Source organism: Chelon labrosus (genome assembly GCF_963514085.1).
Source record: "Chelon labrosus genome assembly, chromosome: 17".
NCBI classification, from domain to species: Eukaryota; Metazoa; Chordata; class Actinopteri; order Mugiliformes; family Mugilidae; genus Chelon; species Chelon labrosus.
The window spans coordinates 13,604,658-13,748,836 of record NC_140350.1 but is presented as its reverse complement, the minus strand read 5'-3'; the positions used below and the strand labels follow the sequence as shown (position 1 = coordinate 13,748,836).

The window sequence follows — 144,179 nt, the reverse complement described above, 5'->3', positions numbered from 1 at the left end:
TGACTTGGAAAGTAGAATATGATAATTGTGCTCCGCTGTGGGGATTGGAAAAAACATTCAGGTCACAGTAGATAAACTGCATCTATCTGTGCGCCATATGTTGGTGCAGAAACCCCCAGAACTTATGCAGAAGGAGAAATGAACATAATGTTAACAGAGAGTTGTGATGTAACTACCAGAGTAGCCTGTGTTAATAGGTTTACTAACTACACAGTGCCATCCACTGTAGCACTCAATATTACAAACTTTTGTAAATTCTATAGGGATGAAACAATGACATAAAAATATATCCACTAAAACATCGTCTACAGAGAAGCATGCTCGTTAGCATCCAAAATAGTGCATGTCATGTCTCGTGCATGTATGTTATCATGGTGCTGGTGCATGTTTCTCTGCTTGTTATTGTTACCGACAGAGTCGACGCGCAGTTTTGGGAAAAGGAATCTCCACCCTGGGACAATAAAGTCAAACTAACCAACAAATCATTACAAATGCTCCTCTTTGTCCTCTGTGGACTCCCGAGCCATGGCATTTAATTGGCAGTGAACTAGGGCTTGTGGGACATGGTGTTCATTAAAGGGGGTTCAAAAAGGGAAATATATAATTAATTACAGTGTTGTTTTGCTTGTCTGTATTTAGAATGAGATTTCTTTTTAAATTTTATTCTAGAACGTGACAATTACGTATACCAAGCATATTCGTCACATGGACGCCAATCTTGTTTTAAGGTGTTATCACTTGCTAATTGGTACAGAACGTACAGGGGAGGTTTAGTGAAATTTTGAAAGAGAGTTTCTTCTATTTTTGGATCTTGACCCATAGTTTCCAGTTTTACTCAGACTCTTAGACTATTTTTTTTATACTGATATTTACATAAGCGCTCAGCATATGCACCATAGTCATGATTGTTTCGTTGCTAATTTGCACTAGGTTGATGTGAAGGCTATACGTATTTGGTCATAAATAAAAAAAGAACAAATAGATATTTTGACCTGATGATGGGTCTTGATGGAAATGTAGATATTCTACTACAATCATAAATGTTTAGATTTTATCCCGTGAGAAAATCCCACAACAGCTACTGCCCTCAAAAGAAAATTACAGCCCCAAGGTGATGCTAGAGGAAAGTTTTAGGGTGAATATACAACAGTTTGGGCCAAACTAAAACACTAAAATAGTAAAATACACGTCAAATAATTTTTTCAAAGATGGTTTCTGTCATTTTAGGTAGTTAATATAATGTTGATGCATGTTCAAGTGTCATATTTTTTTTGGGATAAGTTTTAGTTAGTTATTCGACGCTCCAGAAACAGGATGTGACATAATGGTGACCACCAGTTGCCATGACTGCCGCTCCGTACAGTGTATAATCTAACACTTCCTTGTAACTGGTGGAGGTAGAGCAGAGCTTGGTATTAATTAAACATCGACATACTGCAGGACGGTGCTGCACGTATCCCCGGGAATATAGCATCAGTTTGGCCAATGCAAGGAAGTGGGGACGCATTGTCCATATTTATATACAGTCTATGGGATGAAGAGACAGAATATATATAAGTTAACAAGTGAAGTGTGTTGTGGCTGAACTGAAGCAACCAACAGTGACAGACAGACAAGAACCAGCAGTGATGTGACTCATTTATACTGAACATCAAACCCCGTTACCGAACTCTGAGGCGTCCTGACTGTACATCATGAAAATGTACAACGGCCGCAAACACAGATTCTTATGCAGACTGACTCTTGTGGGTCAAACATGATGTGGGATGCATATGGAACGGCACAGTGGCACAGTCGCGCATAATTACAGCACACACGCGTCCATGAAAAATAAATAAATAAATAAAATAAAAAATCCCATGCATACAAACACAAATATGCTCACTCTGTTAGGGTATGTCATCATTTCAACACAACTGTCCAGATTTAACACTCTACTTACTTGCAGTGCTGCAGTGCTTCAGGCAGATGGCAAAGGCTTGAATATTTTGACGTGAGAAAACACTGCTATATATTCATAATTGCACGAGAACGAGAGTGTCAAAATGCTCGGTCTTTAGACAGGTTTTAGGGAAAAATTAATTCACGTGCGAGTGCAAAATGAAGGCAGGCTTGAACCAGAATTAGCGTGTTTTGTATGCGGGGTGGGAAAAAAAAAAGCACTTAATTCCCAGAAGAACATTTGCATACTGGTTTAAGCTGAAAGACAGCGTCTGTAGAGCTGGAAGTTAAGGCGTACAGGCAGTTAGAAGAATCAAAGCGTTGACTCTTGCATTATGCAATAGTGCATGTTCTGAACAATAATAATTCTATAATATGCCTTTCTTAACAGCTCTCCTCTCTCTTACAGCGCTCACTTCAGATGCGCATACTCAGGCTTTATTCTGCCTCTGTCATTTCACTGTCACACACTCAAACCGTTGGCTCATTCTTCATGAAATATTTTGATTTTATCTGGCAGTGCACTGGATGATGACTGCAAAATAATGTTCCGGCAGATTTTGTCTGGTGCGTGACACGGCCTTTTGGTCTGAAACCCTGCACTGAGAAAGTGAATGGATAATTTTCATGAATCAGTAATGACCCATCCTGTCTTTTAATGCTCTTATTAATTGCTGCAGAAAGCTGTTTCTGTTGCCACTGTGGCACTGTATGAGCAAGCAGCGGGAACCTGTCGTTACCCGACTATTGTACGTCTGATTCTGTGACCTAATTTAAAAAGCAGCAGCGGCTCGTCACGCTGTCATTTAGCGGAACTTTTGACATTTTTAGAAAAGTCACAACTTAGTAGTAGCTGAGTTGTTTGGAAGCAAAAATGTGTGCGTGTAAAAATCAGAAATTAAGCCCCTGGATCTTTTTTAAGTGCCCCCCTTCTAAGTTTATGAGCATATTGAATGTAGTACCACTATTCCCAAACTGGGGTAAGTGTACCTCCAGGAGTTTTGGAGCTCTCCAGAGGGGTACACGAGGAGATTCTAAATTCGGCATCAAATTATTAACGATGAACCTCATTAGCTTTGAGAGCCTTCTGCTTATCATTGCCGCCCTTAAATGTGAGCCCTTGTTACTAGAATCCTTGAAATATGTTTGGTTAATACTGAATAAGTTTCCTCAATGGCCTCAAATCATTAAGAGTTTGTAGCTTTTTGGGTTCATATATCTGAAATTCAAACATTATTTTTGTACACCGATCAGGCGTAATATTAGGACCACCTTCCTAATATTGTCTTTCCTGTCCTGTGGAGGCCTTTGGGTCCTATGGGTTGAGGGGAGGGGCCTCTGTGTATCATCCCACAGATACTTGATCGGTTTGGGATCTTGTGAATTTGGAGGCCAGATCAACACGTTGTGCTGTTTTTCATGTTTTTTGACTTGTTCCTAAACCATTTTTGTGTGTGTGTCTGTGTCAGGCTGCATCCTGCTGGGGATGGCTGCTGCCATTATTGCTGTGTCATTGCTATGGGGTGGGGGTGTCTGGTCTGGTGTAGGTGGGTGCTACATGTCTAAGTAACATCCACATGAATGAATGCCAGGTCCAAAATTTTCCCAGCAGAACATTAACTTGTGACAAGATGGTCAATGGTATTCACTTCGCCCGTCGTAATGTTATGCCTGATCGGTCCTACTTTATTTCCGTCCTACTGGGTCATGTTTTCCTCTCAGCATCGCAGCGCTGCTGATACTTACTGTTTGGATATTGAACTCTGAGAATGAATGTATTTCTGGCTCTGTCACAAGATGACGGTATATTATCAAATAAGAAGTCGTGAACAATCTTGTTAAAAATCTTGTTGCAACATTGCGCATTAGCTTCCTCTTTGATCTGTGCTCTTTCTGTGTGCGCCCCCGGCAGCTGAAGGGTGCAAAGCAGAAGGCAGCCATAGATCAGTCAGGCGCAGCAGAGAGATTTGATATTCTTAAATTCCATCTGCTAGTAATCCAACCGGCAACGGCGCAGAGGTGTTTCTGTGTCGTCATGCAGCTTGCCTGTTCCGTCTCCTCTCACATGAGCTTACTGTACGTTGTCGGGCTCAGCGCTGGACAGAGTAACTCTGGCTTCACAGCAATAATTCCTGCGGCTGCCAAAACTGTCACCGAGCCACAGTGTGTCCTGTCAAGGTGCCTTTGAGTTAGATTGAACCTCTACAAGCTCATTCAGTGAGAACAACTGCACACGGAAGTGCAGCTATACAGAAGACACGGAAAGGAAACCAGAGCCGAGAAGAACCTCAGCCCAAACTGAAGAGATACTGATCAAACTTTGCATTACTGGAAATCATTCGGCATCTGTCAATCAATAATTTATCGCCACCAGCTGTCACAGCTCAGGTCAGAATTCCTGTCAGTTCCATTTTCTGTGACATTGATCTGTTAACATTTCAAATCAAGTCCTCCTATAATTACACTGTCGGGCCAAAAAAAAAGTCGCCACCTGGATTTAACTAAGCAAATAGGTATGAGCCTCCTATTGGATAATTACTGAATGGGTGATTATCACTTGGCAACAAGTTATTTAACCCCAACTGATGGAATGAGTAGCTTCTCATTTCTTAAACAACAATGTCTAAAGACACATCCCGTGGAAAAGATGTTAGTCTGTTTGAGAAGGGTCAAATCATTGGCATGCATCAAGCAGAGAAAACATCTAAGGAGATTGAAGAAACTACTAAACTTGAGTTAAGAACTGTCCAACGCATTGGATAGTGGAGAACCATCGTCTTCGAGGAAGAAAAGTGGTCGGAAAAAAATCCTGATTTATTGTGATCTGTGATCACTTTAACGTTTGGTGAAATCAAATGGAAGAAAAACAACAGTTGAACTCAAGGCTATGTTTAATAGTCGAAGTAAGAGCATTTCCACACGAACAATGTGAAGGGAACTCAAGGGATTGGGACTGAACAGCTGTGTAACCTTAAGAAAACCACAAATCAGTGAGGCTAACCGGAAAAAAAAAGGGCTTCAATTTACTAGGGAGCATAAAGATTGGACTCTGGAGCAATGGAAGAAGGTCATGTGGTCTGATGAGTCCAGATTTACCCTGTTCCAGAGTGATGGGGGCATCAGGGTAAGAAGAGAGGCAGATGAAGTGATGCACCCATCATGCCTAGTGTCTACTGTACAAGCCTGTGGGGGCAGTGCTATGATCTGGGGTTGCTGCAGTTGCTCAGGTCTAGGTTCAGCAATATTATGTGCCCAAAGAATGAGGTCAGCTGACTACCTGAATATACTGAATGACCAGGTTATTCCATCAATGGATTTGTTCTTCACTGATGGCACGGACATATTCCAAGATGACAATGACAGGACTCATGGGGATCAAATTGTGAAAGTGGTTCAGGGAGCATGAGACATCATTTTCACACATGGATTGGCCACCACAGAGTCCAGACCTTAACCCCATTGAGAATCTTTGGGATGTCCTGGAGAAGGCTTTGCACAGTGGTCAGACTCTCCCATCATCAATACAAGATCTTGGTAAAAAATGAATGCAACACTGGACGGAAGTAAATCTTGTGACACTGCAGAAGCTTATCGAAACAATGCCACAGCGAACGCGTGCTGTAATCAAAGCTAAAGGCGGTCCAACGAAATATTGCCTTTTTATTTGGTGCCGACTTTTTTTTTGGCCAGGCAGTGTGTATCAGTATGTTGTGGATGACAAGCTGTAATTGTCTGACAGAAGAAAGACTTGGCACAGCTGCCAGATGTGTTCTGAGTAATGCCACCCTCTCATTTAGTCCTTTGGTATAATAATGTTAGGGATAGTTCATTGTTTTAAAAAAAAAAGAATTAAGGAAACAGAGCTGCACATCCATAGCGTTAAATTAAGTGTTTCCAGCTTCAAACAAGCCATAGCCCGGAAACATATCTGTGGAGAAAATTCAATTGAGTTCTCATCTAAACTGTTTAGACAAACTCTTTTCAAGAACGAATTATTTCCAGATCACAAATTTAATCAACTGTCCTTTAATCTCGAGGTTTATCAGTCCATCAAGTTTAATGGAAATCCAATTAAAAGTTTTTGAGGAGCTCCCCCTCATTGTTCAGACTGTCAAAATAAAAGCCACAAGTTCTACTTCTACTCCGGCTTCTCGCCATTAGAATAACTGTTTATGTAGTGCAAGTTAAACCTGAATATGTGGACAAGTTAGAACAAGTTTCAGAAAATTCAATAAGATAAAACCTGTAAATTCAAGAAATTGACAGCCAGGAAGAGGTTTGCTCGTTAAAGTACCTTTTTAAGAGAGATTAAGATTTATTTTTTTTTCCTTCACCTAAAGCTCCAATGCTCTTACTGCAGAAAGCTGGTCACCTTTTTGTCTTTGCCTTTAGAGAGCCCAGGACTGTAGTTCCTGTGGATTTGCGGCAGCATGCTGGCTCGTGAGGGATTAAAAGCTCTGATATGAAGCGGGAGACTAAATCGCGGAGCTAAATGTTATCGGCACGATCTGAAAAAAAAAAAACAGTTTTTAGACTCGCTGGCGACCGGTGTGTTTGAAACCGTGGTGTTATTTCTTTCTCAATTTGCTTTAAATCTTTTAGGTTTGCTCTCATCCCAATTACTCAGGTCTAGAGGTCATTAACGTACAGTACGTTATTTTGATGCATTGTGATTATAATCGTCGCCAGTTTTTCCTTAATTTGTCTCCAACCTGTTTTAGCTGAAAAGATATTGACTGCCACTTTCTGTGAAAGTCAAAAAGCTGACATATGCAAATGCACCTTTTCCTAATGTAGGCACTGTATAATATAAATATGGTTCTGCTTTCTAAATCTCAAGCCTTAACAGTTTCATCCCATGTGTTGCATCAGTGAAATGGCTGCGGCTATTTTTAGCCCCTGCATCACGCAGTATGTATAATTCATCACATATACCTGTAAGCAATTATCTGTGGTGATATCCCAGTTGTTTCAGTCCCTCCCCTCCTGTCTTTGCTGCACTGCTCGAACGACGCACAGTTTTCTTTCGCTGGAACCAAACTCTCTCTGCCGTGTCGTGTTTTATTATAATGCACAGGAATTATTTGCTCCAGCTGAGGAAAAAAAACAACACATCATGTAGTAGGTCCACAAGACCAAGGGATTAGGCCTCAGCAGAAAGCTTGAAGAAAGCCAGGGAAGAGTAATAAAGTGCTATGTCATGTAAAGAATCGAATGCTAAGACTCAAATACTGAACTGATTTGATTTTCCATCCAGCTGTACATTATGTTCAGGCATTTTTCTTTGCCTAAGGTACAGACTCTTTTTCTCTTGTGAGCTGCTTAGTATCAGTATTATTAAACAGAACAGCGTCTGGGGTTGGAATATCAAAGGTTCAGTTTTCTTTTGATTTTTTTTTTTTCGTTTTTGAGAGAAATCTGTCTCTGCGTGATAGAAATCGATCAAATACACCCTCCATTAATCTTACTCTCACTTTTGTGAGAAAAAAGCATTTCTTAAAATAAAAAAAAAAACAAAAAACTGTGTTTCTCTCTACTTGCTGGCTCACTGGGCTCCCAGGAGTGGCGCTCAGTGGGCAGCCTGTGCAAACACATGCATGCGCATTGACCGTGTGCGGCTGCAAACAGAGACGCACGCACTGTTGCACACTCCCATAAACACCGAGTCGCACACACAGAGCGGGTAATCTGTCTGATTGAAAGAGCTTTCAGACGGGTAATTAAATTTCCCAATGATCCGCTGCGGTGGCTACACACGAATCCGGCTTTCAGAGGTGAGCAGACGACCGAGACCCACAGCAATAACACACAGCTACTGCCACAGACCGAGAGAGAGAGCGAGAGAGAGAGAGGTTATATTTCATGTTGACAAGGACAAGATAAACACTGGGGCCTTTAACGACCATTAGCTCAACCCTAACCTTCATCTTCAGCACTTCTGTCGTCCCAGCAAAATCCAAAAGCAAACACACATGCACTCACACATACAACACACAAACTCTTGTCAGCGCCTCCAGTAATGCCAATAATGCCAAAGACAGGCACGACCGTAAAGTAAGCATTTCACAATACCATAACTAATGAGAAAACACGCACACGTGATGGCACATCTCCTCATATAGTAAACATGGGTAATCCAGGTGCGGATTCATGTATGTAAGGATTAAAGGTATAAAGTCTTTAAAGACAAGTAATCAGATTTCTTTAACAGAGTAGTTGAACATTTTGGAAAACATCTTCCTTTAGTTGATAATCAAGTAGTTCTTCCTTAAAGGGGAATTACTGTTTTTTACAACCTGGACCTTATTTCTGCCATAAAATACATGTTTACCCACCCATATAACTTTGGTGTCATTTGGAGTCGTTCGGACGATATTTAGATCCGCGTATATCCATATAGTGGGAGTGACTGGGGCACCGAAACGCAGCAGGGCGCTCAGAGATGACATCATCCAGGTCAGAGGTTAGTAGGTCAAGCTACAGACCCCGAATGATGATAACAGGTAACTCCGGACTCAACGGGGAATAGCACTAGCGTATCATAACAAAATATTGGTGAAATGAACGAGTTTCGCAGCAGATAATGTGTTATTTAGAGGCTGCGTTTCGGTGCCCCAGTCACTCCCACTATATGGATATACGCGGATCTAAATATCGTAAATGATCGTATTTTGTGCCAGAAATAAGGACCAGGTAATGAAAATCGGAAAAAAAATTCTCCTTTAAAGACTAATTGCACTAATTAGCTTACCTTAGCATTGAGATAATCACAATTGCACAATGAAGTTGCCAGGTTTGACACAAATATTCTCATGACTCAAAAATACTTGACCCAATCTGGCAACCTGCAGTGGATTTACTGATCTATTAATCTAGATGCAAAACAAATTATCTTCAAATGTTTTCACTTCCTAGGATGTTGAAATTTTCAGTTGCCAGACCTCCCACTAGCTGAAACTAACTACTCCTGCCTCCATGCAGGTGAACACTACAAGCCTCCTGAAGGTAGAGTTTATTGCCAGGTTGTTGTTAAGTTAATTTTACCTTGCTACTGCACCTTATAAATACCACTTAGCGTGTGTTTCTGCTGATTAAAAGTAAGGAGGTGGTCCCAGAGCTCACAAAATCCTTCGCACGTCTATAAAGAAACACAAAAACCTGCTGCTGATTGTGCGCCAAAGCACCTGAGAAAATAATCATCTAAACTAAACAGTTAAACTGCCTTCCAATTTTCCCACTGACACGTTGTTTGGAAAAGTAAAAAGCAAAACCCTGCGGTTAGTTCATCAACGACTACGACTATGCTTTAAGGGGGGGAAATAATCACTTGTTTTCCTCTTGCCTGGCAGGTGGCTGGTTTCACTTACAGTATTCACGCTCCCAGGTGAAAATAAAAGAGCAGCGTTATTAGGAGAACGTGTTGGTCTGTTCATAACAAATAGAGGCCGAGGAACACAATAACGGTCGTCCGTTGGGCTAAATGTAGCGTAGCGGCAGCAATGAGAAGAACAGAGGTTATAAAAGCGCCGGTGTGATTTGATCACCAATTGGCATGGCAACCAGCCCTGGCCAAGCAGCCTAAATTAATTGCGGTCTCCCATGTGAAACAAAGGCCAGGCTAATCGAGCTCAGTCTGTTAAGCTCAAAAGGCAATAACGCCAGGTTCAACACGCGCATCTCGATCTGTCATGCAACGCGATTTAGCCGGACCTTTGGTAGTTGTAAATGCGAGAGTTTATTTATTCCTGTAGGGGAACTCCTCTCCGCACAGGAAGGTCAAAGTGGAGGGCCCAGAACGAATCCGAATGGATCCCTGGAGCCGATAGAGATACTCTGTGTGTAGCTTCAAGGACAGTTCGGGAGGTGTGTGTGTGTGTTTGTGTGCACAAGGCGAAGGACAGTGGGTTTGTATTTAAAATGATTTTGCTGCATTTTCTAAGTTGTCAGCTCATTTAAAATTCGCAAAAAAAGGTACGTGACTTGTGTGAGACAAACGCACAGGCGAAACCCCAGGACGAGCAACGCTCCCGCCACGGAACATTCGTTCTTTTTTTTTTTTTTTTTTTTTTTTTTACACGCAGTAACTCAAATCTGCTGATGACAACGGCTCACGTCGTCAGCTTCCTAGCCCATCTGGACAATATGTGCGCGGTGCAAAGTTCAGTGCGTGTTTGCATCAGACTGTGTGTTTGTGTGTGTGCGTGTGGAGGACGTGAGGTAAAGACAGAATAAAATGAAAGAAGGCACAGAGTGAACAAGAGGGAGGAGGAACGGAGGGGTGGATAGAGGGATGTGTCTTGTTCTTTCTTGTTCCATCTCTTTTTTTTTCCCGATCCACTGTAATTAGACAGGTCTGTGTGAGCTGCATAGCAAGCAGAGTGATAGAGGAGCTACAAGGAGATGCTGCTGGTGGTGATGATGGCGGCGGTGGACGGGGGATTGGGGGATTAGTGAAGGGAGACATGATGAAGCCAAATACTACGTTGCAGGGCGATTGGATCAGATCAGATTATAAAAAAGAAAAAAGAAAGATAGGTGGCAGGACTTCAAATGAACAGCGTTGCGTTGCTCAGATGAGACAAAAAAAACGTATGGGTCCAAAACTCCCTCCTCTGTTTTAATTGCGGATGCACAAAGGTAGCATGGTAATGAAACAATCAGAAGAGGATGCAGGGCGCCGAGGCTCAGCCACTACAGCTACTCCATCTGTGTTCATCTCATATCTGATTTCAGCTGTAATGTGAAATTGGGACACGAGAGAGAGAGAGCGAGAGAGAGGGCCGGGACAAGAGAAAGACGGTGGCTGAAGGGGGAGAGAGGTGGGAGATGGTGGGAGAAAAAAGGGAGGTGAAGAGGGGTGGGACTCGGAGCAATTCACAAGCTTGTTAAAATACCACTAATTACCAGCTGGCCTTGCAGTATAATGAGTTTACCTGCGTGCTAAGAGCTGAGGGGCAAGCTGTGATAGCAGGACAGGACGAAAGAAGAGGGGAATGATGGGAGAGACAGCGATAAAAAGCAAAGAGACAACAAACAGAGGTTCGTATAAACAGAGACACTGCCACAAGTGAATGTGGGAGAGGCTGAAAGTGCGGAAGTGAAACAGAGATTATAGTCGCAGCTGGAAAAACCGGCGCGTGAGCCAAACCAGGACCGGCGCTAATGATAAATGTCATGACTAATTCATCTCTTAATTAATATTTTGATTAAAATATTAATCATTTAGTCCACAAAAGGTCAAAAAATAGTGAGCAGCCGCTCCGTGAGCCTGTCCTCAGGCGGTGCTTCCAGTTAAATGTCAGCGTGCTAACGTGCTCACAGTGACGTGCCTGTGTTTCTCAGGTAATGTTCACTGCGCCGACAATCTTGGGTAATGTGCAAAAATTTGCTCACTGGGGAAAAGTCCAAGGTGCAGCGGAGACAAAACGCCATTAGTGTTTGCAGGAATTAGGTCGTTAAAGCGAGAAACGATGCCTCATGGGGGCAGTAGAGGAGGATTTAGTGGATCGCAAAAATGAGTATGACGTGTGAAACTAATTTTATGCCGGTCTGTTCAGTAGCTGCGTAAACATTCAGTTCTGTGGCACAAATATCAACCTGATGGTGGAAGGAGAAGGTAAGTAAGTAAGAGGATTGCCGATGTCTGGAGAATCCATCCTCTGGGGAACGTGAATGCTTGTCACCAGATTTCACGGCAGTCAGTCACGTACTCGTGGAAAAGAGCCCCCTGTTTTCACGCAGATTTAAACCGGCTATTTTGGCAATAAATTTGGAGCGCGCCCACATAAATCACCTGAAGTGCCCGACTAAATGTGACCAGAGATTACAATGTGCTCAGTAAACACAAGCGTGTCATTTCCCTGCTTTATTGGGGGAAAACAGTTTCTGCTCCACGAGGCGTGCCCGCTAACCACCGAAGATACAGGACCACAGAATGGAAATAGACTTAAAAAGGTCAGCGCTTGCAACGGCATTGGGAGTATTAAATGCAATGTCCTCGTGGAGCATGACGGCAATAGAAAGGAGTAAAAAAAAATAAAATAAACTACCTTGTTGGAGGCACAGTGGTGTGAATCACTAGTTTAGTAAGTTTGTGTTTGTTAACTCTATATTGAGGGCACAAGAGGCTTTCTATATAATGTTCATGGCCATTTGTTGTTTCCTGACAGTAGAGTGAGACATGAGGAAAATATTATATCACCAGAATAAAATATTACACGAAACCAGGGCACCACAGTTACATGGTAACCGCTGAGCTAACTGAGCCACCAGGATGCCCTGAGGACTAGACAGCGCGGTACGTATCCAAAACGCACAAGGCAGGACAGTCACTTCACGTTTTTAATGAAACATTTGGAGATACGGTGTCTAGCTCAAGGACACGTTTCCCATTTTATTAGATCTGGTTGAATAATCTATCGCCCCCAAAAGCAATAGCTGATTAATAAAAGAGTGAGTTTGCGCTCCGGTGTCATATTAGCAGGAACGTGGAGGCGCTCTAGTAAATCTTGCAGTACCACTTATTTTAATTCTAGCAGTTCTACAAAGCGATGATTACGGTGCATCATCCCACTACATGCATATAGGCTTTTCAGACATTTATTTTTCCACGAATACAATTGCCTTGTTAATTATTTACCAATGCTCAGCACCACTCCCTCGTTCAGAAATTCCTAAGTCTATGAATATTTCCGTTCTTTCCAAGTGTGTTCGTACACTGAGGTTTTCACATCACTCTTGTGAGTTGATTATTTGCTACGGTTGCCTTCCATAGAGTTGTGTTTTCAAAAAAAAAAATATATATAGTGCACATACTAAATTGAGTCCTAGTAAACATTCCCCTTCAGGAGATGAATGTGAAAACAACCTTCCGGTATCAAACTCTGCACATGCATCATTCTGCACAGTGGAGGTCAAACAAGTGAGGTGACAACAAGCACGTTTTTTTTTTTTTTTTGAATGGAGGAGGACGTTGAAGAATATATTACAGTGGCTGCAGTTACACGGGCAATATTTCTGCTGCTTCTATGACATAAAATGATCCGTTAAGTGAAAACATGGGTCAGGATATAACTTCGTTTGACATGTGCAGATTGGTTGTACCTCGCTGTGGAGCATCAAATCTGATTTGATGCTCCACAGCGAGGTACAACCAATCCTTTAGGTCCTTTAACTACCATCATGTACCACCCTAGTGGAGATTTGTCACCTGTGCGGTTTAGACTTCTGTGTCAATTTGACTCTGTAACTATGGCTACAGCCCAGACCCTACGCAGACCCCAACGCTGTAGACTGACGTACACCTCCACAGAAATGTAACTACACGTTGCGGCGACGCAGACTGTGGGAGCTGTGATTAGTCCGGTTGGTAGCTGCACGTTTTCACTTTAGTATTTCCGACTGCTTCTTCATCACCGCACTTTTCGAATTGATTGTTTTGGTTCAATAAAGATGGAACACACCGAGGAAAGGTTAACTGAGGAGGTTCGGAGACACAAACGTTCTCGCCTTCGGTGAAATTTCGGCGAAAGTTTCAGTTAGCAAAGCAGGAAGTAGAAACAAAAATGAACCCAACTGGCAAAAAAAGACACAGCGGCGACTAGTGTTTTGACGGCGTTGTCACAGCGCGAGCCAGACTGACGAGCGCACGAGTATAAATGGCTCACACTGGTGCACAGTATGTCCAACAGAGACATAAACTGCACTTAAGTGAGGCAAACATGTGCAGGCAGAATGTATTTATTCCAAGGAATGAACACATGGTAATTAGAAGCTAATATTTTCATACTGAATGGATCAAAGTCACACCACTCCGCGTGATCTGATTGAAACAGGCCAGTCGGTTCCGACTGAGGTAGTTACATTCGACATTAGGACCGGGTCATTATTCCATGTCCATGTAACCACTGTGTCACAAAGGCATGGTAGTCAAGTCTGCCGGTGTTTGAAAGGAAGGGCACGCTTTGAAAAAAAATCCCTCCCTCAGCAAGCGACACCGAGGTGAACAGTGGCAGAGTGCTGTAGCTGGACTGCACATATCATTGACCCCAACGTACGGAGGCATTCAGGGAAAAGAGCCTCGCATTTATTTGGCTTGACAAAAAGAGCTAGTTACAAAGCGCACATGATTCACAAGTAACACCATGCTGCCATGTTGATGAGTAATTGTGGCTTTCATAAGTAAAATAGGCATAATGAATTCCGATTTATTTTGGTGCATCGTGTTTTGTGCCGAAAGACAACGTTGGGTGAGCGTACACTCCTGTACTCTGGCGCTTCGATACTTATAAAACCACAGATTTAAAGTAGCGTGCTCTGCACACAGTGTGGAGCAGTGCTCTCCGATTACACAGTACATTTCTGACTCCCACATATACAAATGAATATTACACCAGATTTACTGATTCAGACTCGCAGATGAATCACGCGTCGTTAGAAGAGATGAAGTGTGGATGCATGCAAATGTATTAGGGGAGAAATAACACGTTTCTTCTTTTTAATTACAATTATCACAAGGCTGTTGTGCATGTAGGTGGCCGTAAACATCTGCTTTTAACGTAATGATTCCAAAAGCCCATTGGGATGTACAGACTTCTTTATCGCTCTTCAATCATCCGCCCCAGCAGGGGAGGCTGCAAACAAAATGGAACTGTGTCTTGCGCTTTGTAATCATCCCCGCCACGAAGGGTTTGTATTCCGAGAGGTTTTTGCCATGCTGGGAAGTAAGTCAACAGTTTAGGGTTAAGTTGAGTCCATAGGATGTTCTCAAGCTGTTTGGCATTCTGCGCCATGAACATAGGATCAAGGGGGCTCATGCATCTGACGGCTGCACATCAGAGCGGCTCCCTCAATCAACTTTCCACCGATGGCGGCAGAAGCCCTCGTTCTTCATCTGCGTAAAGTTTGCTTGATGATGGTCCGACGCTGGATCTACAGCTTTCCCTTATATAAATCCCGCGGCTTTATCGCACGTACGTTTCAAGATAAACATTTTAAAGGGGGGGGATTTATTTATTTATTTTATTTTTATTTTTTCGCTCTGCATGAGTTGGTAGGATGTCCTCTCTCTAAGTGTTCCAGTTCTGTTCGCTAAAAGGCCACCACTGGGACGTCTATCTGAAAATTCAGAAATGTTTTAGCTGCACGACAACAAAGGAATAAGCTGTGGCTCTGCCTCAAAGGGATGTGCACATGGGGGCGTCTGCTGCCATGCCACTCATGCGCATAAGCAGCGGTGGCCTTTCCCAGAGTACTGCAGGAGATGCTGATGAGGTGCTTTGACATCTTCTGGTCTTCGAGTTTGTATTTTTTTTTTGGAGGCGGGGAGGCGTGGGGCTGTGAATGTTACATTTTTTTTTTTTCAACCACAAAACTTTGTAGGAAGTTTGAAAGGAAATATTGATGTGCAAAGACGTCTAGCGGCTTATCAAGAAACAAAAAAGTTAGCCAAGCGGCTCTCAAGGCTCTCCCTGTCTCTGGCCGTTTGAGATCTCTTAAAGTGTTGCTCTCATTCATCTGACCTGATTTACATCTCCAGTCCTAATGCAGCTCCTGTGTGCAGTGGCATACACAGACGAGCGTTTCAGTGCTGCTTGATTTGGTGACATCTGTGGCGGTGACAGCCAGAGCGTTGGATTTTACTTGGGTCACACAAAAAATGAGGACTCGACTTCCCACTCGAATGCTTGACGTGAGCTGGAGAGACTTGTTTTGAAATACTGAAGAAAAAATATTCTATTATTAAATGTAGTTTGCTTTTAAGGGGTCTGCCAAACTGACATTAATAATTAATAACCAAGATGTGCACACTTCTGAGGTCTAAAGAAACCTCAAATTTTATTAGGAGAAATTACCAACAAATTAAATAAATAGGCCAGGAGATACCCAGATGATTCTTAACTTGGAAATAATATATTTAGTTAATGTTTTAATTCTAAAAACAAGGTTATTGGTATGTTTTTGTATTTAATTTATTCATTATTATTAGAACAGCTCTATATTACCATCTTGTTCTAAACAAGATGAAGGGCTCCCTCACATCGTTTGAGAGTTTTGGGATAAAATAATAAATGATCAAATGCTTTAATCAGGTTAAAGATCAATGATTTAAATGACCACAGAGACATTTTGGAAGCATACACAGCATGACTGGCCTGACTGTTAAAATATGTCCATGTGTAAGCTCATCTAATTAAGATTATTTGGATTTCAAGACATTGGACTTCCGTCAGCCAGTCTAATGTTTGTAATGTTACTACGAAATTACCTTGGCCAACGTCTGATAGTGTTACTATTAGTATCTAGCCTAGAATCTAGACGCGCCCCTAGCGGCAGCAAATTACATTTGCTTCCAGGGGCAGTCTAGTTACTCTCCGTTGACTTGAGATTTCGAAAAATCCAAGATGTACCGGGCCAATCACGAGTCGGTGGGCGGGCTTAACATGATGACGACTGACATGAAGGGAGTTTTGGTCGGTTTTGTACGCGCCAACATGCGGGTAAGCGGTAAGCGACTTGGACTTGTAGTTCGTTTAATTACGTATTTTCCATAGCGTTTTACTTAACTATCTTGCGACAAACTGTGACATTCTTGACATGTAAAATCATTTTTTATTCTGAAAAACAATATATGTATAATCCAAGGCACAAGTCGATCGGGACCAGAAAATAATTTATCTTTCGCCATAGACTGCCGTTCATATTTTTTCGAAAGATAGGTCCCATGGAGGCAATCGGAAGGGGCGGGACTTCGGCTCTCTATAAGTTCCGTGAATTACGTGTGAATTCCCCATCCTGCTAGAACTACCAGAGCGATGGCTGCTGCTAGCGAACAACTTTCTTTCGAATCGGCTTTGGCCGCCACTCTGAAAGACTTGAAGTTAAGCTTTTCTCTGAGAAAGGAACTCTCTTTTCCGTCGCTCTGACTACGTCACCTTCTTTGTTGCTCTGACTGGTTGTAGCGCTGTCCTATTGCGTGGAGAGGGAGTTTGAAAGACAACCGTTTATCCCACCCCTCCGGTTGAGCCCTGTCTGTGGAGAGTGCCCAGACCCTACATTTAATGTGGGTCTGGCTCGTCAGGCTAATTAGTATCATTAAAAACATGCATTTAGGTTATTCCTTTAGTTACGTCCCTGCATTTAAAACTGAACTGGAACTGAACAGTCTAAAATATGTTTGTTAATTATAATGTGCACGGGTCAAACCATAGACTAAAATATAGACAACGTGTCACCACTTCCTTGCATTGGCCAAACTGACGCTATTTTCCCGGGTATACGGGCAGCGCCATGTTACGACTTTGGAGCCAGAGTCTGCGCATTACAGTCCGAGAGAGGAGCCACGTGGAGCGGTGATATCGATGACCCGATCACACTTCCTCCAGACTCACTCGTGCTTTTGTTTAATTGATACTGCGCTCAGCTCTACCTCCACCAGTTACAAGCAAATGTTGGATTATACACTAGACTCAGGGACTACTTTACGGAGCAGTTGGCATGGCAACTGGTAGCCGCCATTATGTCACATCCTGTTTCTATAGCGTGAAACAACTAAAACAAAACGTATCCAAAAAAATTTACACATGTGCGTGCATCAAAATTATATTAACTACCTAAAATGACGGAAATCATGCTTGAAAAAAATTATTTGACATGTATTCTAGTGTTTTAGTTCGGCCCAAGTCCCACCCACTGACATGGAGGGGGTGGAGCTTATGACCTATACTGCAGCCAGTCACCAGGGGGAGCTCTACTTGCTTTGGCTTCACTTTTGAGGAGCAGCTCTGCCGTCCATCTTTGTACAGTGAAGTCTGTGGGTCAAACTACGAACAGAATCCTCCAGATAGACAGAAACTTATCACGAGGCAACATATGTTCTGATTCGCACTTGAAACTGGACATTAAATGCTCAGTTAGGTCTTAAAAAAAACAAGTACTTGTCTGATTATGCAATCTTTGTTGTTGTAACTTTTGCATCAGCATTGATGGATGGGAAAAACAAATAGAGACTAAATAGAGGCTGGTTTCTTTCTGATTACATAATAGAAAAACAAAATCAGCTGTAGTTTTAAATATAATAACTCAATAGTTATTGTGGCGTGGCAAGCAGATCGCCTGCAACTCCTTTTTTCTCTCTCATTTATTTCCGTTTGCTTCTTATTCTTCCATTAATCTCTCGCCTGGAAGCCAGCCCAACTTCCCCCGCCCGCTATTGTTTTGCAGCTGAAAGTTGGTCACGGGTTGCTCTGTTGGGAACAGGGTATGATCCGGCTACTTGTGGTTTTTAGAAACTACCCGCCGACAGAAAACGCCTTAAATGACTGAATGAAGACACATTTTTGATAAACAGTCACGATTAATATTTTACACAATCATAGCCTTCCACTCTTTCACCAGTTGAATGCGCTTATTGTAACACAGAAGCAGAGGGAAATGTTCCTTTTGCATTAGCGATAATTACCTGTAATACGTCTCTGATACGTGCAAAGGGTGCCAAAACGAGGCAGATAATGAATCCTTTGTCCAGATAAACTGCCAGGACTAATCAGCTCTGACATATCTGGCTCGTTCCAATCTCTGCCCCTTTCAAGTATCTTTGAAACCTTAAGATCAGAGCATTTACGCATTCATGGGTTGTTTCAAAAGTGAATTTCATTTTACCAGCCCTGAATCCAGGTCGCGCAACCTTATCCTTCTTTTAGCACTCAAGCACGACAAAGCCATCTTTTCAGACAGTGTCGCTTTGATACGACATCGGCCTTTGACAGCCTTGTGTGGGTTGTGAGTGTCCGTCCTCCGAAGTATGATGACGGACCAAAACGTGAAAAGGGAAGCTGTTTTTATTGCGCGACGTGATCGTCACTTTGCAAGTTCAGCGTCTGGAAGCGTCGGCTCCCGAGCGTCGGACGAGTCGGAGCATGAGTCGAATGAGAAGCTGAAGATATAGGGCGGTTCATGTGCCACTTGCTCGGAGAATACGGCCCTTAAAAAAAAAAACGGCCTGTACAGCATCTGCACCGCGACATATAGTGGATTTTTTTCTTCCATTTGTGTCGCAGACGTATTGTGATCGTTATCTTTGTTTTGTCTACACTGATAGAATCAAATGCTGAGCTCCCCTGAGCTGCAGTTGCCTGCTCTGCATTGTCTACTTTAGACTTTGTGCTTCACCAGCTTTCAATTTTTCCCAGCAGATGAAACTCTCTTTGTGTGATGTAAAGGTCATTTTGAAATTGTCTGCGATCCCAAGATGGGTTTGGCCTTGTGCATAACCCTTGAGCGCTGAAAGATCTATCATTGTCATTATCGTCATCAAAGAGTTTCTTTCAGTGTTTGCAGTATGCTCTTTTGGTGTCTAGAATGCTCCACCTCCATATTCTTCTCTGGAAAGCTTTGTCCTCTTATCTGCAGCATTGTTACAGGACAGCTGAGTTTTTTACAGTAAATCTCTCTCATGCATCGTCATCATTTAAAAGCTTTAAAAAGTCTCAGGGTGAGTTTTTCTGCAGTTTAACCACAAACTTAATACCTCTCGCACTTCAGCCAAACACAGCTGGCGCTCTGTTGTTCGTGCCGGTAACGCGTTTTTTTTTCTTCGACGCAAATGATCGCGCATTAACACTATCGTTGTTGTTGTTGTTGTTGTGCATTTGACTCGTTGTCAAGCTGATTTACATCACAGGATCGGTGAATGCGCTGAAAGCATGACACAGCTGTCAATTTGTGTGTTTAACCAGTGTTTAAAGTGGATTAGCTCAATTTATAAAACTGCGCAGGGGTGGATGTAGTCAAGGTGAATTTCGTAGCTGCAGTGGAACGGCACGTTCAACGGCTTTTGAGAACAGCTCCGCGTTTACCCGGGACACGAACGCGTGACAGCAAAAGTTGGATGGAGACACTTGGCCGGTCCCATCAGAGCTGAATTTTCAATTTCTTTTTGCAGTTTTCTTTTTTTGAGAAGCGCCGGGACTCAGGTGGCTGAGGTCAGGGCTGCTTTCGCCATCCTCTCACGTTCACTGCGAGCGAGTCTGTCGTGGTCAGCGGCCGAGATCTCACAGATGTGAGGACAGGAGGGGTTTGTCACGGAGGTGGAATCTTGACAGGGGTGGAGAAGATGAGAGGAGAAAAGCGAGCGGCTGCAGGAGCTGTGTCTGTTTTTTGGTGAGGAGGAAATCTAGACACGAGTTACATTTGTCAGCGGTAATGGCGTGGATTTCCAGAATGTGATGTACAAAAAAAAAAGAAAAGAAAATGGACACGGCTGACGGGATTCTGGTTTACAGTATGTCAGAGCTGTGCAGTGAGTGTGCAACACATTAGGAATGGTAGCAGTTTTTATCAAGCACGCTGATGAGGTGAATCCAGGCAAAAGCCATTATCTCTTATGTAGTTCCCTTAATAAATATCAATCACTGAGTTAAACAGGACATGCAAACACGCTGATAAACAGAAGCAGATGAGCTACGGTAAAAAGGCTTATAATTAAAATGCGGCAGCAGCTCAAAATCAGGAAGATTTCCCTGCTGCTTTGCACTTCCAGTCGCTCCTCAGTGTTGCAGAATGTAATTGTAAGAATCACTTAAATTTCCTGACACTGAAATGAACTTTGATTGTACCTGATACCTTCACACTGTCACTTTAACGCTCAGTTTAATTGCTTTGTTTTCAACCTTGAGAAGGCTTTTGTTTTTGCTGCGGACCGTCTCGGGCCTGTCGTCATAAATTTTAATCTATGAATATTTGCCGCCTTTCAAGTCGCGCAACACACCTGTGTACATGCATATTCCGCGTCCACGCACGTCTCCTCGCGTCTCTGCAGGCTACTTACAAATGAGCGCACCGCGGCGCTGAGATGTGCTGTCACAGCTGTCTTATCATTTCCAGTTTGGACAGATTTTTATTGCTGCTACCGCTCGTAATTTGTCAGTGTTGACGTGCTCGAGTGCTCGAAGTCGTCTGATTGTTGCCTGGGCGCTTGCGACAAAAAATAAGGAGAGGTAAGCAAATTATTATTATTATTTTTTGATGGGAAGGCACTTATTTTAAACAAGTTTAGAATTGCCATAGCTGTGAATTATTAAAAAACTGCTTTTTGATAGTTGGCACCTTCCCATCTGGGACGCGTTGGTGTAGTTATGAACATACGTGTGAATGCGCTTGTGTGTCTCCATGTTTGTGCACTAGCCCGGTTTTGCATAAATGCTTTCCTCCTGCGGCCCTGTGAAAGGAGATGTGGATTGGGACAATAAAGGAGGATTAGATTGTGTCTGTGTGCGCATGTGTTTGTGTGTGTTGTCTGTTGTCTGAGGCTAATGGGAATACGATTTAATGTGAAGCTCCAGGCGATGGAAACTAAAAGATGATGCAAAAGCATCTCACACAAAGGCATTAAATAGCCAATATTAAAGTATTTGAGAAGTGCTGTTTTTGATTAGTGCATGGACACTGACGTGAAATAAAAAAACACTGGTATACTTGTGTTTATAAACAGAGAGAGATTATTGTGAGATTATATTCCTGGGGTTCTGATCCTTGCGAATGGGATCTGACTCTGATGAATATGACAGCCGAACAATATCCGCTGAGGGTTTTCTTCCTGCCATTGTCTTTATAGGATTACAGGCATGATGTCACATCACACAGATAACAGTTCCCCCTTAAAAAGCCTAAAGGGACCTGGGACGACTCACTTCTGCATTAGCATTCGATTTAACCTCACCAGATGTGTGGGGTTCAACCTGTCATGTCAAATCAAGAAAGTATGGTGCTCAAATATTTCAAATGCTTTCCTCCGAGTGCAAAAACTCCCTAGATTTGGCATCTCAAAAAGTTCTGAGTAGTTTCTGTAAACGTGTTGTGACCCAGGTCTGTGTCTATTTCCATGTAGTCACTCCAGCCCGATCCCATATCTGCTGTCTGCCCTCTTCCACCCTCTCTCTCCTCTTTCTCCTCAACATGTCTGTCACAGCTGACGCATTTTTTCATCTTCTGTATACGGAGAGTCTAACGTCAAGCACAGCGGCTGAAATAGAAAAGTATGAAATATGAAACAGAGTTATGTAAGGAGGATTCGCTCGGCTGCAGAAAGCTGAGCTGACTTAAGCGTCTGTGTACAAGAAAACATGCTCTCTCATACGCCCAAATACACATTCACGCAGTCTGCGCTGCTGCAAGCACGGTGGCAGCCACTGTACCCCTGCAGCTATCCTCCACTGGTACAGCAATGACCACCCATTCTCTCTGATATGTGAATAAAAGGCTGATTAATATTATGCTTGCACAGTTTGCCCAAATTGTCTTCAGCTAAGCAGAGTCAGGGCAGAAAGCATGCAGTGAGCAAATTCCCGGATCCCACAGGCTTGTAGATTGGCATCTCAGCAGCGGGACGGGGTTTTAGGATAAATGCAGTGTCAGCGTGGCTTTTGGGGAGTTCACACTGGTATTGTTTCTGCAGTTAATCAGAGACATTCATTATCTAAGTAAGGGGTTGGAAGAATGAATAAATTATCCATAATAGTTCTGTAGTCTTCAGGTCGACCGGTTGGTCGATTTGCTCTCGTCCGAGCAAATTATGATTGGTCCTACAGTCGCTTGTGTTACTATCACAACATGCATGAACTGCCTCAAAGGATTCATCCATTATTTACAGATTAACTAATTTTGATTGACTCTAGCTCTGCTCATTGTAAGTAATTTATATTGCAAATTAAAGTTGCCACGTGTTCACACACCAAACACACCTTGTGTATACCTGAAGACAGTTTGCCACATTACCACCGCCTGCCAATCAATGAAGGATGCGAAACCATTGGCAAGAATATGCATCGTGTCACCTGCGTGTGTGAGCACAGGGAACTACTTGTAAAATATTGCTCCACAGTGCCCCTAGTGGTCAAAAACACTGCTCGATGCCTTTAACGTCACATTGACGCAAAAGTCCTGGATCTCCAGTGTCGACGTACGTCTTTGAATCAACACTTGGAAGTTGAAAAAAAAACTTCCATGCTAATGGACTATAGCCGTCACGCTCATTGATTTTCAACATTGTCCGCATTATAGCAGTACGTACATGTCTGTCATCTCTGAGACATGCTGATTATGGTACGACAGTACCTCTCTGTGTCCTTTGAAAGTGGCACAAGACATTTGAGAGGAGCTTAAATTGTTTTCTTGTAAAGCTTTGCTGCGGTTTAAACAACCAAGCTGCTAAGGGAGATAAAGTACCTTGACAAAGTACGTTTACAAAGTACCTTGTAACAATTTACAGCCTTTAATTAGCCTTATTTAGCCTTTAATACAGACATTCGTTAACATTTAACGAATTGTTTATAACACACTATAATATAGCTGTGATGCAGCTTTAAGGATAACTTCTGTTATCTATATTGGTTTAAAGTAAGCCTACGATGTGTTGTAAACCCTTGAGGCTATGGCTTATGAAGGCTAAATAAGGAGATATAGTCAGTGTATTGACATATATTTTACCTTGTACTTGTTTTGAATCCAGTAGCTTATTATTATTACAGTTTTTTTCACATTTCCATGTTGTTACAGACTGTTACGTATCCTAATGCTTTTCTACCCATTCCTTTATGAGTAGGTGCAAAATGAAGGCTTCAAGGTGACTATGATGTGGAGGTATAAATAAAACACAATCAAGTCCACAAGAGGAATGCATACTGTTGCTGAGCTGCCCGTGAAAATGATGCAAACAATGATTGTACCGCTAATGCTGCACCACTCTTTAGATACGAGCCCGTTCTGCGGCCACTCAGGCCCAATCACAGCCTCTCAGGGAAAACCTCTGACAAACCAGAGCTCTGCACTGAATTCATTTTTACATGGTTATTTTCTGGTTCCCTCCATGTTAACTAGGTGCTCTCCATATTCATACGCAGCCATAGCTTAAATAATGGGAAAATGTCCCAGTCCCATTGCAGCATGGCTGTCAGGGATGCTGTGTGAAAACATCAAAGACACCGCAGCCCCATTTTCTTGTTACACCTCATCAATTCTGCTCCAAATTCCTTCTTTTCTCCCTCTTCTCTTGCTGTGGTTTTTAATTCACAGTCTACTTAGCCTCTGTGACAAAGATTACTTGACTTGAATGTGATCTTGCTGCACTCAGTGAGTATTACACAGTAACAGGAAGTGTTAATCGCACAGTGGGCAATAGCTAAGATAGGATAAACACAGTGCAATCAGCATATTTTTATTATTGTATCTTTAATCGTTAAATGGTCACACAACAGTTGACAAATAAAGGCAGAAATAGTTGGCCTTTTCTATTGGAACTATGTTTATCTATATTTATATGTGACATCATGATTAATTTCAAACTTTTGTGGACTTTCTGGAAAAAGTTTCACCTGTTTAAAACAAATCGTGAAGGCGTGAGATAAATGCAACGGGATCATGAACTGTCTCACTGTTGGATTGATGACCTGCTCACCCCCTCTATCCGTTTCCTCTGATCAGAACATACCGAGATGAATGTGTGTGACTACGTGAGAATCTGTAGGTGCAGAAGTCACATTACGACAACGTCAAATTTTGAAAAAACGTCACACTTTAAAACCGTGTTTTTGTTTTAATTTGCTTCTAATTTACCTTCACTGCTTCAAGTTTCATGAAAAACGTCCTCATTTGTAACTTGACTGTGTGGTTTGACACGCACTGAGTTACTGATTAATCATCAGCACTTATCATTTACTCCTTTGCCAAGGGATGGAGGTGTCTGTCAGCCTGTTCATCTGCCGTCCAAGGCTGCTGACATTTGGACTCTTCGTGATTTCTCTTCTAGTTCAACCCTCATGACAAATGATTAACTTTTTGCACATTGAAGCTTAATTTCATTCAATTGGCAGCCTCTTCTCTTGTGCCTCCCTCATCTAACCTCCAGAGAGAGATGAAATTTGCTGAAGACATTCATGACCCACAGACCATGAATTTCCATCCTTCCCTCTAGTGCCACATTCAGACCGAAAGGTTAGCATGGATATAAAGAAATTTCTTGAGCTTAAACATTCGGAACAATTGCATTCCACACATAAGGGCAAACTTTACAGATGGTCTTTTCTCTAATCTCTAATATCTAATCTCAAGCATGCACATGCTACAGTATTTAAAAATAACGCTGCATCACACACTACAGGATTTTGTTTTAGATTATCGGGCCCGAGGGAGCAATCAGTAACGAATGCATCACCTCACATGATCCCATGTGATCCCTTGGGGAAGTTAGCAGTTCGGAGTGAGAAAAACAAAAGTGGAAGTCAAAAGAAGTGTGGATGAGAATATGGTTGGGGAATTGTGGTCAACGACGGTTGTTTTATTCTTCAAAGGGAACAGGAGGTGAGATTTTAACTGTCAGTTTTAATATCTGTCAACAGCGGCACGCAGGCTAATGTCAGCCTCAAGGACTGGTTTGTTTACAGTTGCTTGGCAACACGATCAGCTGCTCTGTCCTTCCATATCCTTGCACACGTGTCTCTCTCATTGGATGTTGTGAAAGGATTAATGTATCCATGATCATAATTATTTAATCATGTTCATATGTTTGGTAATCTTTGATTCAAGACTGGATCTGTAGGCCGCTCACATTACCAGATAATCTTGGCCAAACCTCAGAGACAGCCAAGGTCCCATATTTCTCCTCAGATTGTCAGTCGAGATGCAATTAGTCTGTTTTACTTGTTACCATTAAATCTAAAACTAGGCTAATGGACTTGTTTGACTTTCCCTGAAGACATCTTACCACTCATCCAAGTGGCTTCTTCAGTTCTTATTGACCGGTGGGGAACACCTGAGGTGGTGCCCACCTGAAACCCACATGACTAGTGGCAGTTAACAACCCAATAGTCACCAGAGTTAGAGGATGTCGTTCAGAGTAACCTGGGCGGTATCTTTTTGGTATGTTAAGTGGTTCTCTAGTGATCCACTAACCACCAGAAATTCTCAAGGCTCAATATGTGAATGGGTGTGACGCTCTTCAAGAATTTGAGAATTGGTGAAACATCTTCAAGGAACCTCAATCAAGTCCACTTGCTTTGCTTTAGCTTTATTTTAGCCATACCATAGCATGGACAAAGATTCCTTGTATAACTCGTAAAATTGCTGAGTGTATTCATGGTATCGTGAGGAAAAACCTGGCCAGTATTTTTCCGTTTTCCGTTCGTGGCATTCAAAATAGCCAACAACTGTACTGACTGAAAATTCCTATCTGTATTCAAATGTATCTACGATGGAAAGCATGATGATTAAAACGAAAATAATTTCCGTAGGATCTCTGTTGCTTTTCCACTAACTTAAAAAGGTTTGGTTCATCTAAGGCAGCATGAATGGCCCTGCACATATAAGTGAGCCCATTACCTTTGTATTTCCTGCATGTCTTTGATGTCCCTCTCTTGCAGTCTATGCAGAAACTAGCCTTCGGTCTGACTTCAATCCCCACTGTACTTCAGGCTTCCTCTTAGCTCCCCTCTTGATCCTCCTTCTCACGGTAGCATTTCCATGTCCAGCCCAAACAAGCTCCTAATGAGGCCATACCTCTGTTTTCTCGCTAAGGCGCATGAACACACGTCCACACGGAGGCGTACTCATACATGCAGGCTCACAGCCGATCAGTTCTCAGGGTGGTGTTGCAGACTCACGGGGCTTTGGTTTCAAAATCTCCACTCCATCTCTCTGTCTTGTGCATATCTCAGTCTCCTGCTCCCTTCATTTCCACGCTTCTCTCTCTTGAGAGACAGCCATGAATTTAGCCTGAGGATTTAAAGCCCCTGGAGAGTGGGACGACACAGAACACAAGTATAGGTGACACAGATAGGATGGGCACCGTGACATGGCGTAAAGAACCCCTGCCCTGCACCTAACCTTGTTTTTAATTCCTCTCTCTCTGCGGTAATTTCTGGCGGTCTGGTCTCCCTGGCCAGAGAGCAGCAGATGTTATGGAGTTAAGCTGTAATCGTTCTGCCTTAGCTGTAGGCGACAGCTGTGCTTATATATTCTGAAACAGCAGCAGCATCGCCTTCACTGTGCCACCTCTCTTCCTGCTGGAAGACTGATGGGTATTGGACCGAGCTTATATCACTGCAAAAATCAACTCTCTGCTCCGGTACACTCTTGACTTTAAAGTCGTTCATTTGCATCGATCTCTCTCTGTTTGCCCGATATGTCGCTTTCTTTTTCATCTATTCAAATCATTCTTTCTCCATTTCGTCTGTGTTCAACATCATCAATCTGACTTTATGCACAGTCTCCTCTGCGCATCCGTCTTCCCATATTTCAGTCTTTTGCTTCAGTGTCTCATCCTCATCCGGAGTGCTGTCTCTGTTTTCTTAATTGGTCTGTCCATAATGCATAATGCCAACCCGAAGACAGGCTTAGTGCCTCTCTGGCTTCCTAGTAGATGAAGGAGAATTGATTGTTTTATCCCAGATACCATGGTGACACAGTCAATGAACATACTTAGCGGATTGAACTTCATTCAGTATGGCCAGTGCTCTGTCGTGTGTGTGTGCGTGAGAGAGGCAGAGACAGTTTGAAAGCCTAAAAATAATGCAGCACTTTATTTGGGCCCTGACTGTTCTGTTCTATAACAGAAAGCAGCGCGGTGGACTGCTCCTTCCTGAGGATACTTCAAGACATGCAATATTTATTATGATAATGCTCTTACACTTAGCATTTAGCGCTACGGCTGACCAGGCTTAGAATTTATGCATCGTTGGCAAGACAAGAAGCCAAAGGTGCAGCTGTTTCGCTGCATTCGATGTGGAAGCACATGTGGGTCATTAAACGTCAACCGTGACACGTGACCTGTAACTGCTCCACCCAGGGTGAACGGTTCATCCCCCTTTGGTGATCAAATTAGCTCACAGTCCAATCCGAACTTACAAACTCATCAGAAATCTCTTTCACCTCCCATCTCAGTTACAATTATCTTCACACCCATTTAGTTTTATGGCGCCACTGGCAATTTGTGTTTATTGTACATTAGCAACCGTTGTGTACACCAGAACAAGGAGAAGGTAAAGACATTTAGATCAAATGAGACAGTGATTTGGTAGGAATCCAAGAATACAAAACACTGTATTTTAATTTATTACACGACTAGTAGTACTAGACTTCTACAGTGGACTGAAAGCAAGTCAGACTTTATGCGGTGATAGACAGAAGAGTAATGCGCGGTTTATACTTGCGCATCAATTTGACACCGTACCTACGGCGATAGCCCAGACCCTATGCAGACCCTAACGCCGTAGCCTGACATGCACCTCCCCAGAAATGTAACTACGCGTCACAGTGGTGCAGACCGCAAGAGCTGGGATTGCTCAGCTTGGTAGCAGCGTGTTTCCGCTTCAGTATTTTCGGCTGCTTCTCCATCTCCGCAATTTTCGATTTGATTGTTTTGGATCAAAAAAGATGGAACACATGGAGGAAAAGTTAACTGAGGAGGTTCGGAGATATTAACATTTGTATGATTTGTCTTCGGCAAAAGTTTCAGCCAGTCAGGAAGTAGAACCACTGTATGTAAAGAATGCTCTTTTTTACAAAACATGTGACCAATAAACTTTTTGAATTGAATTGAATTGAAAGAGAAGCAGGAAGTAGAAACAAAAATTAACGCAACTGGCAAAAAAGACACAAACTGCGCTTATCTCTGTACGCCGTTTAGTTTAATTTGTTTACAACAAATTGACTCTGAATGGGCGTAGGACTATCCAGCTACGTACTGAGTCAGTTGAGTCTGGCTATGCCAAGCTACTACTACAATAATACTACTAATTAAGAAGTCTGTGTCTTCTCCTTTGCAGTTTCGTTTTGCAACAGTTTTTCACATATAGTTGTTGTATTTTGATCAGAAATGGCAGCTCCAATAAGTGGCTGCACATTGATTTTGACGCATTAAAGCCAAAAACATTTACTTGACCTTGCCGGTGATAGAAATGTTTTCCTGTTTTTTTTGCTGTACTGGAGATACTGCAGTATGACTTAACTTTGTTTATGTTGAGTTGTTTTTAGTGGTGATGCAAGGTGCAATACCTTCGTTAAACCAGTTACATGGAGAAACATCTGCTGCTAACGCCTGCTAAGGATGAGTAGTTAGGGTCGTAAGCCACAGCTGGAGGGGGCGTGAATGATCAAGGGAAAAATTGCTGACCTTTGCTTTAATAAAACTCAACTTGGATTATTTTTTATTAGTTGCTTCCCGTACGATTGACAAATTTTTTCTGGGTTGCGTGAACTTTCTTTTTTGTTTTGAAACGGGGGCACGGCTAAAAAAAAGTTTCAAGAACCTCCGACCAAAGATTTATTTTATGCAGCGCAAAGGCACGAAGGTTCACCGAGGACACAGAGCCGCGGTGTGTTTATGGCCACAGTTATTACAGTCAGCATATCGCGTCCCTGTTTGATTAAGTGTCTCTTAGGCAATGCATTCTCCCGGGAACTCATCTCCTTGTGTCTTTGCATAAAGTCGGCATGAACCGCTGTGCAAAACCATTAGCGACGTGAAAGCGCGGGTCCAAATAAAGACTCCTTTGTTGATGTAAATAAAAGCAATCTGTGTCATGTTGTCTCTCCTGAAAACCTAATCTTAAAATCTTCTCCGAGGATATTTCCCTATGAGATTAAATATGCATCACTAAATAAGTAAGAATCAAAGTCCTGTGAGAAAACATCCTTGGTTATTATTTATTAAGTGTTAAACCCGGCTAATCTGTGTCAGGCCTGCGAGGGGACGGTTTGATCAGATCTGACTGACAGTGGCTGGCGAACAAAAAAAAACAAAAACACACAACTGGGATTTAGATTTAAAGCTCAGATAGTTGTACAGAAATATGTGACATTACATCTTTTCAGTTTCAACCTACCCAATTCAAATCAGGAGAAAAACACAAATAGAGAAATCTGTCATATTTATGTAGCACTTGCTCATAGTAATAAGCAGGAAGAGAAAATAGGTTTTCAGGGCCTTTAAGCTAATGCTTAAAAGTATTTGCACATAGCAGTAATTATGGCTGCATTAGTTGATGTGTATGTGTGAGCACGCGCCGCACATCATCGTGGACACGGACACATGTGGATATCAGTGGCTCATTTGGAAATAAACTGATGCTCACAGGCAGATAAGAAGCTTATCGTGTAGTGAGACCATCTCATAATTAAAACAGAATATGAATAATCTCTAGAGAACATGTTTCATTAATCCTATGTAACGTTTATTGTATGACGCGTAACAAAGCCTGCGTCGTGCTGCAATAACAGCTCCGCTGGGCCGTGATTCCAAGTCCTGCGCTGGATAAACCGCTCACACCACCGCCACCGCCACCGCGAGCACATCTGAAAGGAGTGGTGCTGCTATTGTAAACGACGCATCTGATATTCGAGAAAAGAGAAACACAACTTTGTCCCCCAGAATGAATCGATTGGTCTTCTTTTTTAATTTTTTATTTCATTATTATTAATTCTTCGTCTGCCCCCATGGAGAGGCATTCAATTAAAAATGCAGGTCTTGAGAGGAAGGCGGCAGCGGTGCATGAATCAGCTCGGATTGATAAACAATAAGCTGTCAGGATGATAAAATGTGCCTTTAAAGTAAAGAAAGGTGAGGCTGGCACGAACACACGCCCGCCCGCACGCACGCACACACACCTCGGGAAGTGATGAGACAGCTCTGCTTTTGAATTGAAGCTGCCCATCTTTGGTCAGCCCATAAAATTCCCCTCAGAATCACAGGTCTGAACCGTAAAATTCTCAGTGATAAAGGGAATATATGACAGCACCCCTCCTCTCTGTCTCCCCCCTCTCCATCCTCTCCCTCTCTCTCTCTCTCTCTCTCTCTCTCTCTCTTTGGGAGATTGCTGTGCATGGCCCGTCCCCTTTGATGTGAGCAGAGCAGGGCTTAACTCTGCTCTGGCCAGGCTGACTGACTCCGATCCCAGAAGGTATTACCATACTAACTCTTTAAGGTGAGTCTGTGCTGCGCCGCTTCTGGCCTACAGGGGCCTTTGGGGTTAACACAGAGAGACTGTGCTACTGTAGCAGGAAATACGACAACACGATGAGAAGCATGTGTTTGTTTACAGTCTTCTTATCTCTGCTATTCATTTAATCCAATATTGTACCGAGGTGCCCTTGTCGTTATTAAATCAGCAAACACGAGTCCAAACAACTGGGAGCAGTTTGAAAATAAAAATGTAATCCACCCACCTCTACCGTTCTAACAACGCCACACTGTATTCGTCCTACTTCTCTTCTCGCCACCGAAACACATGTAATCTATCAGGCGCGCCGTTGACTTACACATGAGGGATAATTGGTTATGACTGCAGCTGATCCAGACAAAAAAAAAATAAAAAAATTTAAAAAAACACATGGCATCTTTAGAGGCAGGCTCACCTCCCACACGCTGTACAACCAGCAGCACACACGCACATGTGACTACATGAAAAACCTCTTCGGTGAACGTGTCTGGGGAAATGCTTGTGAAATGACATTTGGAGAGGATGTAGCTGTCTTGATCTGTTGCCGAACTGAGCGTGTAAGGTCCCTCAGACTGGCAGAGGAGGCAGATGGGAAGAGACAGGACAGGTAGGAGTGTGCAGACCAAAACACATCTTGAGAGGGAGGCAGGAACCTTGGCACTAAGTATTAGCGTCATATTTATAGGGGTTTAACATTTTTACATGCTTTGCGTTACTGCATTGTTGTGTTTTCTGACACAAAAATGTGACTTGATTGCACTATTGGGCAAAGACTGCAATATATCTATTGTCCTTTTTTGTTTGCCACAAATAACCTCCTAAATATCAAACCGGACTTTACAGCACCACGGTGCAGTAAATCCCGTGAGTTGTCCGTGTCTATTAGAGTTTGCAAGTTCTGAGTCAATGAATGCAAGTGTAGCTGATTCTGCTCAATACAATCCTGGAGTTTTCCAGCTCAGATCAATGGCCGCTGTCCGATTAGATTAAGCTAAAGACTCACTTAAAACCGATGAGACGTTTTTATGTTTGCAGTAAAACATGTTTATGTTAATAGTCAAGTTTAATATTCATGTGTCAGTGATTCTCCCTTCAGTCAGTGTGAAAATAAAGCATAACCTGCCTTTATAATATAGACAAATGTACTCATCCTCGTTGCCCTAAATCTTGAGCTGTGCAGCACAAATCTGCCCTGGGGAGGGATGATTTGCTCAGAGAGCTGTTGCCTGAGATGGTGTTAGTCACACATATTCACAGAGAGAGAGAGAGAGAGAGAGAGAGAGAGAGAAAAAGCCATTAGAGGAATATGATGGATAGTTAGATACAGTCACGTGTAAAAGTAAGTGCACGTTTGGAGAAGCAAACATTTATCTTTCTTTGATAAAGTCCCTATTATTAAAACTCGGAAAAATGGCACATTAATTGGGCATTTTGTCTGGGTTTTTTTTCCATTATCATTTTAATTAATTAAATTAAACAAATCAGTCACATTTCTAAAGCATGTATAACCATCGTTCGTCTCACTTCCCAGATTAGATGCCAATTATTAGAAACTCCTTAGGGAGTGGCAGGTGGAACTTTTATTATATAAACCTGACATCAAGAGTCTGCTGTTCTCTTTGATAACGAAGTGTGTGGTGCCATCATGCCGAGATCTAAAGAACCATCTAAAGGCCTTCAGAAGAAAAATGTTGTGGATGCCTCCTATGAGTCTAGCAAGGGATATAAAATCTCTGAATCATTTGAAGTAAAACTATCCTCTAAGGAAAATCACATGCAAGTGCTGTTGATTTCAACCATAAATTCAGCCTTAGAGCAGACTGATGAAAAAAAAAAAAAAGAAGTCTCAGAGAACCCCAGATTTTCATCATAGCGTTTTTAGGTAACTACTGTATTTCAACTGTTGGTGCCAAAGTACATGCGTCTGGAGCATAGAGTGTACATAAATATGGACAACACGGCCCCACTTTCTTGCATTGGCCAAGTTGATGCTACTTTCCCGGGGATACGGGCGGCGCCATCTTGCAATTCAATTCAATCCAATTCAATTTTATTTATATAGCGTCAATAACAACACAAATCGTCTCAAGACGCTTTACAAAACCCGGTCTGAAACCCCGAGAGCAAGCCTAAAGCACCTCCATTATGGAACCCAATTATCGATGACCCGCCCACGCTTCCGCCAGACTCACTCGCATTTTCGTTTAACTAATACTACACACTGCTTCATCTCCACTAGTTTCACAGAAATGTTGGATCATACTCCGTACTTATTTATTATACTTATTTATTTGCCTATTTATTGCTACTCTCACTGCCCGCTTTACGGAGCGGCTGGCATGGCAACTTGTAGTCACCCTGAGGTCACATCCTGTTTCTATCCCGTCAAATAACTAACTAAAACGAAACTTATCAGAAAAAGTGACACTTGAACATCCAGCAGCATTATATTAACTACCTAAAATGAGAGAAATCACCCTTGATGCGTACTTCAGTGTTTTAGTTCGGCCCAGGTCCCACCCACTAACATGGAGGGGGTGGAGCTTATGACCAATACCGCAGCCAGACACCAGGGGGAGCTCTACTTGCTTTGGCTTCACTTTTGAGGAGCAGTTCCGTCCATCTTTGGTCTAGAGCCAGAAAGAGATTGTACAAATTTGACCTGCACGCATTGCTGCAGACCAAAGGCAGCTTTTTGGTGGAAGAACGTCATACGAAAGGTTATGATTTGGGGTTTCTTTTCTGCCTCAGGCACTGGGGAGCTCACAGTTTTTGATTCAGCTGTGAGTTCAGCTTCATATCAAAGAGTGCTTGAAAATAATTTGAAGCCACACGTCTGAAAGTTGAAGCTGAACTAGAAGTGGACCTTTCAACTGGATAATGATCCTCAGCACGACAACAAATTAACCAAAGAACAGCTTAAAAAAAAAAAAGCCCGCATTTGAATCTCACTGAAATCTTGTCGAGGGATTTGAGATAGGCGGCGCATGCATGAAAACAATCAGAGTGGTCAAAAACTCCAGCTCCAGCCGATGTCAGATACTGGTGGACAATTATGCAAAACGCCTACAAGAAGTTATTTCTGCCAAAGCGGGTAATGCTGAGGCCAAGTGTGAACTTACTATTGATATTTTTGTAGAATAAATGGTTGAAAATGTTAATTTTCCTTGTGGTGCTGTACTGGTACCTTTATCTGTGGGCGCTGCACCAAAGAGGATGAAATGTTTGATGTCCAAAAAAGACACGGGATTAATTTATTTTTGTACATAGCAGCACTGCAGGAGGGTCAGGAGGTACCACGAAGAGACAAAGACACACAAGTATGCACGAATATGATGTTGTTTGTTTTATATAAAAGGTCACAGCAGCGTCATCCTCACTTTAATATTTGCTGGCATTTGGTGTCGTTTAGGCACAGATGTTCAGTCGGGCCCCTGGGCTAAACGTTTGTAGCGAAGCAGGTGCTGAAAGTCAGAAGTTGGCGTCTGCTAAATATGGTGCACGGCGTTTTGTGTCGGTTGCATACAGCTCTCGCTATTATAAGACTGATTGCAGCAGTATTGATCTGGCCAGCTGAGAAATCGACCTAAAACATGTTTGACATCATCTTCTCCTCCTTCCCGGTCTATCTCTTTCACACTAAGCCCTCCATGCTTTTCATCATTCTACAGTGTAGGCCATTTTCCCCTCACCCCGGCTCTCTATTTCCTTTTTACAAATCACCCTCTCACACTCCTTCATGTTATCACTTGCACACTCCTCACCTTCCTCCCCTCTGTAAACCGCCTCGACATTCTGTTGGTTCACTTCTTGCACCACTTTTTCCCTCCATCTCTTTCCTCACACATCCATTCGCGTTCCTTTGCATACATCCTTTCCTTCCCCCTTAAGCATCTGCATCCCACTCCCCTGCCACTTCTTCACAAATCTTCACACCTACTGCGAATTTTGTGCCTTCTCTGCTTTGTGCGGGTTTCCTTTAAATCGCTCCCTCTGACAGCAGCATCCTCACCTTTGCCACATGCTCTTTCTTTTTCAAATCTCTCATCCCACCCTCCGTCACCCTCCCTCCCTCCCTCCTTTCCGCCTCCCCTCCCAGGGTGATTAAGTGATGGTTGGGCTGGCACAGCTGGTGTAGTTGGGCAGGCAGCCCATCTTCGTGACAGCTGCTGCAGAATAGTTGCCAGACTCTGATTGGGGCAGTAGCACTGTAGTAATCATAACAACAACGCAGGTCATACGGGCTTTTTGGGACTCACTGTATTGTTAGGTAGGCATTTGTGGTGTTGTGATTATCTCTCGGGTCATTATATCACTGAATTGCCGATCCAAGCCAGGGCGTATAAATTCCGTCTTGTGAAAATCACGAGCATCAGTGTCTCCGTCCCTGACGACCCCTCTCATCTTCTTTTCCCTTCCCTCGCTCTTTCACACATCCTCTCAGCGTTACAGCATTTTCTTCACACGTCTCCTACCAGCACACCTTTCATTAACTCGCACCTGCATAGCCGCACGGACGCTTTGTGTTGTGTGGGTGAGTTGGCATTAACTTTGCCGCCGGCGGCGCCAAATACTGAATTGGATGAAGGGAGAAAAAAATAAAATAAAAAATAATTCAAAAGGATATACTCTGTGGCACGCCACGGTTCACAAGGAGGCTGCACATTCCAGGTAAAAGCTGGACTGACTCACGACTGAGTAGAAACAACTGAGGTAAGCACCTTCGCTGCAAGCGGGTTATTATATTGTGCCAAGAAGATGGTGCTACAACTCAGTTATGAGCTTGGTGAGCTGTGCAAAACTCACTATTAGTCACAAGCTGTTGTCTACTTGGCAGGAGTCTTTCCTCTTCTCTGCGCACTTGTGCATCGTCAGTTTTAGGTCATGTTGACAGCTTAAGAAGATTAATGCCGTATTGGTGAAAGGGGGAGAGGGAGTTCAGAGGGTGCACCGTGGATGTCTTCACCCCTGGATCCTCTCACCGCTGCAATATTCGGTTCAGCTGTGAGCCATACCGCTCATACCGGTCTCTCTTGTTGCAGAAATCATCCTCTAACAGACCCTAACCCTCGACATTAACTCCGCTGACACCCACCAACGCAGATGCTGTAAGGACACGTATTCCCATAAACAGCACTTACATAGTACAGCGGTATACCCGTAAACAAGCTCTATCAACAATAGCTGCGCCATCTTGACGCTTTTATTTAAGGCCCACTATATTTAATGCCGCCTCCGAGCGCGTAATGTAACGATAAAATTCCAGTCTTGTCTCACGATATCAACCTAATAATCCCTCCATAAGTCAGAAGCAAATGCACTGCGCCGCTGCTAACATGCCGTAAATGAGATGTTTCATTCCCAGCCACAATCCACCATTTGAATGATTACCGACATAAAATCAAAGCGCGCTACATAAAAGGAAAATTCACTATGGATTATTACAGCCACTACCTTGAGCCCATCATGTACAAATCATTTCTAATTTGCCAAACACGGAGCCGGCACAGAAGTAGGGTCGGTTTGGTATTTTGAATTTAATCCCTTGAATTCCTCACTGATTTTACTGAAATTATAAATACGACCCAGCTAAAAAATAAATAGATGTTCCAGGCTTGAATTGCCAAGAAAGAAAATAAAAAAATAAAAATATGTATAAAAGCCTATCTGACTCACTCACTCTGGGAAAAAAAGCATCAGTCATGAAAATAACTGCGGGTTTGTGCAGCGATGTATACTACGATGGTGATTTACTTGAGTATTACAGTGAGTACACATTTATGAGTTTTCCAGCTCTGTGAAAGTTTGCCTTTGATTACTTTTTTAGTTGCGTTCCAGAAAACCTCCGCATTCGGTCCAATAAAAGGGCGTCCTGGGATTTATCTGTACACTGTCCCCAGCTGAGCATCTGATTATTATGTAAGACTAAGTGTGACACACACACACACACACACACACTTGCGAATGCACACACACAAACACCATGCCTCGGTGTTATAATGAGACTCAGACCGGAGACACAAAAAAGCTGCGGCGGCGCACAAACGGCACTTTCTCCTCGTCCGTCCCTCGTCTCTCGCGTCACTCCATCTCCACTTCCTCTCGTCACTCTGAAAGCACGCGTCGAGATGCAGACTCCCTCCCACAAAGTACACCTTCTAATTTCAGCCATTTCATGCGTCAGTGTCTTTGTGTGGTGTGCTGGTGGATTCGTGCACAGGCGTTCGGATGTGAAGTCATTTATAGCTTTTTTTTCCCTATTTGTGGTCCGCGGGGCTAATTTAGCAGTTTAGTCAGGATTTGGATTTAGAAGCGGTAAAAACGGTTCAGGATGAACATCATTAAACCCAGTAGTGGTTCATGGCAAATGGCTGTGTGTGTGTGTGTGTGTGTGTGTGTGTGTGAATGTGGTGAAAATCAAGGAACATGCAAGTAATGAGAAAAGGATAAATAAAGCAGATATAGCATTTTTGCTTTCTAAATGACTTAAACTATTAAACTAACCAAACATGACTATATTTTTGACGGTCAACTAGCCAACAGTGGGGCCTTTCTGTGTGGAGTTTCCATGTCCTCCCTGTGTCTGTGTTTGGTTCTCTCCGGGTACTCCGGCTTCCTCCAAAGACATGCTGGTTAGGTTGATAGGTGGCTTCTAAATTGGCCGTAGGTGTGAGTGTGAATGGTTGACAGTCTCTCTGTGTTAGCCCTGTGATAGACTGGAGACCACCTGTCCAGGGTGTACCCCGCCTCTCGCCTGATGACAGCTGAGATAGGCTCCAGCCCACCCCAACCCACGATCCCTCACAGGACAAGCGGTTACAGAAGATGAATGAATGAATGAATGAACTAGCCGATTGTTTACAGCTAGCTGTTTGGCCTCATTGTAAATGTGTTCACACCTGACGCTAACATGCATCATCTGCACACAAGTGGGCAGCTCGAAGTTCAGGTGTGAATCCACCCAAGGCGGTTTGAGAAAACACAGAGGTCCAGTTGCTTAGACTGATTCTGCAGCTGGTAAAATTCGAAAGACTACTACTACAACTGACGTCCTAGCAACGCTTTCCTCTGCTATTTCACATCTAATGCAGATTGAAAAGTCCACGAAAATACAATCTCCTTGCGATGGAGGCAGAGTCTGCAGCGAGTCAGATAAACAAGGCTCTCCTTCGACGCGCTGAAAGGGCTGAAGTTTAGTTCGTTGCTAACAGCTGTTCGCAAGGGGGCTCTCCTGTGAGTTTATTAAATACCTGCAGCATCAAACAGCCGCAGGATCCTCATGAGCGATGGAGCCGGTGGCACAGCAGCGGTAACTGCATTAATTTGCTTACTTGTAATCACAAACAATACCCGACACGCAGACAGAATCGATCAGGATCAAATGGCGAATGACTTTGGGAAGTTTACTTTACTTCGCTGGGCTGTCACAGTTAAAATATCCGTTGAATCCTGTGCTCCATCACAGATGTCAGAATTTATTTATTCGAGACAAGTCAAAATATGTTTTTGTTTTTTTTTTTATTGCAGAGATTTTTGTATTTGATAGTCTCACTGCAGGATATTTGCAGCAGTGACATTGCTGTTTGTCTGGAAGCCTCACAACTGATGCTTTAGCTCATGTGTTCATGGGGCACAGAACTGAGATCCAAGCAAACTCACCGACCGTGCATTTTAATGCAGGGCGTGAACAGACGAGACGGACATAGACCTGTCCACTTGTGATCAGATCGCCCACGAATGAATCGGGCCTTAAGTTAGGAATACGACTCAACTTCATTCTTATGACGGCTAAAGAAACCTGAGCTCTTACAAAATCTTAAAGAGGGAAAATGTGTTCAGTGGAGAAAATCAAGGAAATCTGACAGCTTTGGTCTGTTTTCACCTGGCCAGTCTGAGTAAAAGGACAGTTTAAACGGCCTTGGTGGTGTATCCGCGCATGCATTAAGGGCTACATCATTTAAACAGGGCTCTAACTGTAAGTGTAAGCACCAGTCAGAAGCAGATGGGCTCGTTAATGCAGTGATGTAGTTACGTAAGACCTGCTACTGCTGCCTCTCCTGTCTGTCTATACTGCAGTACAGAGAGAGAGAGAGGGGCAGAAAATGTAAAATAGACCTTGTGAGTAAGTCGGCGTGTGTCTGCATGTGTCGACCTGAGAAATTATGTTATGTGCAGACACACACACAGTCGCGCATGTGTGTGAGGACACTGTGGGACTGATGGAGATTGATGCGGCAAACCAGGAGGAATTGACTTGTCGTCCTGGGTTTGATGAACTCTTCTCCCTCTTTAACCCGCATCCTTCAATTCCTCACATGCTGGGCAACAGCCAATACGGCCAGACCCTTAACAGTTCAGTGCGCGGTGGTATCGGAAAACGGCGGAGAGGCGGAGACGGAAATAAAGAAGAAAAAGGTTGCGAAGGTTGCTGTACATTCATATGACACTCAAGAGCTCTGCTTGCGATTTATTGCGGGGAGTAGACAACACCTTAATAAAACATAAAAAAAGGCACTTTTAATTGTTAAAGGGACTGAAGTACAAATACTGCTTCGTCGTGAATGGTTTACTTGATAAAGATTTGGTAAATTATTGTTTACATAGTTAAAAAAAAGAGCCACTTTTCCCAACATAACTAAAAGGACATTGAATTCTTCGCGGAAAGTGTAATTAATTCGCAGCCTGTCAAGTTCACACACTTTGCTGACCCAGCCGTCTACCACAACCTCATATACATGGTGTTGCTCTGCTGTAACAACATCGCGGTGCCTTCACCTCAGTGTTTGCACCAGTCGGACCGGCCAGCGCAGTACAGTACGGCAAGTTCAAGCCCGCCGCGTTCGCGCCTTCATTGCCTCGACGAAGAACCCCCGTTCAAATGAAAGGCGAGCACGGCCCAGCGCATATGGAAAAACACCTGAAGCCGTTGTTTACTTCGGAAGACAGTTTCCTGAGACGGCGTTATCTCCCTGGAATTATGATTGACAGTCCAGGGGTAGTCTGTAAATTCTCCTAATTGGCAGGCAGGCTTTTTTCACGTGCATTTTTTTTGGAAGTGTTTGCAGCGACAAATCAGCCACTTCAAAGTTGAAACTTTCACAAGGAGCACTTCTGTAAACACCGGGGTGCAGCTCAGATCCCCTAACAACAACCTGCATTCTGTATAATAGCAGGGCTGCTGCTGTATGAGCCAGTTTATGCAGATATACTGCTTGTTTCTTGTTTTTTTTTTTCTCCCCGGTAATATCCAGCGTGCTCCATTTATATTTATGTTTACATGGTTCTTTGTAATCAGGATAAAAGGGATATTTAGGGCTTAGTATTGAGACCAATACCCGGTATGGAGCTGCTGGCTACGCTACAACACGTGCGTTACAGGCAACGCGAGTGGCGCATGTCAGAGTAACTGACATGTGGAATATGAAAAGACCAGATAAAAAAATGAAGACGGGGAGCGAAAGGATGGACTGAGCCGTGTGATCTGCCGTGAGGAAAGCAGCGAGCCCATACTGCTGAGAGCCGTGGACCCCAAACGCCTTATCGGAAACCAAAACAGCTATCAATTATTCAACAGGTACAGAGCGAACCAGCTACAGAGGAGAAGACATGGGAGGAGAGGAGATTTGAGAGGAGAGGGTGCGGGGGTAGAGGAGATATATATCCTGCATGGGAATAAGACGCAAAGGATTTGATTTTTATTTATTTATTTATTTTCTTCTTCTTTGGCGACGTGTTCAGGAACACACTCTGCGGTGCACGCTGATTGATGGTGCAGCTGTCACTTTCTGACAAATGCATCAGCTGCAATGTACAAATATGGGACTTGAAGCTGTTAGTTGACAGCTATGTGAGAGTTTACGGCTTCGGTCTGAAGGAATAGTTCAGTGTTTGTTGGTAATTCTTTCTTTCTCCGTCAAATTAATATCAATTCAGCTCCTGTGGCGCTCACTTTCTGACTCATGCATCATGAGAAATATAAAAGCTCCTGAGCATGAGTTCCATATTGGATCTGTTTCTTGTCTCAGTGAGGTTGGGAGGTCCATTGAGTCAGAAATTAGCATTGTTAAATGTTTTCAGGTTAAACTTACAAGATAGAACGTGTTATTTGTTAATCTTCAGACATACTGGTGTGTGTAACTTTGATCATAGCCGTGCTACAGTATGTATTTCCCCCTGCCACCAGCTTTATTGCTAAGCCAAGGTACTCCTTCTCTGTCCTCAGTGCTCAGACATGAGATATATATATCCATCTTCTCGTGTCACTCTCAGAACGAACAGTCTCGAGAATGTTTCAAAAAAAAAAAATGTCTACGGCTCATTCACTTCAGTCAGCAGATGCGGGTGCAGCTGCGAGCGACTGGTTCATCCGACTGTCTCTCCCTCTGGAGATGAGAAAATACCAGAGTTCCTTCCCGGTGCCAGAGCAGGAAGCAGAGACTGAAGCACACGCCCACACGATGAGCTCCCATCAGCTCCACCAGCCTCACCTGCCACCGGCTCGCTCTCTCTTTGTGCATTTCCTTTATCCTCCAGGTGAAAGTCTGCTCCCAAATAATCGTCTTTCTGTCCCTGTGTCCGTTCTTCTGTCTCTGCCTCACATTTTATCTCTGCCTTTTCTGTTTTTTTTTTTTCTCAGCATGTCTGCGTCGGCATCTGCTCGGTGTACAGAGTAACCCCTCTCTGGTGTTCCAGCTCTGACATTTACACTAACGATTCCTGAGGCTCAAACACACACACACGCACAATCACAATACCCCTCAGATCACCGTGTTCTTGCTACGTGATCACACACATTTGTTTCTCTTTCATCGATAAAAAAAAAAACACACTTCCTCACACTGTGATATGCCGACACGCCCATGCATGATTCTCTCGGTCTGCCTTGCTGTCTCTCTCGCTCACGGCCGCACATATACGGTACAGTACATGCGGTAAATACACAACTAGCCTCAGCTGTTGCCAAGTGAACCTGCGTTCAGAGGCCTTCACGGGACTCTTGATAGGGGAGTCATGTCTCATTTGATTGGGCACTTTATTCACACAGGGCCTTCCTGCTGTGTGTGCTGCCAGCTCTCAAGGTAACCCATGGATGTTCATAAGCAAATTAGTGCACTATATTTACCAACAATTCAGCAACCACTACACTGCAGTGGCAATTAAGCAAGTATAGTATGCGTCTAATTAGAGGGAATCGTGGACTAAACCTTTTGTTATTTGTCCGTCCGCTAGTGTGAATCGTTTAGGTTTTAATACAAATTTTGGGGTTTGAACAATATGAAAATATTAGGACCTTTGTTTCCTTTGTGGAAAACTGCAAAGCAGTGTGTTTTTTATGTAGAAATAAATGATAAAGCTTTGCTTGGCAAGAAAGCGCGATTGTGAAATTCCATTTCATGCTCCGTACAGTATAATTTGTAGCACTCGGTATTTGTTTATTTAGCATCAAAAACAATTTCTGCTCATTAAGAGTTATTTTTTTTTTCCTCGTTGTGTTGTGCGAGAGAGTTCACCGGTTTAGAAGCTGTAAAACATCAGACCCTGTAATTATTTTAAGGTACTTAAAACGCGCCGCATCGATTGCGAATGCGACGCACGCTCCAGAAAATTGTTGCGCAACTTAATAAATAGCAGAACTCAGCCGACAGACCGAGCGCCGAGCTCGGGATGCAGCGGAAGAAAGAGTCTGTTTGTGTGTGACCTTGAGATCAGGCAGGAGGAGCGGCTGCAGAGGTCATTGATATGCACAGCCATCACGCGGACGCTCGCTGTGTGTGGCGGTGTGTGTGGCGATGCGTTTCATCCTGTTCTCTGCTGTGACTTGCATTAGAGATGTAATTGATTATCATATGAATTCCATTCCAGTCATCAAATCCCAGGATGATTTAGTTGCCTAACCTAATATATCCACAGAATCCACTCATTCTCTATGCTGCGTCCTAATCTGTTAAATCTGTCCGCTGCCTCAGGACGTCGGTGCAGCAACAGCACATTTGGATCAATCTCAGCACTCAATTACTCCACCATTTGGTGCTTCACGACCCGAATAAACATTTTGTCACTAATCCATATGTTATTATCATCCACCAAGGCCATCATAGATGCTAGTAAACACACGCGGAGCGACGCAAACGAGCAGCGGCAGCTTCTAATTGTTCAGCTGTAGACTTGACAATGGCCTGCGGGCAAAATGTATGTGTGCCAACGCAACTGTCAGCTCAGAGAGGAATGTGACATTAGTCTTTTATCACATTAGATCCACTGTGTGATATTATGTTTGTGACAGTATGATTTTAAAATACGGACATAATGAGAATGCGGGTTTGGAGATGACAGAAACAACGTGGTCAGTATTCCTGTTTTTAGCAGGGGGGGTAATCAGGACAAACTTTAGCTCATGTTGAGCATGAGCTCAAGTTTCAACACTCCATGCTGAAAAGTTTCATAATTAGGCAAGACTTTATTCACTTTTGGACCCAGAGAACACCACTAGCCCTCGAGCGCGGCTGAGGCTATAGCCTGAATGAACAGTGACTTGCAATTTTACCGTCATATACTGATATTGATCAGCGAGTTTCAGCGCAGAGCTGAAGTTCGTTATTCATTATCAAGGCTGAAGGTAATATCACAGGACATTTCACTCCCTTTGCAATGCTTTCGTGGATCAGAGTGCGTTCAAAAGCGGGTCCCGAGAACGAAAGGGAGAGGATGAAATTCTATTAAGAACTAACGATAAGAAAAGTTGAGACCGAGTCTGGTCTTGAGAAGCTGATGTTCACAACTTAAGCAGAAGCTGTGAAGTCACACAAAGTTTGAAAACCGGCAGACGTGAGGTGAAAGAAATGAGTGAATCAGAGGATGCCATTATTTATCATTATAAATAAATGTCCATAGCGCAGCTTAAGGATCGTGTCAAATCGATATCAAAGTCCTTGTTTTGATAGTTAGTCTGTAGATCCACTGATATATCACATCCAAGAAGTTGTAATAGCTAATTCGGCAAATTTCTAACGTTGCACATTTGCCCAAAATTTGGATACAGGCTCATCATAGCGGCGTAAAAAAAACTTTAAAAATAATTCTTGACACCATGCAGAGCTCTGTTGGTCCAATCAGACATGACATTGTCACGACTTCAACATATAATGCATTTACTGTTTTCAAAATTACTGTATTTCCTGTTAAACCACCTACGAGAAATCCGTACAGGCAAATTTTAAAACGTTAACTTGCATTGATTAATACGGTTGACTCGTTTGTTTGAAGAATTACAATTTCCTTGTAGTTTACAGACGAACTGATTAATCAACTAAGCGTGTGTGTGTGCTAGTTGCTGGCTCGGAGCTGAAAATAGAAATGGATGCGCACTTTTACAGACTGTCACAGAGCACAATGAATCCCTTTGTGTGCGTCTCTTTTTTTTTTTTTAGCAAGAGAGCGCTTCTTTTCATAACTAATTTTAAGGTTTGGCAGCTTTTTGTTCGCACGCCGTCAGTGTTAACTTTGAAAAACTGCAGATAAATAGAGAGACAACTCAAAAGTTGAGGAGACGGAAGTCAAGTGAGGGAAGCAAATCCAGCTTCAAACAAGCTGGGTAACAAAGCTTCGGCAGCTACCCAAACCAGGCAGCTAGTAGCCAATCAGCCTGCCAGGCCTCTCTCTTCTCTCAGTCTGAGGCTGGCAGCAGGAGCCGGCCAAGCGGAGAGATAGAGGAAGAACGAGAGGCAGACAAAGAGAGGGAGTTTTCATTACACAAAAACACTTATCCGCCTTCTCCTCTCCTCTCTCTCTCTCTTTCTCTCTCTCTCTCTCTCTTGTTTTATCCCAGCGTGGAGAGATACTGTGGGTAAAGGTGACAGACACAGATAACTGTATCTCCGACAGACTGCGCAATTACTTTGAATTTTATTATTGTGACTGACAGCCACATATTTGTAGGAGGAGATACAAAGAAATGCACCAGCCTGCATGTTGTTGCTGTATGTGTGTGTGTGTGTGTGTGTGTGCTGTGGGTGGGTGGGTGCTATCCATCTGAAATTACAGGAAGATTAAAATTAAAGCTTGTCTCCCTCAAGCCAGCAAGTTCCCTCCATCTCCCTTTTGCTCTGTCATACACACACACACACACACACATATAAAATGACAGCAGTAATCAGCCCTCTGTCAAGCTCATTAGGTCCCGCCCTTAATGAGGAGATCGCCCAGCTTGTGCCCCGACTCGGGCCAACCAAGTGAGCTAATGGAGTATGATGTACAGGGACGTATGCGCAGTTGTTTCCCCTTCTTCTGCGTTCGAGCTGCATTGAAATGACAAATGACAGACTTCCAGTGTCTCTATTAAAGAATGTTTTTCTATTATGTTGTCAGGGTTCAGTCAGCCATGCACTACACTCATCACAAAACAGTCTTCTGACAAGCTGCCTTTTATTGGAGCCCTACTGCATGTTTTGAGGGTGGTGGTGATGGTGGTGGTGGTGAGGGGGGGTGTGATTGGCAGATGAGTCACCACTCCACTCAACACCACCAACACCATTCTTTTGGAATTTTTATTTTTGTGCACTGGCGCACTATTTAGACAGCGCGCAATCTTTTGAGAAAGGCAACCTTTAGCCATCCTGACACCTATAGAGTGCACCTGCAGTACTCCACAATGCCCCTAGGGGTCGCCTTCTGTGTACCATGTGATGAGATTTCGCTAGTTTGGGCTAGCTATGTTGAAAAGTTGGAATTTAAACACTTAATTAATAAACAGTAGCACAATGAAGTGATATCGCTTGATGTACAAATAAAAAAAACGGAAAAACGAAAGAAGAGACAAGAAGAGGAGGAATATTGGTTTGTAGGAAAAGCGGATACACTTATATTTAAATGCTAATGCATAACAATTTGAATGGTTATGTCTGTGCCTGAGGCCCCCCCAGGCCCCCTGAGGCCTGTGAGCCCTTTCATACAGTATTTTTGACTGCGTGAGTGGTGTTTTGTCCGAACATCGATTCATTGGACCAAAAGAGGCTGCGCGAGGAATCGGAGCTTTCCTGTCAACACATGCACAGGCAAGGTCATTGTGGTAAAACTTAATACCCATTCTCACCGCAAAACAGCAGCTTGTGTGAGTCGGAGTAAACAGCAGGCGACGGGGGCCCGTGTAAGTTATTCTCTGAGCTACACTTTCACCGGTTTCTATTCTCTCTGGGCCCGCGGACCCGGCGGGAGCACCTCCATCTCCTCTCTCTGCTTTGGGCAGGCAGGAGTCAAAACACCCTACTGTCAGCAGGCTGAGCGGTTCCTCCTGTCGCGCCAATTAAACCGCACATTCACCAGCACAAGCGCGTGCACCCAAACCACACGCTCGCGCACAAAGTACCAAATAAATAAATAAATAAAAAATAATAAAAATAAAGAAACTTTTAAAACAAAATCATCATTTTTTAACTTTTTTTTTTTTCTTTTTTCTGAATACCTCACCGCACGCGCCACACACACACACGCACGCACGCACGCACACTCTTTCTCTCGCGCGGAAACAGCACCAGACACCCTCGTGCAGGCAAGTCCTACAAACTGCAGTGCGGCAGCGGTTCGCTATTTTAAGAATAATTTTTACATGAAGCGGATAAATATTTAATTTCTCTTTCCACTCTCCGCTGCCAGAGCGGACAAAAAAAAAAAAAAAAAAAAAAAAAAAAAGACGTCTGGTAAGTTGTCGAGGCGGCACACATACACACATATGCCACTCAGTTCAGCCAAAATAACAGTAATGATGATATAAAAATAAAAAAATAATTAAATAAAAAATAAACGATACTCCAAGAATCTGAACTTACGCACACATTTAATAAACAGACACGCTCGTACACACAATCGGCAGCACCAGCGATAGGAACAAGTGAATTTATCTTACCTCGTCTAAACATATTGGCAGCGGCTGTTTGGACCGTCTAGTAGTCTCTGTGCTGGATTATCATCCTTGTGAGGGGTCCAGTCCTGAGCTGCTGATTGTTTTGATTCCCTTTGACCGCTGGCAGGCAGACTGTGTAGTCTTGTCTCCTTGGTGGATGTTTTTTTTTTTAATTATTATTAATCAAGTGAAGACGGTTGGATGAGAAAGACGAGAAGGAGGATGTGGTGGTGGAGGAGCAAAAGAGGGTCGGATGATGTTGTTTTAAAAAAAGATATAATAATAATAAATAAACGAAGTTGTGTCGTCCTCAGTTCGCAGGAAAGATAAAACACCCGATCCTCAACACACTCAGATGGTGTCTTAGTGATTTTTCAACTCACCTCCATCTGGTGTTTGTGAATCACTAGCATACATTCTGCCTTAGTTTTTAAGTCCAATTCTTTAAGCAGAGATGCGCTGAGAGAGACAAGAGACAGAGAGAGGACTGAAAACAGCCCCGAATGAGAGGAAAGTTCCTTCACGTCTCCATCCTCGTCCTCTTGTCGGTCGGCTCTTCAGCTGCAGGTCAGGTAGAGTCTGAAATGTGCAGCAGTGTGTGGATCGTCAGCGTGAGTCAGTGCCGTCTACTGTCTCTGTTACCGGAGAGCTCCGAGGCAGCAGCTTCAATCCCCCTCCCACAGCGAGATGTGACTGATGAAAGCCAAAACATCTCTCTCTCTCTCTCTCTCTCTCTTCCTCCCTCTCTCTCTCTCTCTCTCTCTCTCTCTCTCTCTCTCTCTCTCTCTCTCTCTCCACCCATCCAAACAGGCTTGGCTGCTTTATGCCTTATTGGCACGACAGGAAAGAATCCTATTTGTTTATAAGGCAATTATGGGTTCTCATATCAATATCGTCCTTGCAGGTTATCAGCTCTCGCACCCTCTCACTCTTTCACTTAACGTCTCCACTTCTCGCTCCTTCTTTATCTCCCCCAATTCAATTTCATTCCAGTGTTGCACAAACTATATTACAAACGATTCAGTTATCCGTCTTCTGAATCCACTTCACCCTCTTCTTCCTTCCTCTCATTCGCTCCCGGTCTCTGCCTCGCTGCCACTCAAACTCACGTTTGAAATCCCTTTAATAGCATAGCCGTAATTAAATTAAGTGCTACCTATAGAATGTGCACACGGTTTGCAATGCAAGTATAATGATTGAGAATTAAAGTAGAACAATGGTTGGGCATTTCAAGGGAAAAAAAATGTTGCAAAGGAATCATTACAAGATGATAATAGTTTAACAGATGTATGCACTAGTTAGGGCGTTCTTAAGGAGTACATTATTGCCATTCCAGATGATGCAATCAGCTGTAACAGGTGAAGTTATTGACACCTGTCAGTGGGTGGGAAATGTTAGGCGGCAAGTCAACACTTTGACCTCAAAGTTGATGTAGGAAGCAGGAAAAATGGGCACGTGGAAAGAGTTGAGCAACCAAAGCTACAGATCTAGTGGGGTGTCCCTGGTCTGCAGTGGTCAGAACCAAAAGCGGTCCAAGGAAGGGTTGCGTAGGCTCACACCAGTCGGGGTGCACATGCTGTCGCCTCCAGCCTGGCCTGATAATATCACATCTTTCTTTTACATCACAGATGGCTGGGTGCGAGTCCGTCGCTTACCTGGAGAACACGTGGCACCAGGATGCACTATGGGAAGAAGGAATGCTGGCGGAGGCAGTGTGATGCTTTGTGCAGCGTTCTGCTTAAAGACTTGGGGTCTGAATAATAGGTAGGTGGTCATAATGTTATGGCTGATTGGTATAAGTGTATATTTATTGTGTATATACAGAACAGTTTTACACAGTACTTAAATTATCTAGAGGCAGTATGTAAACTACCTTCATGAGGTTGTCGCCTGGAATATTTTTTTCAGTGAGATGAAACTGGCAGAATTTCTTCTCTTTTTAATGCAGTCGAGACCATCATTTGTGTCAAGGTAGTCTTGGTATAAAATATTATATAAACTAGACAAACAGCAGTCCATTGTTATTTTAAGATGTGAAGGTCAGGCAATCCAGAAGTGTTGGAAGCGTCAAACAGTCTTGAGTGCTGCTGCTGGAAAGGAAGACCAAGAGTTAACCTCTACTGCAAGAGGACACGCTCTGTGCAACACATTAATGGTTCCCAGAGTTCAAGTAGCAGACCGATCTCATCATCAGGTCTTTGGAGGGACCTTCATCCTGAAAGTTCTGCAAATAAATCGTTCGGTACAAATGTGAAGTCTTCTATTCTAGCAGCTATGTCTGTGTAATGCACAAAAGAGCTGTGATGGTGGGGGTCAGCGTAACCTGACAAGGACGGCTGCCGCAACATCTTGACACACCATCCCACCCAGTTTGTGATTAATGGGACCATCATTAGCCAGAGAAAAATGACTGTCCTATCTGAAGTGTCCAGAACTTAAACTAATTGGGTATAACTCCAAGAGCAGTGTGTGTTGAACATCAGGCAGCGATCATTACCTCTTTACGCCATGCTTACAGTAAAGCGTGGTGGCAGCACTGTGCTCCTTCACAGCAACACTGAGGCTGGCTTGAAGTGAGGGAAAACATGAACCCAACACAAAGTATTGAGAGGTCCCTGGAAAACATGGGGCGGGGCTGGCTAGCCAAAGCTCAGACACAGAACAATCAAAGCAAAGACGTGATGATGGTAGTTCACAGATTATTTCCAATCTGACGGAAGTTAAGGACATCAGCAAAATAGAACTGTTGCCTTTTTAAACAATAAATCTACAAAGTGTGCAATCTATCAATCTATCATATTCAGTATCGTCCCCATTTTTTCATCTGTGGCTTGATATGATTTAGTTTTAAACTATCCAGTATGAACCTGTCAAAGCAATTACCCTCTTCTAACTTTAATTTCAATAACGTTGACAACTTGTATGGGTTACTGTTCCCGACTGAATTTGTGTGCATCTGAATCAGAACGGTGGCAGAACGGTCCCACAATATCATTACACTCATTTAAATCTAACAAATGAGCAAATGTTGAGGAGAGTAATTACAGTTTTCACATCTTTCTTGAATAGTTTTTTTTTTTTTTTTATCTCCTGTGGTCGTGGCATGCAGTGTATATTTAGCAGTCTCAGGGGAGGTTTTCTCTCCCGCAAGGCATTGCATTTTGATTTAATCAGAGGAGGTGTCATGTTATCTAAGTTTCTGTTTACTGCTGTTCTCATGTAAGAATTCAACTACGCAATTGCCACAATTCATATGTAAAACAATATATCTTGTAAAGCTGGAACTGCGCAACCGGAATACATAAAACCTATTTGAGCGCACATGATTGAGTTGGGTAATGGATCCCGATGCTTGTGAGGCACTTCCTATACGAATAAATAAAAGAAGTAGCAACCTGTGACTGAACAAGTGAACATTTGGCTTTGTACACATCCAGGAGTGGCATACATAAAACGTTTGCTTTTGACTTTCAGTTTTTTATTACCACACCTGTATTCACCTAAAAAACCTCAGAGAATATATTCATCAGCTTGTCGGTTTCCTTTGTCTGGCTCTGTGCCGGTAACGTAGCTTCCTGCTGTGGCTGGTAATAAAAATGACCCATTTGACCTTTGACACAGTCATTTTGACCACTGTTAATATAAAAAACGTCGACTAAACAACATATTCATGTCTAACCTGAAATCTACCCCCATTTATATTCAATGTAGCACATTAATGTTGATGAAACATATTGATTCGTCAGACTGAGACCCGGTACCTGTGGTCTCCATGGTATCTGTGGTCCCTAATCAAGCTAACACAACATCCCTTATGTTACAACGGAGCGCTACCATGCGATAATGCTTGGTTAGCAATTCATCACTGTCACTGAAACGGAACGGATGGGCAAATCTCTGTACTTAAGCTCAAGGGACCCTCATTATTAGCCACACTAGCAGTATTAGCACAAAGAGACTTTATGAAACATGGAAGAATATGCTTGAAATTAGTGTCAGACAGACCTGGTGCCTTGCAGAGAAACCCTGCTGAGGTTGATGATCCCCTGACTTTACCCGAGCACCGTAAGGTTGACATTTTGTAGTAGATTTGAACTGCTGAATGGTTAGCAGTAAAGTTCAGTGCAGACATTTACGTTTCTTTTAGGATTAATTATTTTCCTACTTACAGAAATATTTCTGACTTCAGATGGAACTTGTGAGCTTGTGGTTACGACATGCGAGGTCATGTACACAAAATCCTTGGTGGTAAATCACAAGAACACTGCTGCTAGGCAACTGTTGGCACCTAGAAGCTACTGCGGCTAACATTTTAGCTAGCTAGCGACTAGGTGCTTTATATAGGCATGCAAAGGCATAATGAAAGGATAAGACTGTTGGGTATTTGGCATATTTTAGATTACAAAGAAAACTCTAGTGACTAAGTTACAGTACATTAACTTACCACCCCCTCCACCATTTCTGAAAACATCACTAAACATGTTTTATTGAAGAGTTCCATTTGTTGTCAATATGGTAAACACAACCAAATTAGTTTATTGCTAATTAGCTATTGTTAGCATGCTAACATGCTAAACTAAAATGGTGAATAGTACTTGTGTATCATCAGCCTGTTATTGTCTCTGTAATGACTTTAGCATCTTGTTTGCGAAATTCTGCTTATTATATCTAACCACTGATAGATTTGAAAACAACTTAAAGGGTATATGCGTCCCGTGTAATTGGCCATACTGCACTTGTCTGAAAAGAAAAATAGATTTAGCTGCACAGATCAGAGTGTTTAATGTCCCTGGTAACATAATCTTGCTGCATTGTATGCGTGTGTGTGTCGAGTTCCTCGTACTTGTTCTTTCTGAATGGGCCTTGCTCTCTCCTCAGCGTGCTCACCCACACGCAGGTTTTTCAATTAGCCCGGCTGATTAGACCTTTAGTCGGGTGGAGGTCGCGTGCACCTCAAAGATTAAATAAGGATTATTGCAGCTCAGCCAGGATTTATGCGATGTCTGTCGGTGTAAGTTGTCCCACCACAACAGGTGAAACAAAACTAACAGGAGAGCGAGGGTGATGTGAATCGCAGTCTTGAGAATAGAGCTAATCAGGCAACAAAAGGATCTGTGTGGGTGGATTATGGGTGCACAGGGGTTTTAATGACACTAATGAAGAAGAGAAAGTCCAAAACATCTTCATTTCCACAAGATGTGTTAGAGCCTAACACTCTTCTTTTCTTTGCCTACCTGCTAACAGTACAGTCTGCATATCTTATGGTTTTTAACCCAAATGACAATATAAATATACATTAGTACCGCTCAACGACACCTTTCTGAAAGTTCACCAGCATACAGTCTGTAAAACTTAAACCCGAGGCCTGGCCATCATCAAATGCCAAACTACACCAATTAAGTTACCACAAAAAGCTAAATACATTTTATTGATCAATGCAAAACCTCCTACTCACAGTGTTCACAAACTAGACACCAGTGTCAAGTGTTGTCACTCCTGACATTATAAAAAGACAAAGAAGTCGAAAGAAAAGGTCGAACAGAAAAAGATTTTCTTTCCATTTTCTGCAACAACCGGTTGCGTTCGAATGATTACTGTCATCATATTTGTAGGCCGAGGCCTCCGGTGAGCTGGGCTTAGGGAACTTCACATAACTGTTCTCACAGATGATTTCTCCTCTAAATGGTTAGGATCTGAGGAGTTTAACAGCTCCTCAAGTCATTTCATTCACTAAAAAGTTTAGTTTTTTGGGCTGTTAATATCATCAGTAACTGTAATAATTACCTTTTTTTTTTTATTTACCACAGGGATTCTTTGAGTGGGTTATCAGCCCTATGGATAGATTATAAGAACAAGTTAAAGCTTGCAGAAGAGTTGTGACTATAGTACCTACTCCTGCTACAGAGATTTTATTAAAAAGGGAGCGCTTTTGTAATCATAGACAAGTGATAAGATCACAGAGGAAGAGATGGAGAGAGTGAGTTTACCAATATCAGTGTGGAGGCATAACACTCTTGTCCACCTGTTCGGGATGATTGCTTTCACCAGGTTAGCTCCACTGCCCATTGTCATGCACACCTGCTCTCCTCGGATCAATGCCATCTGATCTGCTGCAGCCAAAACATTTCAAAATGGCAGAGGAAGCTTAACTCTCCTAAAACTAGTCACAGGCAACCAGTATATCATGAACGATAGAATATTGCACAGCCCTTCTCCCTATATGTTCCTCCAATGCTTCCTTCCATTCCTCTGAGATCATCATTTTGAATAGTTTAATATTTAGAAGAAAAAAAAAATAGTTCCTGTATAGTTGAATATACTAACTCCTGGGAACCAGCCTGAACTTCACCCACACACTTGCACACTTGCACACTAGAGTTGCATTTGGGAGCTGTATGTGCAGGTGCAGATCTGCTGGGCCAATCTAATGATTTGATCGGGCTAAACCCGGCTAGTAATATGATCTAGCAGCGATCAAGTGCAGACAGTGTAGTGCAACAGCAGATTTCATTTCAGGAGATCTGAACTCTCTTTGAACTGTCATATCTGTCCCCAAATGCAAATCCCGAGTGCTAATTCCACGCTGAGATGTAAAAATGAACACTTCAGCAGCGCCTGTATCAGCCTATGCCGTCAGAGTTCATTTAACTTTTACACAGTTTTGAACGGCCGCTCCGGAGTCAAATCAGCGCTGAGTGGACAAACACCACTCCAATCAGCAAATAAATATATAAATATAATATAATACAATAACAGCAAATGTGTTATTTTTATTTGAGATGCAGAATTTGCCTTTAATGAGACAACCACACAACATTTGTGGGGAAATTAATTCTTAGCCTGGGTCATGAGAGTTTTTCATGTTTTGTATTTGAAATGTCACACAAGCAAGTATTCATTAGCGTACAAGAAGAGGAACATATATAATCTTTGTCTAGTGTTGCGGCCAATTCTCCAGTGCCCCGGGGCAATTCTCAAATCTCATTAAACCTATGGCTCTGTTTATTCTTTGAATTTAAACCATTGTAAACGGTGGACCGGCGCATCTGATTAATGCGTGTAGAGCAAACACCATATAAGATACACATGATGCATTAAGTTTGATTCAAATAAAATGTGCCCTCCGTAATTATAATACGTCTCCGGGATGATAATTTTCACCATTATAAGGCCATAAAAAAGTAGCTGCGTAAGGCTCGACTCTCATGTGTCCATGTTATAAAGTTATACAAGTTCAGCGGCTCATCGCCAGCAAATGAGGAAGAGGAAGTGATTTGTATGGGTGCAGGAAACTCGGGTTAATACATCAGTTTTATACTTGAAAGTAATGTCCTTTTGGGCCCCATTAGAATAAATCTACATACTTTTATGAAATTAAGATGACTGCGGATTTGAGGAATTACTCAAGTAATGCATTTAATGTCTCCCGTAGTCTGATTTTTTTCTTGGATAGTCCAGCTCCGATACCCGGTATTAAAATTGATTAAATGGGGACCTAATTGTCCATCAGTAGTCTTAATTGTGTTAAATGTTATCCATAGATGTTTGAGATCTGGGGTAGAAGATGTTCAGGAATGAGATAGTGAGTATACTGTATAAACTGTGTAGTAGAGAACAAACAAACAAAACGTGTCTCGTAATCGTGACTTAGTATGTCATTATTGAGAAAAGAGCTTCTAATTAAGAGATCCATATCTCCTCAGGTTAAGGTGGTTAATAGTCTCTGTTACATAGAAGACAAGGGTGATGGTGTGCTTGCTTTTAATGCGATATTAAAAAGCGAAATCTTCTATTTCTGCTGTTGATGCATAATATCATGATAACATGGACCCTGTTTTATATCCGTTTCCATTTTGTAAAATGGATACCACCAGACTTGCTGATAACTATCACTGAATTACTTTGATGCTGCAGAAATATAAAAATTATACCTTGAGGATTCATAGAGAACTTCTGAAGTGTCCTGGAGATGTGCGTCTTAAAACTTCAGGATGTTTCCTCGTAATTATGAGATAGTCATAATTAGGAGATAAGGTCTAGACTTATTTTGGTATTTTTGATAAATTATAAATGCCGACTTCCACGGCAGAGAAAATTACTACCTCACCAGAATCTCCAGTTGAGCTGTTGGCTGCTGGGTTGCACTGCAACTAACACAGGATCCAAGTTTTGACAAAGAAGAACACGTGACGTTAAAAACAGACCGTGGTTCTGCTGCACTTATGCGGATCCCTTTTGATTTACATATTTATAAGTAATGATTTTGTGGAAGATGTCCTTCTGTATTTTGACATTTATTATACAGAAGTGTTTACTATGAGATGAGCATAATTTGGGCATGACAGAAAAATAAAATATACACTTAAATATTTTATATTATACTGTCGAAGTGTACTGATCTGGCAAGTGGGAGCCTGTTAAGGTCTCAAAATTATTTTGTTTATTTTTGTAACTTCACTTGGATATTTGATCTTCATATGTAAAATGATCTTTGGGCCGGCGGAGTTTGTCACGAGGTTGTCAGAGGACAGATTTTCCTGATCTGCTGATGGGTCAAAAAGTGCTGCCTGTAAAATCTGACTTGAACCATTGTGACAAACCCGTAGGTTTCCTGAAAAGCTTTTTGAAGCTCAATGTGGGTGAAATCGGATGTCGCTTTCTTTGTAGGCCGTGACTCTGCCTAACTCATAGGCAATGAGGTGGAACTGAGGTGGTCAGCTGATGTCTATTCAGAAATCTAGTAACCTGTGAGGCGCTTACCTGTCACTCAAGCTGGCCGCACTCCTAATTTAACAGGAGAGTAACATCATAATTCACGTCAACACCCTCATGAATGAGGAAATCAGCTCTATATATTCCTTCATTTCCCGTAACTGCTTGTCCTCGAGAAGGCTGCTGGAGCCTGTCACAGGAGTTGCAGTTTTTACACTTCTGCACTGACTTAACCCCTTAACGCCTAGCGTCGCGAATTCGCGACGCACTGTTTCCGCTCAGACTGCAGCCGAAATAACGCATGTAATACTTCAATGTCGGTTTGTGCACATTCAAGAAATTCCTAGGAACCTTTTGCAAGCACTAGTTCCTCGTAGGACCGGTTGGAGTGGTAAGCAAAAACACAAATAATTGATTTCTTTATATAATTGAAAAATCAATTCAGGTGTTAAGGGGTTAAATTTTCAGCTGTCGACGTTTCCACTTGATTAAAACCTCTACGAGCAACATTGCGTAATATAACAAGTTTGCAAAGTTATGCAATGATGGGCGGTTTAGGCTTCAGCGTCAAACTGACAACGTAGCTATGGCGACAGCGCAGACCCTATACGCAGACCCTAATGGCGTAGCCTGACGTGCACCTCTCCAGAAATGTAACTACACGCCGTCGGAGGATTAATAAAGATGGAACACTGCAATCAACCTGCTGTGAGGAAGTTCGGAGATACAAACATTTGTATGACTCATCTTCGGCGAAACTTCGGCGAAAGTTTCAGCCGCCATTGTTGAAAGTGAAGCAGGAAGTGGAAACAAAAATGAACCCGACTGGCAGAAAAAGACACAGCGCCATCTAGCTTATGGGTGGTGTCGTTACAGAACAAACCAGACTGACGAGTGCACAAGTATAAATGGCTCACACCAGCGCAGGCTACATGCGTAGGTTACGGCGTCTGTGTCCCGCAGTACCTTAAATGAGCCTTTACTCTAATGTGGAACCTCATGGCACATAAACTTAATACAGACTTTTTAAGTGAAGAAATAGACCTGGTTTTGAAAAGACAAATCTTTGCATATTTTTTAAATTCACTTTTTGAAATAATAATAAAGAAGAAGTGAGTGTACTTTTAGATTTTCAAACCAATTAATTCTTGTTAGAAAACTATGCCAGACACTAATTGTTATTCAGAGCAGCGGATATATAGTTTTAAATGTCTTAAAACATGTCTGGAGGGAATTATAAAACATTTACTTTTTGGTACCTGATAGTTCAGCCAGTCATCAAACAGATCATCTCACCCATGCAGCGTTGGGCCGTCAGGGCCAGAAAAGCATCCATGTATTCATAACAGCATTCATAACATCTACACCTTTTGTCCACATCTAGTTCTATATCAAAAATAGGATCCTCAGCTATGCAACGTTATAAAGTCAATAAATGATCCCTAAAGCCAGGTTTCACTCCTGTGTGTGAAATCTTTCCGGCCAAATGTGGTCTTTTTCCCGGCTCTGAGGTCAGCGCCGGTCGCCCACCATCTGTCCATCCAGTCACTCATCTGCCAAATGTTGTTTAGTATTATCTACTCACTGCTAAGTCTGGCAGGTAACCAGCCATTGTTTAAGGATTGTATTCTGTGATTAAAGCTGATCGGCGGGTAACACAATCGAAACCTTTAGCAAGTACTGGGGAAAATCACAGTCGGCGAAACATCCCGATTATACAAGGCTCATACGTGGATAAAAATCTTTAGTAAATACCGGGAAATATCACACTCTGTGACACAACCCGATTATACAAGACTTTGCAGAGAAATGTGGTGTTTTCCTCACAGCGTTTATTTGTAGAGGTGAAGTGAGTCATCACGGATCGTGTTTCAGACTCTACTTGTCCATCTCGCATTAGCTTCTTATATTTTTCCGTCCAGTTTTACTAATAGGCTCCTGTTTATCTCTTCTGAGAAATGTATATTCCCGGTTGTTATGTGAGTCCAGAGAGAGAGAGTCTTCTGGCTTCCTTAAATTGCAAACATATTTTTTTTTTTTCCCCTTCCACCTGTCTTTCCAGCTTTCCCGTGTTGCTGCTATAAATTACTTGCTTCGCTTCTTGTTATCTCCTTTTACGAGGCTAATTTCTGTCTTGACCAGAGGAGCCGTGCCTATTTTCAGTAAATACTGTTACCCTCGGCTAAGCAAAACGTATTCAACGCGGAGACATTAATAACTCCTCTATGTCTTGCTCTCTTGCTCACCTTGCAAGGATAGGTCATTCGCAGAGATGATGGACAGGTGATCTGTGCCGGCTCGCCGCGACCTTTATAACCTTTCGGCAACCTTTCGCAACCTTCTGACCAGCCGATTAGTGTCCACCCCGTCCCTCTCTGATTAGCCTGAAAATTGGAGCTATTTGGACGACCTTTTCAGCGTAAAGGTCTGCTCCCTATTCTGCTTTCCCTCTTCATACACTCCTTTCCACCGCCTTCATTTGCAGTAGAGCACCGCCAAAACACACACACATACGCAGAATCCAACCCTCCACCTCAAGCAGCCCGTCTCCCATCTCCCCTTTTTGCTTCTGAAGGGTAACATGATGAGGCTTATCGACCACCATGTTGTTAACCACAGCAAATTTGTAGTTGCGCTCTCCTACATTTCACCGTCTCCTCGCCGTGGGCTCCGGCCTGAGTGTGTTCTTCAATTTCTCTTCAGGTCACGTGGCTGCTCTCGCTTACAATACAAACTCCATCGCTTGCTTTATCCCTTCATATCTTTTTGATTTGTTTTGTAAAACAGCTTGCAACAGTAAAAATCACGGCTTTATTGCAGAAATTCTTATCAAACACATGTTTGATAAGCTGGTCAGATAATATCCCCCAAAGACCACCAAGAGACAACTTTCTCCTCCGTGGTTAATTGACAGCTCAGTTGGATTTAATTTCAAATGGGAACAATGCCACAGCTGCAGATGGAAATGTTCAATAGATTATATAAAGTGGTTACTATAGACTAGACTGTAAAGCATCAGCAGTGCCAGCCCACACACTGCATTTATTCTTCTGAGACTAACTCCAAATGAAGGAGTTATTTTATCTCTCCAATCCATATCTTTTACTCGTCCTATCGTTTATCTCCCTCTCCCTGTTGTACTTTATCCCTGTCTATCTTGTTTTACAGGGCTTGGGGAAATGAGATACAGAGAAAGGGAAAGCGCGAGAGGGAGAGACGAAGACAAAGTGGTGTGTTTACTGCGGCGCTTCGCAGCAATATGCGTCGGTTGGTCCCCATGGGAGAGCCCATTGGCCTTCACCTTGGAGTGTGCACATACCAACATACCCCTGCCCACACAATGAAACATGCACAAGTGGGTGTAGAAAAGAAATAGCTATAAACACATTTTCTGTGATTAACACTGAACTGTTTCCTAAAATCTTTGGGAAGCCGTTTTACGGTGCAAAGGAGTCTGTTTGATAATGACACTGCAGAGAACTAAGACCTGAATCTGCAAATCTCCCTCGACTTTACAGAGCTTTTCAGGCTCTCTTAGCTAATTTTCATTCACAGCAGGAAGCTGTTTTTAGTGATTCTGCTACAAAAAGGCCACCGCACACTACCTGCTCAGCACCGAACAGCAGAGCGACACATTAAAATGACTTCCTGGTGAACGTAGTGGGAGAGCATTTAGCAGCTAAGGAGCCAGATATCTCAAGGAGAGGGAAGGCCTCAACGCTGATGAGAGTTAATTTTATACTATTCTGACTGAATGTAGCCACAATTTAAATGATAAAGCTGCCATATTCTGTTATCGTCGACAAATACCACAAACAGAACAAAAGCGTCAATGTGCGAATTTGTCTGCTTTCCAGTTTCCCTGCATGAGTCCATTTTTTCCTTCTGGAAACTTTTTTATTTAAGTGACATAACAGCTGGGCACTCTAGTTTTTTCAAATATCACTCAAACAGGAGCAAATGCCTAATTATATTGAAATATATTCAGTTGCGAATTTGTATATATTCAAAGCTCTTCGAAGCATTGCAGCAGGATGGTGCTACACTGTGATTTACTGACATGCTTTTAATTGTTTTGGGCAACAGTGGAGGTCTATGGCACAGGGAAATAAGCTGTGTTGGGCTTTAGGTACTCAGACCGTATTTTATTTTTACTTGGCGACATTCATTGGGGCTTTTGATCGTTTCAGATGTTGTTCCCAAAGTTGAAACAAGATTTTCAGTCTCGTCATTTGAAGTATTTTAGTAGAATCGGAGATTATACCCCATGTTAAACCATGCGTGTGTGCTTTGTGGTAACTTCATTAGGGGTCACACAGACTCATTTCGAGGTTTGATGGTTGTAATATCACCCCCTTTAGTCTCTTATGTGTACACGATGTCTTCATTTGTTTAGCGGCCTTTCTGCAGCACAGTCCTCTCACATCAACGCTGTCACCATTAAGGGGGAGGCTAGAGATTGCAGCGCCACGCAAATGTCTCGCTGATATGAAAACAACGAGAAAAGACTCAAAATCTGAGTACATCAGCCATCTCTGAGCTCGGTATTTTCCTCACCAAGAAACCATTTGGTCCTAATCATAAACAGCTGAATATGACAGACCAAAGCAAACAGCTATAACTCACATAGCCCCCCATCTCCCTCCAGTAATTAGCCTCCCCCCCTTCCATTTCCTCCTCTGCGAGCGCTTAATTTTTTTCTGTGCCGTCTCGCTAATTGTTTAAACGGCGCATCTTTTAACATCATAACGTTTAACCATTTCCCATTATAAGACAATAGGCTTGACTCAAACGTTTTAGCAATTATAGACTTCATGAATAATTCAGAAATATACAGATATATTAATAATGCTGAACTGAACACCAGAGATAATTCAGAAGCCACCAGACAGATTGCGTAGTAAACTCCCTGATGACCTCTCTGCATTGGTGTCCATTCTTTTGTGATTGTGTTAAGATTTCTTACATTATATTTACAAAACTGTACAAGAAGCTATAGAGAGGGGTTGATTAGCTTCTCTTTGCATACTTTGCTCTTTGAACACAACACAATTTAACACACATTTAGGAGGTCTGTCATGGTCTCCTTGGAGAATTGCAAAAAGTTTAAGTCAGCTCAACTTTGAATTGTAGTGTGTTTGGTGTCAGTTTGTAGGTTCATATCGCCGGCTACCATTGAAAATGTAACCTGTTGCTTTTTTTGCCAGTAGTGTGAACACAGCATGGCACATAATGTCTCCTTTGTTTTTGTGTAAATTGTGGTAAAATGTCTGGTTTTGGACTGTTTCTTTGTCAGTTAAGGACTTTTTCATTTTCAGACAGCAGTTCAGTCCTCAGAGCTAAGGCGACCACCCCTGCTTGAAAAGCCTGGTCTGTTCACCCATATAGGTGGTTTATACTTCTGCGTTAAGTTGACGCAGAGGCTATGGTGACAACGCTGGCCCCTACGCAGACCCTAGCACCACAGCTGATGTGCACCTCCCCAGAAATGTAACTACACGCCGTGGCGATGCAGAGTGCAAGAGCTGTGATTGGTCCGCTCGGTAGTAGCGTATTTCCACTTCAGTATTTCCAGCTGCTTCTCCATCTCTGCAATTTTCTAATTGATTGTTTTGGATCAATAAAGATGGAACACATCGAGGAAAGGTTATCTGAAGGTTGACAGTGCTGCTGAAGAAAGAAGGTTTAGTTAATTTTGTTTTTCAGGACATGACAAATGACAAATATTAACATACATTTAAAATTATGTACAAAACACTATTTTATTTAATTAATTGCTGGCCCAGATATTGCTGCTATAGATGGCATATACTGTACGTCTTGACATGTAGTATAAGACTGATAGGATATAAAATTATATGTGATTATATTTGAATTCATTCATTCATTTTCTGCAACCGCTTGTCCTCTGGAGGGTCGCGGGGGGCTGGAGCCTATCCCAGCGGCCATTGGGCGAGTTCTTTAGGCAGAATTAGGGAAAGATGTAGATTAAAACTCCAGGATGATTCGAGACCCAGTGTGTTTAGTGATATTTAACAAAAGTCACCATCATTCTTTAAATTTAGGCAGTTAACTTAAACAAAGAGACGACACAGAGCCTGAGCTCTGGCGTAAGAGTTGCACACTAAAGACACCATCCATTGTTAGAGAAATGGCTAACCCAAGGTAAAGAGGAGAAATAACTTTAAATGGTCTTGTATTTATGTAGCACTTTTCTACCTATTGATACTCAAAGCACAGTCACAATGGCATTTCAACACATTCATGCACGCAAACACATACATTCACACATCAAGCCCTGCGAGTAACTCAAGGTTAAGTGCTCTTGCTCAACACAAACAATCGAACCACCAACCCTCTCGTGTGTGGACAACCCGCTCTTCCTACCGACCCACTATATGACATTAAATAGTAAAACTAAGCGAATGCTAAGTAGGGCTGCAGTGAGACAGAGTAGCAGTGAGAAGTGCGGTGATGAAATAAGTGTGAGGACTCCACGTCAGGAGTAATTAGGTGTGTGGAGACTCTGAGAAAGAGAGAGGAGTGCTGAGTGAGCTAAAAAACACACTCTTTAGTCTTCTCCTTTGTCACTTGTATTGACCCGGTGGCACTGGCACCAGATCTGTATCACATTTAATGTAATCAACACTTTGTTTTCTGTCCATTGTGAACTGTGATTACAGCTAGACAGCAAAAGTCATGGCGGAGAAGGTGGCTGAGGGGCGAGCCCTTACTGTTCCCTCTCCTTGTTGTCGTCCTTTACTTGATCTTATTTCTGTCTCTGACTATTGTCTCTGTTGAAGGGAAGCAGTGGTTGGGTTAACCATTGGATTATATTGGTCAATTTTGGACTATTTTTCGTGGTTTGGTTTAGGCAGAACAACTACTTGGTAAGGTAACGTTAAAGGTCACGGTTCTCCGTGTGTTACAAACCCAGAAAGCTTTTTCCACTAGAAAGCCCTGAAGGCAAACTAAACTATAACATTCCGGTCAGTGCTTGAGATTTAAAGAGAAGACGAGCTCGGCTGCAACTTGCCAGGTGAGTGCATGTCAGGGTTTCAGCTGTTCAGCTATGGGCCTTTGCCAGCAGTCGTGTTGAAGTTTAAAATCAGGTGTGACAAAATGAACAAAGCTCTCTCTTCACAATTATACTTACACCGTTATCTCATCGTCCTGAGTAATCTGCCTTACATACAGCTTGTTAATACACTAGATGTATTAACTAGCTTTGAATTTTGAATTGAAGGCGTTAAAGATGACTGCAAACATGGCCATTCTTGGTCTTCTTGGTACAGCAGGTCTTTAGAGCTCGTCCTCCCAGTGAAAATGAGGTCAGTGGAAACAGTGAGAAAGTGGCAGAAAATCAAAACAATGATCTGCAAGACAGTTAAAGCAAGCGCCCCTTTTCAATGTGCACAAAATAGCTTTGTTAACAAGAAATATTGATTACTGCAAAATGAACATGCAGTATGTGTTGGGGTGTGTACAGTGAGCAGTAGGTCCTAAAAACTTCATGACATCTGACATCTATTCAAAGGTACATTTAAGTTGGCCCCAAATAATTGCTTGGTTTGTCTGTCCCGATGGTGTGTCCCCGTTCGTAGTGACATCTACACAGCCAAGTCAGCTATTTCCCTGTGAGCGGTGAGAAAAATGTGTAGCCTACCAATAAATACAAGACAAGCTTAATTCTTGTAACTGGAAGCTCACATTTCCTCTGTGTTGCTGTAAATTACTCCTGCCTTTTTTTTTTTCTTCTTTCCCTCCTCTTTGCCTGTTCCAATATGTTTTCTGCACTGTTGGATAAAGTGAAAATTATTCATGAAAACCAATTCAGCAATATCTCTGCTGCATGCAGTCATACATAATGCACAGTCACTCCAAATACTCCTGCAGCAGCAGCAGCAGCAGCAGGAGCAGCAAAAGCAGCTATGGACGGTTACTCCTCTCCTCACAGGACCTGAATACAATACAGAAAATACTAATGTGCACTACGGTGAATATTCCTGTTTCCTAAAGGGAAATAAACATGGTTCAGCTTTTAAATAAACCACCAGTTTAACCTTTTTGAAAGGGAAACCATAGCCCAACAGAGAGGTTATCATCCATTTTGTCAGTTGACTTCCTTGCTCAGTGCTTTCCACTGTAATGACATATTATTAATTCTGGTGTGCTTACTTTCTTTTTGCCTCTAAAAAAAAACATTTAGACAACTTGACTAAGCTTGTTTTTTTTCAGCCTGCCTGTTTCCTGCCTTGTCAGACTTTGTTGTAATGTAGGCTCAGCAACATGGACCAGCAGGGAATGCCATACCTCAAGTTATGTACATTTGAAACGGACCCTTTTGATTTGACTCAGGATGCTGAGGGCTGAATTTTGCTTTCGCTAAACTTCAGAATTGATTTTTACCCCAACTCTAACACCGTCATAGCTTTAGAAATGATTCTGTTTGCTCCCAAAAAGGGAACATGACCTTGAAAATAACACACATGGCTTGTCTTGCTAGGTGAACGCCATCACGCTGGCATCATGTGAGCATGTGGCCAGTGCAGCGCTCGCCATCCCTGAGAAATGTCAACAGGATAAGTCCACTCTGCATGGAATGGTGGCTGGGAAACTCCAGGAAAATCCAGGTCCATACAGTTGTCTTTGTGTAGCTGTACTTAACTTTGCACCAGTTGGTTTTTACATGTCATGTGTGCTAGTTCTGATCTTCTGGCCAAAGCCTGGAGGAGATCAACAGCTCATTTGCAACGTACTGTATATTACATTTGCAATTGCCCTGTTTTGTAATTAATTTTCCCCTTTGTTCGCTCATTTATTTGCTTTTCCAGAATTCCACTAATCATGGAGAGGAAAACAAGGGTTAGTGCTCTGTTTTTTAATCAATAAGTCTTGCGCTATAAATTGACTTTGTGGATATAGCGCGGACCATGTAGCTGAAAGCAAACATAATATTGGCCATTGTTCGTCGGATGTCATTCAATGATAATGGAAATGACTGAGATTAGAGTCGTTTAGCATCTTTACAACTTCAGTCATTAACTTCTTATGTTGATGCTCCATGTATTTGTTTTAAACAATTTCTGATGACATTCTTGGTGTGAAATATTAGTTTAATCGTTAAATGTGTTACAGTGCACGCCGTTACAACTGACTCCCACATGAGCTTTAGTTGAAACATCGGACAGTGTGCCAGTTCTGCCACCCAACGACCCATTTAATTGTGATTTATAATCAAGTATGACGTATTTTAGGGAAAAACGATGATAAGCTTTCCTTCTTTAACAGACGAAACTCTTCCAGAGTCAAACACGCAGTTCATCATTGTGCACAATGAGGGCCAAACATTTTAATTTAATTACATTTGTGGTATTTTTATTCAAGGACACAGGCCCACAGTGGCATCTGTTGTCGGAAAAATCCCTATAGAAAACAGAAAGTCAGAAAGAGTCTGGTGTGATTTAATTGATTTACTGTAAAGGCCCAGAAACGCTGTCAACAAAACTCACATTTCCAGTGTTTCGACCAAAAAATTGCACTTGAACACACCGCAAAGACTAAAAGGAAATCACTGTTCATTGCAGCAGATGGCAGTCGTCTGTATTCATCATTCAAAAGGGGAAAAAGAGCTACTATTAGCGGGGAAGCTAGAAGGAGCTACAAGCTGTCATGCTAATTAGTTGTTCAGTTTATTCACTCTACATGGTCATGTTGTTGTGAGAATATTTGTGTATATGAATTTTCAGATAAGAAGATGAAAATGAGAGGAGGCGTCTGCGTTCCCTTTGAACTGTGTTGTTTTGTTTACGTCGTTGGTTTGCTAAGCTGAGCGGCCGATCTCAGAGATCTCTCTAACCGACTCGCTGCGCTTCAGCGACTCGACATGCCTCGGCAGAAAAGCTGCCGACAGAGGTCTGACTGCTAACAGCCTGAGACACACCGCAAAAATTAGGGTCACAGACACTCGGCAACGGCCTGACACCAGCAAATGGCAGATGACTTGGTGTGTCTCAACCTTTACATGAAGCCTAATACAGTGAGCCGAGGCTAGTCCGTGGACACGCATCCTGCTTCTGAATCAAACCTGTTTCCTCTAATGTACCTTGCTGACCACTGTGTGGTTTATTTACGGTCTCGTCCTGTTGTTTCCCATCCGAGGCGACGCTGCATCATTATTCTTGGCCATAACAACTTATCAACACCATAAGATATTCAAAGATAATGGTGTCCCAGCATGGACTGGTTGTCCTCTTTATCTGTCACATGTTTGAACCGAACCTCATGAAGATACTGAGACAGAATATGAAGCTTCAGTTTCAAATACAACAAAAGAAAATCAAGCTTAACATTATGACCACCTTCCTAATATTGTGTAGGTCTCCCTTGTACCTCCAAAACAGTTGTGAGTCATCAGAGAATGGACATGGTCCTTCTGAGGGTGTCCTGTGGTGTCTGGTAACAGAATGTTGTTAGTGGGGGCCTTTGGGTCCTATGGGTTGAGGGGAGGGGCCTCTGTGGATCATCCCACAGATACTTGATCAGTTTGGGATCTAGTGAATTTGGTCAGGTCAACACCATGTGCTGTTTCTCATGTTGTTTTTTAGTTGTTCCTAAACCGTCTTTGTGTGTGTGCCTGTGTCAGGCTGCATCCTGCTGGGGATGGCTGCTCCCATCAAAGATTGTCATTGCTATGTGGTGGTCTGGTCTAGGTGGATGCTACATGTCTAAGTAACATCCATACGAATGAATGCCAGGTCCAAAAGTTTCCCAGCAGAACATTGAATTGTCACAAGATGGTCAATGTTATTAATTTCTCCTGTCGGTGGTTTTAATGTTGTGGCTGATCGGTGTACAACAATTCTTCCAAAACTGGGTTCGACAGATGCCATCATATTCTGTGATATTCTAAAAAGGAGAATAAATTAGGTTGGAGCATGCTTTCCGCTCTCTCTCTCTCTCTCTCTTTTGTTTTATAACCATATAACCCAATCTGATAGCAACTAATGAGTGTGATTACTTTAGAAGCTGCTAATAGCTGTAGCTAATCCCCCCTCTGCCCCCTTTCATTTCATCTCACTCCGCTCCTCCTGCATCGCGCCACGCATCTCTCAGCCGTCTGACTTTTCCCTGGCATCATTATTAGATGTGCTGCCCCTGAATTTCCTCCCCCCTCATCACCTATTATCCATCACTAATGTCAGTAAATGTTGTACTTGGAGCGGAATTAGTTGCGATGTGTTAATGTGCTGTGTCGGAGTTGCGTGCGCCGGCACATGAGCCGCACCTGAGCGAGGCTGGCTGAGCTGTACGTGCCAATTCGTCCCGCCACCCCAGGGCTTGAGAGTGACATTTCACTCGGTGGGAACATTTTAAAACTTTCGCCGAACTTGAGAAAACACTGTCTCTTGATAACTGCAAACAAGCAGAACGGGCCCAGAGAGCGCAGAGGTAATCACATAACCTTCAGTTATTTCCTAAAAGTTTTACTTGAGGTTTTCAAAATGACAGCTAAAAAAAAAAAGGTGGCGCTGGCCCCCGAAAGTCCCCGGAGCAGCCGGCGTAAATGAACTGCTACAGAATTATGTAGACTCAAAATGTGACCGTTGTGCCGAAATGAAAGATCGATTGAGCTCATGGTTCTTGGTATTCTCATTAATTGGTATCAGTAGTGGAGTCACAGTTGTGTATACCAATATTTCTTTTTGAAGTATAATCTATACGTCGTATTATGTTAAATTAAATCTGGGAAAGGCCACACACTCAGCATACTCTGATGAGTAATGTGCATGTGGGTAATGCATCTAACAGCCCAGGGTATATGAAAACATGTGTATTTTTGTTGAGGGGTGGGATGGGTTAGATATGTGTTGCTGCACGAATGACGAATGTGATAAGGTTGCGGGAGAGGGGATGCAGAGGAACACTTCAAAGAGGAAAAGCACGAGGAGTCAAATCTCTCAAGGTTATCACTCTTTCCACGGCGTCTTCCCTTTCTCTGCGCGCATGTTGCGCTGCGATAAGGATAATTAAAGCTACATAATGAGCAACGGATACATGTACACGCAGCTGGATTGATGCATGCGAACCCCGCCTATTGTCAAAACAGGAAATGCCAAGCCGCAGCTCTCGCTCACAAGCTCGAGAAGTCGGGGATATTCAAATGCACAGGTTCCGTTTTTACCCTGACCTATAAGTGGCTGGCGCTCGGATGCATAAGGACGCCGTGTTGAGTCATCGCTGCAGAAATCCATTAAGAAGACTCTCACCTTTACAGTAGAGGGAGCAAAGCAAATGCATTTAAACCTCCTGGTGTGTTATTACTTGATTTGTACGCTCATGCAGGGAAATGACACAAAGGCACACACGCGCGAGGCGTGTAGGTGCAGACTGTACCTCAGGAACAGCATGTGTTTTTCTGAGTGCTGCGTCCACTTGTTGTTTTCATATAGCTTCCTCTCTGGTTCTGGTACATTTTTCCCCTGCGCCTGACTTGTTTGTCTAAGACTCACTTTAAGCCTCCTTACTCCCTCCCGCTCTCGCTCCCCCTTCTCTGATTTGCAGCAGGAATATTATAATATTTCTGTTCCTCATAAATCACTGTGACAGGGAAAGGCCACATTACACCTGAGTATAGGAACTCCCCGCTTTCTTTTCGCTTCCTTACCTTTTTATCACGGCCCGTCTTATTTTTCGCCCTCTTTCTCGGCGCCTCTCTTGGGGATTGACACATGGCGCCTCATCAGCGCCGGGAGAACATCAACAACAGCCTCGTCCCCCGGGTGTGTTTTTTAACTCTCCCTAATTGGCGTGTGCATCATGACAAAACAGCGCGCAGCAACAGAAGACCTTTAGTAAATCTAACTACCGTGGCCTGTGTGCGACACCGATCTAAAACCAGAGTCATGTCCTCAAGAATAAAAAAAGCAGTCCCAGAAATGCTGAGACAGAGGTGCTGAAAACACGCTCCCATTTGGGAGCTGCCTCGCCTCGAAGCAGGTCAACAGACCGCACCTATTAAACAGGCGGTGTCCTCCCATGCATCCCCAGCCTAACTACCAGGTCCCAGCTGGGTGATCACAAACCCATGCAGATGCTCACAAGACTCTGGGCGCCTGCGGGATGCAGCTGTCTAGCCTGTGATGTCTTTCTTTTAGCATGCAGGCATCCGTCCTTGCTATATGCAGTCTGTCAACAATGGACAGTTAAGGTGACAAGCTTGAGCCATTTAGGGGATAATTTTTTCTAAAAAAACCAACATATACCAATTAGGCATAACATTATGACCTGTCCTAATGTCTGAATATTGTGTAGGTCTCCCTTGTGCCTCCAAAACAGTTGCGACTCCTCAGGGAACGGACATGGGTCTTCTGAGGGTGTCCTGTGGCGTCTGGTAACAGAATGTTGTGGGGGACCTTGGGTCCTTTGGGTTGAGGGGAGGGGCCTCTGTGGATCATCCCACAGATACTTGATCAGTTTGGGATCTAGTGAATTTGGAGGCCAGGTCAACACCTTGTGCTGTTTTTCATGTTTTTGTGTGTGTGCCTGTGTCAGGCTGCATCCTGCTGGGGATGGCTGCTGCCATCAAGGAGTGTCATTGCTATGGGGTGTGGGTGACTGGTCTGGTCTAGGTGGGTGCTACATGTCTGAGTAACATCCACATGAATGCCAGGTCCAAAAGTTTCCCATCAGAACATTGAATTGTCACAAGATGGTCAATGGTATACACTTCTCCTGTCAGTGGTTTTAATGTTGTGGCTGATCGGTGTATATAAAATAAACACTAGTCCAGATTTCTCCTCACCAGCTTTGCCAGTTTGAAATGGGAACTGAACTATATAGTCAATGTGCCATCAAATCAACACAACAAACTAAACTAGAGGCTTCCACACACACCCAGCTGACATGGCAACAAAGGCCAACTGCGACGTCACCTCATGGCGCCCAAAAAGTGACGCTTGAACACACTGCAAAGACTGGACCCTTAGCTGTAGTCTGTAGGGAAAAACTCTTCATACCAGCAGGTGGCAATAGTTTGCATTTGTCTTTCAGAAGCAGAAACTGGAAAGCTATTGAGAGCAACAAACTGTTGTGTGCTGATCACAGACTGTTTAACAAGAGAGGTGGCAGATTTCTAGCCGATTCAGCAATTTGAATGAGCCACTGGCCATGGACAGACTGTCAGCTTGGTGTGTCACGGCCCTTAGAGCAGCAGTGTTGGAGGGTAACTCTCTGTGGGTTTTGTCATTACCTCTTTCACGTGCTGATCTAGTTCCCATGTCATGCGATGTAGCTCCAAGCGTGATATCGTCTCCTCCTACATCCAAGATTAGGTAGCTGCTCTACATCGGCCCTCACTACATCAACGTTTTCTTGTTATTTGTCGACCAGGTTTGGATCTTCTGACGACGTGTAGAAATGCAGAGCACGCTTCGCAGCTCCCAACTGCTTGTGATGAAACCGTTGGCTAAAGAAAAGGTGGTGAAATATTCACAGTGTGTAACCTAGTTCAGGCACAATTCAGGTCTCTCTGCACGTTGACGAGCGTAGCAGAATGAACGGTGGCTGCCTGAGAGGTAAAATGAGCAACAGCCACAAGTGATTCCCGTGAGAATGAGATACAAGAAGAGATGTCTTTCGTGTCAGATTCACTCCCTACATCCCACACCTGCTGGTCATCTGCCTGTGTACACACAGTATTTGCATCTGTATGAATCTTTGTCCAGACTTTTAGGGAGAGATTTGATCAAACATTATTGTGGTAAGGTTAGGAAATCCTTTGTTCTGGAAAATTGTCTGCAGTTATGTTAAAATATGCGCAGTTTGTTGTTAATGGGCTTTAACAAGCTACCTGCTCGTTTGTTTGCACATTTTTTAAACACTCTGACATCCCACAAGTGTTTTTACATTTCAGTTTCGAGCTGTTGAAGGCACAACTCTGTGGGTCGCTGATAAAGCTGGAAGTAAATGTGAGGAAGTACAGGATGTAACTTTCTCTGTGCCTCTTCTGTGAGCCCGCATTTAAGTTTCCCATTTACCCGAGGCAATTGAAATAGCAGTAGACCTTTCAGCAGAAGTTGGACACGGATGTCTTTCTCCATTACATCTCTGTTCCTCTCATCAGTCTTCATCCTCAGAGTCCACATGTCTGCTCTGCTCCCTCCCTGGAAGCTTATGCTGCTACTGCACTGTTCTCCACCCCACTCCACCGCTGCAAACTTGTGAAAGTTTTCTAAGCCCAAATGACCCAATATACTATTCTGTGCAAGCTCAGGGTCATTTGTCTCTCTGAATGTTGGGCCTCTGTCCAAAGACAACACCCTCGCCTCCTTCAGCGACACCACGCTCGAGCGTTTATGCTTCATAGAGGACTTGGTTAATGATTTATAACATATGCAGTAACTGGTTGATAGTGAAATGTCTGTAACATTAATTTGAATAACTGAGCAGCATGTGGAATGGATGATGATGTGGGGGTTAAGAGTGGGATTTCCCATGTTCAATGTTTGATTCCTATGCGTCTGATCATAAAATTAGATTTCTGCTGGCGACGTGGTTTACTCCCCCGCCCTCTAGACTTTCATCAATTTGATCTCTTTGATGTATATTTTAATGAAAGCCCACAGTCAAAAGCATCAGGACCACTTGCACTCCACTGTAGTCCTGCTAGCTCTGCGATGCATCGGTGCCTCAGTTTGAAACGAACGCCAGAGAACAGCGCTGGGAAGCTTCCTGCACTGACAAACATCATCCCTGCTGATTTTCAGAGATTTTCAGCCCGTGTTAGACAAAACACAAAAGGCGACAAAATGCCAGCTCTCTGTCATCGTTTGTTTTTATAAATGTGAGGTTCAGGAATAGTAGAAGAAGAATGTAAATCTTATACTGGAATACACATATTAATGCGTATTATGATTATGAATATTTATTGAAAGAATCAAAAGTACTCCCACACAAAAAGTTTTATATTGCATAATACTGGACTGTTCTACTGATTAATTTTCTTTCAAGGCAGAATTTTCACTTTTTATTCAGACAGGATGGATGTAATTAGAATTATAAAATTTACTCATGGGTCTCTTAATTTATAACAATCATGTCATTGTTAATTGGCTGTGGTTATTTATATGAAACATGAAAGTCAAATGCAGTGAAGTAAATACGGTATGATAGGCTCCTCTCATATGTTGTGGAGCAGTGTTTTAAAATTGAACCAGCCAGCATTCAGAAGTACCTGGAATTTCCGTCTCATGTTCGTACACCTCTCTCAACCACTTTACAATTTGCAGTTTAAATCTTTATCTGTCCAGACTCATATGCGTAATGGAAACTAACTACTTGCAGAATACTGTGATCTCACAGTGAAGTTGAAATCTGTCCTTCTGCGTATAAAATGTCATCAATTCATCAATTTATTCTATTAGATGTGTGAAACTTCGTCATAATTGGTGTATGAGTTCTTGACAGACTGAGGAAGGAGGTAATGAAGTATAAATACTTTGTTAGCGGAGATGTTTTCATGTATTCGTCCATTATTTTGCTTTTCTCGCAACTTTTTATTTCTACCTCCTAAATTTTAACCCCTTAACGCCTAGTGTCGCAAATTCGCGACGCACTGTTTCCGTTCAGACTGCAGCCGAAATAACGCATGTAATACTCCAATGTCGGTTTGTTTACATTCAAAAAATTCCTAGGAACCTTTTGCAAGCACTAGTTTCTCGTAGGACCGGTCAGAGTGGTAAGCGAAAACACAAATAATTAATCTCTTTATATAACTGAAAAATCAATTCAGGCATTAAAGGGTTAACACAAATATCTTTACTTTCTTCTCCAAAACGGACATTAGTTTGTATGCATGTTTAGATTAATCATCAGCTTTTGCATCATCATCAAAGACCAATTTCAATTTTTTAGACCTAAAACATTACGACTTAATTCAAAGAACCAGCTTCTGCTGAGGCTAAATAAAACATGTTAGTAGTGTGTTGTCCTGTAGATCACGATGTTTCGAGTTGCGCTGCTGACTCTGGAACCAATTTAACGTGTGAATTGTTTCATTTTAATAGTCTTTAGATTGTATGACCATGACGTAAGGTTCAGTTAGCTTTGTGTGTGAGGACTCTCAGTTATCCAGATCATGGTGTAGTTTTCTTGAAGATGTTCCACCACTTATCCAAATAGCTTCTTCAGTTCTAAATCATTCGATCGTTCATTCAGAGCTGAGGAAGCCATTCGGATGAGTGGTACAACATCTTCATTCTGAACACCTTCAGAATTTCCTTCTGAGGGACACAGCCTCTATGTGTCCATGTTTATTACTCACCTGTAATAGAACTACTGTCGTCTCTAACATAGGTTTATCCCCCTGTCCACTTGTTTTTTCTCCTAGCTGTAACGAGCTGTAAATTTATGAGCGCGCTGAATACCCACTAAGCTTTTTTTTAAATTAATATTTTGAGTGCTGACTGGATCCATCCTTCTTATCCACTCTCAATCTCTCATGAATCATGCATCACTTAGTATCATGTACTCTTTTATTTTTGCATCGCGTAAATATGGTATACCCAAATGAATGTACGAATTTATCTGCTTGCTTCTGTGGCTCTCTTTCCCTCCTCTCCTCTCTTCTCTTTTATCTATTTTTTTTCCATCTCTCTACCTGGACAACCATTGCAATCTGTGCTTGAGCAAAGGGTTTCTGTATGTTTCCCATCTCTGCGTCAGCCTACTTCTAAACAGTTCATCATTGGGTCCATGTAAACATTTGTGCCAAATTAGAAAAAAAAAAAAAACAATCCCTCAAAGTGTTTACCGAGATTTCGTGTTGACGAGAACGGGAGGGACAGACGGACAACCTGAAAACATAATGACTCTGGCCACGGCTGTCACTGGAGGGGGCCTCAAAAGCTGCAGCGAAAGGAGATGTCCATACAATGTCACAGTCCCAGGATGAACAATGATTGTCATTTAAAAGGTAATTCAAATATCTTTGAGCTGCAGTCTAAAGGGACGTATAAATCAATGTGCACTGTGTAGTTATAGATGAGTCGGTCTGATGTACGACGCGATCGATGAAGGAGCCCCGAATCTGAACAAATTTACAGTGTGAGAATGCAAAACCTAAAAAATGCAGCCCTACACTTTAACATGACCTTTCACTGTTACTTCCATATGATTCACTGAAGTGGCACATTTCTGTCAGTCCTAATAGCTGAGTCAAGTGGAGTGGTGTTCCCACACATTAACAGCTGGGATCATGAAGACGTCCCTCCTGTGGGAGTCAAACAGAATCCCACTCTTGCTTTAAGATAAATACTTCTTGCCTTATTCTTTAGTGTTTAAACTGCACTCATTAACCTAAGTGGGACATATCCTTGCACACTGAACCCTTTCTCGAGAAGCACGCCATCCTGCTGCTCATATGTGACACATGCGATATGCCACCAGCAGTGAAATAGAAACGTGATTCCCTGAATTAAAACGCGTGGCTCCAAACACGTGCATCAAAACGCGTGAAACATGAGGAAAATCGAGGTCCCTGGAGACGGAAGGAATGGACAGATTTATAAGCAGTGGATGCACGAGGCGCTGCTATGTCAGGAAGGTGCCTGGGACGGTTGGCATTATTTAACAAAAGAATGATAATGGTGTCACACGTCGAGTAACTGACACACTCGGTTGCAAGAAATGGCAAGTCTTCAACTTCTGCGGCCTCACCTGTCACCTTTGTCCTACCCCATAATAACACCTGCCAGCTGTCAACAACAAAACAGCCTTTTATCATTGTGTCTTTGCGCTGCGCTCGTCTTGATAACAACCATCCTGGTGTTTGGCAGAATAGAAGGTAGCACTTGACAAGATAAATGCTTTCAATAAGCATGGAGGGGGCTTTTTTGGTTCATCCATCTGCTTTTCTACGAGGACGTTCTCGTTGCGTATGGCCTACATTGCCTGGCTCCAGCGAGGATCCAGAGCAGACAGGACATTCGTCATACTCTTCTCTGTCCTCCTTTATGTGCCCACAGACTTCAAGGATCGCATGGCAGAGTGACAGCGTCTCTAATAATGTCACTGCAGAGGACCGCTGCACAGCTTTTTTTTTTCCCCCGCCGCAGGACACAACCTGCGGTCCGTCTTGACCTCTCTGAACGTGACCGCTCCCCTCTTTTGGGTCGTGGCTCTGGCTGTGATACTTAATCTTTGTGTACCACACCACATCCTGCAGACCATAGAGTAAGAATACATACAAGATTGTCATATTACAGATATTATCATTCTCAATCTGAGACGTGGGAGTGGTGCTTTTAATTTGAATGCTGAAATATTACACATGACTCCACTATCGCTCATTATTCTATGCAGTTACTTGCTGTGGATTTGTTTTCTCTACACTCAGCTTCCTGGTAGTACTCTGAGGTCTGCTACGTTACATCCTGTGTGTATGGTGCACCACTGCCCCCCTGTGGACGGCAGTAATAAAGCATGAAGGAAAACCAGAGGTAAGTGCTGCTGCTGAGACAGATTTATGACTCTGTCTCTCTTTGCCCAAAGCCATTGAACAAATGCTAATGAAAATCACAGACGCAGTCACACTTTTGTCCCTTCAGGGAATTAATTTTACATTTTGGTAATTGTAACTACCCCTAAAGTTGACCTAAATTTTAACTATTATATATTTGCCCTAAGCCGCTCAAGAAAGGAATAGAAAAACATGTAATGTGTAAAAACACCGACACCGATATAATCACCAACGTCACAAACACGTCTGTAAGGATTTAAGTATTTTTCTTTTAACCCTGCTTTTTTGAAATAATCCTCACAAACCTGGTATCAAAGTAGAACAAATTAAAATGAGAAAAATAAAACATAATATAGCTCCATTAAGCTAATTACAAACATTATAATATGTTCATTACACATTCAGACAAAAGGATGTATGTATATAATACAAAAGTATAATTAAGATAATTACCATTATAATGTAAGTTCGTCATTAAATGCTTAAATTATGTGATATCATTATGCTGCAAGTAATCAGATTTTAGTGTTTTGCGATGTTAAGTGTGAGTCTGTTCATTTGGAGCACTGACAGCTTCATCTAAAGGAACAGATTAGAGGCTTTCTAAGCAGATCGCACTGTGAAGCTTAAAGGAATATTAAGGACATTTCCCTGGAAAGGACATCAGAAGACTTGCAGTCTGTCCACCAGTTGCGCACATTATCTCAAACGCCACTGATCAGATTTTAATGAAACTTAAGGGAATTTAATTCAATTTTGCAAAACAGGAAACGTCTAGTCAAGCGCAGTGGCTGGGACAGCTACTAATATAATGCAGGAGCCAAGTCTGGAAGGACTTAAAAGTAAAAAAAAAAAAAATTAATAATTAAATGAGATTAGTTTGTCTATACCCCAGAAAGATCTCTCATTCTCTCCCTCCCTGGGGGACCGACACATGGATCTAACCAGAGCTGGAGAACATCAACAGCAGCCTTGTCCCCTGTGTGTGTGTGTGTGTGTGTGTGTGTGTATTTGCTTTTTCACTCTTCCTAATTAGCATGTGCGTCACAGCAACGCAAGATGCACGCTTTCCCAGCAACAAAAGACCTTTACTAAATCTAATTGACGGAGCCTGTGTATGAGACCAATCCAAAAAGTAGAGCATCGTTGTTAGAGAAACCCACCTCTTGTTGGCAGAGGCAGAAGCAGTGAAAGCACACTTTCTGAATCAGAAGCTTGCCCTCAGGACACACCTACAAAGCAGTCGGTATCCCGACATCCCAGCTGGATAAACCTTGAACCCGGAGCTCTTTCATAGCACACAAATGCTCAAAAGAAAGCCAAGTAAGAAATATTCTTAATGTTTATGGAGGAGATGTAGCAAAGGTTAGTTAACAGAAATACACCATCGTGGTTATATTGGATGTCCAGGGATTTTTAGAGAAAGTTGGGCAATGCAATCATACATCCGAGCAGGGCAAGTCTCATTAATCTTTTTACTTTTTCCATCTTCTTTTTCTTTTTCAAGCAGTACGCCTTTATGGCTGACATTGCTTTGGGCCATCCCTAAACCCTTAGGAGGCCTGGCTAAATGCCAACTCCTACATATCACTCTGAAGTGTGGTTTTTGAGATTTTTTTATTTCTTATTTTTGCCTTCATATGTTTGTCAAAAGAGAATCTGGATCAAGTATAATGCCTGTATTTTTGACAGAATCCTTTGGGACGACTGTGCCGCCACTGAAGTTGAAAGAGACTCCGATAAGTGAGCTTCCTGTGGCCTAGAATTAGCATTTCACTTTTATCTGCGTTGGAAATGAAGTTCTTTGTCTTTTTTATGTTGTTGCAGAGAAGTGTGAAATATTTAAGCACCGAACGATTTCATTATTTTTACAGTAGCTGCTTTGTATTACCTGGTCCGTCTCAGGCTTTGCGGCAAAATAAATTCTCATCTGTGTCTTTAGGGGTCAGGCTCACATCAGCTAGCAATGACTCCTTCCCACTGCCCCAGAAATGCCAGAGTGTGTCAGAGTAAATTGCAGCTGCGGAAAATCTGAAAAGCCCTCTCACCTGCTCTTCCTGTCAGCTGTGGGTTAATAAATACAACTAAGCTCATCTTATCATCAAATACAGTGAAGAAATACAGTGACCATAATTTATGATAAAAATTCTCTCGTCTAATTCAGTCAGTCATATGATTCTCACCAGATATACAGACAAGACAGAGTTTCTCTTCTTGTCTGAGTTGTATCTCAAGACACTGAGTCAAACTTTAACCCACCAGACGTTCAGCTTTGCAGCATTTATTCACAAACGTAACTTTATGCTGAATATGTCTAAATTTACTTTACAAGCCTCATGAAGTCAGCATTTGACTGCAACACACCATGTAGCATCACCCATGTGAGCCATATCAGCCATATCAGATTTACTGCTGATGTGAAGGGCCGTCAAAACTTGAGCTGCTACTATTGCTGCAGATTAATCTGTTGATATATTGAATAATATGTCATTCTCTTTAAACAGCTTAAATACTGTGTCAGATCAATATTTCACTGTGTCACAGTCACCATTTTATACACAAAATGATATACTTCCTGCTTTGATAAACCTCTTTCTAGCCAACATAGAGACTAAGAAACAGCTTCTTTCCTCAGGCTGTCAGGATGATGAACACTCTTGCTCCTGTTTCTCTTTGGCCTTGTCTAGAACAGTGTCCTCTGTGTATCTTTTGCACCATCCCGCATATTCGACTATTCATACTTGTATATTGTGTATGTCTTGCAGTTATCGTATGAGCTGGAGAACGTGTTCTCACACACCTCATACCTTGGTAACAGGTGTACAGGATCCAAAACTCCTAAAAAAAAAAACAAGAATCTTGCTCATTGTGTGTTTTTACTTTGGTAACACAACATTTTGGTCAGACCATGAGGCAGAGTGCAGCCCAACTACACAGGCATGCACGCCTTTTAATACATATGTTTATCATTTTTATCTTCTAACTTTTAGCTTTATTACAGTTATTTTCATATTTTTGGCACAGATTCAATTTGTGCAAAGTAATAAGCACTGACTGAAATAATTACTTTGATGTTTTATTGCATAGAAATCTGACAGAAGCCTTGATTTTCATGAATTGTTGCATTGATATATATATTTTTTAGATTTTTCATTTTTGTAGCAGATATGCAACAAACATCTAAACATGTATTTCAAGTTTTCAAAAAGGAAAGGTGATTACTCACTTGTTGTTGTTTTAGTATTCATTTTAGAGTTTCTGTAATCTTTATTTAAAACGCTACCGTCATGTTTACGTTTAAGGGTTTTTACTTCCGTTTGGTCTTTTATTTTGAAAAGAGCGACCGGAAGCACCATTTCAGTCATTCCGGCTGACCCTAAAGAGTTCAGCTGCAGTTGCTTAAATTTGATGAATATCAAGTTCAAACTAACTCCTTGTCGTCTTCCGGATATCCCGTTGTGTATTTGAACTGCCCAGTTGAGGTACTACATGACGACGGCTTGCTATTCGCATATATTTACGTTAATTTAAACTTAACTTCCGCGGCTAGCTGCGTTAGCTAGGCTAGCTAACTTCTCCATGGCTCCTCTCCGGGTCCTGTGCATCCATGGTTACCGTCAGAACGGCGGCTCGTTCCGTGAAAAGACGGGGGCTCTGCGGAAGCTGTTGAAGAAACAAGTGGAGCTTGTTTACATGAGTGCTCCGCTCAGTGTGCAGCAAGCCAGCAAGGAAGGTGGGTCATTCTGAAAACATGCCAGAGAAGAAAGTAGCTAGCTAACAATTATGTTTTTAAAGTATAGACATGGCATAGATTTTTATTGTGTGTAGATGTCTCTCAGCTGGTTAATGTGCTAGATTATTATGAAGTAAATGGCTAAAAAAGATAGGTGCAATTACTAGTGGATATTTTGTTTTTATATTTTGTTAAAATCATGGTGTTTTAATGTTTTTAAAATAGTGCAAACTGTTGTTTTATTCATCAAATGCCTTCTACACAGATTTCATAAATACGAATGCAATCTATATATTTTGAGTGGCAACAACAGAGTTTTTTTTTTAAATAAGACATAATGATATTATAATATAAAATGATCTAGCTTGTATAGCAGATAATCTCTGGTTTATGATAGTCACTGTAACAAGAGAATTCATTAGTTTGAAGCTAGATTTCACCTAATCTTAAAGTTAGTCTTCAAATGAGAAGCAGGACAACTGCACAAGTATAAATACTTTACAAATTACTAATTATAATTGTGTTGACTCGTCTGTAATTAAACCCAGCAGAATAAACGCATCCTTCTTCTGTCCCTCTAGATGTTCCCGATAAGGAGAACGACTCCGTTCCTGGACCTGGAGGCGATGAAGACCCCAGGGGTTGGTGGTTTTCTGACATCCAGGCTCGGAGCTTCAGCGCCCAGCAGCAGTGTGAAGAAAGCCTTGGGCTCGACGAGAGCGTGACAGCCGTGAGAGAAGCTGTGAAGGTCCAAGGTCCCTTTGACGGCATCTTGGGCTTCAGCCAGGGAGCGGCTTTTGTGGCCATGCTGTGCTCTCTCCAGGAGCAAAAACTGGAGCCAGAGTTCAGCTTCCGCTTTGCCATCCTGGTTGCTGGTTTCCGCAGCGCTTGTGAGCGGCATCAAAAATTCTACAGCGCTCCTCTTCCGATTCCCTCCCTGCATGTGTTTGGACTTGAGGACAGAGTCATCCCTGATAACATGAGCAGGGAGCTCCTCCCTTCCTTCCAAGACTCTCAGGTCCTCATTCATCCTGGTGGCCATTTTGTTCCTGCTGCATCTGCTCACAGACAAACATACCAGGACTTTCTCAAGAGGTTCCTGTGAGCCCCAAGCACTTACTGTAAATATGGCCGGAGGATGTTTATTATTTAAGGTTCAGAAACATCTCATGAGAGCATAAATGATTCCAGATGTTGGTTGCCCTGGATGCGTTATTTTCTCCTCAGTCCAAAATAGTGCAATGACTGCTGTCCTTCTCAGGGAACATATGTGATAAATAATAAATCAGGTGAAAACGATTTATTTAACGTGCTGGAGTTTGTGTTTTTATTTGTGAGCTTATAATATATTGCTAAAGCTAGAATTATGAATTTCTGATATAGTACTCTGTGTTGATGGTCCATGTTTAAAGCGATTTGCTTGTCACTTGGTCACTAGTGGATGTTCTGGGCCCTGGTTGCCTTGGTAACCCTCTTGTATAGTTTCCATCCCGTAAATAAAACAAGTAGAGGATAAATATAGTGGCAGTGTATAGACAAAACTAGCACTCTATTTAAAAAAGAAAATACTGTCAACGCCGCCGCTGCTCCGTCTGCTTTCACCCAATGTTCCAAGCCCGCTATCTGCATCGTGAACTTGGTGCCAGAAGCTAAAGTCATGGACGGTGCTTCCTTCCTGTAAAAACATTCGCGGAACTCTGTGTTTGCATCATCGGCCGCGTTATCAGTCGCTCAAGGTGAGGACAGTTCAACGTGTCAGTCTCACACCGTTGCGTCCGTTCTCAGGACTTCATTTAAAACGCCGTGGTCTAGTCTCCTCCTGTGTGTACGCCTCATTACCTGAAAGCAGCTGAAACCTCCTCTGAGATTTGTGACAAAACAAATTCACACCACAATCAACAAACTGTCCTGCGCATCGGGTTAAAAAAGACCTGGGTATGTTTCGAACGAGCAAACGAGGACCTAGAGACAAAATAGCTTCTTTTTGGCTTCTTTCAGGCATAACATTATGACCACCTTCCTGATACTGTGTAGGTCTCCCTTGTGCCTCCAAAACAGTTGTGACTCATGACTCATCATGGACATGGGCCTTCTGAGGGTGTCCTGTGGTGTCTGTTGTTAATGGGGGCCTTTGGGTCCCGTGGGTTGAGGGGAGGGGCCTCTGTGGATCATCCCACAGATACTTGGATCAGTTTGGAATCTAGTGAATTTGGAGGCCAGGTCAACAGCTTGTGCCGTTCTTCATGTTTTTTTGACTTGTTCCTAAACTGTTTTTGTGCGTGTGTGCCTGTGTGTCGGGCTGCACCTGCTGGAGATGGCTGCTGCCGTCAAGGAGTCTCATTGCTATGGGGTGGGGGTGCCTGGTCTGGTCTCGGTGGGGGTTATATGTCTAAGTAACATCCACATGAATGCCAGGTCCAAAAGTTTCCCAGCAGAACGTTGTATTGTCACAAGATGGTCAATGATATTTACTTCTCCTGTTAGTGGTCATAATGTTATGCCTGATCAGTATAAACATCATCTTCATTGACATAATATATTTGCTAGTCCCTTACCTTGAGCATAACCATAGACTAGTTGTAACCTTAACCCTAAAACCAAGACCTCATCACAGGGTCAAGTGAAAATGATCCCCACAAATTAATAAACACAACATAAATAAACACACACACACACACACACACACACACACACCCACACACACACACACACACACACACACACACACACACCTACACACCTGACCATGTCACTGTATAGTATTGGTAGAGTTTGAAAGTTGGACGCAAGAAAGTGCTCCACAGGCACTGTGAGATGGTCCAATAAGCACTTTAATGTTTCCAGAGGCCGTGAGATAATTTTGCAAATGGGAACAGAATTAATTTTAGTAACCATAATAATCACTTAGATCACCTAGGTGGAAATAGCAAACGTTATGAACGTCTCACTCTACAGTAATGCATTCGTTTCCCCTTCATTAATCTCAGTAGTGAAAGCTAAAATGTGTCCTCCCTTTCGCAAAGACAACACCGCAGTTTTAGATTCTGGGAACTCTCCACCGCGACTCTGGAGAGTTAGGACAAGAATTCAGAGGAAGAGCAGAAACCTCGCTTTAATAAACCCAGTAATATTTTACATAACTTTGTAAACTTTGCTTTACTGAAGTACGTAAAGGCTGGGTGAACGGTCACTAGAAGTGCCCTTGCCGCTGTAGTTCACGCAAACAAGTGTGAACGAGGAGGAATAATATTCACATGTAGAAATGATAAACGCAGCAACAATGGTCGGGGTCTTCTTGTGTGGTGGTTAGTGAGTCATATTCTCCCATATTTAATTGACGTTGCAGCGCGTGGGCGTATTGGCTGCGAGGAGCCGCGGAGATTCGTTGGGAGGAGATGCGTCTCAATAAGAGGCTTTGTTTGCTTTTTGCTTTTATTTTAAGGGACGCACGGAGGTGTCTCTTGGTGTGTGGGTTGTACGGACGGGTTTACGCGCAAATACGCAGGGTTCAAGGACATGTTGTTCTTTTATAGCTGGAGCATGTGCATGTCAGACTGCGCTCGTGCAATTGTTTCCAGATGTGCTTTCTCTCATTCTCTCTCTCTCTCTCTCTCTCTCTCTCCGCCTTCTCTACCTCTCTCTCTCTCTCTGTCTTTTCTTCTTTCATCTCCCACCTCACTTCAAACGTCCTCCTCCCTTCCACATCCTGTGTGTCATCGGCAACATACCCTATCACATGTCTGTTGCGTTTATGACACGGACAGAAATAGTTTGTCTGGATATCTCAAAAATCCACTCCTGATCCAAAGGCTAGAGACCGCCGTGGGCTGTTGCGGGTGCCTAATTGTTATGCTTAGATGAAATTCCGCAATAAAACGCCACATATTCGGCATCCACTTCCTCTCTTGTTAAAGCCCTCTCTCTCTCTCTCTCTCTCTCTCAATCAGTCCCTCTCATGTTTGTAACGTGTCACCTGTTTCAAAGGCATCCACTCTCGTGTGGGCTCCTTTCGCCCGTCCTAGCCCTCGTATCCTTTCTCCCCCCCCCCGTGCTCCCCTGTGGCCCTTGTGTCCCTCCAAGACCTCACGGCAGACGCACACACACACACACACACTCGTACACATGGTTTTGATAACAAGTAGAGACGAGCGGAGAGAGTGAGCGAGCAGGGGGAAACAGTAAAAGAAAAACACAGAGGGTCACTCTTGCCAGTAAGTTTTACAACAGAGCCGTGACTCTCTTCTCAGGAATCCGTTCCTCCAGTTGCACAACAACCGGGAAATAATGGAATGAGAGACAGAGACAGATGAGGGTGGAGTTATGTGGAGTTATCCACCCTCTCCGCCTCCCCCCCCCCCCCACCCTTTTCCTCTCTTTCCTCTCTCTCCGGGTGTTGCGGTTAAAAAGGGAGAGTTGAGGGCACATTCAAGTTTTCGCCACGATTGAAGTATCACTTTTTCCCCCGGTGGAGCGCGGGGGGATGGAGCAAGGGGGCAGAGTGGGTGTGTCAGAGCACAGATGGGCTCTATTTTGATTATGGAGCGTTTGTTGTTATGGGAGACGGAAGGAGGGGAGGGGCCACGTGGCTCTTGTGTCTATATAAGACTTGCACTTAAACTCCAAAGAGCCTGGTCATCCCATGGCCCGGGCTCATCCAGACACTGACAAAGTTGACCAACCCTGCTCAAAATTCGTAATAAGAGCCTCCACTACTCACATCTCTGCCTGGATTTATCAGCGACTGCAAGATACTTTGCAGTGGACTTGAGATTTTATCACCCGGCCTACAACTTTTGGATTTACCTGCATTTTGTTTTGCAGCTTTTTACCTTCTCCAGCCTTGTAATCTACAACGATCCCGGCAGAGATGAAGCCGAAGACGGAGGGATTGTTGTGCAGTTCAGATTTCATTTGTGCTTGCCTGCATGTGTTTAAGTGTGCTTGCATTGTTAAATTGGTATGCTGGTGCAGATGGATGTGATGTAACATCACATTGGATGTTGTCCAGTATCACATGGGACTTAGCAAAGCGGCTCTGCTCCCACTTTGGTTGTTTGATGGCGTTAGTCTGTGAATGTGCTGCATGGTTCTGAACTAAAAAAAAAAAAAAAAGACAGCAGCCTGGTGATGTGAGAGCTGGTTTGATATGCAGCGTTTTTGACGAGTGTGATGTGTTTTGACACAAGGAAGCGGGAACAGTATATTTAGAGCCGTCGATTGAATTGCTATTTAAAGAGCGGCAAAATGCAAGGAGAGTCGTCTGATGTCGGCTAATGACATGAAACTACACAGAGAAGATATGCTGTGTGATACCCGGGCCCGAATGACAGGCAGTGAGCGCCTGAGTTTGTGTGTGTGTGTGCGCGCACATGTGGGTGTGTATCTGCATCCATTTTTTTTTTTTTTTATTCCATATGGGTTCAATTTGGTCATTTGTTATTGCTTGTTTTCACTCTCACATACTTCTGGTTTTCTTCCACTTTGTGGTTTTCTTGTTTTTATGGACAAAGTGTACTTTTGCTGCGGCCAGAGCTCGTGTGGTTGTTGTCTTCGTCCGGCCGTACGTCCAGAGCTGTGGCGCTAAATCAACAGTGTGTCTGAATGTCTGAAATCGCTTCAGACGTGATTGTGATTTATTTGTTTAGTAGCTGGATAGTCCGGTCACCTGGAACGCGTAAATAAATAATCAGCCCCAGATTTTGATCTCCTGCAGCATCCTCTCTGCTCCTTGTCTGTTCATGTTGAGTTCCTCTAGTTAAAGCTGTCACTTTAATACCAGTTCTCAGTCAGTTCAGAGGTTAAGGTAGTGTTGACGTTTAGTTGACGAGGTACGGGGGTGACTTGAGGACACGGCCGAGTTAAGGCAGTGTCCATGTGATGCATGATGTCATTTGCAGACGTCTGTCAGCCCGTCTGTTTTTCTGGACCGTTGCAGAGGCCGTGGCCGGGCCCTGGCGAGGAGAGCTGTGGTTTGGCTGTCCTTAAAGGTGCCTAACTGACACTACTAGGGTAAATATTAGTCATTGTGGCTGTGAAGGAGGACTGTGGCAAAGTCAGACAGAGAGAGAGGGAGAGAGAGGGAGAGAGAGAGAGAGAGAGAGAGAGGCATGTCTTGGCTCACATATCTAAAAACAACTGTGGACACAGTTGCGCAATCTTGTTTGGCTTCAGACAATGATAAAGTGGTTTGGAGGGTGAAAACGGACATTGCAATAATGCCGTCAAGAGCCACTGCCTGATGTTAAGTGATATCTGTAGTGAAATACTGTCTAGGCTGAAGTGGTGGACATTTTTGGAGCAGTCGGTAACGCTCATAAAAACAGATCCTTTATACCAGACGTCTTCATCCTTGGACTGATGCATTAACATTAACAGTATATGTGATTTTCTGTCACTTCCAGGCTTTGATGCCGAGACTTTTAGAGAAACTCACTGAAGTTCATGGTATGCTCTTTTAAATTAAACATGGTTTCTCACGCAGTATTTGTGTGGGTGTGGGTGGCCTCGTTTTTATTAGGTGTGGGGACCAATTTGTTAATGAAATACTAATGCTGTGGGGTCGTTGTGGGGCCCCACACCTTAAGACTTAGGGTTAGGCACTTAGTTGAGATGATTAAGGCGAGGGGCTTGGGAAGAGCTTTGTGTCAATGGAGGGTCCTCACAAAGATAGAAACACAGGTTTGTGTGTGTTTGAGAGTGAGCGAGAGTGAGAGAGAGAGAGAGAAAGATAACTTTACTTCTCAGCCCTGAACAGTAAGAGTTTATGTGCTGTTGCTTAACTATCAGCACATGAGCTTTTACGGTGCAGGGAGAAAGAAGATAAACAACTGATCCAACTTACAGTTCTTTTATTTTATTTTATTTGCACTTCTTTGCACTTCTTTGCTTTTCTTTGCTTTTCTGTAAATCAGCACGCAGCAAACATAGTCACATCTGAAAAGATTGGAGTCAAACAAAGCGATAAACGTCAGTATTCCTCGCCTGAACTTGGCTGCGGTGAAGAATTCCTGAACACCTCTTTACTTATTAATGAAAGTTATGAGCCTCGTATTTTTGCAGTGCTCTGCAATTTTAAGTCGTCTTTTTGAAAGGATGTTAAGTCCAGTCCTGTCTCTCCATGTCTGTTTCATCTATTCTCCAAAATGTAATGCTGTTTACATTCATCTTTCGTGTTTAGAGAGTAGAACCAGGATGGCGCAGTCACGCTCTCTGTGCTGATTTTCATTGCATTCTGAATTGCTGTGTTTTTTTCCAGTGTTTATTTGGGATTTTTACAAACTCCCGCTCTCTGGATATCTAACAGCTGCCACTTGTAATTTATCTGTATCTGTATCGGGAGCCTCATAAAATATTCATCTTGCGTTAACCAACTTTTCCCCTCAGACTTTTAACAACCGTCCGTCACGTCAGCTGCAAACTAACTGAGACACATGTTCGGTGGAGAAGCAGTGAAAAGCATCCACAGAACACTGCGGTGAATGTTTTTAATTTTTATTTCATTAAAGTCAGACACATGTTTTGCTTCAAAATGCTCCAGTTTAGGAAAAAAAAAAAAGTTTAGAAGGAGACACTGACACATCCTGGCCTGTAGAGGGCAATATAACTTTGAATATTGTAGAGATGTGCTTGAGACTAAGTGGACTAAGCCATTCTTTGTGCATTTGTTGTCAGAATACAGGATATGTGTGTGCGTGTGTGTGTGTGTATGTGTGGGTTAGCCCACCTGTGCAGGACCCAGTCTGTGTTTACGTCTGCCTGCAGGTTATAGTGCTGCCTGCTGGGAATTCCTGGCTGTGCTGCTTTGAAGTGAAGCTGCTCTGGTCTGATAAACAGAGAGCGGTACAGGTGTTGGAGCTGGCTGACTCATCCGTTCTGGATGTGCTCTTATGCATTCATCACTGTACTCAAATGTGCAACCCATAAAGAAACACACTGTTCCTAATAAAGTAAAAGTGAAAAGCGGTACGTGTCCAATGTGTGTCATTGCATGCTTGATCATTTAGAAAGATCACATTAAGTGTGTCACATTACACAGGACCACAACACAGACCCAAACAAATCTTCTGAGTGAATGACCTTTGACCTCATTTCAACTAGAAATCAAAGCTAAAGTTAATTATTGCCAACAACTCAACTTTTTTTCTCCCTTTTCTGGCGACACCTGCCCCTAACGACCATGGCTGTAGACTGTTACCGTGGTGCCGTTGCTAGAGTAACAATCTAAAGCCACGGTCGCCATGGAGACAGCAGGGTGGAGGAGGAACTGGAGTTGGCATGGTAACTGGAAACTGCAAGGTGTCATTGGTTTAAGCGTGGATGTTACGCACTTACATGGTGTAGGACTCTCCCAATGCAAGCCCACACAGGTTTCCTTTCTGGGCAGGAGAGAAGAAAAAAAAAAAAAAAAAAAAGATAGATCTCTAACGTACAGAGTGAGCTCCTGCTAGCAGGTCAGCCATTTTAAAAGTATAGCACGGTCTGTCCGTCGAGAGTTTCTTTTCTTGTCTTCGCCGTAGTGTTTGATGCATTGCCAGGCTTCAGTAGCCATGACTGTAGACTGTTACTGTACTGTGACACTGTATAAGCAGTAAGCAGTCTAAAGCCAAGGTGCTGATGCGCTGGCAGGAGGAAGGGTGAGCACTCTCCTCGTGGAAGCCTGCATCTGCAAAAAAGAGGAGAGGATGAAGTTATAACGTTACTGCAACCTAAAACGTGACGCGGTTCTCAAGTGGTGGATGGTGATCAGTCTTTGTGGACCAGGGGACTCCCTTTGACCTCAATAAATTACCGTGAGAAGACACCGGGTAGATAAAATGCTAAAAAGCTTTGCTCTCTTTTACCATTTTAACCATCGTGGTAATAACGTATATACAGTTGTCAGGTCTCAGACTTATTTACTCGTGTAATAACTTCAGATTGTGATTCTGTTACACACAAGACAGATGATGCCGTTATTTCCAGGCACGCTTCAACATTTTAATGTGCAGGAATGTTTCATTAGTTCAGAAAGTAGCTCAATAAAAAATGGTCTCCAAACCCACCAAGGAAATTAATAATTATGTAGGCATTTTCCTATTATCCTAATCTGTCAGTCAGTCATTAAAGGAAAAGTCGTAAATTGAAAAAAAATATGAGTTGCATTTAGAAAAGTATCCTGAGTCAAATAACTTTCTAAACATTTATTTCAAAAACAAAACAGCTAAGCCTTGACCACCCTCTACTTTCCTGTATCTGACCTATTAAGCATGTGCATAAGTGGGATAGTGTGACAGCACCATAGAAGAAGAGAGATGCCTCGTAAACTATGTTTGACATAATGAACTACCTCAGAGGAGAATGACATCATCATTTTTTCCATTAGGTTGGGAACATGGATTGTTGCACTAGCTCCTGTCCCAGACAAGTCATGTGACGAGGAATTTTAATTTACAAAAACGATATGAAACCCCTTCGTTCCCACTCTCAGCAGCCTAAAGCTGCCGTGCGTTTTTGACCACTCAAGCCGGAGATGTTCCTGATTAGAGGGGCTGATTATGAGACTTATCTCTGGTCAGTGACTCACTGGTCAAACACAGTAAAGACGCTAAAGATGACGACATTTATCAATATGTGTGCGTGTGTGTGTGTGTGTGTACACATCTGCACAGCATGGAAATCAGAATTAGAAGCCATTATGTTGCATATTTATACCACAAAACTTTGCCTTGACTTTTAATTCATTAGGTCGTTTAAAGGAAAACATGTCTTGTTAATAGCGGTTCAATTTTATCTCTGTTTCAGCACCACAGCGATGGGACAGCGACTCAACGGCGCGCTGCCTCGGAGCTGTCCGCGGTGCTGAACAAGACTGGTACCCTGACAGGACAGCAGCTGAGAGGCGACCAGAAAGTTCCGGTTTTAAGGCAACTTATACTTAATTTATTGTATATTACACAAGTTTATGTTGTTTTAGCTCGTGGCGTGTTTTAAAGCCACGACTCTACACGTCTGTACCCCGTCGCAGTCTGCTACTTCCTACAACTTAAGCACCTTCGCTGCTCCAGTTTTCTAAATAGATGCTGGTCAGGTGACGGATATCGTCACGTGTCACCGTGTCGGACAAGCCCGAGGGGGGGTGTTCAGGCGTATGACGTCACACCACGAGCACACCAATCGGCTCTCGCCCCTTCTTGCCGCCTGGCTTATCAGAGCGCGTGGGCAGTCACTTGATCTGGCTTGGTTTCCATGGCGCCGGGGAGAAACCGCTCGGACCGTGTGTGTGTGTGTGTGTGTGTGTGTGTGTGTCGACGAGACGTGGGCGCGGATGCTTCAGTGAAACGTGCACGGAGTCGCTCGGACTTCAAATCTCCACTCTGTGGTTTTTATTTTTTCTTCGAAATAAGATGAAACGTCAAAGTGTCTACGGCTCAAACTTGGCTATTATAAAAACGCACTGTACAAAGTTAAAGCATCCTCTATAATCATAAGTAAATTGGTATCAAATGTTCACAATGCAACGTATTCCATCACAACACCTGTTTAATCTATCCCTAAATGTTTCATTGTGATATTACATCTCATTAATTCAGGTGACTTTCCGTTACTGACTCATAATTATTGATCAAAGTCAGAGCTACAGTATCAACAAAGACTTGTGAATGAACAACGACTTCCATTGACTCGCTCCACCCACTCCTCCCTCGTGTTGCCCGCGCACGAGCCTCTCTCATTGCGCACTCACAACCCCAGACGATCATTCTGCAGTGTGCGCGTGCGTGCGTGCGTGCGTGCTTGCGTGAGCGCAATGCCTTTAAAAGGGTTATAGTGGTTGACTGCGTATCATCTGCAAAGTGCGCAAGAATGACGCAGGGGTGACTTCACCGGCTGACGACGTCACAGAACTGGAAAAAAAAAAAAAAAAAAAAAAAAGATAAAGGAAACGCCGACCGGAAGTGCACGAAGGGGGTGAAAGATGGGAGGAGGTGGGAGAAGGGTGAGAGGCGGAGGCGAGGAGTGTAGCTTACAGCCACACCGGAAGAAAGTGATGGCTTTAATGTCATCACTTTCACCGGAAACCTCCCGGTGCCACGCGCTCCCCGAGATTGTAGAGGGGCTAGTGAGGAACGCTCCCCCCCCCCCCCGCCTCCACACTTAGTTTATCCTCCCGGATGGGATAAAGTCATACAAAAAGGTGCACAGACACACACACACACACACATAAACTGTGACACAAGAGCGCGCCTCTGTCTGTGCACGTGTCAGTGTACGCTGTACAGTTGCGTTTGCACGACTTAGTTGCACCGGATAGTCTACACAGAGGACCCAGCGAACCCAATGACAGCGTCTCCGTGTTTAATTAGGAACCCGATGCGACCCGTGTGACAGGTGAACACTCATAACCAACAATACCTGGTGATTTATATGTTTAAAGTACTTGTACAGCGCGAGATTGAACCGGAGCCTGATAGAAAAGACGCACTTTGAGGACATTTTTTAGTCTGCAGCTCGTATTTTCTTCAAATCAGAGGTTCTCCTTTTGCAGGTTGCTGCCCACATGGGAGAGAAAATGACTCACACTGCAGCAACTTCCAAACGGAGAGTAAAGATGAGAATAATGTCAGTTAACACAGGCTTCAGGGCTCCTTAAAGGGACGGCACGTCCAATACTCTTTGCGCTTCTTATGTTTTTTTTTTTTTTTTTATGTCTTTGGATAAAGTAACAGAAAAATCTATAAAAAAATATATGAACTTACCTGTGTCAAAGTTCCCCGTGTGGCCATGACTGCGGCACTTGGCTGTAGAAATATGTCTGTCATATCTGTCTTCGCCAACCCCGAGACTTGTCAGAACAAATCTGTGCCACGGTGTCTTCGCGCACAGACGCTATGGTCCCTCTTCTTCCAAAGTCGCTTCCCGTACAGACCGGGCTCTCCCATCAACCGTAGGCTTTTTATAGAGATCCCGTAGTAACTAGTAGAGGGGACGGGGGAGGGAGGGGAGGGAGGGAGGGAGGAAGAGAGAGGGAGAGCTCATTCAAAGATTCACCTACACATGTACGTGCGTATCCCACGTCACAGACCGGAGTGCAGCTATTTATAAAGGGGAGGAAAAGTATAGCCTGATTCACAGCGCAGTGCTTTAAAAAGGAGAGTGAAAATAGTATGTTTGTTGTGCGCGCGCTCTTTACGCCACGGTAATGTCGAATATTTAAAGCTCGAGCTAAATATAAGCCGCTTGGATTCTCGGACACAGTTCAGAATCTTGTCCCATGTGTTTTATCTTTCATTAAATTCCCATAATAACAGATTTATCACGTAAACGACTTGTACGTTTTCGCCAGCGAGGCATTTCTCATTCTCCCTGCCTGCCATGAAGGCTCTCTAGACATGCTGTAATTGCTTCTGTCGGGGGATTTTTCTTCGGCGATTGTGTTCAGGTGGATAATTTGAACCATCAACAAATATTATCGGCCCGTACTTAATCAACCTTTTAATCCCGGGTCAGTTTCCGCTCGATGTGGGCTGTTTATTCGAGAATGACAGAAGAGACCGGTTTTCGAGAAGGGAGCAGAAAGCAAGGGCTTGATGTTCGAATAAACGCGTTCACGAGTTGATCGCGGGGAGCAAATCGTGATGTTTAGACGGGGCGATGAATCACTGCAGCTGCATGTCTGCTTAAAATCACTGAAAATGTTTGGTGCAGCGGTTTTTTTTTTTTTTTTTTTTTTTTCTCCCAGTGTACGTTTAGAATTAAAAAAAAAAAATATATATATATATTCAAATTTCCAGCCTCGATTTCACACATCTGTAGAAACCTCATGAGAGGTGTGACTGGCGTCGTGCCTAAATCCATTCCTACTCTATTCAACTCACACATTTAGGGAGATTTGGGGGAGACCCTCGTGCGTAAAGAAGTATGTCAGACATACGTAGGTGTATGCAGCGAGAGACTCCTCTGAATTAGACGCACTTTGGACGTAGGACTCAGACGGCTATTTGTTTCCCCCCCATGAATTGAGAGAAGTTTCAGAGTCACGCCACACACACAAAAAAAAAAGTTAACAGAAAACTTAATATCCCCTGAACGCATCCAAAAACGCAAACACAAAAATGTGTTGCACAATGAACTCCTTTTTGTCTGTGGCAATGATGTGATGTTTGAGGTGGCACTCATGCTGGGTCTTAACCTTCATCTATGGAGATGCTGGGATTACTCCAGGGATAAATATCTCACAAACAACAATAATTTAAGAATGCCTTTTAGTCCTGTGAAAACAGATCTGGGTCGAACTACTCAAGGCTGACTTATTTTAGTTTACATGGAAACTTTAACCTGTGGCGTTGTTGTCACAGGTGTGAATGGGTAGCTGGGAAAAGATAGAGTCCATTCCTGTCCAATGCCACAGATCATCCTTGAAACTGAGGTTTACATTTGACCCTTGTTGAGAATCCAGAGCTTCTGTTTTTCATGTGTTTAATCAGCCTGCTGCTGATTCTTCTTGGGAGTAGGGACACCTTACATCCATAATGTTTGATTCGATATCTTTGTTACAGGTTAATCTCTGCTTCTCTCTTTTTTATCGCATTGTCAAAGACACTTCACCATTTGTGCTTTACGTTATCATAGACTATGGGTTGTTTAGACATTTCAAAGAGAAAAAGGGGTTTCAAAATGGATTTCTGGAGAAAATTAATGCGTTCTTACATAAAAGTCTCGCGCTAAACCTCCCATTCATGGCTGTTCTAATGTTCAGTTAATGTTGAAACAGAGTAGGAAAGGTGATGATTCAACTGCATGATTATTCTGAGGATGTCTTGTTGTGCTGTTGAACCGTTTTGAATTGAAATGGTTCTATTCTTCACCCTAGCCCAGTGACAAAAATGGGGGTTTTCAAAATAATAGGAACATGTGTTGATACAACACAACGCCATTCAATAGTTCTACAAACCGCAGCCTCCAAAATGGAAACACGGTTGAATCAACAGCTCTCTCACCTATTTTAAACAAATTGCTGAATAACACGACGTTCATTGAGCTGAGATTTAGTGCAGGGCTGCTATATTAGATCGCGTTCATCTTCGCTAGCGTACCTAATGAACCGCCCGGTGAGTGTGTGTCTCCAGAAAGCAGTTTTGAAACCCATTTTCTGTCTGAAATGTCTAAACATCCCATCGTATAAAATAACACGAGGTGTCTAAGTATCGATCTTAAAAACAGTCCATTAAAACACGGCATTTAAACGCAGAGGGAGCAGGTTCTTTACTGCCGTTGAGGGTTTTACACCAAATAATTGACCTCTGCATTTTACCTATCTGTTTGATTGGACACAAAGTGGGGAACACATTCTCACTTTCAAACAGATAACGGGTTTTTAAAGTCACATACTGTCACGTTTTACTTCATAATGTTGAGTTTATATCAAAAGCACAGAATGGGGTTCGCTGTAAAGAATGTGCAATGTGCAGCTAATCAATGAGAGCTTTGTCTTGTAGTGAGGTTTGAAGGATCCCACATCATGATTAGATGTATTGATCCTCCACTCATAACTTTAAATTCGACACTATATCCCAGTTTGAGCGGTCGACTGAGTTTCATGATCACCGCTGTACAGAGGAACAAAATAACTCCCCCCCCTTGCAGCACTGTAAGAAGCCAGGACAACATGACACCCACGAAGGCAAGTACAGCATTCAATTTTATTCTCTCTGTTTGCCCAGTGCTTGTACTTTCTGTTTTTAGAGTAAACTTGTCTCAGAAATAATTGCAGAACAGGAGGAGTGTGAAAGTGTCAGCCTCTAAACTGAAGAATCTCCACCGACTGCGACCAGCCGGCGGTATCCTGTGAATGTGCTGACTTGTGTTGCAGGGTAAGTATTGGACAAGTGTGTGTACACAAGCGCACGCAGTCCCGTTTCCTCGTCCTGAACCCCACATGAATATGATGGATACGAACATGCACACGCTGGGTGGGGAGGGCGAGTGATTGAAACGGTGTAAATGAAGTCATTCCCCACACACTCCCGCTTTAATCTAACAGCACTTTTCATTACTGGCCCCCATCACTGTACACGCACTGCTTCGTGGTGTGTGTTGTATCTCTTGTTTTAATTTTTTATCTTCACGATTCTGTGCTCTGGATGATGAAACGTTAACCTTCTGTTTCTGACACCCGACCGTCGGCCCTCAGGCAGTCGGCCCCGTGTTCGGCGTGCAGCCGGCTTGTGTCTTTAAACTTGATCGTGGATCGGGATGCGGATCATTTCCTGTTCAGGATCTCTCTGTTTTGTCATGCCCAGTTGTTGGGTCTCTTTCTATCTCCTCATCTGTATTCCAAACAGAGTATGCAGTCAGATAAGAGAGAAAGAAAAAACAACAACTCATCCCTCCCATAGTCTCTTCTCTCTGCTCACAGCCGCCTACCTTGCCTTCCCACCTCCCCTTCTCCCATTCTGACTCATACTGAAATCCCAGTGAGCATTCTCTCTCTCTCTCCCTCTCTCCCTCTCTCTCTCTCTCTCTCTCTCCCCCACCCCTCCGCTCTCATTTGTGTTTTCTCTCCCTTTGATTGCCAAGCTGGCTTGAACGCAATGAGCAGGGCAAGAGAGAATGAGCAAATGAAAAAGACAGAGAAGGATCGGAGGGACAGTGACGGAGAGAGCAGGAGGAGGAGGAGGAGGAGGAGGAGGAAGAAGAGGAGGAAGGCTCTGTGCTGCCAAACGTGCTCTATAATGAGGATTCTGTCGAAGGAAAAATGAGGAGGAGTGTGTGAGGGGGCGGTGGTGGCGTGTGTGTGTGTTAGATGGCGGTTTGGAGAGAGTGGGTGTTTGTTAGTGAAACCCCTCTCGCCCCCACATCGGTCCCTCCGCCGTCTCTGCGCTCTCCTTGCCTACAAGATTTGTGACATCACAAACCCACGCTCACACGCTGAGGCAACTCCACACCACCCACTCACGCGCACCTAAGGAAAGACAGATATCTTGAACCCATATGCACTCAGAAACTTTGTGCGCCTGTTTTCGAAAGAGGCGGAGGAAGAAACATGCATGTAACGCCACATGTCCCTACTTCCTCTGCGACATGTGTTCCTCAGTGGCGGGGGCCAATTAAATTGCCCTCCCCTCTAAAATTGACTTACCTGAGACGCCATGACAAGATTATTCCCATGATTTCATTACACGTACGGAGCATCTGTGGCAAACCGTGCCTAGAAATGCTCCTGTTACAAAGTCGGATGCCGTCCCTTCTCATCTGCTGTAACTCCAACTGTGACTCACACAAAACTTCACAACATTATGCCAAAGTCATATGCTGAACGTAATTAACGTGCCATGCCAGCTCTGTGTGTGCACGCGTGGGCTGTCGTTTGTGTGCATGTGTTGACGGGGGGTGTCAGTATCAGAGCGAGTGAGGGCATCTGTTTGCTCGAGTTAAGCGCCGGCACGATCGGAATATTTGGTGCAGACTACCAGGAATGTCGCATGAACCAGGAGTTTACATGTACATACACAATATATGTCTCAAAATCAAGCATAAAAGCACATTTTCTACTCACACACAGGTGGACCAGTCATTATAAATTCAAGCTGCACGATCACTTTTGTGTTTCAGTATGAAAACTGCTCTCTGGAGACACATATCTAAAAGCAATCCATCAAAATATGATATTTAAAAGAAGGAGATTCTTTATGGTCCTTATGCACAGTGGGGAAATGTGACCTTTGCATTATACAAATACATTTGAACACACACATGAAGTAGTGAGCACACACTGAGCAGCCCGGGACCTCACAGGGGTAGGTGACTTGCTCAAGGGCACTCTAGCCGCGGGTGTTGACGTTAAACCGCTGGTTATTCAGTATTAAAACTAGCTCATAGAGACATGTATCTAAACACAGTTTAAAACGTGACATTTAAAAGAGGAATATATTTCCCTGCTCATTCACCCTTCTCTCACGCATCTCCTCATATCTGCCCTAGGACTCCAGTCAGTGACATCCCAGTCGTCGGCCCGCTTCTCTAACCCCCTAGCTGCTCCTACATCTACGAGCCATTCCCAAGCTAGTAGAGCCACTATCTGGGATCTATTACACAAACTTGTCCCAGATAGCGTGACCGTAATACTGAAGGCAGCTGCACACAACTTGCTCTGCTGTGATCCCCCAAACAAAGTTTGCTCAAAAAAAACCAAACAAGAAATGAATTTTATTTGAGCAAACGTGGAGCCCCTGAAAACATTTTGGGTTTGAATGTTTCGCTCGGCTTCGGTAAATAACTGGGACACGCCAATACAATATACAGACAGCGTGGAGAAGGGACCGCGAAGTGGTGTGCTCTGTGAGCAATGAAATATGATTAATAACTTTAATAAGGCCCTGATCGAATGAGGTCATGAAACACAGTCGGCAGCTTCCACTGCTACACTCAGTGTTTTATTCTTCCGTGGACTTTGTTTAAGAAATTCTTCTGTTTGGCTCCTCTGTTGACACATCACTCCATGTAATCCATCTCATGTTGTCTTTTCACTGTCACTTCCCCCAGTTCTTTTTTTGTGAATTATACATTAAAAGCCAGTTGAGTTGGTTATACTCCAAACATCTAGCGCCAGCAAATATGCGTCACACAAGCCTCTGGCCTGAGTCTGTCTTTCTCTCTGTTTTTTTTTTTCTCTCTCTCTCGCTCTCTGTCTCTCCTACACGTCCTTTCATTTCGGTCTCTCTCACTACTCGAGACGTGGATCCAATTTCAGTCGTCTCGCTCCCGTCTCCCGGCCCGTTTTCATTCTCTTTTATGTGTAACCTGTTTGTCAGTCCCCGCACTTTTACTCTGCTCCATCCTCAACCACAGTGTCCCACTCCCACTGACTGTATTCCCCCATCTGTCCTCCTCCTTCCCCACTCCAGTCATCACTAAAAGTCATCTCCTCCCACCTCCCAGTGTCCCAGAGGGGGGAGACAGAGATGGAGAGAGAGAGAGAGAGGAAGAGAGGGACAGAAAAGGAGAGAGAGGGGAGCAGGAGAGATTGAGACACGATCGGGCTGGAGAAACCCCCTGGTGTCAGAAATTCACCTGCAAAAACTCGCTGCTTCCCCCGCTTTTTCTCATCTGTATTCATAGTCTCTTCTCTCCTCCTGCATCACACCTCCTCACCTCTCCCTACCTCCCTCACTACCTCCCTGCCTCCCCCTCTCTGTCCTTCTGTGTCTCTTGTCATCCTGCATTGCTCCACCTGCACTGTGGTGCAGCACTGACAATCAGAACTCTGCACGCATACACACACACACACACACACACACACACATTCGGAGGCACACCAGCGCGCACACACACTGGGAGACACACACCCACCACTTCCGGCAGCCCCCCCCCCCCCCCCTCCCCGTTCTCCTCCCTCTCTCACATCTCTCCACTGCAGACACGAAACACTCTACAACCCCTGGTGTGCCAGCGCTTCATCAAGAGACACTGCTAGCACTACATCTGAGCAGTGTTCTGCATTCACACGCGGTGTGGCTTATTGTTTATGCCACATGAAAATAACTGTAGCAACACAATGAAAAACAGAGATTAATAATGAATAAGCGTCATCATAGCAGTGATGACTGGTAATCATAATCATGATTGAGCCGTCGTAGTCTTTGGTTACTGCAGCTTTATTCCAACTGCTTTACGTAGAATATAATATAGACTTTAGTAGTAGACATAAATAATATAATAACACACTTAAAAACACTTTGTAATCCTCTAGAAATGCAATAAATGGTCTTGCGTTTGTATTTTCTTATTATTCGTTGCTATTCTCTAATAGCTAAGTTAGAAAAAACTGACTTCTTGTGCTGTTGGAGGTAATTTACACACTGATTACTATGCTGAAGAAGTTCACCGAAATCCTTGGATGAATAATTTATTGATATGTTGGAGGAACATGTGTGAAAATACAGGAGGTTTGGCTCTGGATGAAGAACCACGGGAGACTACAGGAAGGACAGGAGACTCTGGCCCTTTAATTTGGTGTTGCTAGGGAAATGAAGCTGTTTACTCTAACATCAGCCACACAGACGATGTCTGCATGAACTCTCCATGCACCACCTCGTATGTGCATGTGCATGCACACACACACACACACACACACACACAAGCTGCTCAGTCTTCCTGTCATTGTTTTTTGGTATTCCCACAATTCCCCTCCACTCATCCACATGCAGTTTCAGCATAATCAAAGTCATGAACATAAGACAGGAGAGAAGAGATTTTGCACTTCATAAATATAAATGACTACAAAAGAGATGAGAGAAAGTTTGCCAGTCCAAAGTGTTGGAGGACATGCCGACTGAGTTAAAGAGGTGAATAAATAATCAACCCTGACATCTAGTGGACATTATCTGGAACGTTGTAAGATGTATGTAGGGATTCTGTCTGTTTCTTTACATAATGTGTAGACCCTTAAGCCCCCTTCCCCCAGACCTCATATGTAGGCCAAAGCCTGCGTAAGAATTACGTAACAGCACTTTAAGAATGACACACATTTTGTCATATATATATTTAAGTATTATTTACAACAATTTATTATCATTAATTATCAAACGTTCTCATCAAAAACATATCTCTGTCTGAATAAATAGTTGCTGTCCTTACTGCTATAATATAATACAACAGATGTTCAATTGAACCGCTATCATGATATTCTGTACATTGATACATACATAGAGTTTATATACTACAAATTAAATTATTAAAATTGTAAGGAAAAAACATGAATATGTGTATATTTTATGTAACAAAGTAGTAATTTACATTTATATGGTAAATTATGAGTAATAAAATCCTAAATACAGGAGTTTTGCTTAAGATATGTCGTATTACATATATCAAGGATGTAAATTTGCTTATTTTGTTTAAGTAAATGATAAAAATATATCTCTATACATAGATTAATACAGTAACCGAGGAAATAGAGAACTCTTTAATGACGTTTTTAAGGGACCATACTACATTACCCGGCGGCCTTTGCTGCAACGGCAGTCGCGTGTCTGATCCATCCGAGCCACCGTACTTACTTGTTTGTTTGAGTGAAAACAAAGATGGCGAACGAACTGGACCGAGTGCGAATCTCAGCTGCGGAACTCCGAGCTGAAGCGTCGAATTCAGTCAGCACCGTCGACTGTCAGAAAGGTGAGGGGAACCGAGTCGCATACTTGGAAGGGAAACATTTGCAAAAAAAAATCCGAAAGCATAACACGGAAAAGTACCTTAAGTAATCCTAAAGTGGCCTGCGGAGTTGCTAAGTTTGTAACTAGCTAATGTTGTTAGCTAGCTAGCTCCGTGCCTGTCCATTCTTTTGGTCCCGCGCGGTCTGTTTCAAACGTCCACTTCAACCGTACCCAATATATTCACGATTTATTTTATCGTGTTTGAAATTACATGCAGTTGTTTATTGATTATTACATATAAAGTATGTGAAAAGGAGTGCGTTATTTGTGTCTCAACGTAAAGTTGAACTAAAAGATTCGACTATTTGCCAAGTTAAACATAGTGAACAAGCTAACGTTACTAGTAACTGAACTTTCTCTTTACACCGAAACGATCAAAGTGATCAAACATTAGTGTTTCTTTTGTTGTGGTAGGTTTATTTGTTGCTGAATATTTATTGTGTATGCTTATTTTTTTTTTACATTGTTGTATTAATTAATGTTAACAGTTTGTGTGTAGCATTTACTGTATAATAATGTCTTTTAAACGTTATTTGATTCGTACATTGGCTGCATGGTGCTAGGTGGTAGGAATTATCATTAGGATTTTGTCAATACTGGTCCTCCTTACCTTGTGTACATATTACTACTGTTGTACATACTCTAACATTTTACAACTGTATCTGCAAACTGATTGTGGCTTCCTGCTAACATTTTGTTGTTTACTGGAGATTATGTTATGACCTTCATGCTTGTTAATTCAGTTATTTCATACTGTATGTGTAATCTTCCTAGTGAAAAAGGTTATTGTAAATGTATTACATTTCAGCCATCATGAACATTATGGGTCCACCACAGCTAGCTGCACTAAAACTAACGTTTTAACTGAACCATAGCTCTCTAAAGTTAATGGTAATGTTTAAACTTTACCTGGCAATAAAGTAAAATGCGGAGCTTGTTCGTTAAATATTTATTGGTTACCTTAATCTGGGCAGAGAGAAGTTCTCTAGAGATAGAGATATGTCTTATTGTAGCATTAGTTTGACAGCTATTCACACATCTGCAGAATCTTTGTATTCTTTATCAAGACTTGTTGACCAGAAGAGAAAAACAAACCATGACAGCCTACTTCTTTAATACTCCATCTTCTGTTTTGATTATTGATGATCTTATGAGTCTCTTAATTTCTTCTATCTGCAGAGGAACTAAAGGAACATCCCAAACAAAAGCAGCATAAGAGGCGTGAAGGAAAACGCCCTGATCTGCAGCGCTACCATCCGCTACCTGTACACGGACGGCATCACCAGGACAGCGAAGAGGGGGAAACCGGTCGAAGCGATCCCCCAGCTCCTGACTCACACGACCACGATCAACCGCCACACAGGGAGAAAAAGTGCCTCTCTCAAACGGTTTTAGTCAGACAAGGGTGCACAGACGGTGGGGCGGGTACCAACACACGAGAAGAGGACAGAATGAGAGGGGATGGCAGTAACACCCAGAGCTCTTGGAAGAGCAGCCACTCGCAGACTAAAACGGATGCGCACGATGAAAAGGGCTCTGTTGAGAATGACAGGGAACACCAGGAATCCGCCGAAGCAGCTAAGCCGACAAAGAAAGCTCGGAAACCTGACAGGGAATTTTATCAACCTGGGAGCCGGAGGAGTACCCAGGGAAAGGACTGTGGTGTTGGGAGAGAACAGGATAAGCCTCCCCCTAGGAAGCCTGAGCAAAAGCCAGAGCCAGAATCCCAGCAGAGCGCAGGGGTAAGGGAGGGAAACAAAAAGAAATCTGTACAGAAGCAGGGAGGGAAGGATAAAGAAGTTAAAGGTATGCAGGAAACAGTAAAAGTGTCCAGTTGCAGTGATGCAAGCAGAAAACAAGGAAGCCAAGATGTGGATACACCTCCATCACCCGTTGATAACTCGGTGGAGAAAATTGCTAACAAAGTTGAAGAACTCAGCATAAAAGAAAAGGCAAAGGTGGGGACTGATAAAGAAAGGAGAGGCAAAGAGGCAGGACCAAAAGATGAGGAAGACAACACGGAAAAGAAGAGAGAAAAGGGAAACCGCAGGAGGAGGGGAGTGGAGAAGGAAAAAGAGAAGAATCTGGATTCCAGAAGAGAGGATGACGTAGGCGGAGGGAAGAGTAATCAGGCAAAAACTGAGAAGGACAGAAACAAGAGAGCTACAGAAGCAGATGGGGGGAAAGCAGATAAGGCAGGAGAGACGCACCAAAGTAAAAAAAGAGAGAATCGCAGAGAAAACAGAAAAGGAGACAACAACAACAGCAGGTCTAGAGACCCTGAGAAAGATGCAAAGACGGAAAGAAATTTAGGCACGGCCGGAGAAAGAGGCGACAAAGACAGACCCAATGCAAACGTCACAGCACCGAACTCAAAACGCTATTCCAAATCAGATATTCGGCGCACGAGGAATCGAACGTACAGCAGCAGCTCCGCGAGCAGTGTCACCAGCCTGGATGGTCCTGGGCGAGGAATTAATGTGGAGGCTACCAAGTGGCCGCGGTCAGACCCTAAGCACAATAACAAGGTGGGAATGGCTCCGAGCGTAGAAGGACGCAGGAGTCATTTACAGAGCTGGACGACCAACGAGGAGTCATCTACAGAAGGGAGTGAGATGAGTGATAGAACAGAAGATAGGAGGAGGAGCAGAAGAGTTGGGGAGGAAGAGTTGAGTACAGGGAGGCGGAGGGAAGAAAGAAACAGGCCAAAGGGAAGCAAAGGTGGAGGTCGGGGAATCCTAAGAGTTTCTCTAGAAAACCAGCCAGGTACGTCATCACACAGTGTGGATGCCCAACATCGCAAGCAAGGCCCTGTTCCTCGTGGCAGAGGTGGTGGGATCCTGGTGCTTCCAGCCCGCACGGAAATATCTAATTCACCTCAGATGGGGCAAAGGCTCCTTTTTGGTGGAAACAGGGGAGGGGCAGCTAGCAGGAGCAGAGGAGGCCGCGGAGGAGGGGTGAGACGACTCTGGGATCCAAACAACCCAGATCAGAAGCCTGCCCTTACCAGCACTCAGCCCTCACAGCACATGTCTCATCAGCAGCCTTTGTATCTTCAGACAGGGACTGGATATGGACAGCTTCACTTTCTGGACACGGACGATGAGGTAGCGGGAAGTCCTCCGGTCCACCAGGGTGAGCACTTTCGATCCCAACAGGCTGCCGCCATGGCCTACTACAAATTCCAAAACTCTGACAACCCCTACTGCTACCCGATGCCAGCCACAAACCCACATAATCCCAGCACCACGAGCAGCAGCCAGCGCTATCCATATCCTTATCCTATGGGACCCTATCCAATGGCTGCCCCTAACGGCATGTACCCGAGCCCAGGTCAGTTCTGTGGGACTTACAGGGGGAGTTATTCCCAGTCAGGCGGCGGAGGAGGGGGGTTGACATTTGAGGAGGCAGAACAAGCCAGAGGGGAACTGGGGAGGCTGCTGAGGGCCGCAGATGCACAGGAGCTTCAGATCAGTAACTTGCTGTCCAGGGACAGAGTCAGTGCTGAGGGACTGGAACGCATGGGACAGCTCAGGTGAGTATCTGGTGATGTTGTCATATTCACAGTTAGGGGGAAAAAAATGACTCTTGATTTTATCGTGTCCTCCTTTTTTCTAGAGCGGAGCTTTTGGTTCTGTATGAGCAGGTCGTCCTGACAGACATCGAGTTCTCGGACTCGCAGAACGTGGATCAGGCTTTGTGGAAGAACGTCTTCTACCAGGTCATAGAGCACTTCCGCCAGCTACTCAAAGATCCCACCTATGACAACACCCCCCATATCAGGAACATGTTGCTCACGCTGCTGGATGAGGTAATTATGTGTGGGGTGATCTGGCTACGACAAGGAGGCAATTGAAAAGCAGTCAGTTTAGAGGTGTGAATCTGGAATTGGAAGAATTTGCAGGTACATCAAGACAGACGCTAACTAAAAACCTCTTTCTGCATTTAAGTAGCTATACAACAAACCCAGGGATTGGTTAACCCAAAAGTAATATGATTGTATATTACTAAATAATCCAAAAATGATTTCACATGTTTGATTTCTTGGAATAATAACAGACATCATTAGATTTATCATTCTTGTCTCTCTACAGCAGGGTTTTTTAAATCGGGGACAGCATGTTAAATATTCGTCCATACATTCTTTTAAGATTACTAATCGTGGGAAACAAACGTCTCTTTTCTTCATCGTCTGTGTGTCACAGGGAGCGCTGTTCTTCGATGCGCTGCTTCAGAAGCTGCAGACGGTGTACCAATTCAAATTAGAAGATTACATGGATGGCATGGCAATCAGGGCTCGGCCATTACGCAAAACGGTACGGCCATACTGTTCTTATTCTGTGTTTGAAGATCTGCTAAATTAAATTGTGGTGTACATAAACAGCCATTTTATGTATTGTATATTCTTACGTAAAAGACTGTCAGACACCATTCATCATGTTAAATGTATTAACCCACTCAGTAATTAGATGTCTTTGTTACGAGCGATCGAGTTGATGTTTGCCGTCAACCTTTCTGTTAATGTTTTTAAATTTTTTTTCTCCTCATGCTTCTTTTTTTCAGGTAAAGTATGCACTTATAAGTGCTCAGCGCTGCATGATATGTCAGGGAGATATAGCGCGTTACCGGGAGCAAGCCAGTGACTCTGCCAACTATGGCAAGGCTCGCAGGTATTGTGAAATTTATTAAACACATTTTGTAGTGGAACAATATTTAGACCGATTTACTTCTCCTCCAGAAGGTTAATTCACCTTTGGCTAAGCCACACCCTAGAATGTAGATTGACCAATCACAGCCAAGAGAGCTCCCACAGGGGTCCGACACTTTTTCCACAGCGCTCCATTGACTTTAACGCAGGCGCCTCGTATTTTCGGTCTCGGCAGGCTATACTGTCGGTATATATCCAGGGTATGGATAAGCCCAATGATGTGCGCGCAAAACCCTGTGGAGCTAACCAAAACATCACCGTTACAGCTTAAGTTGCATAGTTGTTGATACGCTAGCACACGCTGAAGAAATACAACGTTATACGTGCGTAACGTTAGTCCGTTTGCTTCGTAATAACGATTATAGAAGTGAATAGAGACGTACCCAGCTTTGCATGAACAGTGTTGCTCCTTGATATTGTCAGTCCCAGCCTCCGTCTCGATTAATAGGATATGCGGTGGTTCACTTTTTGACTGTGACCGGTATGCTTTTGCCTCTATTTGGATGCCTTGTTGTTCGTTGCGTTTCACTTGTACGTCCTTCGAACGCATATTGCAGCCCCTTTTGCCTACTTCTATCGGACACTTTATTTGCTGCTTTATAAAAGTTTGACAAAAGTTCAGCAGGAAGAGCTGTCACAGCATAAGCCATGTTGATACCAGAGCCTTATAGATAACCAGAAAACCACAGCCCAGAGGAGAATGTCGGACTTAGCAACAGTAACTAAGGGGGGCGGGGCTTAGCCAAAGGCGAATTACCTTTTACAAGTCAAAATATTTTAGTCTTGGACAAATGTTTCCTTAGTTTTTGTTTTCTAAAGACATGAAACTTCCTACCTCTGTGTGTCAGACGGGAACTGTATGAAACAGAAGCTGAAAATGGTTTTCAAACAAGTTTCTTCTTGTTGGGATCTCATGGCTGCTTTCATTTTATTCGTAGCTGGTACCTGAAGGCGCAGCAGATTGCCCCGAAAAATGGACGACCATATAACCAGCTGGCCTTGTTGGCGGTCTATACAGTAAGTCATGCAATCCAAACTTTGTACTTCACATTCATTTTCAAATTAACTAATAGAGGTTACATTAAACTGTTTCTGCTTTTGTAGGTTTACATTAGTAAACTGTGGCTGTTAATTGTAGACTAATCTGATTTAATTGATAGCTGTCATTTAGATTTAGGTGGAGTTTGATGGAAAACCAGAAAAGTTGAAGAAGGAAAAAAAGCACAGTAAAAGTAACCAGAGTTATGTGACTGATGAAACGAAAATCAGCCTCAGTGGAAATGATGGAAAGACGAAAGCATGGAGGAAAAAAAAATGAGCATCTCACTCTAAGCATAGCACATCATCTGTCAAACATCCTGGCGCTTCTCCTTTTTGACTTCAGTGTTTACGGCTGCCAGTGAAACTGTCACACTGACGTAAACTGATGATTCTGCTGCTGCTGATGAATGCAGCGGCGTACAGGAGCACTATCTGTGCTCACATTCAGTGAAACGCATCAGAACTCACTGGACTTTAAGCTTTTATTCACAGCAAAGTACTTTAACTCTAAATATGCAACTTGGTGTTCATGGTGTTTGACCATGAACACCAAGTTTGTTTCTCTGATTACTTATGAAATTAACAAAACACTGAGCCATCATCCATCTCTCACACAGTTCTTTCTATATTGATGTAGATTTTCAAACTGAATGTGCTAAAGCATTGCCTGTACATGTGTTGTTATACAAACTCTTCTACTATGGCTATGTCGTCATAGTAGCTGTAGAAAGTTGAGATTTGGGATTCATTACCCAGCTTTCCTGTGAATAATTGTGTTTATTTTGGTTCGTCTGTGGGACTACTAAAAATACAACTGTGTTTTGAGAGATGATTTGTTTGCACCCAGTCTTGTGTGTGTGAGTGTGATGCCCTCCTCTCTTACTCTTGTCACTTGTCTCTTTCCCACAGAAGCGGAAGTTGGATGCTGTGTATTATTACATGCGCAGCTTGGCAGCTTCCAACCCCATTCTGACTGCAAAGGAAAGCTTGATGAGTCTGTTTGAGGAGGCCAAGCGCAAGGTCAGATATACACTTTGCTCATTAACTTGTGCTGCTATTAGCTTAACTTGTCAGGTTTACAGTACGCTGGTGACTACGTGAAGCCTTTAGGCACAGCAAGTTCTTCTTGTTCAGAGACTTTTCCTCTTGTAGGCAGAGCAGCTTGAACGAAGGAGGAGGCAAGAACACGAAGGAGGCTCCAGGGGTCCAGCAGTGAGAGGAAGAGGAAGAGGGGAAGAGGGAGCACGTGTGGAGATCTGGATTCGTCCCACTGGACAAGCAGCAACCCCTTCTTCACAGAGAGGAGGTAGTGAGTCCAGCAGAGACTCTGAACAGGACGGAGAGCTGGGAAGTCTCAGCGCCACTGATGTAAGAACTCGTGTCTTTCTCTCATCCTGTTGTATATGTATTTATGATTTTGATTGCACTGATTAGTGCCTGCAAACATCTCCCATTTTCTTGAAAGTTTAATTTCCTCTCTCATCCGTGTAATCTGATATATTTTTTCCTCTACTCAAATTCATCTAGTGTCCCTCTATTTATGTTAATTTGACTCTATTTTATTCCCCCATCGTATTTTTTTACTTTTCAGTGTTTCCTGGACTTCCGTTTCTGTTTACTGATTTATTTTCATTGCTGTGAACCCTTTAACCCTTCCAGTTTTTTTTTATATTCCATTTTTGTCTGCAATGATTCACCATTTAATTATTAAGTGGAGCTGTTATAAGGACGTATATGGTGTAATTGGATGTCCGTCCATTTGTTTGCTGCTATTTGTCAATTATCACAGCGCCCATTGAGGGAACAGGATGTCTCTACATAGAAAGCATAGCATTAGCGGAGCATTAGCAGGGCATCAGGAGCTCCGATGCTCCGTCTGCGACAAAACAGGATGTGTTCATGGTGAAGTGCAGGGTTAGCTAATGCACAATCACCGCGTGAAATGATGGAAAATAGAGTTTGAGTTTAAAATACGCTCTGGTTTACAGGTATGAGCAGATAGTGTGTGTATCAGCTGATGCAGATCATTTACATGCAAATCACTTGTTTCCATGAGAGCTGTGGTTTCAGATGTGATCTCTCGTTACATTAGAGATAATTTATTGGATACGTTTACATTCCTATATGAGTTTATATAGAAATAGTAGCTTAAATTGAGCCGCCTTTTGTTTTATTATTCATCGTTTTAAAAGACCCATTTTGTTTGATGGTTAGTCAGTGTGTTTTTTTAGGGAGAGGCATGTCTCTTCATTAGCAGTAGCCTTCACCTTCATGTACTCTCATCCCCGTTGCTCAAATCTTGGGTCCATTGTTGTCTGTACCAAACCTGTTTTTGTACCTGTTTTCATTGGATGAAGTGTTTTCATGTCATGTGCTGTACTAGTAGAAAGATTAGTAATGCTTTTATATTCATCTTTTGGCCTTGTCCTTTTTTTTTCTCTCCAGCTAAATAAGAGATTCATTCTGAGTTTCCTGCATGCACACGGAAAGCTCTTCACTAAAGTGGGGTGAGTAGTGTCTCATGTTTTCCAGCTCCTGTGTTAATGGCCTGTATTTGCTGGAAGGAATGACAAAATTAGGCAAGAAAAAATATCTTTTTCTGTTTTGCGTCAGTTGTGTATTGTCTTCGTCTCCCGTCTGTGCAGCATGGAGTCGTTTCCTGCAGTGGCGAGCCGCGTTCTACAGGAGTTCAGGACGCTGCTCCAGCACAGCCCTCCCCTCCTGGGCAGTACACACATGCTGCAGATCATCACCATCAACATGTTCACCATACACAATGCCCATAGCAGAGGTAATACTGAACAGACAAATACACACACATATATCATCATCTCCAAATGTTGAATAGTGTTAACATGGATTTATCAGCAAATACATGACTAGCAAAATACAAAAAAAATGTAAAATGTGAGTTTGTTTTGGAAAAACACATACATTTGTGGTCATTGTAGTTTATAGTTAACACTTATTCCATGGTTGCACACAAATAATTAATGAAGTACTGTTTCAAATTCCTGTCTCTTGTCAGGTGAAGAGGGAGAAGTGCGGTCTGTTTTACAGGAGCAGAGCACCGCGCTGGGCCTTGGCATGTTTGGACTACTGGTGCAGCGCTGCACAGAGCTCCTCAAGGAGATTCCTGCAGGTACGCACTCAGTACGCTCCACAAGTAGTTGATCAACAGCCTCTACACTCCGCGCTAGGATTACTGGACTGTTTCATAGCACATTGGTTGAGATTATTTATCGAGCTAGTGAGAAGTGAATTCCATCATTCCATTAATACGACAGCGTTCAGACTAGGGCTGAACGATATATCGTTATCGTATCTATATCTAGATATGAACATTTAAGATATTAATATCGAAAAAGCAACGATATAAACGATATAGACCAATGACAAACATATGAGGGCGGGAGTGAGGGAGACGGAGACTGAGACGCACACACACACACACATAGCGGGGAAATTAAAAAGAAAGAAAGTAAAGTGAGCTTGGAAGATAATGCGGCCGGTGGCGGTGCAGAATAGAGGGTGACAACTTTTCGGGAATACCGTGACCCGCGGGAGTCCCGCAGTACGGGAGTCAGTTTCACTGTTGGTAACATGATAGAGACGGGATAGAGCAAATAATCAACGGGAGCCGGACGGAGCCAGAGATTTAATTAAAAAGTGACGCTGCAATGCGGTGAGTGCGCCCAACTTTAGACAACAACATAGGGAGCTGGACGGGATTTGGGAGTCTTTCTCTCGTGATTTTGCAGGACAGGATTTTTGTTGGGGGGCAGTCACGTGATCGGGATATGACGGGAGTATTTTTGAGGGCTTGGGATGGGAGCGACAACTGATTCACGTGTCACTAGTGCAAAATCTGATTTGGTGCCAAAACATAAATCATCTTCCGTTATTTGGAGGTATTTTGGATTTAAAAATGATGATGTAAACCAGAGCGAGGTGTTGTGTAGGTCGCTTGGCGAAAATTGCGACTAAGGAAGATAGCACAAAAAACATGTTTCACCACATGAAACAACACTATCACGTGCTGCACGAAGAGTGTATTGCAATGATAGAAACACCGGGGACTTCTCAGTCATCCCAAAAGAAGCCCAATCAAAGTTTGATTGCTGATGCGTTCAGTAGCGTTACACCGTATGAGTCGACGTCCACCAGACATAAACACATTACAGACGCTATAACATACCACATTGGAAAAGACATGGTACCCGTGTACACAGTCTCGAAAGAGGGCTTTTAAAAAATAAAAAATGGTATCGATATCGAGATATCTGGCATAATTATCGAGATATGAAATTTTGTCCATATCGTTCAGCCCTAGTTCAGACTTGTGATTTCTAAATGTCCTGTGTGAATTTCAAAAAAATGTCTTTCGACCTCAAAATGAAACGAGGTTTGTTTTTTAGTCAGGCTTGACATCTTAAAATAATAGCATCTGTGATTAGATTTACGTGAGACTCCAAACATCCTCCTGTTGAACTTAACTGGTATTAATTCTCCTTTTTTCTCTTGTGGAGTGCTGTTGTTCCAAAACCTCTCTTTTTATCTCTCTTTCAGAACCAGTCCCCATGGCAGATGGAGAGGAGGAGGGTAAAGCAGAGGAGCTGGAGGGTATTGTGAGAGTCTCTGCCTTCCCATTGGACCTCAGTGAACTACTGCCAAGTATCAAAGTCTGGTCTGATTGGATGCTGGGACAGCCAGACCAGTGGAACCCACCACCGTGCAGTATAGAGTGAGTGAAGAGCTACAAAGAAATATTATGTCTAGTTGCTATGCACACGAGTTAATTCTCCCGCAGCTTTCAGTCGTCCCTTTAAATATTCTTTCTTCACCATCTCTTGTGGTGTTCTCTCTGTGAAGTTGCAGCCCGGATGTTTGGCAGTGCCTTGCTGACCTGTGTAACGTGCTGGCCCGCGTGGATCACGAGGAAGTGCTGCTATACAAAGTCGATACTGATGAGGTTGAGGGAGACGAGGAGCTGACCGTGCTTCAGCTGAAGGAAGACAGGCTGCTTGCTGGCTTTGTACCACTGCTGGCTGCACCGCAGGAGCCGTGTTACACAGACAGGCACACAGACATGGTGGGTGGAAATCAAAGGTGTATTTCATTATACTGTGACACGGAGTGCCAGTATTTACGGTTATCTCCTAATCGTCTGCTTCCTGTTTTCATGCACAAATACTCCCATCCTCTTTTCAAAAGGCGATAGCAGCGAATTGTAAGAGAGTGACGGTGCTGAAGTACTTTCTGGAGGCTTTGTGTGGACAGGAAGAGCCTCTCTTGGCCTTCAAGGGAGGCAAATACATCTCTGTGGCAACTTCTCCTCCTCCTAACCAGTCAATAGATACAAGGAGCAGGCAGGATTCTGTGACGGACAAAGAGGTGACTGTCTCTGCTTCTCTTCCTCTAATAAACTTTATTCTCCACTTATATATCAGGCCTTTTCCCCTCTGAGTGCATTTCTCCCTTTCAAACACTTACCTGTTCGACATTATAAGAAAATGAAAATGTGTCTCATCCTTGTCCGTGTCTTCTTGGCAGGTTGATGACGTGATAATCGAGGCGGAATCGTCTCTCTCCGCATCAGAAGGAGAGGAGGATGTTGAGGAGGGAGACAGTGAGAATGACATCAGGCAGCTGAAGGCGCGACGCCACGCCCTCGCCAACGAACTGGCACAGCAACAGAAGCGCAGGGATAAAATACAGGTAAAACACATGAACAGGTACTTAACTTATACCGAGCAATAAATGAATTCAAATGAGCAAATAAGTTGTTAGGGCGATTGGTCTTTGCGTCTAGCATTTTATAAGATAAAAGGTAATTGAGGAAAGAGGAAAATAATTGTTTAATGCAGCCTTTAACAACATCTGAAATGTTCTGGTAAGTTGCTTATGTATTTTTACTGACAGTACTTCACACTCATAAGGAATCAAACTAAAAATTACATCCTCCATTAATTATGGAAAAATCCCCATGAGCTTTTGTTGAAGTGTTCAGATCAGGCTTTGTGTTCTTTCTGATCATTCATGCGTCGTTCGATGGTGCAGCTTGAATTAAATAGGCCGGCCATACCATTATACTATTACACCATGTTGAATTTTAACATCCATTTGCTGTGTGTGTTCCAGGCGGTGCTGCAGACAGGTGGGCAGCTGGAGCTGGAAGTGAGGCCTCTCTTTTTGGTTCCAGACACCAATGGATTCATTGATCATTTGGGAGGCCTGAAGAAACTCCTTCAGTGTGGAAAATACATAATAGTTGTGCCACTCATCGGTAAGACTAAAGCAATAAATTTAAAGATGAGTGCACTCGCTGCTAACGACGATGCAGGAGGACAAAATCTTTGCCTTCAAAATGATCAGAAAGCTCGTTGTCTTTGTATACTCATGGTTTGATTTGTTTCCTTTGTCAGTGATCACGGAGTTGGATGGTTTGGCTAAAGGCCAGGATAGTTTCGGTGGAGGACTGGGGTCCGGGGGACGCCTCAGCGGCAGCCGTGGCAACTACAATGTCACCGCAGCCCACGTGCGAGCCGTGCAGGAGAAGGCTCGGTTGGCAGTGGCTTTCTTAGAGAGAGGGTTCGAAGCAAGGGAGCCGTGTCTCAGAGCCCTGACGAGCAGAGGAAATCAGCTCGAGTCTATTGCCTTCCGCAGTGAAGACACCTCTGGACAACAGGTAGGAGCCGGAGGAAATGAAGTAAGGCTGCTGTGGTTGTATGAAGTGCGTGTCTTGTTCTTTAGTGACCCAGTTTTCTCTTCTTCTGCAGGGTAACAATGATGATGTGATTCTGTCCTGCTGTCTCCACTACTGCAAAGACAAGGCTAAAGATTTCATGCCTCATCAGAGAAGTACGGAACATTTAACTCTCATCTCGTTGTGTCATTGTTAATATTTCCATTTCCATATGCAAACACATTGAACAGTCTGATTTAAGTAAAGTCTCCTGAGTTAATTTCTCACGTCTCCTTGGCTCCGTGCCTCATTAACAGATGGGACAGTGAGGCTTCAGAGAGAGGTGGTACTCCTCACAGATGACCGTAACCTGCGGGTGAAAGCTTTGACCCGCAACGTCCCTGTGCGAGACATCCCCGCTTTCCTCAGCTGGGCCAAAGTGGGTTGAACCAGACGAAGCTGGAATCCAAGGAACCCAACTGCTGAAGCCTGCTTGTCACTCAGCCAGGAGAGAAGACACACTTAAGCGGAGGAGGAGGAGGAGGAAGAAGAAGAGGAGATAACAGGGGAGGGGAAACGATAAAGAACGCAAAGAACCACTTCCTATGAAATACAAGCAAATGTAGTGAGAGCAGGGTGGTTTTAATGAGCCTTTTCCCCCCTTGTGACGACGTGTGTGCGTGTATGTATGTGTTAAGATCAGCGAGCTTCCCCAGAAAGAGACCGGAAGACTTGATAAGTCTCAGGGTGGCTGGAGTAGAAGGGAGGAAGGAGGCAAAATGGAGGGATTTGATTTATCCAGCGTCAAACCTCTGCGCCTGTTTAGTGTGCACTCTGCGAGCTGAATTAAAATTTGAAGCTGATGATAGGATGAGCGAGGGAGAGTGTCTATGATCAATTCATTGATTAAAGACGGCAGTAGTGAAGGCCATAGGCGGCACTTCCACACCTCCCTGAGGGCCCAGGCTCGGAGACTGCTCTGGCCTCTACAGCAGCGCTCAGAGAAAGGAAGGTGGAGAGAAGCACAGCTGGACGGTCTGTACCGATTCAGAGAAGAGTGGCTAATTGCAGGGAGGGTTCGTCAAGAGCTCTCCTGCGAACTCGGCACCTAAAAGGGATCGCATGCAGGTATTTTATTTCCTGCTAACCCAGGAAATGTATGATGCCTGTTTGGTATCTTGGGGTGTTCCTCCAGCTTGTTTTGGTGTTGTAAGATGTCAGCAACCACAAAACATTGTTTATTATTCATTTTTCTTTTGCTTTTCAGCTTGTGGAGAAAAAAAAATAATGTTTATTTATTTTTTTTTTCTTGGAGGCCGTTTCTCCATTTTGTAGACTCCGATAATAAGCCTCTGCAAAGTCTAACCAAAATAGCATTTGTAAATACTTCAGCTGATTTGTTTTTTTTGTTTTTTTTGTTTTTTTTTTTAGAAGTTTAACAAATGTTTTGTTGGTTTGTGTTGACTTTTAGTGAAATTCCACCTTCTGTCATTTAAAACATTCGCAAAAACTCTTCAACCCAGTTCAGCCTTATTCAGACACAATATAAGGACACTGTCCATGACGATGACTTTGCAGAAACTTTATTATCGAGTATCACTGGTGAATATTTCTATTTTCTATTCATAGCTAGCCTCAGTATTTTGTGTCCTCCTTCATTTAAACCACCAGCAGTTTCAGGTAGTTGTCTTTTTTTCCAAGTTCAAATATCCACTTTTTGTTTGTTTGTTTGTTTTTTTGAAGCTAAAATACATGTGTTGTAATAAAAGTTGTAAAATTTCCATCAGATCCACGCAACACCTCACTGACACATTGTCCACCCACAGAGGTAGCGTTTGTGCTTTCGCTTGCTCCACATCGCTTTTGGAAAAACCGTTTTCATGAGAGTTTCGTCAGCGTGCGTTTCTATGAGCATTTCGTAATCTAGTGTCCTCTGTTGTGCTGCGTCGTGCAGACTTTGTCGTATTGTTTAAAAGTAATAGCAAAAGTAGAGGTGGCTACCCGACCTTCTTTTCGTCCTGTACCCTTTCAGCTAGGCTTGTACAACTTCCATTAGCAGTTGACGTTTCTGTGTTCGCGTGAACCGCCCGACTCGTATTTTCATTTTATTTCGGTCTGTTTTGATGTTGCTGTAGTATTCGGTGCGGTCTGTTGCGTTAAAGGGCATTGCTGCATTGTTTAAGTGTTGGAGCAATTGCTTAACTCTAATCACTCTCACTTTTCATCATCCATAATTAAAATAGTTTCAGATCCAGTGTTTTTGCCTCATTGATGTGCAAATAAAGAATGTGACGTAAGAATATCCTTTTGTTCATTCCAGATATTTGTTACCAGTGTTCATAATAACATCAACGACGCCTCTGTTTATAGTGAGCCGGCTGCACAATGCCATTTTTAATTTTCTTACATGAACCTATGCTTTTCTGTATCATGTCAAAATGTCGGCAAATAGTTTATTACTCACACTCTGCCTCCTTCACCACTTTTTAGAATCACTGGAGTATTTTTGCAACACAATCATCAAGCAGAGTTGTTTTACTTCAAACTAAGTGACTGAACACTAAAATGATTACTCTTTCATTTCAATAGGATATAAAAAGAAGTCATAGATAATCCCGGACGATAAAACGAAATGCATATTATACATGATCTAAATCACAAACCAAAACCTTTACACTTGTGCCCTCATGTGGTAGCTGAAGATGGCACAAGTGGAAATGATGGAACCGAGGAGTGTAATATATGGAAGAGCTGTTAAATACAGAGAAAAACATCTTGATCAGTGGAAGAAAGAGACAAACTTGAGGAAGTGTGAAGGCAGATCCTATTGTAATAACCAAATCTGACTGTTTTGGGGAAAAAACAAAACAAAATGACTGATCATTATCATATCAAAATAGTCTAATCTTCTCTGACTCCTCACATCATATTCAATGGTCTGATATCGTCAATCAATACACTCTCAAGTATCAACAATACGAGGTTAATGGAGCCTTGTATTCACCACATTCATTACGTAACCTAGTGACAACAAATGCAGATTAATGTAGTCGTCTTTCACTAAACCTGTTTCACATGCTTCTGTTAGTTTGACAACAGCATTTTAGTCAGTGGACTAGACTAAATATCAGAAACATTTTAGTGTTTAGTTTAATCCAGTCTAACATCACCATCAACAACATCCTCCAAAATGAACATATAGTTGAATTACCACCTTTGCTGAACCGTTTCAACATAATCTGAACAATGTTAACAGTCATTGAGGTGGATTCAGTGCAGGACTGTTACATTAGAATGAATTAGACCTAATGACCTGACTGTGCATCTTGGATATATATATATATATATAAATACGTATGTGTGTGCGTCAGGGACAGAAAGTTCTGTAGCCTATCCATCCGTATCATTTGCTTTAGTGTACTTGTGTGCCTGGATACAGACCACACAGGCAAGGACCTGATTCCCATCATCATGACAACAGGGATAGCGGGCGACCAATCAGAGCCCTCTGAGCTCCGTTCTGGAAGCCGATTGGTCCCCCGGCCTGCAGCCTGTTGTGGAATGTCCATCTTTAACCTCTCTGCTGCCATGCACACTGCATACACTACATCCTATGTTTTCTCAATGCAGATTACGGCCACTTGTGTAATCCCCCTTCCCGAAATACGCAGCGTCATGGCACGCTCTGGTAAGAAGTTGCGTTTGCACGGGAAATTGTCTGGAACATCTGGAATGAAATGTATTTCTGTGACTATACAGAAAGAGTAAGCAAACAGCTCTTGTGTGCTCTCCGTATGTAAACACAACACAATCAGGGAGCGTGAGAAATGAAATGCTTCACACAGGAGTGGTGATCAATGACTAACAGTAAGCATGACTGATCATCTGGCATCTGCATTTATTATTATTATTCCAGATCATGAGCGTCTAATTATAGCACTGCAACTGTGTTTCGGCACACACCCAGGCTGCCACACAGCTTTAAGAGAGCAAAATGTTCTCATGTAAACTCTCCGCTCTCCCCCATCACACTGGGGACAATGTGGCCCTTGGTCAGCCAAAATGCCGGCTGGACCCCGGCCATGTCCTTCCTGACATCTGTATACAGTTTTTTAACACTTGTCTGTGAGTTAAGGGCTGGTTATTTATAGTAGAAACCAGATTAGGACTGAAACTGTTAATCAGGTTAGGAGCTCAGAGACTGAAAGTGCACAAAGACACACAGATAAAAAGGAAAGAGCAGAGGACCTGTTTATCCCCTCTTATTATTAAACTGACCAGGTTGTGCTTTCTCCATCCACCCCACACACCTCTGCTTGCAGTGATTGGATTGCACAGGAGAACCAAAACTCTGAGATTAGGGAGAGGGGGGGGGGGGGCAACGTTTACCCCCGCAGGGTGCAGCAGGACAGCCCTCAACAAGACCCCCCCCCCAAAAAAAACGTCCACACGTGTACTCTCTCCTGGATCAAAGCTGGCCGCACCGCACCGCTCCGCTCCGGCTCCGGCTCCCCGTTCATGTCGATTCATTTGCTCCCAGATTCCCTTCACGGTGAAAGGGAGGTGATTCTCCTCGCCGCCATTTTTTAGGGAACTGCCTATCGAGGAGAGAAACTTTGCTAGCTGCTGCTGCTGCTGCTGCTGCTGCTGCCCAACAACAACGCTAGCAGCTAGCTCGGTGGTCAGTAGCCTGGCAGCTCGTTGTGACAGCTAAGGCTTGGCAGTCGGTAGCTCAGCTCAGCTCAGCTCAGCTCAGCTCAGCTCAACCTCGCGTTTTTATTTAAATTATTCCTGACAGTGTAGACGAGCGGACAAAACGGCATTTGCCAAAGAACAATTAGACTTGACTTGGAAGTCAGCGTCTGTGTTTTGGGGTAGGTAGGGCAATTATGCAGTTACATTAGCCGAATTAGCATTGCTAACTAAACGGCTAGCGGATTCACACTTTGATTTACCCTGGGCTGCATTGACCGTCCGTGATTTTTAGCGTCAGCCGCTTCTGACAGGATTAACCAGCCGCTCATAGCCCACTCCTCGGCCAGCGTGGATTCATTTTAAACCAGGTGAGTGTGTCGCTAACTTTAGCTTTCTGCTAACCTTTTTATTTATTTATTTATTTATTTATTTATTTTTTACTAACGATGGGTAGGTTTGTTCTCCAGTGCTGCAGTGGAGCTTGATTTCAACATAGCTTGAGAGCTAGCCAGATCGGTCGCTATTCGCCCTGCTAACCAAAAGTTGCTGTCACAACTTGTATGTTGCGTCGCATCGACAGATTTCAGCCTCGTCCTGATCTGGTTCAGCTTCTCATTGTTGGCACAGAGGTGTTTGTTTTGAATGCCAGCGCACCACGGTTAAAAGAAATGCACGAGAAACACGGCAGTGGAGCTAATGTGGTGTTGTAAATAACGACCACGGATTGCTTTCACTAAGAAGCCCGAGCTAGCTGCGTTAGCTTGCTAATCCGCTTTATGCAACTATCGTTGCAAGCGGTGCCACTCCCTCGTTTTGTTTTCGTCCGCTGTGGGCTGATCGTTAAGTGAAACCCGGCTCTGGATGTGTCTTGTTTGGGAAGTTTTGCTTATCTGCAGCGGACATCAAGAGCCACATAGTGTCTGAGCAGCTAGCTGTGTGACGGTAGGTGACATTGGTGGAGCCTCTTCCTATGTATGTCGCACCTAAGTTGCATGTCCTGTCATTGTGTGTGTGTGTGTGTGTGTGTTTACAAGCAGCGTTAGTCGGCACGGACTGACAAATCGTAGCCTGTCGTGTGTTGTCGTTCGCATCCATCGGCTGCTGCTTTTTTTTTTTTCTTCTTTTTTTTTTGTGCACTGACGTGAGTCGCATTCCTCAGTTTTCTGTGTTGATATTGCGTAACGCTGGCTATCACTCAGCCAGCTACCCTACTGCTGGGTTTATCTGTGACTTATGCGTGACACAGTGGATCAGCTACACGAGGATTTAACCAAACACTCTGAATATGGTTAAATCGTGTAATAGCCGTGACACCAAAGTTCATTTAACGGTGGCTCTTGTTGGAGAGAGATCCCTCTGATTGTTGTGTTCCTGGATTGATTGCTGATAAACCACCTACACATTGCTTTATGCTTCATGTCTGTGTGCGGTACACACTGACTCTTTGCCAAATAAACACTGCAGTGTGAGCATCCACCTCTCTTTGTTGATGTTGTCCACGCAGCCTGTGTTCTGCTGGACCTTTATCCTCTTACTGTATTATGACAGATTTCTGCCCAGGTCTGCCTGCGCTCTGCGTTTTTTTTCCCCTCTGTAACCTGTGCTGATCTGCACACCTGCCATTTGTTCATTTCTGTGCCTGCGTTCTTGTCGGAACAACAACAAGAGCTGCTCACGGGCGGGAGCAGCTCCCCTTCTTTGCAATGCAAGTCCCCCTTCGAGGACTAGCTGCCAGCTGACGGTGAGACGTGCTCGGGCCGGTATTGACCGTGAACATATCGATGCAGAGAGAGAGAGAGAGAGGACTTTGCAAAATTGTGTTCAATTGTGTGCCAGTGTTATACCAGGGGGGTGCTGAATATGGGCAAACTGCATGATGGATTTAAACGTCTCCCAGGAAAAATGGATTAGACAATGGAGTGCTCACGTCTAGATATAAGGCGGTCAGCCGCAGCAGGACAGGATCAACACTTTGTTAACGAATTGCAATAATGTACCTACTAACGTATAATGGCGTTTAGCTTCTAGACAGAGACCCTCGTGGTTTTGTCGGGCCTGAATGACGGCGAGCTGTCACCGTGGAGCTGTTCCTAAATGAACTACAAAACCCATAATCTTTTGTTATGAAGGAATCCGGCCCAACAGTGATGTTTTTGTGCAACAACAGAGCTCAGTGGGACTCAACGAATAAGCTAAATTAGGCTTTGGACACACAAACAGTTCTTGTTAGTAGGACCGACAATTGTTGATTGTCACATCTTTTCACCAGATATGTTGACGATTAGAAAAATAAAGAGTTCTTTAGCTGCTAAACATGGACTTGGACCAAGAAAAAAAGACAGAGGACACGTACTGCACACTTTAAAGAAACACTCACAACAGTGGGGGCCTGCTGTTGTTTTAAATTATAGGATGGACATTGACATTTCTGTCACTATGGTCGTTACATTTTGTCTTAAAGTTAGGGATACACTACGGCTTTTAACAGCTACGACAATCCACATTACTTGGGATTACTTTGTAAGTCTCAGTGTTTGGATGACTGTATGTCTCACTGCTGAAGGTGTGACTTGTGTTGAGGGGGAAATTTGGTGTGTTGTTGATGCTCGGCGGGGGGGGGGGGGGGGGGGGGGGTGTCTAAATTCAGTTCTGTGAGAGAAAATGAGATGGTTCAAATCCTCTTAGCGTTTTGGTCACTCCATCCCTCTCTCCCTCGCAGAAATCGGGATGTGTTGTTGTTGACACTGGGTATCTGGAGACATTTCACTTCCTCCTCTCAGTGAAAGCCACAATCTGTAATCAGACTGGGGAGCACGGAGCATGGACGCCACACCCTCCTTCCTGGGGGACAGAAACGTGTCTGAATAACATGAGCACATGTAGGTCATGAAATTCGCATTTTTCTCCGAACAAACAGCCATTATGTTGCAGTGTTGTTTTTTTTATTGGGCGTCTGACTAATGATCAGTGTGAACAGCCCGATCTGTTTTTTTGGCGAGCATTTCTTTTCATTTAAAATCTGTGCACCACACTGGACCTGATGGGAGTGATTCTTCCTTATTCGAGTTAAACCAGTCACAGATGGACTTTCCAAACTTTAGACTGGGGAAGTCTTTAATTACACTGTTGACATAATGGGACATTGTTAGAGTTTTACACTAAGAGACTAAGAAGACAGTATTTCATGTGAACCAGGACCAATCACATCAAGGTGATCAATGATCGGTTTACCAGAGGTATCACCTAAGTGCATAACAATACACTACAGTGCTTAACAATATAGCATTTAGCATCTTGCTGAAGGACATTTTGAAAGCGTATGAATGAAGGTGTGTGTATATAGCACATATACACTGTTGAGGAGTGTATGAATGATTGAAAGAAATGACTACTGAATTCCCACACTTCTGTAGAGATGCGTACCCACAAGTGATTGGGTGTATGATTCCTGTTGGGCACAATATGCAGAGAGGGGATTTTATCAACAAAAATAACATATACAATGATCAGGCATAACATTATGACCACCTTCCTAATATTGTGTAGGTCTCCCTTGCGCCTCCAAAACAGTAGTGACTCATCAGAGAATGGACATGGGCCTTTTGAGGGTGTCCTGTGGTGTCTGGCAACAGGATGTTGTTAGTGGGGGTCTTTGGGTCCTTTGGGTTGAGGAGAGGGGCCTCTGTGGATCATCCCACAGATATTTGATCAGTTTGGGATCTAGAAAATCATGTTTTTTTGAGTTATTCCTAAACCGTTTTTGTGTGTGTGCCTGTGTCAGGCTGCATCCTGCTGGGGATGGCTGCTGCTATCAAGGAGTGTCATTGCTATGGGGTGGGGGTGCCTGGTCTGGTCTAGGTGGGTGCTACATGTCTAAGTAACATCCACATGAATGAATGCCAGGTCCAAACGTTTCCCAGCAGAACATTGAATTGTCACAAGGTGGTCAATGTTATTTAACTGTGGTGTGTTATGCCTGATCCATTGATGTGTAAGGGCTGTGATACAACAAGCTGAGGGTCAGATATTTGTCGGTGTTGGCCTGTCTGTGAATTTGTGTAGCCATAGTTTTTATGGTTCAGCACGTTTAACCGGTGGCGGAACAAGTCGTGAGAGAGATCACTCTGATTGACTGTTCAGCTTAGCAAACGAGCGCACGAGGAAAGAAACTAAAGCGATGAAAGTAAACTAAACAAAGAAGTTCAAAGGGCACGCGGAAGGCTCCTCTCATTTTGCGTCTCCATCCAGAACGAATAAACCGTCGACCACATGATCGGTACGATTTGCCAAGTGCAGTGTTTTTGGTCCAGACACAAAAAGGTGACGTCACAGTCAACCTTTGTTGCCAGTGGCTCTTTGAAGCCCGTTGGGTGTGTACGCAACTTAAGGATTTCATATTAATCTGGTTAGTATGATCTCACTACATGTGGTGCAATAATAACCTTTATAATGTGCGCCACCTCAATATGCAGCATTTAACTTTGTGTTACAGTCAAATTTGAAATCATTATCAGTGTAATTGTGGCAGCATTAGTTCCTTTGGAATATGTTTCCTATGTTGTACATCTGTTCTTTGCTTTAGATGAACCAGCCGACCGCAGGATGCTCCATTGTTGCTCCATTGTTGCTCCATTGTTGCTCCCTAGTAGCTGATTCTGTGCAGCTAAGAGAAATTCACTATAGGAATCAATAAACTATTTGATTATTTATCATCCCTCTCCATTTCTCTCCTCCTCCTCTCGCTCTTCCTCTCTGTGACAAACCCTTGCTACTCATGCTTTGTGCGTTGGTTGCCTCTTCATTATGCTCCTCGATGATTTTACAGTGCAGAGGAAATCAATTCACGTAAGTCATAGAGGGAGAGGATCCATTTTCTGAGGCAGTAAAGCAACGGCAACTTTCGATGCTCATCTTGAACGCGCCGTTCTTCTTGGTAATAACACGTTCATGTGCACATCCTGCAGTCCATTTTACTGTCCCAGGTTTTGTCTTGTGACATCGTGTTCAGTGTTGTTTCATTGAGAGCGTGTGAGTGAGAGGACGAGAGACTTTTTCTTCATGCCTTCTTTGCCAGTTGTCCAAATTAGAAAATGTACTTTTACTTCAAGCCATCTCGCTTTACTCCCCCCCACGTGCTAGGCTGAAAAATTGTCCGGCCAATAAAGCCATCACGGTCTCATCACGGTAAAATCTGAAACACTGAATTATCCAGTGTCAACAGGAAATGAAATTAAGCAACTAAGATAAGTTTCCTTGTTTGCATCTTTTGAAACACTACATTTCATGATGGGGTTTATGGGAGGTCCTTGGCTGGAGGCAAAAGAAAAGAAAAAAAAAAAACAGTGAAGAAAAGTCAAGTCTGTAAGTAAAGGGACTACAGGTGTTTTTAAGATTTGCAACTGGGTAGCAAACCTTACTGTGAATGTGGAGAGAGATTTTATTGTGAAATTAAAGTTGATTAAACCAGAAACATGCGTAAATGTGTTGTATAAACATAATTAATAGTTTAACCGAACATTACACGTTAATAGGTTCCCCTGTGCTTTTAGTGCTTTGACTCGCGCGCTGGGAAATTGTCAATATGAGTGTGTTTTGGAACAACGAAGGAACAAAAGTACTTTACTGCGATCAGGATCAGGATTCAGGACAGATGGACAGATGTTGGGCTGATGGTCTTTAACATTTCATAAAAGCAAAAGGCAGGTTTTGCTCCTTCACAGTGTTGCTTAAATAAAACTACACTTCCTCCTTATTATGGATTTGCACTTCTTTTGTAATCTTAAAATGCTCCTAATAAGCGTATGGCACACTAAAACGTAAAAGAAATCCACCAGGTGTTGAAACTCACCAATATTCAGTTATATTTTTGATACAAGTCTGACCGATAATTTTATTCGGTCCAAGTAAAATGATTTGCAGAGCTTCTTTTCTGTCATCCGTCGCCACGTTCCTTCTACTTAACTACCACTGTCACTGCTTGAGAGTCGCGCTCCTCTCCGACAGAGATGCAACATGTTATACCACATATACAATTGAATTTTATTTAATCATTGTTTCCACTTACCGGTGCCTCTAAATCTGACACCACTGACCCGTTTTACTTGCGCTTCTTCTCCACCTCTATCTTCACTTTCCCACCGCATGCGTCAGGAGAGGAGGGGAGTGTTGAACGTGAAACTATTCAGCTATTTTTATTTATTTCCATTTATTTTATATAATTATTATTTTACGTCACCAGTAAGTGAGTAAACCTGCGCCTCTTGTCTTTGGAGCGCAGACTTTCACCAACGGCACGCTGAACATTTTGGCACCAGCAAAATCCTTATGAGACAAGTAACATTTTTTTTTGTTAATTGAGTGCAACTTTAATTAAGAAGAATTAATCATACCGCTGATATAAGGAGGTTAGGCGTTCGTTGTCTCAACTGGCGCTTCATCTGTTAATTTTAGCTGCAGTAAGATGTCACATTATGAACATAATCATATGGTGTGGATGGCTGTCTTACATTTGCCTGCTATAAATACTAGCGACAAATATTATGCATTGAATTTAATGGTCTCTCATCGTAGCCATGAGCAGTGTGAGCTGACTCGAGCGAAGCTTTATGAGGAAGTGCAAATCACATGTTGTATGGAAAATATGTTCCAGGAAAAAGCACAGAAAGTATATTTAACACCGATTAGTCGCCGCGGCTTTGTCTGTGTATCATTCTGATACTGGGGGAGAGGTGGGGAATGAATCATTTAGAGGCACAGCTGAGATTTTACCGTGTCATCATCACTACGTTTGACCTCCTCTGCCGTTTACACAAAATATAACCGAGTCTTCAAATCTGGTGTGCATTTGTAATCCGGTATCTGTTTTTTAAAAATATTGTTGCGTTCTTATGGTCCATCTGCGTGGGTTAGTGCGGTAAAACAGGCGCATTGTCATAGTTTTATTGTGTAGACTGCGGTCTGTCGGCGACAAAAATGTTGTTTGGCTTGATTAGCAACACAAATTAAGATATCAGTTTTCGTGACATAGTTCTGCTTTTTGTTCAAATGTTCAAATGTGTCTTAACAAACAAAATCACTCCTGACTTTCTGTATGAATGACACATGCACATATTCTATTTAAAACCATTGTCCAACTTGAAAATGAACTATTTCCCAGCATTACGTCTGGACGTCTCTTCTAGATGAGTGCTAAAATAAGACAAACCTCCCTTCACTTGTTTATTCACCGTTTTCAGCGTGGCATTCAGATTTACAGGGCCTCTCTTGGGACGCCAACAGCGACAGTTATGTGTTGCTTGAACTCATTTAGCAGCCAAACTGTCTGCTTTACAATGATTATCTAATAACGCTGCGGGCATTATGACAGAACTGAAATGTGAATGACTCTCTGTTCACTCGAATCCAACGCAGAAAGACTGGACCTCTGTTTGTGTTACTTAAGTTTATTCCCAGTAGCAGTTTTTAGCTTCTTTCCACCAAGATATGCGTTTGTCCTCGAGGGACGAGTGGTGTTATAAGAGATTTAGTCTCTTTTCACAGTCAGCTGGATACTTTAGTCAGCGGGACAAACCTTGTGACATTGAGCTAGAGTTGTGGTTTTTGTTTTTTTCTGCTTCATCGGGCTGACAGGTTGCGCTGGCAGCTATTGGAGGCTAGGTTAGTTAAACCGAAAGGAGGAAACTGCCAGGGCATTTACGTAATGATATCCGCGTGCTGCTTTAGTATGGAGGAGGTTGTTTCTAAATTTTTTTTTTTATGTTCAAAGACTGATTTGTTTTTAGGTGTACACCCTTTTAATCGCTGGCTTGTACTGAAGTCGGAGTGGGCTAAATGTTAGAAAAGAGAGCCTACGGTCAGTGATGTGACGGGTGATAACTGAACATAATCATTATGGGTTCTCAGCAGTAAAACTCAACATAACAACAAATAACAACTAATCAATCTGTGATGACAATTGAAATCTTTGTGTGGTCTGACTCCTGAAGTGGCGCTGCAGGTCAGACTGGTTAATCTGGGCAGCTAGACGGCACGTGTTAATAATGATCATATGATAGCACAGACATCAAAGGCATCAAACCACAACTTCACTAAAAAGACAACCCGGAGATTGCGTCTGAACTTGAGAGTGTTTGTCGAGTTCTTGTCTGACAAACGGCCGACAGAAACGCAATGACGACTCCCGGGCACTGAACAAAAATCAGCCGAAAATCTCTTTTATAGTAAAATGAAGAACTCAGAACTGCTGTCTTCTGTGGCTTCTTTGTGGTAAACTAATTTGTTGTGGCGCTTGTGCATAGCGGTTTTACTACTACGGTAGTCTGTTAAATTTTAAGAAGCATGCATCTGGTTAATGGTCAGCGTCACATTCAGGCTTTTTCTGCAGGAGCTGCCTTAATAGGGAAAGAACGTAACAACTGCACACACCAGCATATGCAAAAACCCTTAAAACAGAACATGAGGGACGTGTCACCTGTGAGCTACAGTGTAATGTGTAAAACTTAATGCATCTTTTTGTCTTTCCACCTTAAACCCTAAAGAAACGGGTTCTGGAGATAGCTGCGACTATTTTTAGCCACGCGAAACTCACTAGTGATGCTCTCACTAAAGCTCGCGTAGTAGAAGTTGCACTGTTACGGCACAGCTCACACAATATCCGCTCCCACACGGTCGGCATCGTGCGCCGCGCGAGCTGCTGATGTGCACATGTTAATCACGCATGTTTTACACGCATCAACTGGAGCAAAATTGATGCGCCCAATTTCGAGCGCCATGTTCTAATTGATCATCCGTGCGGCTCAGCCCTCATTACTGTAAGACCGCCTCGTAGCGGCGGACGTGAAATCGATCCCTGAGCTGGGGATATATTTGCATTGGCCGGTCGTTACAGTGGCTTCACGGAGCCGCGTTAATTGCTGAAGCTGTCTGAGCTCGTGCGCTAGTGGTGACTCTGCAGATATTTCGGTGTTAGCGCTTGAAGATGTGACCAGTGGCCCGAGCCAGCATGTTTAAAATAATTCAGGAAAGGTTTTATTTGCTCTCTTTAGACGGTGCGGTGTCATAGTCATTCCCATTTAGATTAAAGTAATTAGTCAGGGTATTTGTTGGGCATGGGTTGTGTCATGAACAAGGATTATAAGATCTGTTAATTGATTATTTTTCCCCAATTCCAGAGTAAAAATCCTCTCCTCGGATGTTGAGCACATAAAAACCGTGGAGCAAATTCAGTCTAGCCAATGTAAAGAAGTATTCTAGAAATAAGCGTCACAGCATTTTATTTTGGTCTCCTTTTAGATCAGAGTTTAACAAATCTATCCATTGACTTTTCACAATCTTCCGAACTCTTCCATCTTCCCCTGATGCCAAATCAGTGTCTTTCATCTCACTAATGCCCCCGTCTCTATTTCCGTCCTTTTAGGTGCCCATGTGCTGCTTCCCTCGGCTCATCCATTACCGCAGATGAATCTTCAGCTGCTCCGGCACAGCTCAGCACCCAGATAGTCCCGTCCCCTCTGCGTGGGCGATAAGGGACTACATTAACCAGGATGCCCTCCTCCGTAAGGGCAGGGAGCCTGAAGGATCCGGAGGTGGCTGAGCTTTTCTTCAAAGAAGACCCAGAGAAGCTTTTCTCCGACCTCCGAGAGATCGGCCATGGCAGCTTTGGCGCCGTCTACTTTGTACGGCATCTACATCTTCACACTGACTCAGAGCGAAAATGCATTTCAGCTTTATCTTTATAGCAGAAATTGTACATGTTAAACAGTGATATTACTATTAAAAAGAGGTAAACTGTCAGTTCGGATGCAGCTTTTCTCAGCAGATAATATGCTGTGGTTATTGCTGTGAATAATACAGTCACTCAAGGCTATTTGACAGGCCAAGTAAAGATAGCATCTGAATCAAATGCAGCTTATTTCAAAACCCGTGAAGGTGAAACTATATGATCCTCAACAGAGATTCAATTTGTACAAAGTTATTTTTCCCAGTCCAAAAAGCGGGGGTTATTAGGTGCAGTGATGTGACTCATCTGAGCTTTCTGTTCTTCTTATTGCAAGCTGTGTTCATTGTTGTAAAAAGTGCAAGATATCCACGTAGTGTTCAGAAAATGTTATGTCATGGTTGAAACGTGCTCCAACATTGTTCTCTTGTGTTTTCCAGGCACGGGATGTGCGCACGAATGAGGTGGTGGCAATTAAAAAGATGTCCTACAGTGGCAAACAGTCTAATGAGGTGAGACAGGACTGATTATGATAATGTAATAAATCATAATGTGACCATAACATATCCACGCTGGACACTGTTGAAACGTGAACTCTTTATGTATAAGCTCATGGTCACTATAGGAAGCTTTGAATGATTGAAGGTAGAGGCCTTGATCCACGCAATTTAGAGAAAGGACGTTTACTCATCTGTTGTGTGAAATGTACACATTTATTTTCTTCACCGGCTCTAAAATACTCGTATATTTCTTAAATGAAAAGGAACATCTTATATCAAAAGTTGCCTTTTTAAAATAATCCTGATTTAAAATTCGAATAAATGATTTTCATTTTGGTTTTTAAATATGCCAAATCATGACTACCATCCACGTCGATACACCTCAGGTCAGTGCTAGATCTTGACACATGTATTCAACTTTTAATGCTTTTATAAATAGAACCATGGTCAGTATATTTTTTCTTTTTATAGAAATACAGCCACAACATTAAAACCACTGACCTGAGAAGTAAATGACATCTCGTGACAATTCAGTGTTCTGCTGGGAAACTTTTGGACCTGGCATTCATTCATGTGGATGTTACTTACACATGTACCACCCACCTAGACTAGACCAGGGACCCCCACCCCTTAGCAATGACACTCCTTGAAGGCAGCAGCCATCCCCAGCAGGATGCAGCCTGACACAGACACGCACACACAAAAATGGTTTAGGAACAACTAAAAAAAAAACATGAAGAACATCACAAGGTGTTGACCTGGCCTCCACATTCTGACTGATCAAGTATCTGTGGGATGATCCACAGAGGCCCCTCCCCGATCAACCCATAAGACCCAAAGCCCCCCTTCTGTTACCAGTCACCACAGGGCACCCTCAGAAGGCCCATGTCCATTCTCTGATGAGTCACAACTGTTTTTGAGGCACAAGGGAGACCTACACAATATTAGGAAGGTGGTCATAATGTTATGCCTGATCAGTGTATATTGACCATTATTCTATTTATAAAAGCAATAAAAGGGGAAACCGTCCAAGTGGGTGAATATGTTTTAAGGGACTGTTTGTGTTTTAACACAAATGTGAAACTAACATTAGTGAAAATCCAAACCTCCAGAGAAAACAAAGATCCTATTTGTGGGCTCCCAGAAAATCCGAAGGCACTAAAGTATTAAAGAAACAACTACTTGTCTTGAAAGAAGACTGATATTAGATTCTCAAGTTATCTCATTTCTTTCAGTCGGCTCTAAAGTCACTGAACATTGCGATCCCAACAAGGTCACTCTCGTGTGCTCACTTTCACCGTTGTTGCTCCAGATCCAGTCCACTGCGCCGATGATTTCAGATTAGCTATAATCAGATTACACATAATCTGCGAAGACAACCACCTTATCCCTGTTTGCACTTAAAGACGAGCCTGCACTCACATGCAGTCAAGCCAAGCCAAGTAAAGCCTCCTCTTTCTCCCACAGAAATGGCAGGACATTATAAAGGAGGTGAAGTTTCTCCAGAGGATCCAGCACCCCAACAGTATAGAGTACAGAGGCTGTTACCTCCGTGAGCACACGGCATGGGTAAATCACCAGATTACAATTCCAGAATTAGCAGATTATTTAATTCCACGTGGCAGTTGCCTATCATTGACGTTATCTCCTGTTTTGTAGCTGGTGATGGAGTACTGTCTGGGCTCAGCCTCCGACCTGCTGGAAGGTGAGCACGAAAAGATTTCACAAGATGTTTGATACACGACTGACTGCATGTCTGAGGCTAATCTAGGGGCTAATATCTCCCACAGTTCATAAAAAACCTTTACAAGAACTTGAGATAGCTGCCATTACACATGGTGCTCTGCAGGGGCTGGCCTACCTTCATTCCCACAATATGATCCACAGGTAAGAGATTTTTTTTTTTACTGTAATGGTTTGAAAGGCGGCCGTAAAAACATTTTACTCCTGCGTGTGTTACGCTGCTCTCGCGTCAATTTGTTGCCTTGTGTCTTCTCAGGGATGTGAAGGCAGGTAACATCCTGCTCACTGAGCCTGGGCTCGTCAAACTGGCAGACTTTGGCTCGGCCTCCATTGCATCACCTGCCAACTCGTTTGTGGGAACGCCGTACTGGTAAGTGGAACCTGAAATATGTTGAGGGTCTGTTTAAAGGTGCTTCGACTGATGAAATGGATTTGCGTATTTACATAATTATTTGCATACATTTGGACGATGTATGCACAGGACTGAGACATTAATGGGGTATTTTGCATTATTTCATACAAGATTCAATTACTAGTGCACAGTCATAATTAGTTTTGCAGATTGATTACAAAATGGTCGACAAGTTCTTTAAGCTGCTGAGATAAAGGAATAAAAGAATTAAGATGACAGTGCCTTTTAGTTTTAAGAGTTTCCTTAAAAGTTCTCACTTTTTCTTTTATGTTGAAAATGTATTTTTAACCTGCTTCTTACCTTTTATCCCTCTTCTCCATCCAGGATGGCCCCGGAGGTGATTCTAGCTATGGATGAGGGCCAGTATGATGGGAAGGTGGATGTCTGGTCCTTAGGGATCACCTGTATAGAATTAGGTTGGTGTAGTCTTTATTAAAATATAACTGCAGTGTTACTGTATGTGTTCCTGTCTAGTGGGTTGTATACAAGGACTAAGTGATGTTGCTTGACCAAGATATGTTTGGATTTTGTTGATTTAAGGATTTGTTCAATAAGTAATTTATGAACTTCCACATATTTCCACTTCTGATCATTTTAGAAAGATGTTTTTCAGCTGCAGCTTTAAATCTAGAGCAGAGGCTGCGCTAGACTTTTTCGTTGTCTGTCATTTTGACTGATAGGGTCATAAAAATCCCATCATAATATATTTTTACCCGTCACTTATTAAAATGATAATAATGACATATTCAGTAGCAATTTTCATTAACTTTAAGTACTTTTTCAGAATAGTATTCACTTTAAATGGTAAAAAAAAACAAAAAAAAAAACGGACCATTGACTGTATATCGGACCGGGACTGCTAGCGCTAACAGCTCTAACAGATGGCACTGTAGGGTTGAAGCAAACTGTTGCAAACTTTTTTTTTTTTTTGCACAATTTGCACAACACTCCGCTTTTATCAAGGCTTCCATCAGGTATTTTTTTAAAACAAAATTTGCCTTCCATCAGTCCTAGCAACGATTCCTCCATTTTGGTAGCTGTTAGCCACATAGACATAGACTTATATACATAAATATTGTGTATATATGTCTATGGTTAGCCCATTGACTGTATATACTAGGGTTAGCCGAGCTTTGACGTGTGCGTCAGTGTAAATGGTGTACCAGGAAATCGTGCACTGACAAAAGTTCCGCAATGTTTGGAACGAAAACTCCGATTAGAGACAAGAGCCAATTAGTAAGGTCATCACCACCAAGTGGTCAGGGGCATGAATTGCAGTCTGTCAAAATGACAGATTTTTCCGTCACAGTTTTTTAAAAAACGGTCAATGACGGAAAATATTCAGTTAACGTGACCCCTGCCCTAGAGTGAACATGTTGAACTAAGCCTGTAGTGTGATATGAATGATACTACTGCATACTGACTGTTGTCCCTTCTGTTCCAGCGGAGAGGAAGCCTCCCTTGTTTAACATGAATGCAATGAGTGCCTTATACCACATAGCGCAGAATGAGAGCCCCACACTGCAATCCAGTGAATGGTGAGGTGCCACACACACAAATTTGATTTTTACATTTGATGTAGTTGCATTTTAACAGGATGTTATTGTAGTTGTGTTGTTTCTTTTACACCTAATGTGATGTTTGCATTTTCACACAGACTCTCCGTTTTTTTTGTTTTGACCGTCTGTCTTATCATCTTTTGTTCCAGGACGGATTACTTTAGAAACTTTGTCGATTCTTGCCTTCAGAAAATCCCCCAAGACAGACCACACTCTGACGACATGCTGGGTGTAAGTGCACACACACACACACGAGAGCCGCACAGAGCTGGGGGTCAGTGTGTGTTAAGATGGGAGACTGACAAGCCCTCTGGTGATAAATCTCTCTCGGATGTTGCCACTCTCCTCTCTCCACCACAAGCCTCTATTTAGATCCACTAATCCTCTGCTTCCGGATACACTCTCAGCCAAAACATGTACAGGCACACACAGCTTTTTTTTTTCCTTCACACACAGATGTAATTACTGTAAAGATGTGACTTCTACGTCCACCTTTAAGTAACTGAGCAGCTGTCACTTAGCCCACTAATGGACTCACTGCTGCTAATGGAAGTTGTCCTCGGGGGTATAGAAGCTCTATATTACTGTTTCTTCAAATGTTATGTATCTTAACAAAAACTGAAACTATTCAGTTGTTATTTTAACGCCTCCTCAATGTGATCTTCTTCCAACTTTACCGTAACCATAGGGCATGAAGAGGGATGCTGATCTTGTCTGCCATAATCGGCTAGCAAGACTATTCTTGTATAAATGTCATTTATGTAGTTAAAGACAAATAAGATTAGCTCTCATTTTGCATATTGTATCAGTAAAACTAATACAGTATGTACATACATTAGCTTGCAAATGTCTACAAGTATTACTGATCACAGACAGGATCATGAGAGGAGACTCTTCTTTTGTCTTGGCTATTTATTTTTTATTTTTTTGAAAGGCAAAGCATCGATCATAGAGCCACAGCAATGACAGCAGTTTTAAATAAACAGCCATAAACACATTAAACGGGATGAGCAGTCTTAACGTGCACAGAATTCATCCACCTCCACTTTAAATCCAGGCTACATTAATTACCTAATACCTGAATTACCTAATAACTCATTCTGCACTCTGAGCTAACCTGAGGACTTTCTCCGTGGGGTGTTGGACATTTTCCCACCGTTGTATTTGCAATTTGTCCAACTTGTGGTGCACAAACTTCACATCCCGATCTCCTCGTAAGCTTTCTGTCATTCTGGTTTCCTAATAGTGTTCTGCATTGATGATGTTTTGTCTCTTTCCTGTCACCCGTCTTCTAGCATGCGTTTCTGCAACGTGAACGTCCGGACTCGGTGCTGATGGATCTGATTCAGAGAACCAAGGATGCTGTGCGAGAGCTGGATAACCTGCAGTACCGCAAGATGAAGAAGATCCTCCTTCAGGAGGCCCACAACGGGCCCACAACAGAAGCCCAGGATGGAGACGAGGTGTGTGGATGTTTGTATATTAAAATCTCAACAAAAGCGTTGGTGCAAGAACAGGAGTTGTGTGGTTACAGAAGTATATTTGCCACTTTCCTTCTACCATTTAGAGAAAATAACCAAGCATGCACTGCTTTGTATGCATGTCTCTCTGTGTCTTTGTCTCTGTCTTTTTCTCGCTCCCTTGCTTGTCTTTCTCTGTGCCCTTTCCGCTCCGTCTGCAGGACCTGGAGCCGGGCGGAGGTCGGACAGGGACGGTGAACAGCGTTGGAAGTAATCAGTCCATCCCCAGCATGTCCATCAGCGCCAGCTCCCAGAGCAGCTCTGTCAACAGTCTGAACGAAGCGGCCCAGGACAGCCGCAGTGAGCTGGACCTGATGGAGGGAGACCACACGGTTATGTCCAACAGCTCCGTCATACACCTCAAACCGGTAGGTTTCCATGACGATTAGTGTGTAAAAAAAAAAAAAGTCTCCTGTGGTTGAGGTGGCAGCTTTGTCCATTATATACCATCCAGGGACCGCCCAGGAAACAGTGGCTTCGGGAGTTGTTTTTTGAAGCTTGCTCTCAAATTTGTTGATTCTGTTTTTGTTCTTATGTTGAACTTAGTTTCTGATTTATTTAATATCTTACTCTCTTTCCCGCTCTGTTCTAAACATTTCCATGCTCCCACTGCCTCACTACTGATTGCACACTTTTTAAATATCATAACAAGAATCATAAAAATATACAAATTATTAACTGATTTGGTTGCCTTGTCTCTCCAGGAGGAAGAGGAGAGTCTATCTGCAGAGCAGGCAGCCAGCAGTCAGCCCACTGAGCCCCAGGAAACACCAGCTCAGGCCCCGAGGAAGCACTACCGCAACAGAGAGCACTTTGCCACCATACGCACAGCATCACTCGTAAGAACACACTGGCTTACTTATCCATGCATTGCACTTATTAGTTTCAGTCACTAGAGGCTGGATAGTAACTGTCCTACATGACATTAACACGTTTCTATTATAGAACGCACAACTTCTGTGTTTTATTATAATAACAGATAGTGTGAGTCGAAGTGGACTGTGCTGACTTTCTCCCGCGTGCACATCTTGCAGGTTACCCGAGAAATACAAGAACACGAGCAGGACTCAGAGCTGAGGGAGCAGATGTCGGGATACAAACGCATGAGACGGCAGCACCAGAAGCACCTGATGGCCCTGGAGAACAAGCTGAAAGGGGAGATGGATGAGCACAGGCTGAGGCTGGACAAAGAGCTGGAGAGTCAAAGGAACAACTTCACCCAGGAGATGGAGAAGCTGCTCAAAAAACACCAGGCAGCCCTGGAGAAAGACGTGCGTAGAACAACAGCTTAGGAAAAATATGCACAAAATATTAAGTCAAAAGAAAAATGCAGCTACCGATAATACATATGAGACAAATACTGAGCATTTCCTTACATCTGAAACAGCTCACTAAGTATTTCTTTTGGGTTTAGCTGAAGACGTTTAACAACGATGAAAAGAAGTTCCAGCAGCACATCCAGGTTCAGCAGAAGAAGGAGCTGAGCAGCTTCTTGGAGTCTCAGAAGCGGGAATATAAACTACGCAAGGAGCAGCTCAAAGAGGTAACGCACAAGTCTACCAGTCTCCTCTTTGTGGGATTCCTTCACATGTCTTGTTTTGTTTGACAATCAGATTAAAAACTGAAATATGTTCAGTTTGTTATCACACATGACAAAGAGAAGCAGAAAATCATCAGTTGATTCATTCAAACAAGTATCAAGTCAGTTACAGACAAATTCAATTAACTAATAAATTAATGAAGCATCTCTTCTCTGGTTGATGTCATTGCTGGCGCCAGACATCTGGCCACGGCACGGCTAGAAGGATCTCTGTGTTCAGTTGGGTCTGTTGCAAATTACTTTAACCACAGAAAAATGCAGGAACAAAAATGTATAAGTGCTCACTCTTCCTGTTTCTTTTATTATTTATATGAATAATAATCATAAATGGTGACAGGCTGTAGTATCCATACCGCCCTGCAATGACTCTCTGACATACTTCACTACTAGACATAAATAACAACTGTTTTTTTGCAGGAACTGAGTGAGAACCAGTCGACTCCCAAGAAGGAGAAGCAGGAGTGGCTGTCCAAGCAGAAAGAGAACATCCAGCACTTCCAGGTTAAAATATTTCTCAGACTCTATTTACACTTAAAGTGATGATAGTTTATAATAAATGATGACTGGTATAGTCAAGAGAATCTCTACTATTCGTAATCAAGCGCTGCTCAGCGGGGCTTTCCAAACCTTTATTTGCCAAGTCACATTCAGAGTTTGAATATTTAAATGCGAGTTCTGTAGTAAGTTAGTTTTAAGCCGCTATTCGTCCATTTCCAGGCAGAGGAGGAGGCCAACCTGCTGAGGAGACAGAGGCAGTACCTGGAGCTGGAGTGTCGGCGCTTCAAACGCAGGATCCTCATTGCAAGACACAACGTGGAGCAGGATCTGGCTCGAGAGGTACACACGAAGAGAACCAGACACCTCCGCCACCCAATATATTTACCTGTACATATATATTTTAAAGGTCATGTGCCTGTTTTTCAGGAGCTGAACAAACGGCAAACACAGAAGGACCTGGAGCACGCAATGCTGCTCAGGCACCACGAGTCCATGCAGGAGCTGGAGTTCAGGCACCTGGGGACGATCCAGAAGGCCCGGGCAGAGCTGATCCGCACCCAGCACCAGACGGAGCTGACCAACCAGCTGGAGTACAATAAGAGGAGGGAGAGGGAGTTGAGGCGCAAGCATGTCATGGAGGTCCGACAGCAGCCCAAGAGCCTCAAGGTAAAATGTAACCGACCCTGTGACAAAAACACACGCTAAAAGATTACCAGGAGCTCCCTCATTCATCGTTTTTATCTTATTTCCTCCTTAAGTCTAAGGAGCTTCAGATTAAGAAGCAGTTCCAGGAGACATGTAAGACCCAGACCAGGCAGTACAAGGCCCTCAGGAACCATCTGCTTGAGACCACACCCAAGTCTGACCACAAGGCCGTGCTCAAGAGGCTGAAGGAGGAGCAGACCAGGAAGCTGGCCATCCTGGCCGAGCAGTATGACCACTCCATCAATGAAATGCTCTCCACACAGGCTGTGAGTCCCTGAAGGGAGGATGTAAAACATATACATGAAACGTACATAATTTCAGACCCAGTAGTAATAACATTTTTTATGGAAAAGCCGTATCTGGCTCATATTTTTATGTATATCCTCAAAAATGTCTTTGTAGATCACATTTTCATGATTTCTTGATACAGATTCTGAAGTCGTATGAATAAAACAATTATTTTGTATTGACAGGTTATTTTAAATCTAATTTCCCAGCACAAAATATACTGTATCTCACTGAACAGAGAGGTGCTTACAGAGAAAAGACTGTGTGTGTTTGTTTTCTCTCTCTATCTTTCACATGCCTGCCCCCAGCTGCGGTTAGATGAGGCTCAGGAGGGCGAGTGTCAGGTTCTGAGGATGCAGCTGCAGCAGGAGCTGGAGCTGCTCAACGCCTACCAGAGCAAGATCAAGATGCAAACGGATGCACAGCACGACAAGGAGAGGAGGGAGCTGGAGCAGAGGGTCTCTCTGCGGAGGGCTCTGCTGGAGCAGAAGGTAGGAAAGGCCCTGGACTCTGTCTCTGGGACCACGGTGGATACAGAGAGACGTTCACTTTACTGTAAAAATTAAACGTGCGCGCCCACGCATTTCAGAGAAAAAAAAGATGTAATAAACATCCTAAAACAGTCGGCGTTGATTATATCTTTGGAGCTTTCACAGCGCCCACTTTGCATTTCTTTTCAAGCGGTTTATTCTTTGTGTTTTCTCCCCAGATTGAAGAGGAAATGCTATCCTTGCAGAACGAGCGCCTGGAGCGAATCCGCTCGCTGCTGGAGCGCCAGGCCCGAGAGATCGAGGCTTTCGACTCGGAGTCCATGCGGCTGGGCTTCAGCAACATGGTGCTCACCAACCTGGCCCCCGATTCCCAGGGAGGCTGGGGGGGAGGAGGTGGAGGAGGCCAGGGGGCCCAGGGGGGAGGCCACTGGCCCGGAGGAGGTGGTGGAGGCGGCCACCACAGTCACCACCACCAGGGGGGCTCCAGCTCGCAGCAGCCGTGGGGTCACCCCATGCTGGCTGGGGGCCCGCCGCCCTGGAGCCTCCACCACCCCGGAGCAGTGAGTCAGAGGGGTAGCCAGGGAGGCGGAGGAGGGGTGAGGAACAGCCCGCAGGCTATGAGGAGGACGTCATCAGGGGGGAGGAGTGAACAGAGCATGAGCAGGAGCGCCAGCATCACCTCTCAGATCTCCAACGGATCCCACCTGTCGTACACCTAGGACACACACACACAAGCTACACAGTAACTGTCTTAAAGTAAAAATCTCGTGCGCCGAGGCAACACTGTACACACACAAACACACACACACACCATGCACAAAGCACACATACTCTACACACATTTGCTGTTATTTACCGCAGTACATCTCACACTGCACACTTCTGAGACTGGGTTTACCTCCGCCCAGCAACTCTCCCATCACCTCTTATATCAGTGTACTGCGAGCTGCCTGTGGAAACCCAAAAGACTCGAGACCAATCCAAGATGGCTGGGGGTCATTTACATCCTGCCACAGTGCAATAGTGTCAGGTTTTTTGTTTTTTGTTTTTTGTTTTTTTTGCCATGTTAGTCTCTGCTGCCACCGACCCAAAGTAGTACAGCTGAGTTTATTTTTAGGAGGTTTGCTTATAGTTTAAAGGATGCTGTTTGACACTTAATATGTTGTGGTCGTGCAGTAAGGTGCATTACGGGAGGATTTGCGTTCAGTGTGCAGTTTTTAAAAAATTTAAAAGTTGAATATGCTTCCAGACTTGTTACTCATAGAAAGTTTAATGAGATTATTGGTTACGTGCAGTAAGACACTTTCAGGTGACGTCAAACAGGTTGAGAAGGAAAAAAGGAAGGAGATCGAGCGCGAAGGACGTTGTAAGTGAGAACCAGAGGGTGTAGCTGAGATTGTAGTCGTAGCGCAGCGATAGCTAAAAGTACGCAGTGTTTTATTCCTGCTGAGAAGCTCAGTCAAACTGGGGACGGAACGAAACCGGAATAAAAAACTGCGTACTTTCAGATCAGATGTCAATGCCACTCAGGTTCTCAGCTCCTGGAGCTACGTGAGGACTGTGAGCGAGTTTGCTTCGATGCCAAAGGTTAAGGTGAGGAGTCATTGTAACTAATCATGCCATGCTGTTTTCTATTTAAAGAAGTTAGTGCCAGAGAAGCTCGGTTCGGTCAATGCCACACGGAGGAAACAAGGAAGTCTTTTCTCCTGCGGGTGTATTATTGGCTCAGCTTCTGGGTTTCCACAGGATTCTGCTCCTCGCTCACACCTGCCCAGTAGACGGCAAGTCTGGGGGATAATGCAGCCTCATTAGTCCACAGCCCTCATGACAGGAATGGGTTTTCAGCAGCACCTAACCTCTACTTGAATACTTTTAAAAACTGGTGTTCACTCTTCACCTGTTTGCAGAAATCTACTGGTCTAATTTGAGAACACTCACAGTAAACACTAAATATCTACACACATGCATACGAAGTATTACGTCTTATTCCCCAGTTAAACTGTATGTAGATTTGGCTGATAAAATCATGTACAGGGAAAGCTGGATTGGAAATGGCACACTTGGCGTCTGTTAGCTGAGTCCGATGTAAACGAGCAACACAGTCAGCAAGCGGGAAAATACCCCAGAATCTTTTAAGTGTCACATTTTGTGTTTTATGTGTTTTAAGAGCACTCGTTAAAGCCAGAGAATCAAACCGATTGAATTAACAGTGTGAGGAGGAGCTTCACTAGCTCTCTGCTGGTTGGTGACTGCTGAATGTCTCAGTGGGTGGAGGGGGCGGTGATGCTGTGATCTCCGCTGCCATGCCCCTGCAACCTTCCCCGGTCTGACACCCCGCTCTGTCTCACCCCTGATGGCCGCAATGTCACCCGTCTCCCTGCTACCCTTCTCCTCTGTCTTTTGTGGTCGTCACCCCCTCCCTGATCTATTTGGGGAAGAGCTCTTCAAGTGAAAGAAAAGAAGAAATATATATATATATGTATTATGATATAAATCTATAAAAAAAAAAAAAAAAGGATTATAGAGAAGTAAAGATCAAGGTGGCAGTCTTATCGCAAAATGTTGAGAATATGCATTAAATGTTTGTTTTTTTTCAGAGGTGGAATGTACAGGAAACAAGTTCATATTGTATATTTTGAGTTTATGGAAATCTAATTGACAAATCGGTGACAAAATTAACTAGCGATGCGGGCACAGTGATCTGGCTTTAGACCGGCGGCGGTCAAATGAACGTTCGCCGCTGAGTTTTCGCCGTCTTACTTGCAGCTGCGAGTTCTCAGCCTCGTTGCGGATATTCTCTCGTGAATGATAACAACTCAACTTTAGGTCAGATTGCCTCGAGTAAGCGGCAACGTTTTGTTTAATAGTGTATGAGGATGATTTTGCACATAAATTTGAATTCTAGTTAGGTGTAGCCTTTGCTTTGGCACTGGTTATATTTTACTGACATTATTATACCCGATGTAGAAGACTGAACACGTCTGTTTAGGATCTTCATGGTTTTTAGAAAGACTCTCAGGCCCTAAAGTATTATAACGTAGAAAAAAAGAAATGTCTTTTAAAGATCTATAAAAAATCTGACTTGTAAATCTGTATGTGATGCGCTGTACAGCCTGAAATTGTTTCCAAATTCTTGCACAAGACAGTGGAAATCTGTGTCTGACAAGGGTTCTTCTAGTCCTTGATGTTATTTGTTATTATTTTCAAAAAAACACGAAGCGCCCTCTTTCGTTCCCGATAACACGCAAGGCATTTTTCACGCTGCACTTAAATATTTGCCTTGTTTTAAAAGACATCTCACCCCGCACACAGAACGTATTAAGTTTTTTTTTTTGGCTGCAACAGAACGCCAGTAGGCCATTGTACCTAACATCTTTTTTTTTTTTTCTCCTCCAGTTCTTTATATTGTTTTTACGCCGGAAAGGTTTTTATTTTCCAGATGATGTCTGCAGAGGGCCAAAGGAGTGGCAGACTTTTAGACCTTCTCTTGTGTTTACTAGAACTCCCAGGTGTTTTGCGAGGCAGTCGGGACAGAGTCTAGCTTTAGACCTTGGTCACTCTGAACTGGATCAGTTGCACTGATTGCACAAGTGACTGACCAGATTAAAGAGTCTACTGTGACCCCCCCTCCCTTCCTCCTCCTCCTCCTCCTCCTCCTCGGTGTGTTGAGGGCGGCGGCGGCTGCCATTGGCTGAAGGTAGGCGGGAGGCAGGGTTACATCTCTGTACAGTCTGTTTATCAGTATTCCTTTTATCTCTCCTGTCATTTGGTGGATCTTGCTGTTTTTATTCTCCCTGGTCCAGAGATCTGTATTAAACTGTATTAAATTGTATAGATTGTGCAAAAAGCTGAATGTCACATAGCAGAAGAGAAAAGATATTCCTTACAGATGACAAAGTGATTTAAAATGTATAAAAGAAATTCAGAGGCAAACTTTAGGGGTTAAATGTATTATTTTGTTTGTAATTACTATTTTTTGTTCGAAGAGGGCTACTGGATAAAGAATCATCTGTAATAAAGTAATTTTAATATTTCTTTGTGCCGTGGTGTTTTGTTTGTAAGGTCAGCGTTATTTACAAGAAGCCTTTATGTGAGTTCTTAATGCTGTTTGTCAGGAATGCCTGACGTTCATTTTCAAAGAACTCTTTCAAAGTATTTATTTTTAAGTTGAAGTGCTTCCAGGACCTTTAAGCGAAATCCAAGATTTTGGATGTTTTTCATCATATCTCATACATCAGGTATTTGTGATTTACTGACCATATTTTCTTGAAACAAGTTCAGTCTTTCTTTACGTTTGGTTTTATTTATTTTTACCAAACAGGACCTTTTTATTACCTTTATTACCTTACCATTTTTGCCGTTTAAAGAAACAGTTTCTGTCGCTGCCCAGGCTAAGATGAACTAAAAAATGAATGTGTGTGTCTCTGAATTTCTTTTCTGAATTGGTAAATTTTATATATATATATATATATATATTGTACAGGTGATGATAGTCATTTAATTGTGTTGGTGGAAATTGAGGATGAGGAAAAACAATCTCTCTGCAACATTAGCCTGAACAGAAAATGTCACACATAAATATCTAAAATATTACTCTAATATGGAATAAATGAATGCCCAGTTTAAGATGATATTTTATTTTTTAAGTAATCACTTCAATAAAGTTGAAAGACTGAAAAAAAAAAAAAAAAAGAAATTGGAATTGTGGCAGACATTTGATCCACAACTTCTAACATGATTTTACTATGAAATAATGTATTAAGTATAGATTGCTTCAATAATGTAAATATTCATATTGAAACATCAGTAATGACATAAACAATATTCTTAACGTAAAATCCAGAACATTAGCAAAAATTTTGCTGTAAAAAAACAAACTGGAAAGTCCTGCTGCTGTTGACTGCAGAGCATGGACATGTCCACCAGGGGGCAGATGACGAGTCTGAAATAGTTTGCTTATGTAGCTTATGTGGGCCGTGCAGAGATCTTAGAAACTCATGGAGTAAATTTGATTAATTTGGTGTTAAAGTGTTAATTCCAATCAGTGCAACTGTTTTTTTCCAATCTCAGCCAAAAAAACAAACAAACATTTACACATGAACTGTTTTTGACTTGTTCAAGCTGCATAACCTGGGATGGTTAACAGATTACATCGCCTGAAAACTTGTTGGCCTAAATGCTAAAAAATACTAAATGTGGAGCTTTTTAAGATCCATATTTAAATAGTTATTGTTGGGATTTTACACTAGACATGTACAGGCAGATTTTTATTTTTAATTTTTTTGTGGTAACATTCGAATTTTTCCGTTTTATTCAAACTTTTGCTCGTAAAGAAAACTGTTTTATTTTCACATGTTGTTTCTCAATGTTGTCCAGGCTTTCTTTCATCATCTTCATTGTGACACTTGAGGATAATGATGGAAATGTTATCAGACCTCATCCTTCATCACCTCCTCATCCTCAGCGTGTATAGGACCTCTTCCAGGTGAAGGTCCCCTCCTCTGCATCCACGCTGCTCTCCTCATGAGCTGGCGGTCTTTGTCTCCTGGTCATGGTGGGTCTTCTCCTACGAGGAGGGGCCACGTTGTGCGTCCTGTTCCTCTGACAAGGTGGACTGTTTTCGTCTAGTGGGCCACACCTCTCGTCCCCTTTCAGGAAATCGGCCACCACTCTGAAGTACTCCAGAACCACAATATGACTCCAGATACCTTCCCCCTCCTCCTCACTTGGCGTCCTCCCTTCCTCCAGAGTGAACCCACAGTGCCCTCCTCTGTCCGTCAACAGCAGAAGGAAGTAAGGATTGCTCAGGAAAAGGTGAAGGGGCAACGTGGAGGCGGGCGTGAGGAGGGGGTCGTCACTGCTGCAGATGCAGAGCACAGGCACCGCCACCTCATCTGCGTCTCTCAGTGGTTCATTCCTCTCCCAGTACGACTCCCAGTCCATGGCTGGGTAAGCCCTTTCACCCAGTGCCCACGTCACTGAGGGGGCCAGAGACCCTGAGCTGAGTCCAGAGTTTACTGGAGACTGAGACGCTCCTTGATGCTGAAGCTGGGCTGAAGAGCAGAAAAGAGTTTCCTCAAAGTCTCTGAGGGAGGAAGATCTGAGGGCCCGGTCCACGTCCAGGACTCCTCTGAAGGAACTTTCATATCTTATAAAAGACACATGGAAACAGAAATACATTACAACCACTGTGTATTAAGTTGTGTTTTTACTTCTGTTGGTGTATTTTCCTTTTGTTTTATCTCTCTCACCTGCTGAGCAGCATTTTCCGTTGAAATAGCGCCCCCCAGCGATAAATGGGAGGCATGGCTGTTTCAAACCACAGCTGGCCCAGAAGCACAGGTGAGATGGCTGCAGCCGCTGTCAGGTATGTGCTTGATCCACACTCCCCCAAATAGGAGAGGAGGATCCCCGAGCCCGAGCCCGAGCTCACTGCCACCAGCGCAGAGGACGGGTGGCAGCTGTGGATGTACGCCACCGCCTGGAAGTGGAAGATATTGAAGATGAAGTCAGTATCAGGTATAAGTTTTAAACTAGTGTCAAAATCAGGATAAACGCTCATGTTGTGGAGGGGGAGCATATCTAAGAGGTAGAGAGCTGGGACTGCTAATATGTATATTTTTGATTATACTATTTTTATTTTATTTTACTAGATTTTATTTTACTTATTTTTATTTCTATTTTATTTAATCTTTTTTTATCTGAGGTTCTTAAGAGTGTTTTTTATGTACAACTAAGCTACTGTGACCAAGCAATTTCCCTTGTGGATGAATAAAGTTTATCTAAGTCTAAGTCTAAGTAAGTTGATAAAACAAATTATGCTACATGTCCATTGGTCTGTGATATAAATGTAATTTCTATATGATTTCAGTCATTTTTATAGTCAGAATCACTGAATTGACGTATTTCTTGTGTAAATACAGGGAGAGAAGCGAGTTGAGGCAGCAGTGAACTGAGACTCACCTCGAATTGCACAATCTCTCACAAACAGGGTTAGAAATTTAGGTTAGATTCAAACCATTGACTATTATTCTTCTTCTTAATAATAATAATAATCTTTTTCCAGACCGTGGTTCAATTAAGGCTCATGCGGCGAACTCTCTGTGTGTCACCAATATAATGGTTGTACACACTTTTATCATACGTCCTAAATTTCCACGTGTACTTCATGAGCTGTAACATATTTAGTCTTGTTGATCAGACAGTACTTCTGCCTCATGGAAGATGGCGCTAGTGAGCCACGGGTTCATGCTGTTGCTCTTCTTCTACGCTACGTGTCACCTCTATGCGGTTCTTTTTTTGGGAACTTTTTGTGTTAAAACCATAGATATTTATACAGTAATTTATACAAACCATAGACAAAATACACTCTATGTATATGTACATAGATATTTATACAGTCTGTGGTTAAAACATTGTCAAAACTAGACCTTCAGTCAAAACAGGAAGTGGTAAATGATGGAAGATAGCCTATTTTGTTGAATAGTTTGTATTAAAATGGATCAAATCATCAGAATATAAAGATTTAACAACTCAGTATTACTATATTGTACTTGATTAAGGTGAAATGAGAGACTTAACCAGTTAGTGTGAAAGCACCCAAACTAAATGGCGAATTTAAGTTATTCCACCGGGTTCAAAATTATAAATCTGTACCTCACCAGCCATGAACCTCACCGCACGTCACTGGTACAAAAAAAATTATATTTATATATACATATATATTTTTAAACGTTTTACTAAAACATCTGAAACTAGTGAAAAAAGTAAATCAAAAGTGGTGTTTAAATTGCAAACTTAGTCAATAGTCAGGAACAGAAACCTGTAAACTGTCAAAAAGAAGTGCACACCTGTAAACTGTACCTGCTCAAGATCCGCTGGGTCTCCAAATTCAGTCAGTCGCACGGTGGTCAGCGGGCATCCCGCCGTGCCCCGAGGGTGAAACACCACCACATAAAATCCCTGACGCACTGCCTGATGACACAGGGCCTTCAGGTGTGGAGTCATTCCTCCCCAGCACTGAGGGATGAGCAGCAGAACGGGAGGCGTCGAGGTGAAGCACCCCAACCCCTTTCCCCCCGAATGGTACTCCTTCCTCCCCTCCCACCTCTTCCTCACGCCCGCCTCACCCAGTCTTGTCCCCACAGCCCAGTCCAAAGCTACAATTCCCCCATCCCTCAGTAGAAGATGGTCTCTGCTAAACCTCAGTGTGTCTCCAGGTTGTCCACATAGCAGGCTGTATATGGTCTGGAGATGGGGGTCTCCCTCTGGCCAAACGGCTAGTCTAGTCCTGGCCAGGGAGCCACAGTGGCGGAGCAGATATTTGGCCAGAGCAGTGGGTTTGCAAAAGATCCTGAGTCCATCGGAGGTCTGATCAGACAAAAAATCTGTCCCTGGTGAATTGATCCTTGTAGTTCTGTTTAGTGGCAGCTCCAGGATCCAGCAAATAATCACCCAGAGTCTCCAGCCAGTAGCCCTAACAGCAAGCTTCATCCAACAACGTACTCTGGGCCAGCGGAGAGCCAGAGAGAGAAGGAACAATAACAGGGATGGGAGGAAAAAGAGCAAACAGTCCCATACTAATGAAGCCATTGGTAAAAACAGAAGGCAGCTTAACTGTGATTTCTTCAGTGACATCCAACCCCCATTTTATGTCCTTGTTGCGTCAGGATCAATGTGGAAATCGAGCCAGACAGATTGACAGTTGCTCTATGTAGTTGTCTTTTTTCTCCAGGTTAAGAAGAATAAAGAGAGGTCTTCAATGACCCAAAGAGAAACAAACAATATGGGTTGCTGTTTCTCAACTCGTGCTGCTCTTCCTCCCCTTCCCCCATCCCCTCTATAAATCATTTACTACAAGTACAAGTTCAGATAGAAACTGAGCAAATACAGACCTCATAAATCTGTCCCATTAATATCTGATTATAGTCTCTGACCTTGTCTCTTAGCACCACTTTAAATGTGAACTGTACAGTTTTGGATTTGTAAATATTTCTCAGAAAGCCTTATTCTCATTCCGATTTTAAAAATCCATTCTAACGGGAGATG

General features: G+C 43.1%; 4 protein-coding genes across 5 annotated transcripts; 3 read left to right on the top strand and 1 right to left on the bottom strand.

Annotated features, from left to right (window-relative positions):
- The first annotated feature begins 78,434 nt into the window (after positions 1-78,434).
- On the top strand, positions 78,435-79,985 carry ovca2 (OVCA2 serine hydrolase domain containing). Its single transcript, XM_084564181.1, has 2 exons — positions 78,435-78,785; positions 79,367-79,985. The coding sequence occupies exons 1-2, from the start codon at positions 78,632-78,634 to the stop codon at positions 79,888-79,890; spliced, it is 678 nt and encodes a 225-aa protein (XP_084420307.1). The 5' UTR covers positions 78,435-78,631; the 3' UTR covers positions 79,891-79,985.
- Positions 79,986-98,836: 18,851 nt separating this feature from the next.
- On the top strand, positions 98,837-113,707 carry smg6 (SMG6 nonsense mediated mRNA decay factor). 2 transcript variants are annotated; one of them, XM_084564216.1, is made up of 19 exons: positions 98,837-98,933; positions 100,151-102,506; positions 102,590-102,782; positions 103,177-103,287; positions 103,535-103,641; positions 104,618-104,696; positions 105,630-105,740; positions 105,873-106,088; positions 107,166-107,227; positions 107,366-107,511; positions 107,749-107,862; positions 109,290-109,464; positions 109,599-109,812; positions 109,935-110,114; positions 110,274-110,438; positions 110,862-111,006; positions 111,146-111,408; positions 111,500-111,581; positions 111,723-113,707. In XM_084564216.1, the coding sequence occupies exons 1-19, from the start codon at positions 98,843-98,845 to the stop codon at positions 111,851-111,853; spliced, it is 4,941 nt and encodes a 1,646-aa protein (XP_084420342.1). In that variant the 5' UTR covers positions 98,837-98,842; the 3' UTR covers positions 111,854-113,707. The 2 variants fall into 2 exon arrangements, with proteins under 2 accessions (XP_084420342.1, XP_084420341.1); XM_084564215.1 differs by having other exon boundaries at positions 109,593-109,812.
- A 2,102-nt stretch (positions 113,708-115,809) lies between these two features.
- On the top strand, positions 115,810-139,151 carry taok1b (TAO kinase 1b). The gene is made up of 21 exons (XM_084565306.1): positions 115,810-116,468; positions 125,516-125,774; positions 126,256-126,327; positions 127,783-127,884; positions 127,975-128,020; positions 128,106-128,202; positions 128,315-128,428; positions 128,795-128,886; positions 129,915-130,008; positions 130,179-130,260; positions 131,325-131,492; positions 131,711-131,917; positions 132,254-132,388; positions 132,584-132,820; positions 132,964-133,092; positions 133,567-133,650; positions 133,867-133,986; positions 134,074-134,313; positions 134,406-134,618; positions 134,949-135,131; positions 135,350-139,151. The coding sequence occupies exons 2-21, from the start codon at positions 125,643-125,645 to the stop codon at positions 135,848-135,850; spliced, it is 3,048 nt and encodes a 1,015-aa protein (XP_084421432.1). The 5' UTR covers positions 115,810-116,468; positions 125,516-125,642; the 3' UTR covers positions 135,851-139,151.
- A 1,346-nt stretch (positions 139,152-140,497) lies between these two features.
- On the bottom strand, positions 140,498-143,723 carry LOC311502255 (protein ABHD15; the record flags this gene model as incomplete). The annotated part of the gene is made up of 3 exons (XM_084564393.1): positions 140,498-141,279; positions 141,383-141,612; positions 142,995-143,723. 3 exons carry the CDS (start codon positions 143,721-143,723, stop codon positions 140,592-140,594), a joined length of 1,647 nt encoding a protein of 548 aa, XP_084420519.1. The 3' UTR covers positions 140,498-140,591.
- Positions 143,724-144,179: the final 456 nt, after the last annotated feature.

Bases quoted from the DNA above. Each gene is read 5' to 3' on its own strand.
- ovca2 (XM_084564181.1), top strand. From the start codon at position 78,632: ATGGCTCCTCTCCGGGTCCTGTGCATCCATGGTTACCGTCAGAACGGC. The intron at 78,786-79,366 runs GTGGGTCATTCT...CTGTCCCTCTAG, and splicing joins GCAGCAAGCCAGCAAGGAAG to ATGTTCCCGATAAGGAGAAC.
- smg6 (XM_084564215.1), top strand. From the start codon at position 98,843: ATGGCGAACGAACTGGACCGAGTGCGAATCTCAGCTGCGGAACTCCGA. The intron at 104,697-105,629 runs GTAAGTCATGCA...TCTTTCCCACAG, and splicing joins CCTTGTTGGCGGTCTATACA to AAGCGGAAGTTGGATGCTGT. The intron at 106,089-107,165 runs GTAAGAACTCGT...TTTTCTCTCCAG, and splicing joins GAAGTCTCAGCGCCACTGAT to CTAAATAAGAGATTCATTCT.
- taok1b (XM_084565306.1), top strand. From the start codon at position 125,643: ATGCCCTCCTCCGTAAGGGCAGGGAGCCTGAAGGATCCGGAGGTGGCT. The intron at 125,775-126,255 runs GTACGGCATCTA...TGTGTTTTCCAG, and splicing joins GCTTTGGCGCCGTCTACTTT to GCACGGGATGTGCGCACGAA. The intron at 134,314-134,405 runs GTAAAATGTAAC...TTCCTCCTTAAG, and splicing joins AGCAGCCCAAGAGCCTCAAG to TCTAAGGAGCTTCAGATTAA.